At 45.3% G+C, this 136,520-nt stretch overlaps 2 protein-coding genes across 6 annotated transcripts in view; both read left to right on the top strand.

Annotated features, from left to right (window-relative positions):
- The first annotated feature begins 19,472 nt into the window (after positions 1 to 19,472).
- On the top strand, positions 19,473 to 74,814 carry SLC45A3 (solute carrier family 45 member 3). 4 transcript variants are annotated; one of them, XM_064733157.1, is made up of 8 exons: positions 19,473 to 19,535; positions 19,947 to 20,034; positions 48,514 to 48,781; positions 53,677 to 53,864; positions 62,168 to 62,552; positions 64,697 to 65,530; positions 70,967 to 71,232; positions 74,320 to 74,814. In XM_064733157.1, the coding sequence occupies exons 5-8, from the start codon at positions 62,405 to 62,407 to the stop codon at positions 74,797 to 74,799; spliced, it is 1,728 nt and encodes a 575-aa protein (XP_064589227.1). In that variant the 5' UTR covers positions 19,473 to 19,535; positions 19,947 to 20,034; positions 48,514 to 48,781; positions 53,677 to 53,864; positions 62,168 to 62,404; the 3' UTR covers positions 74,800 to 74,814. The 4 variants fall into 4 exon arrangements, with proteins under 4 accessions (XP_064589227.1, XP_064589225.1, XP_064589226.1 ...); XM_064733155.1 differs by lacking the exon at positions 53,677 to 53,864; XM_064733156.1 differs by lacking the exon at positions 53,677 to 53,864 and having other exon boundaries at positions 19,525 to 19,571.
- A 22,563-nt stretch (positions 74,815 to 97,377) lies between these two features.
- ELK4 (ETS transcription factor ELK4) overlaps positions 97,378 to 136,520 on the top strand; it is a 45,545-nt gene continuing 6,402 nt past the window's right edge. Inside the window, exons 1-5 of one of the 2 annotated variants that reach the window (XM_064733081.1) lie at positions 97,378 to 97,514; positions 113,444 to 113,659; positions 116,791 to 117,726; positions 119,730 to 119,846; positions 123,099 to 123,571. In XM_064733081.1, coding sequence (XP_064589151.1) covers positions 113,453 to 113,659; positions 116,791 to 117,726; positions 119,730 to 119,846; positions 123,099 to 123,197 — 1,359 coding nt within the window. In that variant the 5' untranslated portion in view covers positions 97,378 to 97,514; positions 113,444 to 113,452 and the 3' untranslated portion in view covers positions 123,198 to 123,571. Of the gene's footprint in view, positions 97,515 to 113,443; positions 113,660 to 116,790; positions 117,727 to 119,729; positions 119,847 to 123,098; positions 123,572 to 136,520 lie in introns of those variants that run through there. The other variant, XM_064733082.1, reaches the window with a different exon arrangement.

Raw genomic sequence — 136,520 nt, 5'->3', positions numbered from 1 at the left:
ATTGGATTTCTAATATTGGATTTCTTTCAATATTGGATTTCTAATATTGGATTTCTATTCAATATTGGATTTCTAATATTGGATTTCTATTCAATATTGGATTTCTAATATTGGATTTCTATTCAATATTGGATTTCTAATATTGGATTTCTATTCAATATTGGATTTCTAATATTGGATTTCTATTCAATATTGGATTTCTAATATTGGATTTCTAATATTGGATTTCTAATATTGGATTTCTATTCAATATTGGATTTCTAATATTGGATTTCTATTCAATATTGGATTTCTAATATTGGATTTCTATTCAATATTGGATTTCTATTCAATATTGGATTTCTAATATTGGATTTCTATTCAATATTGGATTCTATTCAATACTGGATTTTTTTCAATATTGGATTTTTTTTTCAATATTCGATTTCTATTCAATATATGATTTTTTCCAATATTTTATTTTATTTTTTTCCCAAGGGATACTGCAGTTGTGAAGCAATAAGGTTTGAGACTGATCTGTGGAAAAAAAAAAAACCATATTTACAAATCCTCAAGTAGAATTAGATTTTTTTTCCCCAGTGCTGGTAAGAGCTGTTTAAAATTATTATTCTGTATTTGAAATATATGGAGAGAAAAAAAAATAATCAAGTTTTGTTTGAACAGATTTAAGATGAGTTTAATCTCAGCAAAAATAATTCCAGAGGATGGAGCACAGGGAGGAATCCTGTGGATTTTGGATTTAGACACGTTTTTCATGGAAAACAATCAAGAAATTCTGAGATGCTCCAATGTCTTGGATTTTATAAAAAATCCTTCAGATGTTTTGTCTCTGCTGGATAGAAAACTCTTTAATTGCAGCCCATTCCAGAGAAATTCAGATTTTCAGCCTTCCCATGTCCACTCACCCTTTGATTCCTTCTGGAGAGGGGCAGAACAGGGAGGAGAAATTGTAAAGAAATTGTAAAGAAATTGTAAAATTGCTCTCGTTGGGTGTGGTGGGAAATGGTTTTATTGTGGATTTTTGCAAGGAAAAAAAAACCCCAAAATAAGAGATAATGAGATTTACAGCTTTGGGGTGAGCAGAGGGTGGCTCTGGCTGTTCCCTCCCTGCTGTGCCCTCACAGAGCCCAGGGATCCCTGGCACAGCGGGCACGGGGCGCTCCCTGTGCCCACCCTGCTCCTGTGGGCTCTGTGGGCTCTGTGGGGTCGGCTGCCCTCATACCTGTGGGGTCTGTGGGGTCTGTGGGGTCGGCTGCCCTCATACCTGTGGGGTTTGTGGGGTCTGTGGGGTCAGCTGCCCTCATATCTGTGGGCTCTGTGGGGTCAGCTCCTCTTTTTCCTGTAGGATCTGTGGGATCTGCTCTCCTTCTGCCTGTAGGATCAGCTCCTCCTCCTGTAGGGTCTGTGGGGTCAGCTCCCCTTATACCTGTAGGTTCAGCTCTTCATCCCTCCTGTGGGGTCTGTGGGGTCAGCTGCCCTCATATCTGTGGGGTCAGCTCCTCTTTTTCCTGTAGGATCTGTGGGATCTGCTCTCCTTCTGCCTGTAGGATCAGCTCCTCACCCATCCTGTAGGGTCTGTGGGGTCAGGTCCCCTTATACCTGTAGGTTCAGCTCTTCATCCCTCCTGTGGGATCTGTGGGATCTGCTCTCCTTCTGCCTGTAGGATCAGCTCCTCCTCCTATGGGATCTGTGGCATCAGCTCCTCACCCTTCCTGTAGGGTCTGTGGGGTCAGCTGCCCTCATACCTGTGGGGTCTGTGGGGTCAGCTCCCCCTTATTACCTTGTGGGCTTTGTGGGGTCAGCTCCTCTTTTTCCTGTAGAATCTGTGGGATCTGCTCTCCTTTGGCCTGTAGGATCAGCTTCTCACCCTGTCTGTGGGATCTGTAGGATCAGCTCCTCCTCTGTGGGCTCTGTGGGGTCAGGTCCTCACCCTTCTTGTAGGGTCTGTGGGGTCAGCTCCTCTTTTTCCTGTAGGTTCAGCTCTTCATCCCTCCTGTGGGATCTGTGGGGTTAGCTGCCCTCATATCTGTGGGGTCAGCTCCTCACCCTTCCTGTGGGATCTGCCCCTCTTCGGCCTGTAGGATCAGCTCCCCACCCTTCCTGTAGGGTCTGTGGGGTCAGCTGCCCTTATACCTGTGGGGTCTGTGGGGTCAGCTCCCCTGCTCCTGTAGGATCTGTGGGATCTGCTCCCCTTCTGCCTGTAGGATCAGCTCCTCCTCCTGTGGGATCTGTGGGATCAGCTCCTCACCCTTCCTGTGGGATCTGTGGGGTCAGGTCCCCTTATACCTGTAGGTTCAGCTCTTCATCCCTCCTGTGGGATCTGTAGGATCAGCTTCTCACTTCTCCTGTAGGATCTGCTCCCCTTCTGCAGTGTGTGCTGCTGGATCAGCTCCTCACCTTTCCTGTGGGGTCTGAGGGATCTGTTCCCCTCCTACTTGTGGGGTTTCTCCTCGGCCCTGTCTGTGGGATCTGTGGGATCAGCTCCCCCATGTTCCTGTGGGATCTGTGGGATCAGCTCCCTCATGTTCCTGTGGGATCAGTTTCCCACATTGCTGTGGGATCTGTGGGATCAGCTCCTCACCCTTCCTGTGGGATCTGCTCCCCTTCTGCCTGTAGGGTCAGCTGCTCATCCTTCTTGTGGGCTCTGAGGGATCTCTTCCCCTCTTGCATATGGGATTTTTTCCTCACCCCTGTCTGTGGGATCTGCTCCCACCTTGCTTCTGGGATCTGTGGGATCAGCTCCCCCATGTTCCTGTGGGATTTGTGGGATCAGCTCCCCCATGTTCCTGTGGGATCAGCTCCCTCATGTTCCTGTGGGATCTGTGGGATCAGCTCCCCCATGTTCCTGTGGGATCAGTTCCCGCCATTTCTGTGGGATTTGCAGGGTCAGCTCCTCACCCTTCCTGAGGGATCAGCTCCCCATTCCTGTGGGATTTGTGGGGTCTGAGGGATTTGTGGGGTCTGTGGGCTCAGTTTCCCCCATTTCTGTGGGATTTGTCTGTAGGATCAGTTCCCGCCATTTCTGTGGGATTTGTGGGGTCTGAGGGATCAGCTCCCCATTCCTGTGGGATTTGTGGGGTCTGAGGGATTTGTGGGTTCTGGGCTCAGTTCCCCCCATTCCTGTGGGATTGTGGGGTCTGAGGGCTCAGTTCCCCCCATTTCTGTGGGATTTGTGGGGTCTGAGGGATTTGTGGGGTCTGAGGGCTCAGTTCCCCCCATTTCTGTGGGATTTGTGGGGTCTGAGGGCTCAGTTCCCCCATTCCTGTGGGATTTGTGGGGTCTGAGGGATCAGTTCCCCTATTTCTGTGGGATTTATGGGGTCTGTAGGATATTTTTTGCAGGGATATTTCACAGCGGGCTGTCCCTGGCACATTCATCGTGTGCTGCCATTTTCATTTACCTTTCCCCAAGCAGCCAAACCCTTTCCTTTATTTTTATTTTTAATTTTTTTATTTTCTGCACTTGATGAACCTCCCCAAACCTCAATTTCCACACCCTCACACGCTTTCCTGCCACATTTGTTGGTGGAAACATTGAAAACTGGACCTGCCATTTTTATTTTGATTATTTTCCTTAAACCCTCTGTGCTTTTTGTCTGTTGCTTCATTTCCCTTTTATTATTTTTATTTTTATTTTTATTTTTTATTCTTTTGTCCCAGAACTCCCCATTATTAACCAGGTGATATAAGGCAGCTAATTCATGAATTTGGGATTTCTGGTGGCAGCAGATCCTGAATCCTTTTGGGATTTTTGGACATTTCCTAAAGTTGTACACTAAAAATAATCAGGAAAAAAATAATGGAATAATCCTACAGAACTCAGTGATTGCCCTGGCTTTTATTGAGGCTGGTAAATTCCTTTTTCTTATATAAAAATTCAATTTCTTTAACATTCTTAACTCTCATGGAACTCCTGTTGCAGTTACAATAAACATGATGTTGTTTCATTGTAAATCTATTTTTAGTTTTTATTATTTTTATTTTCCAGAACAGCATCAGGCTGCAGGGAAATCTTCAAAAAAGAAATTAAAATTCCTTCTCTTTTCCCACAGCTCTTCTGGATTTCTAGGAGAGCAGAAATTCCTTCAACTTTTTGAGGGATTTTTTGGGTAATTCTGGATACATTTAAAAAAAAAAAAAATTTAGGAGTAGCAAACATTTGTGCTACTTCAATTTTTTGGGTAATTCTGGATATATTTAAAAAATAAATCCATTTGGTGGGAGCAAATATTGGTGAAAATCTCTGATTCCCAGAGCTTTTCCCCAAAATAATTCAAAAATAAAATCAATTTCCAGCTGCTTTCCTGCATTGGATTTTTTAGGATTTTCTTTAAATTCAGTGTACAGGGAGAATTTAAGGAGATCTTGTTCTTCACCTGATCTTTTCTGAAGTTTATTTTGAATTTCTCAAATTTATTTTGTGATTTTCACCTCAAATTTATTTTTGCTTGCTTCATTTATATTTTCCTAACACGGTTAAGGCTGTGAAAATTCCATTTTCTGTTCTTTCAGTTCAATTTTTGGGTTATTTTATCCTTTGGCCCTTTCATTTGAGGCTCTCTGATCCTTTTTTCTCTCTCACCACCCAAACCCCATAAAAATCCCAAATTTTCAGGATTTTGTCCCTTTTCCAATCTCCCATTTTTACAGCCAGGAGCAAATTATCAAGGTGACTCTTTCCATTATTTTGAATATTTTCATTTTAAAATACGTCAATTTTTTATTTTAACATACTTCATTTTTTTATTTTAAAATACTTATTTTTAAATTTTAAAATACATCATTTTCCAGCAGATTTCACCTTTTTAATTCCCAATTTAATTTGAATTAATTTATATTAAATATTCTGGAAGAAAAATTGGGAAAAATTCCTTTCTTTAGGAGCACCAAGAGATTTTTACAGAGCAGAAATTTCCATTTACAGCAGGAGGAGCCTTTGAAAATTTGTATTTCTGGAGCTTTTACAGAGAGGTAAAATGGATTTATTCCAAAATTAATTCATTTTCCAGTTTCCAAAACCTCTCCTGATCTTGCTTTGAAAATCCCAGAAAATTTCAGAATTTCCATCCTGAATCCACAGTAGGTTCCTGCCTTGAATTTCTCAAAAATCAGGCAAAATCTGAATTTTTTTTGAAATTTTTGATAAAATTTCAGCTGAAATTTTGTGCTAAAAACGATTTGGTTCAGTTCCAGTGGGAGCAGCTCAGCAGGAGGAAAAAATTGAATTAAAAGGGCTTAAAAATGAGGAACTGAGGAGCTTTTAATTAAAATTTTAAATTTTTCAAGGCAGAATGAAAAAATCTGCAATTCCTGGGAGGTTTTTTTTCCTTTTTTTTTCCTTTTTTCCCTTTTTTTCCTCATTTTTTCCCTTTTTTTCCCCTTTTTTCCCCTTTTTTTAAAAAATTTTCCCTCACAAAAGTCCAAAAATCCCTGAGGTGAGGGAGGGAAGGAATCGGAACCACGCTGGAAACTTCTGGAACTGTAGAAAAAAAATAACAAAAAAACCCCACAAAAATGGTGCTTTGCTTTTCTCTCCTTTTTGGGAAGTTTTTCTTTTTCTAACAGATCCTAAAAATGCTAAAAATGCCCCAAAAATTTTGAGTTTTGAAGGAAAATTCATCTCTTGGAAAGGGGAGGAGGAACTGGAGCGGTTTTGGCGGGAAAAAATCGCTGGGTGGGATTTTGATGTGGGATTTTGGGGAGGGTTTTTCTGTCACTTTTATCACCTAAAAATGATAAAATTCTGTATTTATTTGGCCAAAATCAATCTGTGAGCTGCAGATTTTGAGGTAAATCCCAGAAATTTTCTATGAGGAATTTTTGGGATTTTTTTGAGCCAAATTTAGTTCTGAATTCAATCCCACTTTCCCCCCTCAAGTATTGAATGGTTTTTATTGAACTCTTGAGTTTGGGGAAAGGTTTTCTGTCACTTTTATCACCTAAAAATGAGAAAATTCTGTATTTATTTGACCAAAATCAATCTGTGAGCTGCAGTTTTTGAGGTAAATCCCAAAAATTGTCTGTGAGGAATTTTTGGGCCTTTCAGAGACCTCCCCAAGCCCAGCTCAGCTCTGAATTCAATCTCATTTTTATCACCTAAAAATGAGAAAATTTTTGTGTTTATTTGACCAAAATCAATCTGTGAGCTGCAGTTTTTGAGGTAAATCCCAGAAATTGTCCTGAAGGAAATTTTGGGATTTTTTGAGCCTTTCTGAGCCCAATTTAGCTCTGAATTAAATCCCTTCCAACTCGAGCAGCTGAGTGAGTTTGGGGAGGTTTTTCTGTCACTTTTATCACCTAAAAATGAGAAAATTCTGTATTTATTTGGCCAAAATCAATCTGTGAGCTGCAGTTTTTGAGGTAAATCCCAGAAATTTTCTGTGAGGAATTTTTGGGCTTTTTTGAGCCTTTTTTGAGTCTCTTGAGCCCAATTTAGCTCTGAATTCAATCCCTTCCAACTCGAGCAGCTGAGTGAGTTTGGGGAGGGTTTTCTGTCACTTTTATCACCTAAAAATGATCAAATTCTGTATTTATCTGACCAAAATCAATCTGTGAGCTGCAGTTTTTGAGGTAAATCCCAGAAATTTTCTATGAGGAATTTTTGGGCTTTTTTTGAGCCAAATTTAGCTCTGAATTCAATCCCATCTTCCCCCCTCGAGTATTGAATGGTTTTTATGGAACTCTTGAGTTTTAGGGAAAGGTTTTTCTGTCACTTTTATCACCTAAAAATGAGAAAATTCTGTATTTATCTGACCAAAATCAATCTGTGAGCTGCAGTTTTTGAGGTAAATCCCAGAAATTTTCTGTGAGGAATTTTTGGGCTTTTTTGAGCCTTTCAGAGACCTCCCCATGCCCAGCTCAGCTCTGAATTCAATCTCACTTTTATCACCTAAAAATGATAAAATTCTGTATTTATTTTACCAAAATCAATCTGTGAGCTGCAGATTTTGAGGTAAATCCCAGAATTTGTCTATGAGGAATTTTTGGGCCTTTTTGAGCCCAATTTAGCTCTGAATTCAATCCCATCTTCCCCCCTCAAGTATTGAATGGTTTTTCTGGAATTCTTGAGTTTTAGGGAAAGGTTTTTCTGTCACTTTTATCACCTAAAAATGAGAAATTTTTGTGTTTATTTGACCAAAATCAATCTGTGAGCTGCAGATTTTAAGGTAAATCCCAGAAATTTTCTATGAGGAATTTTTGGGCTTTTTTGAGCCCATTTTAGCTCTGAATTCAATCCCATCTTCCCCCCTCAAGTATTGAATGGTTTTTCTGGAACTCTTGAGTTTGGGGAAAGGTTTTTCTGTCACTTTTATCACCTAAAAATGATAAAATTCTGTATTTATTTGACCAAAATCAATCTGTGAGCTGCAGATTTTGAGGTAAATCCCAGAAATTTTCTGTGAGGAATTTTTGGGATTTTTTTGGGCCTTTCTGAGCTCAGCTCTGAATTCAATCCCATCTTCCCCCCTCAAGTATTGAATGGTTTTTATTGAACTCTTGAGTTTTAGGGAAAGGTTTTTCTGTCACTTTTATCACCTAAAAATGATAAAATTCTGTATTTATTTGACCAAAATCAATATATGAGCTGCAGTTTTTGAGGTAAATCCCAAAAATTTTCTGTGAGGAATTTTTGGGATTTTTTGAGCTTTTCAGAGACCTCCCCATGCCCAGCTCAGCTCTGAATTCAATCTCATTTAATGAGAAATTTTTGTGTTTTTCTGACCAAAATCAATCTGTGAGCTGCAGATTTTGAGGTAAATCCCAGAATTTGTCTATGAGGAATTTTGAGCCTTTCTGAGCCCAATTTAGCTCTGAATTCAATCCCACCCTTCCATTGAATATTGAATGGTTTTTATGGAATTCTTGAGTTTTAGGGAAAGGTTTTTCTGTCACTTTTATCACCTAAAAATGAGAAATTTTTGTGTTTATCTGACCAAAATACAAAATAATTCTGTGAGCTGCAGTTTTTGAGGTAAATCCCAGAAATTTTCTGTGAGGAATTTTTGGGCTTTTTTGAGCCTTTCAGAGACCTCCCCATGCCCAGCTCAGCTCTGAATTCAATCTCACTTTTATCACCTAAAAATGATCAAATTTGGTGTTTATTTGACCAAAATCAATCTGTGAGCTGCAGATTTTAAGGTAAATCCCAGAAATTTTCTATGAGGAATTTTTGGGCTTTTTTGAGCTTTTCAGAGACCTCCCCATGCCCAGCTCAGCTCTGAATTCAATCTCACTTTTATCACCTAAAAACGAGAAAATTTTGTATTTATTTGACCAAAATCAATCTGTGAGCTGCAGTTTTTGAGGTAAATCCCAGAAATTGTCTATGAGAAATTTTTGGGCTTTTTTGGGCCTTTTTGAGCCCATTTTAGCTCTGAATTCAATCCCACTTTCCCCCTCAAGTATTGAATGGTTTTTATGGAATTCTTGAGTTTTAGGGAAAGGTTTTTCTGTCACTTTTATCACCTAAAAATGAGAAAATTCTGTATTTATTTGACTAAAATCAATATATGAGCTGCAGTTTTTGAGGTAAATCCCAGAAATTTTCTGTGAGGAATTTTTGGGCCTTTCAGAGACCTCCCCAAGCCCAGCTCAGCTCTGAATTCAATCTCATTTTTATCACCTAAAAATGAGAAATTTGGTGTTTATCTGACCAAAATCAATCTGTGAGCTGCAAGTTTAGAGCTAAATCCCAGAATTTTTCTATGAGGAATTTTTGGGCTTTTTTGAGCTTTTCTGGGCCCAATTTAGCTCTGAATTCAATCCCTTCCAACTCGAGCAGCTGAGTGAGTTTAGGGAGGGTTTTCTGTCACTTTTATCACCTAAAAATGAGAAAATTCTGTATTTATTTGACCAAAATCAATCTGTGAGCTGCAGTTTTTGAGGTAAATCCCAGAAATTGTCCTGAAGGAATTTTTGGGCTTTTTCTATTTTGGGTTGAGGGGAGGGAGCAGATCCTCAAATCAGCTTAAACCAGATTTCAATGTGTGTAAAAAACAAAAAAAAACCCCAAAATTTTCAATTTTTGTGACTGGGAGCATCTGCCATCCCATCCCTTTGTGTTCTCAGCATTTGTGAGGTTTTATTTTCTTTTTTCTTTTTTGATTTTTTTCCTCCCTCTCTCCCCTTTCCTGCAGAATTGTTACAAAAAAAAAATGGAAATTGTAAATAAGAGCTACGTAAATTTTTTTTTTGTCGTTGTGTCACAGCAAAGCCTGAGTGGAGGTGGAGGAGAGGAGACTTTGGCAGCATTTTCTGGTATGCAAAGGAATATTTTTTGTCTTTGAGTATCTGCAATCCTTGTGGAGCTTTTAGAAAAACAAAATATTAAAAAAAAAATTAAAAAAAAAAAAAAAAATCCGGCTCTTTGCAGTTCCCCTCCTCGTCCTTGTTTTGTTTTAATTTTTATTTTTAATTTTTTTGTTTCATTTTAAAAAAGGGCAGCTGCGAACGCACCTGGTGAGCTTTTAGAGAAAAAAGAAAAAAAATATAAAACAAAAAAAAAAATCATCAGGCTCTTTGCAGTTCTTCTCCTTTTTGTTTTTTTTAATTATTATTAATTTTTAGTTTAATTTTAATAAAAAGCAGGAATAAAAGGGGGCAGCTGCAAACAAATCTGGGTTTTGACAACACTGAGATCAAGCACGGTACTGGGAGTTCAATCTGAATGTAACATTAATGATTATTTCAAATTAAAAACCAACAAAACCACCTTTTTATTTGTTTATTTTTTAAATAAAAAGGGGTTGAAGTGGAACATGAGCATCCACCATGTGAATTTCTAAATACAAAAAAAACCCCATCGGTATAGAAATTGTGTGCTGGTCTTTTTTGTGCTGATTAATTTGAATTTATTCCCAGTTCTCTGTATGTACCTGCAAAGAAAGATAAAAAAAAACACAAAAAAAAATAATAATAATAATAAAAATAACAAAAAATCCTGCTTTGCTTTGATTGAAAAAAGGGTTCCTGGGACTGCATTCCTGTTTTCAGTCTGTGTATCCTTCGCTTGTATTTTGTATTAAAAAAAAGAACCACGAGGAAAAAACAAAAATTCCCTTTCTTGTTCAGCATGTTGGAATTGTGTCCCCCCTTTCTTTTATTTTGTTTTTTTCTCCTTTTTTGGAATATATTAAGCAAACTCATTCTTCTGTATCTTTTCATTTTTCTTTTGTAAACTTTTTTTTTGGTTTTGTTTAAAAATGGCTTTATAAAAGGGCTTTTATAACCCACGAGTGAGGCCGGTGTCGTTTTTGTGCTGCTCCAATGGGGGTGGGGAAAATTCTGCATTTTCCACAATTTCTGGGATTTTTGGGGTGAAATCCTGGGAATTCCATGAGGAGCTGAAGCTGCTTTGGTCCAGGTGTGACCTAAAATGGGAGAATGAAATAATCCAGAATTAAATAATTAAATAACTAATTAAATAAAAGGGGACAATTAAATAATCCCTGCTTTCCCCAGGCTCTTCCTGGAATTATAAATCAATATTTATAATATTGATAATAATATTATGTATATATAATATAATATATAATACTATATTATATATTAACAAAAAATAAGAATTAAATAATCCCAAATTAAATAATTAAATAACGAGTAAAATGATAAATAATCCCTGCTTTCCCCAGGCTCTTCCTGGAATTATAAATCAATATTTATAATAATATTATATAATAATATTTTATATATATATAATATAATATATAATATTATATATTAATAAGAAATAAGAATTAAGTAATCCCAAATTAAATAATCAAATAACTAATTAAATAAAAGGGGACAATTAAATAATCCCTGCTTTCCCCAGGCTCATCTTGGAGTTATAAATTGAGATTTTAAGGTTCAAAATCAATTTAAGGGACAAAAATTTTGGAATGTGATTTTCCAGAATTTCTGAGATTTTTGGGGTGAAATCCTGGGAATTCCCTGAGGAGCTGAAGCTGCTTTGGGCCAGGTGGGATTTTGGAGAAATAATCCAGAAAATTCTGCTTTTTCTGGCTCTTTTTGAATTATAAATTGAGATTTTAAGGTCCAAAACTGAGATGAGGGGAAAAGCCTTTGGAATGTGATTTTCCAGGATTTCTGGGATTTTTGGGGTGAAATCCTGGGAATTCCCTGAGGAGCTGAAGCTGCTTTGCCATCACTGAGAACTGAAGGGGGAGAATTAAATAATCCCAAATTAAATAATTAAATCACTAATTAAATCATAAATAATCCCTGCTTTCCCCCGGCTCTTCCTGAAATTATAAATCAATATTTATAATATTGATAATAATGCTATATAATAATATTTTTATATTTTATATATATTATAATATATAATATTATATATTAATAATAAATAAGAATTAAATAATCCCAAATTAAATAATTAAATAACGAATCAAATCATAAATAATCCCTGCTTTCCCCAGGCTCTTCCTGGAATTATAAATCAATATTTATAATATTGATAATAATATTATATAATAATATTTTATATATATATATATATATATATATATATATATATATATATATATATATATATATATATAATATTATATATAATATTATATATTAATAATAAATAAGAATTAAAGACTTAAATAATTAATTAAATAAAAGGGGACCATTAAATAATCCCTGCTTTCCCCAGGCTCATCTTGGAGTTATAAATTGAGATTTCAAGGTTCAAAATCAATTTAAGGGACAAAAATTTTGGAATGTGATTTTCCAGAATTTCTGAGATTTTTGGGATAAAATCCTTGGAATTCTCTGAGGAAGGGGAAACTGCTTTGGGCTGCTTTGCCATCACTGAGAACTGAAGGGGGAGAATTAAATAATCCCAAATTAAATAATTAAATCACTAATTAAATCATAAATAATCCCTGCTTTCCCCAGGCTCTTCCTGGAATTATAAATCAATATTTATAATAATATTATATAATAATATTTTATATATATATAATATAATATATAATATTATATATTAATAATAAATAAGAATTAAATAATCCCAAATTAAATAATTAAATAACCAATCAAACCATAAATAATCCCTGCTTTCCCCAGGCTCTTCCTGGAATTATAAATCAATATTTATAATATTGATAATATTATATTATATTATATTATATTATATTATATTATATTATATTATATTAATTATATTATATTATATATTAATAATGAATAAGAATTAAATAATCCCAAATTAAATAATTAAATAACTAATTAAATAAAAGGGGACAATTAAATAATCCCTGCTTTCCCCAGGCTCATCTTGGAGTTATAAATTGAGATTTTAAGGTTCAAAACTGAGATGAGAGGAGGGGAAAAGCCATTGGAATGTGATTTTCCAGAATTTCTGGGATTTTTGGGATGAAATCCTTGGAATTCTCTGGGGAGGTGAAGTTTTGGGCCAGGTTTGGATTTTGGATTTTTTTGGATTTTTTTGGATTTTGCCGATTTCTCCCATTTCCATGCGCGGCCGTGCCCGGGCTGTGCCAGCAGGGGGCGCTGGAAGGGCGAGGTGGGACCTCGGGAATCGGATAAAATAACACTGGGATAATGGAAAAATCCCTGGGATGGGATAAAAAACCCCATTGGAATGGGATAAAATAACACTGGGATAATGGAAAAATCCCTGGGATGGGATGGAAAATCTCTGGAATGGGATAAAAACCCCATTGGAATGGGATAAAAAACCATCTGGAATGGGAGAAAAACCTTTGGAATGGGATAAAAAAAATCTGGAATAATAGAAAAATCTCTGGGATGGGATAAACACCTTTGGAATGGAATAAAACCACCTGGAATGGGGTAAAAAACCTCACTGGAATGGGATGAAAATCTCTGGAATGGGATAAAAACCCCATTGGAATGGGATAAAAAACCATCTGGAATAATATAAAAATCTCTGGAATGGGATAAAAAAAAATCTCTAGAATGGGATATAAAACCTCTGGAATGGGATAAAAACCATCTGGAATAATATAAACACCTCTGGAATGGGATAAACACCTCTGGAATGGGATAAACACCTCTGGAATGGGAGAAAAACCTTTGGAATGGGATAAAAAACCATCTGGAATAATAGAAAAATCTCTGAGATGGGATTAAAAATCTGAGGACTGGGATATAAAACCTCTGGAATGGGATAAAAAACCTTTGGAATGGGGTAAAAACCTCACTGGAATGGGATAAAGCCTCGGGATGTGATAAAAAAAATCTCTGGAATGGGATTAAAATCTCTGGAATGGGATGAAAACCTTTGGAATGGGATAAAAAAAATCTGGAATGGGGGAAAATCCTCACTGGAATGGGATACAAAAATCTCTGGAATGGGATGAATTTTTAGCCCATTAGCCCATTTTAGCTCATTTTTAGCCCATTTTTAGCCCATTTTTAGCCCATTTTAGCCCATTTTTAGCCCAGTTTTAGCCCATTTTTAGCTCATTTTAGCCCATTTTTAGCCCATTTTTAGCCCATTTTTAGCCCATTTTAGTCCATTTTTAGCTCATTTTAGGCCCATTTAAAGCCCATTTTTAGTTCATTTTTAGCCCATTTTTAGCTCATTTTTAGCCCATTTTTAGCCCATTTTTAGCCCATTTTTAGCCCATTTTTAGCCCATTTTTAGCTCACCAAAGCAGCGCCGGGCTCTGACTCTCCCGAGCCTCCCGGGCCGGGCCCTCGCGCTTCCCGCGCTCTGTGCTGGGCGGGGCGGGGCCGGCCCTGCCTGAGGGCTGCACACAGCGCTGGGGACACCTGGGGACACCCGGGGACACCTGCGGGGCCCTGGGACAGACACAGCGCTGGGGACACCTCTCACAGGTTTGGGGACACCTCTCCAAACCCTGGGGACACCTCTCAGAGCTTTGGGGACACCTTTCAGAGCTTTGGGGACACCTCTCAGAGCTCTGGGACAGACACAGCTCTGGGGACGCCCCTCAGAACTCTGGGGACAACTCTCCAAACCCTGGGGACACCTTTCAGAGCTCTGGGGACACCTTGTGAGGCTGTGCTGGGACAAGTGACAGCCACAGCTTTGGGGACAATTCTCAGAGCTCTGGGGACACCTTTCCAAACCCTGGGGACACCTCTCAGAGCTCTGGGTCAGCCACAGCTTTGGGGACACCTTTCCAAATCCTGGGGACACCTGCCAGGACTCTGGGACAGCCACAGCTTTGGGGACACCTCAAAACTCGGGGTGCCCCTGATGGGGAGCAGAGCAGGTGACAGGCAAAGCTTTGGGGACAATTCTCAGAGCTTTGGGGACATCTCTCCAAACCCTGGGGACACTTTTCAGGGCTCTGTGTCAGTCACAGCTTTGGGGACACCTCTCAGAACTCTGGGGACACCTTGTGAGGCTGTGCTGGGACAAGTGACAGCCACAGCTTTGGGGACACCTGCCAGAGCTCTGGGGACAACTTTCCAAACCCTGGGACAGTCACAGCCCTGGGGACACCTCTCAGAACTCTGGGGACACCTCTCAGAGCTCTGGGTTCCCTTTGGAGGCTGTGCTGGGTCAAAGGACAGCCACAGCTTTGGGGACAATTCTCAGAGCTCTGGGGACAACTTTCCAAACGCTGGGTTGGTCAGTCACAGCTCTGGGGACACCTCAAAACTCGGGGTGCCCCTGATGGGGAGCAGAGCAGGTGAGGCTGTGCTGGGACCGGTGACAGGCAAAGCTTTGGGGACAATTCTCAGAGTTTTGGGGATATCTCTCCAAATCCTGGGTCAGTCACAGCTTTGGGGACACCTCTCAGAACTCTGGGGACACCTCTCCAAACCCTGGGGACACTTTTCAGGGCTCTGGGTCAGTCACAGCTTTGGGGACACCTCTCAGAACTCTGGGTTCCCTTCGGAGGCTGTGCTGGGTCAAAGGACAGCCACAGCTTTGGGGACAATTCTCAGAGCTCTGGGGACACCTCCCAGGACTCTGGGACAGCCACAGCTTTGGGGACACTTCTCAGAGCTCTGGGGACAACTTTCCAAACGCTGGATCAGTCACAGCTTTGGGGACACCCCTCAGAGCTTTGGGGACATCTCTCCAAACCCTGGGGACACCTTTCAGAGCTCTGGGGACACCTTGTGAGGCTGTGCTGGGACAAGTGACAGCCACAGCTTTGGGGACACCTGCCAGAACCCTGGGTCAGTCACAGCTTTGGGGACACTTGTCAGAGCTCTGGGGACACCTCTCAGAACTTTGGGGACACCTCTCAGAACCCTGGGACAGCCACAGCCTCGGGGACAGCCATCAGTTCCATCAGAGCAGGATCTCTGATCTGAGCTGGGATCTCATCAGGCCCCAGCAGCTGAGGCAGCCCCTGACTCTGCATTTCCCCTGCCTGATAAACAATTCCACTCTGCAGATCCCCACCATGGCTCAATTATGACTTATTCTCACACTGTTTCATAAAAAAATCATCATTTTTAAGCTTTTTAAGCCCAGGACTGGGTCTGGTTGAACCATCAGTGTAAATTGGGCCAGGCTGCTGTTTGGGTGCCCAGGTTTAGGCTCCCTGCACTCTGAGCTCCTCCTGGAGCAGAAGAAGATGAGCAAATAAAATCTGAGAGTGAAGCCCAGCGTGGGTGGATCCATCAGATCTCTGATCTGAGCTGGGATCTCATCAGGCCCCAGCAGCCCCTGACTCTGCATTTCCCCTGCATGATAAATAATTTTCACAGCTAAGTAATTCTGATTTTCCCACCGAAATAATTCCCATTTTCCCACCTAAATAATTCTAATTTTCCCACCTAAATAATTCTAATGTTCTCACTAAAGTAATTCCAATTTTCCCACCTAAATAATTCTGATTTTCCCACCTAAATAATTCCAATTTTCCCACCTAAATAATTCTGATTTCTCCACCTAAATAATTCTAATTTTCACACCTAAAGAATTCTGATTTTCACACCTAAATAATTCAAATTTTCCCACCTAAATCATTCTGATTTCTCCACCTAAAAAATTCTAATGTTCACACATAAGTAATTCTAATTTTCCCACCTAAATAATTCTGATTTTCCCACCTAAATAATTCTAATTTTCACACCTAAATAATTCTGATTTTCTCACCTAAATAATTCTAATTTTCACACCTAAATAATTCTAATTTTCCCACCTAAATAATTCCAATTTTCCCACCTAAATAATTCTGATTTTCACACCTAAATCATTCTAATTTTCCCACCTAAATAATTCCGATTTTCCCACCTAAATCATTCTGATTTCTCCACCTAAATAATTCTAATTTTCACACCTAAGTAATTCTGATTTTCTCACCTAAATAATTCTAACTTTCCCACCTAAAGAATTCTAATTTTCCCACCTAAATCATTCTAATTTTCCCACCTCAATAATTCCTGACCCACAGCAAACCCTGTGTAAGAAATTTCAGCCTTCTCTCTCTACTGGCACGAACTAATAAATATTAATTAATAATTTTTGAGGGGAATTGTTGAGCTTTGACATCTGCTGCAGATGTCCCTGGCGCTGTCACTGCCTCTCGGGGACACCCAGCAGAGCCCAGGCTGTCATTCTGTAATTCTGTAATTAATTCTGTAATTAATTCTGTAATTAATTCTGTAATTTCTGCTTCCAAACTTCCAACAATCACCCAGTGACTCAGAGCCCGCAATAGAAGGGTGGAAATTGAAAATTCACTCTGACCACCGAGCTCTGTGTGGGCACAACGTTTGGGAGACTCATTTGCTCCAGTGCTAAAGAGAAAATATAGAAAAAAAATAGAAAAAAAACTCAAAAAAACTAAAAAACCCAGCATTAATAGCTATTTAATTGCTTGTGAACTCTGACTGGAAAACAGGGGCAGAATCCCACCCAAATTTGGATTCTGAAGCTGAAGTCACAGCCCAGCTCTCCAGCGTTTTTTTGTTGGGTTTGGGGTTTTTATGATCCAGTTCCTATCAGCATCTGGACTGCCAAAAATGCCTTTTTTCCCCCCAGGAAACAGCAGTGTGGTTTCTCCTCATCATGAGAGAGTTCTCATCAGCTCAAGTGACAACAAATGCAGGTGCTCCTCTGCTTTTCTCTGTCCTTCCAGCAAGCCTGGGGAGGGAACAGCTGTTTCCAGTGAAAAAATAATAAAATAAAACCCAAAACAAAATAAAACCACCATCCTGCTGACCCAAGCTGAAATGTGACGTGGAAATGGGATTTTTGACCTTGAGAGCTGCAAAGTTGCTCCCTGTGAAGATTAAAAATAACGAATCTTTGTAATGCTGAGTGGAGCTGAGCGAATTCATCCCCAAGCAAAGGGCCAAGGCTTTAAATAGCACCGGGGTTTTGATGACTTTTTGAAGTCCTCAGCCGAAGAACTCGCCCCAGCATTTGCAAACATTCATTTGAGGAGCAGCTGGTTTCCTCAACTGCATTCTTGTCTCATTTTTCCTCTCGTTTTCCTCACAAAATAAGATTTTTGTTGCTGCAGATGTTCAGGGGAGGCTGCTCTGTTCTCATCTCTCACAAGGCTGTGTGGATGAATAGAACGTTGATTTTTCCTCACTTTAGGGTTCTGTTTAGCCCCTGGTTTTTGAGTTAGGTGCTGATACAATGCTCAGCTCTCTCTCTGTATAAATGTATATATTTCGTGTCCCTCTCCCTCGCACGCCATGTGGGTTTAGGCACTCATCCACCATGAATAATGTCCAGGGCCAGGTCACAAACTTCCCATAGCAGGGGCCCTGTTTGCATCCTCTCCAGGCCATTGCAGGCAACTCAGAAAACCCAAACAAACCCAGAAACTGCTCCTGCTGCAGGAAGATGGGAAGGGGGAAAGACAAAAGGGGGGTTTTTTAAAGAAAGGTTGGGTATTTGGGGTGGGTGGTGCTGTGGGATGGGGATGGTGGCAGCAGGGAGGGCTCGGGAATGGGGCTGAGGGAAAATGGGGCTGAGGGAAAATGGGGCTGAGGGAAAATGGGGCTGAGGGAAAATGGGGCTGAGGGAATGGGGCTGAGGGAAAATGGGGCTGAGGGAAAATGGGGCTGAGGGAATGGGGCTGAAGGAATGGGGCTGAGGGAAAATGGGGCTGAGGGAAAATGGGGCTGAGGGAAAATGGGGCAGAGGGAATGGGGCTGAGGGAAAATGGGGCAGAGGGAACGGGGCTGAGGGAAAATGGGGCTGAGGGAAAATGGGGCTGAGGGAAAATGGGGCTGAGGGAAAATGGGGCTGAGGGAACGGGGCTGAGGGAACGGGGCTGAGGGAAAATGGGGCTGAGGGAATGGGGCTGAGGGAATGGGGCTGAGGGAATGGGGCTGAGGGAAAATGGGGCTGAGGGAAAATGGGGCTGAGGGAAAATGGGGCTGAGGGAACGGGGCTGAGGGAAAATGGGGCTGAGGGAATGGGGCTGAGGGAATGGGGCTGAGGGAAAATGGGGCTGAGGGAACGGGGCGGAGGGAAAATGGGGCTGAGGGAACAGGGCTGAGGGGAAATGGGGCTGAGGGAATAGGCCTGTTCTTCCAGAGGGGGCTGTGGGAGTTTGGGGCTGCAGGGATGGATCTGTCGGGGATGAGGATGCGGGAAAGGGGCTGCTCTACCGGAGGGGTCTGTAGGAGTTTGGGATGGATCTACGGGGATGGGGATATGGGAACCGGACTGCTCTGCCGGAGGAGCCTGTGGGGAATGGGGCTGAGGGAATGGGGCTGAGGGATGGGGATGCGGGAATGGGGCTGCTCTACCGGAAGGGTTTGGCCTCAGGGATGCGGGATCGGGACTGCAGGAACGGGGCTGTTATCCCGGTGAAGGGTGCGGGAACAGGACTATGGAGATTGGGATCTTGTCCCTGCGGGGATATGGGATCGGGACTGCGGGATCGAGGCTGTTATCTCAGTGGAGGGTGCGAGACTGGGACTGTGGGGATTGAGGTCTTGTCCTTGTGGGGATGCGGGATCGGGGCTGCTGTCCATGCGAAAGGTGCAGGATCAGGACTGCGGGATCGGGTCTATTCTCTCAGCGAGGGCTGCGGGATCGGGACTGCGGGAATGGGTGTGTTGTCCCCTCGGAGCTGCGGGATCGGGGCTGTTCTTCCAGCGGGGACTGCGGGACAGGGGCTGTTGTCCCTGAGGGGGCTGCGGGATCGGGGCTGCGGGGATCGAGGCCGTTGTCCCTGAGGGGGCTGCGGGATCGGGGCTGCGGGGATGGGGCTGCGGGGATGGGGCTGCGGGATCGGAACTGCGGGGATCGAGGCCGTTGTCCCTGAGGGGGGTGCGGGATCGGGGCTGAGGGGATGGGGCTGTTCTCCCACCGGGGCTGACTGCGAGATCGGAACTGCGGGCACCGGGACTGCGGGGATGGGGCCGTTGTCCCCTCGGGGCCGTTCTCCCCCCGGTGCTGCGGGGATGGCGCTGTTCTCCCCCGGTGCCGCGGGGGGAGCCTCGTCCGGCGGAGCTCGGCGGCGGCCCCGGGGCGGCGGTTGCGGCTGCGGGGGGGGGCTCCGCCCGCGGCAGCGCATGCTCCGTGCCCGCCCAACCTGCGCTTTAAACGGCGGCGGAGGCGCGGGCAGCGCGCTGAGCTCCGGCTGCGCCCAGGTACGGCCGGGCACGGCGCTGGGCTGGGCTCTGGAGGTGGGCATGGCACGGAGCCGTGCTGGGCGCGGGGGTGGGCCGAACCGAACCGAACCGAGCCGGGCCGGGGGGATGCGCGGGCGGGGATGCGGCTGTGGCTGCCCCGCGATGCCGGTACCGGGATGCGGCTCCCGCTGCCTCCCCCGGGGGCTCCGCGCACATCCCGAGGCTCCCGGCGCTCCCTCCGCTCCCGCAGCACCGAGCGCTGCCCGCCGGCTCCGGCCGGGACGGCGGCGCTGCCCGCGGGAGGAAGAGGAGGAGGAGGCGCTGCGGGGCTGATGCTCCTGAGGGAAAACAACAAAAAAGCGGAGCAGGAGGGACTGGGGAGCGTGTCCTGCCCTCCCCGAGCTCTTCCCGAACTCCTCGTTCCTGCAGGGACACCGCAAGGTGTGAAGGATCCTGAGCGGGCAGAGTTCGGGCAGCGGGACGGACTCACGGGAATCCTGCAGAGTTGCGGGGACAGGTCAGTGAATCCTTAGAATCCGAGCAAAGGGAGTTTTCTTTACCCCCTGTAAAGAAAAACTCATATTCATTACCCCCCCGTAATGAAAACTCAATTTCCATTACACCCCATAATGAAAAATTAATTTTCATCGCCCCCCCTGTGATGAAAAACTCATTTTCATCACCCCCCCGTAATGAAAAACTCATTGTTACTGCACCCCCTGTGATGAAAAACTCATTTTCATTGCACCCCCTGTGATGAAAAACTCATTTTTATTGCCCCCCCCGTAATGAAAAACTCATTTTCATTGCCCCCTCTGTATTGAAAAACTCATTTTCATTATCCCCTGTAATGAAAAACTCATTTTTATTGCCCCCCCCTCCGTAATGAAAAACTCATTTTCATTGCCCCCGGTTCTGTTTGGGTTTGGTGCCTCCGCTCCAGCTCTGCTGTCCCCAAATGCCACAACGGGGATAATTCCAGGCATTCCTGGCTTTGGCAGGGCTCGAGGGTTTGGTGGTAAAATCCTGGAGTTGTTTATGATAAACATAAACTCCTCGTCTCATTTGTCTTGCCACGGGTGACAGCTTTAGGAGGAAGGGAGAAACACTAAAATCAATTTATTAATTTCATGCTGGTGATGGCCCGACCTGGCAAGATGCTCCATTTCCATTTTTATGTTACAAATAAATATAAAATTGGGAGTGAAAGAGATTTCCTGGTGTTCACCTGAACCTGTTAAACTCATGAGCAGCACAGAGAAAGTGGCCAGGCTAAAAATCCCATTTTTGCCCTGTTCTGGTTCTAGGTGTGATTCAGGAGAGCAGCCTGTGTGTGTAACATGAGAATATCTCCAAATTTATAGAAATAGAACATGAGTAAGAACTTCAAAAGTACCCAAATGACCTGGGCACTGAAGTCATGCAGACACTCCTGAAAAACATGTACCAGCCTTGAAACCTTTCCTATTATTCGCCCCACCTGCAATTTTCTTTCTTTCTTTTTTTTTCTTTTTTTTTTTTTTTAAATATTTGATGCTGTCTGAAACTTTCTGGCATCATCCAGAGCTGCTTCCCCTGGTGGGGAGTGGCACTGGAGCCAGATTTACCAACCCTGGCATTCCAGGCTGTGCCTGAAACTCTGGATTTGCCAGAAAATTAAAACTCTGGATTTTGTTACCACAGAAAAGTAAAAATCTGGATTTTATTGCCACAGAAAAGTAAAAATTTGGATTTTATTGCCACAGAAAATTAAGTAAAACTTTGGATTTTATTGCCACAGAAAAGTAAAAACTCTGGATTTTATTGCCACAGAAAAGTAAAAATTTGGATTTTATTGCCACAGAAAAGTAAAAATTTGGATTTTGTTGCCACAGAAAACTAAGTAAAAATCTGGATTTTATTGCCACAGAAAAGTAAAAATCTGGATTTTGTTGCCACAGAAAAGTAAAAATTTGGATTTTATTGCCACAGAAAACTAAGTAAAACTCTGGATTTTATTGCCACAGAAAAGTAAAAATTTGGATTTTATTGCCACAAAACTAAGTAAAACTTTGGATTTTATTGCCACAGAAAAGTAAAAATCTGGATTTTGTTGCTACAGAAAAGTTCAGCTCTGGATTTTTATTGCCACAGAAAACTAAGTAAAACTCTGGATTTTATTGCCACAGAAAAGTAAAAATTTGGATTTTGTTGCCACAGAAAACTAAGTAAAACTTTGGATTTTATTGACACAGAAAAGTAAAAATTTGGATTTTATTGCCACAGAAAACTAAGTAAAAATCTGGATTTTATTGCCACAGAGCACTTGGCTGATAGGATTTGGGAAAAAAAAAAAAAATTAGAAATTTGGTATGGACAACAAGGATCTCCAGAATTAACAGCAAATTAAATGAGAGTTTGCAGGGGATATAAATCCCTGGATTTGGGGATTTAGGGAGGGAATTCTCTTTGCTGTGGGATTATTCCCCTACAAATTGTGGTGATTTCTGTGGGTGCTTTGTCCTCTTCTCCAGATCCCAGTGAGCACCAGGAAGGTGCAGAGCACTTAAACCCCACCAGCGCCAAAAATAACCAAAAAATCCCATTTTTATATCATAATTTTGGTTATATCTGTGCAGGGAGAGGCTGGAATCCCTGAGTTTAAAAAAACCACAGCCCTGGCTCTGCTTTGCCTTCGCCAGAGTCCCTCGGAAATGATGTTTAGCATAAACTCTTGGTAACCTTTTCCCCAAACTGTTTATTTCGCTGGAGCACTCGAGTGGCAGCGCCGGGGAGGGGAGGAGGGGAGATTTTGGCTTTTCCTCCTTGAATTTCATCTCTTTTCCCATCAGCCAAAACCCCAGAACGGAGCTCAGGGGGATGGTTGGGCCCTTGGGCCTCTCTTGATGGCGTTGGGAGTTCAAAACTCCAAAAAAATAATTTAAAAAATCGCTTTAATGCAGCGCTCAGGGCCTGTTTGCCTCCTGTGATTTACTCCAAAGAGCTAAAAACACAGCCTAAACAGTTAAAAACCCATCCCAAGCAGCTAAAACTCACCCCAAACTGCTGAAACTCATCCCAAACTGCTAAAAACCCACCCCAAGCAGGTAAAACTCATCCCAAATGGCTAAAAACTCAGCCCAAACTGCTAAAACCCATCCCAAACTGCTTAAAAATCACCCCAAACTGCTCAAACTCATCCCGAAAGAGCTAAAAACTCATCCCAAACTGCTAAAAACTCATCCCAAGCAGCTAAAAACCCATCCTAAACTGCTAAAATCCCAGCCCAAACTGCTAAAAACTCATCCCAAACTGCAAAAACCCAATCCCACACTGCTAAAACTCATTCCAAATGCCTAAAAGCTCTTCCCAAGCAGCTGAAACCCCATCCCTAATTGCTAAAAACTCATCCTAAACTGCAAAAAACCTAGCCCAAGCAGCTAAAAACCCATCCCAAACTGCTAAAAACCCATCCCAGTGAGTGATTTTTTTCCCTGATGGTGATTTTGTGCTTTTGCATCTCGATTCCATCTTAATTTAGGATTAATGAGCAGAGCTGGCTCTTGGGTGGGATTTGAAGTGGGTCTGACCAAACCCCTCCATTTTACCTGGACTTAGTGAGTGATTTTGTGCCTTTGCCTCCCAATTTCCTGCTCTTAATTTGGGATTAATGAGCAGAACTGGCATTTGGGTGGGATTTGAAGTGTATCTGACCAAACCCACTTCAAATCCCAAACTTTATCTGGACCTTGTGAGTGATTTTATCCCTGATGGTGATTTTGTGCCTTTGCATCCCAATTCCATGTTCTTAATTCTCAAAGGAGCAGAGCTGGTTCTTGGGTGGAATTTGAAGTGTGTGTGACCAAACCCCTCCACTTTAACTGAACCTTGTGAGGGATTTTGTGCCTTTGCCTCCCAATTTCCTGCTCTTAATTTGGGATTAAAGAGCAGAACTGGTTCTTGGGTGGGATTTGAAGTGTATCTGACCAAACCCTTTCACTTTAGCTGTACCTGGTGAGTGATTTTATCCCTGATGGTGATTTTGTGCCTTTGCATCCCAATTCCCTGCTCTTAATTCAGGATTAATGAGCAGAGCTGGCTCTTGGGTAGGATTTGAAGTGGGTCTGACCAAACCCACTTCAAATCCCAAACTTTATCTGGACCTTGTGAGTGATTTTGTGCTTTTGCATCCCAATTCCACGTTCTTAATTTGGGATTGAAGAGCAGAGCTGGCTCTTGGGTGGGATTTGAAGTGGGTCTGACCAAACCCCTCCATTTTACCTGGACTTAGTGAGTGATTTTGTGCCTTTGCCTCCCAATTTCCTGCTCTTAATTTGGGATTAATGAGCAGAGCTGGCTTTTGGGTGGGATTTGAAGTGCATGTGACCAAACCCCTCCACTTTATCTGGACCTTGTGAATGATTTTATCCCTGATGGTGATTTTGTGCCTTTGCATCCCAATTCCCTGCTCTTAAATTGGGATTGAAGAGCAGAGCTGGCTCTTGGGTGGGATTTGAGGTAGATGTGAGGAAACCCCTCCACTTTAACTGGACCTTGTGAGTGATTTTGTGCCTTTGCCTCCCAATTTCCTGCCCCTAATTTGGGATTAATGAGCAGAGCTGGCTTTTGGGTGGGATTTGAAGTGGGTCTGACCAAACCCCTCCACTTTATCTGGACCTTGTGAGTGATTTTTTTCCCTGATGGTGATTTTGTGCCTTTGCATCCCAATTTCCTCTTCTTAATTCTCAAATGAGCAGAACTGGCTCTCGGATGGGATTTGAGGTAGATGTGACCAAACCCCTCCACTTTACCTGGACCTAGTGAGTGATTTTGTGCTTTTGCATCCCAGTTCCATGTTGATGATTTAGGATTAATAAACAGAGCTTTTGGGTGGGATTTGAAGTGGGTGTGAACAAACCCCTCCACTTTATCTGGACCTAGTGAGTGATTTTGTGCCTTTGCATCCCAATTTCCTGCTCTTAATTTGGGATTAATGAGCAGAACCAAACCCACTTCAAATCCCAAACTTTATCTGGACCTTGTGAATGATTTTATCCCTGATGGTGATTTTGTGCCTTTGCATCCCAATTCCACGTTCTTAATTTGGGATTAAAGAGCAGAGCTGGCTCTTGGGTGGGATTTGAAGTGGGTCTGACCAAACCCCTCCACTTTAGCTGTACCTGGTGAGTGATTTTATCCCTGATGGTGATTTTGTGCCCTTGCATCCCGATTCCATGTTCTTAATTTAGGATTAATTAATAAGCAGAGCTCTTGGGTGGGATTTGAAGTGGGTCTGACCAAACCCCTCCACTTTACCTGGACCTTGTGAGGGATTTTGTGCTTTTGCATCCCAGTTCCATGTTGTTGATTTAGGATTAATAAGCAGAGCTCTTGAGTGGGATTTGAAGTGCCTGTGCCCAGTCCCCTCCACTTTATCTGGACCTTGTGAGTGATTTTTTTCCCTGATGGTGATTTTGTGCCTTTGCATCCCAATTCCATCTTAATTTAGGATTAATTAGCGGACCAGGCTTTTGGGTGGGATTTGAAGTGCCTGTGACCAGTCCCCTCCACTTTATCTGGACCTTGTGAGTGATTTTTTTCCCTGATGATGATTTTGTGCTTTTGCATCCCAATTTCCTCTTCTTAATTCTCAAATGAGCAGAACTGGCTCTTGGGTGGGATTTGAAGTGTGTGTGACCAAAACCCTCCATTTTATCTGGACCTTGTGAGTGATTTTGTGCCTTTGCATCCCAGTTCCATGTTGTTGATTTAGGATTAATAAGCAGAGCTCTTGGGTGGGATTTGAAGTGCCTGTGACCAAACCCCTCCATTTTACCTGGACTTAGTGAGTGATTTTGTGCCTTTGCCTCCCAATTTCCTGCTCTTAATTTGGGATTAAAGAGCAGAGCTGGCATTTGGGTGGGATTTGAGGTGCATGTGAGGAAACCCCTCCACTTTAACTGGACCTTGTGAGGGATTTTGTGCCTTTGCCTCCCAATTCCCTGCTCTTAATTAGGATTAATGAGCAGAGGTGGCTTTTGGGTGGGATTTGAAGTGCCTGTGACCAGTCCCCTCCACTTTATCTGTACCTTGTGAGTGATTTTTTTCCCTGATGATGATTTTGTGCTTTTGCATCCCAATTTCCTGCTCTTAATTTGGGATTAATGAGCAGAACTGGTTCTTGGGTGGGATTTGAAGTGTATCTGACCAAACCCACTTCAAATCCCAAACTTTATCTGGACCTTGTGAATGATTTTATCCCTGATGGTGATTTTGTGCCTTTGCATCCCAATTCCACATTCTTAATTTGGGATTAAAGAGCAGAACTGGCATTTGGGTGGGATTTGAAGTGGGTCTGACCAAACCCCTCCACTTTAGCTGTACCTGGTGAGTGATTTTATCCCTGATGATGATTTTGTGCCTTTGCATCCCGATTCCATGTTCTTAATTTAGGATTAATTAATAAGCAGAGCTCTCGGGTGGGATTTGAAGTGGGTCTGACCAAACCCCTCCACTTTACCTGGACCTTGTGAGGGATTTTGTGCTTTTGCATCCCAGTTCCATGTTGTTGATTTAGGATTAATAAGCAGAGCTTTTGGGTGGGATTTGAAGTGCCTGTGACCAGTCCCCTCCACTTTATCTGGACCTTGTGAGTGATTTTTTTCCCTGATGATGATTTTGTGCCTTTGCATCCCAATTTCCTCTTCTTAATTCTTAAAGGAGCAGAGCTGGCTCTTGGGAGGGATTTGAAGTGTGTGTGACCAAAACCCTCCATTTTATCTGGACCTAGTGAGTGATTTTGTGCCTTTGCATCCCAGTTCCATGTTGTTGATTTAGGATTAATAAGCAGAGCTCTTGGGTGGGATTTGAAGTGCCTGTGACCAAACCCCTCCACTTTATCTGGACCTTGTGAGTGATTTTGTGCCTTTGCATCCCAATTTCTTGCTCTTAATTTGGGATTAAAGAGCAGAGCTGGCTCTTGGGTGGGATTTGAGGTAGATGTGAGGAAACCCCTCCACTTTATCTGGACCTTGTGAGTGATTTTGTGCCTTTGCCTCCCAATTCCCTGCTCTTAATTTGGGATTAATGAGCAGAGCTGGCTCTCGGGTGGGATTTGAAGTGTGTGTGACCAAACCCCTCCACTTTATCTGGACCTTGTGAATGATTTTATCCCTGATGGTGATTTTGTGCCTTTGCATCCCAATTCCCTGCTCTTAATTTGGGATTAATGAGCAGAGCTGGCTTTTGGGTGGGATTTGAAGTGGGTCTGACCAAACCCTTTCACTTTATCTGGACCTTGTGAGTGATTTTTTTCCCTGATGATGATTTTGTGCCTTTGCATCCCAATTTCCTCTTCTTAATTCTCAAATGAGCAGAGCTGGCTCTTGGGAGGGATTTGAAGTGTGTGTGACCAAACCCCTCCATTTTATCCGGACCCTGTGAGTGATTTTGTGCTTTTGCATCCCAATTTCCTGCTCTTAATTTGGGATTAATGAGCAGAACTGGTTCTTGGGTGGGATTTGAAGTGTATCTGACCAAACCCCTCCACTTTAGCTGTACCTGGTGAGTGATTTTATCCCTGATGATGATTTTGTGCCTTTGCATCCCAGTTCCCTGCTCTTAATTTAGGATTAATGAGTAGAGCTGTCTCTCGGGTGGGATTTAGAGTGGGTGTGACCAAACCCTTTCACTTTAGCTGTACCTGGTGAGTGATTTTATCCCTGATGATGATTTTGTGCCTTTGCATCCCAATTTCCTCTTCTTAATTCTTAAAGGAGCAGAGCTGTCTCTCGGGTGGGATTTGAAGTGGGTCTGACCAAAACCCTCCATTTTATCTGGACCTAGTGAGTGATTTTGTGCCTTTGCATCCCAATTTCCTGCTCTTAATTTGGGATTAAAGAGCAGAACTGGCATTTGGGTGGGATTTGAAGTGGGTGTGAGGAAACCCCTCCACTTTATCTGGACCTTGTGAATGATTTTATCCCTGATGGTGATTTTGTGCCTTTGCATCCCAATTTCCTCTTCTTAATTCTCAAAGGAGCAGAGCTGGCTCTTGGGTGGGATTTGAAGTGTGTGTGACCAAAACCCTCCATTTTATCTGGACCTTGTGAGTGATTTTGTGCTTTCGCATCCCAGTTCCATGTTGTTGATTTAGGATTAATAAGCAGAGCTCTTGGGTGGGATTTGAAGTGCCTGTGACCAAACCCCTCCACTTTATCTGGACCTTGTGAGTGATTTTGTGCCTTTGCATCCCAATTCCCTGCTCTTAATTTGGGATTAATGAGCAGACCTGGCTCTTGGGTGGGATTTGAGGTAGATGTGAGCAAACCCCTCCTCTTTAACTGGACCTAGTGAGTGATTTTGTGCCTTTGCATCCCAATTTCTTGCTCTTAATTTGGGATTAAAGAGCAGAGCTGGCTCTTGGGTGGGATTTGAAGTGCCTGTGACCAGTCCCCTCCACTTTATCTGTACCTTGTGAGTGATTTTTTTCCCTGATGGTGATTTTGTGCTTTTGCATCCCAATTTCCTGCTCTTAATTTGGGATTAATGAGCAGAACTGGTTCTTGGGTGGGATTTGAAGTGTATCTGACCAAACCCACTTCAAATCCCAAACTTTATCTGGACCTTGTGAATGATTTTATCCCTGATGGTGATTTTGTGCCTTTGCATCCCAATTTCCTCTTCTTAATTCTCAAATGAGCAGAACTGGCTCTCGGATGGGATTGGAGGTGCATGTGAGGAAACCCCTCCACTTTATCTGGACCTTGTGAGGGATTTTATGCCTTTGCCTCCCAATTCCATCTTAATTTAGGATTAATGAGCAGAGCTGGCTCTCGGGTGGGATTTGAGGTAGATGTGACCAAACCCCTCCACTTTACCTGGACCTAGTGAGTGATTTTGTCCCTGATGGTGATTTTGTGCCTTTTCTGGGCCGTGTTGGGCTGGCTCTGCCCCTGCTCCAGGCTGTTTTCCTGTTCCTTCCCCTCTCCCAGAGCTGTGGGGTCACCCCAGCGTGGGAGTTGATGCCCAGCGTGGTTTTGGGGCTGGGCTGGCACAGGGTGTGCTGCTGGCTGTCCCTGTGATCTCTGCCCACCTCGCTCTGGATTCTGGCACAATTCCCGAGCTCTGCCTCGGAGCTGTGCTCGGACAATGCAGGATTGTTGTGGTCACGGGGTGAGCGCTTCCCTGGGCTCAGCAGGGCCCATGGACCCCGGGCTGGAGCACAAAGGGACAGGGAGGGGACAGGGACAGCGGGATGGGTGCCAGGTGCCGGCTCAGGGCAGGACAGGGAGGGCTTTGTGCTGCTCCAGAGGTGCCTTTGGGAATGTGGGTGACAGCTCCTGATGGGAGCGTTGGTGACAAACGATTCCTGTTGGGAATGTGGGTGACAAACCATTCCTGTTGGGAATGTTGGTGACAAACAATTCCTGTTGGGAATGTGGGTGACAAACGATTCCTGATGGGATAATGGGTGACAAACCATTCCTGGGAGTTTGGGAATGTTGGTGACAAACCATTCCTGTTGGGAATGTGGGTGACAAACAATTCCTGTTGGGAATGTTGGTGACAAACCATTCCTGTTGGGAATGTGGGTGACAAACAATTCCTGTTGGGAATATTGGTGACAAACCATTCCTGTTGGGAATGTTGGTGACAAACGATTCCTGTTGGGAATGTGGGTGACAAACGATTCCTGTTGGGAATGTTGGTGACAAACGATTCCTGGTGGGAATGTTGGTGACAAACGATTCCTGATGGGATAATGGGTGACAAACCATTCCTGGGAGTTTGGGAATGTTGGTGACAAACCATTCCTGTTAGGAATGTTGGTGACAAACCATTCCTGTTGGGAATGTTGGTGACAAACCATTCCTGGTGGGAACGTGGGTGACAATTGCTGTACGTTTGGGAATGTTGGTGACAAACCATTCCTGTTGGGAATGTTGGTGACAAACCATTCCTGTTGGGAATGTGGGTGACAAACAATTCCTGTTGGGAATATTGGTGACAAACCATTCCTGTGTATTTGGGAGTGTTGGTGACGAACTGTTGGGAATGTGGGTGACAAACGATTCCTGATGGGATAATGGGTGACAAACCATTCCTGTTGGGATAATGGGTGACAAACCATTCCTGGGAGTTTGGGAATGTTGGTGACAAACCATTCCTGGTGGGAACGTGGGTGACAAACCATTCCTGTTGGGAGTGTTGGTGACAAACGATTCCTGTGTATTTGGGAGTGTTGGTGACAAATGATTCCTATTGGGAATTTTGGTGATAAACAATTCCTGTGCGTTTGGGAATGTTGATGGCAAACTGTTCCTGTTGGGAATGTTGGTGACCAACAATCCTCTGAGTTTGGGAATGTTGGTGACAAACAATTTCTGTTAGGAATGTAAGTGACGAATGATTCCTGTGTGTTTGGGAGTGTTGGTGACAAATGATTCCTGTGCATATGTTGGTGACAAGCAATTCCTAAGTGTTTGGGAACATTGGTGACAAACGACTCCTGTTGGGAGCGTTAGCGAATGACAAACAATTCCTGTACATTTGGGAATGTGGGTGACAAACAATTCTTGTGTATTTTGGAGTGTTGGACACAAACAATTCCTGATGGGAACATCGGTGACAAACGATTTGTGCGCCGGGGCAGTGAGAGCAGCTGGAACAAAAGGTTGCCGTGCCCTGGCCAAGGCCCAGTGAGCAGCTAATGGGCCTGGAAGGGTGGCTTTGATGAGCTGGGCCTGCAGGGTGGCTTTTCATGAAAAGTGACTGAGCTGGGCCTGGCTTTGGATGGGACTGACTGAGCTGGGCCTGCAGGGTGGTTTTGGATGGGACTGACTGAGCTGGGCCTGGCTTTGGATGGGACTGACTGAGCTGGGCCTGGAAGGGTGACTATTCATGGATGGGACTGACTGGCTTGGGGGTGGCTTTGGATGGGACTGACTGAGCTGGGCCTGCGTGGTTGGATGGGACTGACTGAGCTGGGCCTGCAGGGGTGGCTTTGGATGGGGACTGACTGAGCTGGGCCTGGCTTTGGATGGGGACTGACTGAGCTGGGCCTGCATGGATGGACTTGTGAGCTGGGACTGGCTTGGAGGGACTGGACTGCAGTGGGTGGCTTTGGATGGGACTGACTGAGCTGGGCCTGGCTTTGGATGGGACTGACTGAGCTGGGCCTGGCTTTGGATGGGACTGACTGAGCTGGGCCTGGCTTTGGATGGGACTGACTGAGCTGGGCCTGGCTTTGGATGGGGACTGACTGAGCTGGGCCTGGCTTTGGATGGGACTGACTGAGCTGGGCCTGCAGGGTGGCTTTGGATGGGACTGACTGAGCTGGGCCTGCAGGGCTGGCTTTTCATGAAAAGTGACTGAGCTGGGCCTGGCTTTGGATGGGGACTGACTGAGCCAGGCCCAGGACAGAGCCGGGGATGCTCTGAGTGTGCAAATCCAAAGCAGAGCTCAGGAATGACACAGGGATGGCTGCAGGGAGGGAAGGAAGGACGGACAGACACTTCCCAGCTATTCAATCTCCCTAGCCCATGGAGATTGTTTCAGGTGAAATTCCTGCAGCCTCAGTGCTGAGATGCCTCCCCACAGGCTGAGGATGAGCTGTTGGGATGATGATCCCACAGGGATCATCGTTTATCTGTGATTCTCCAAACAGGCTGGGCTGTGCTGCCCCCAGAGCCTCCCATCCATCCCAGGCTGAGAGCAGAGGATGAGTGTTGGGTTAAACCCTTTCCTGACCCAGAGCTGGGATAACTGAGAGGTGTTTTAAAAACTTTTATTCCATTTTCAGTCTCGAGAGAAGGATGAAACAATACAGAAATAGAATAGAATAAATTTAATATAATAGAATTAATATAACTAATGTAATATAGTTAATATAAGTAATATAATAAAATAGAGAATATTTAATAAAATAGAAAATATAATATCATATAATACAATACAATATAATTAATTTAATATAATTAATATAATGAAATAGAAGATAAAATATCATATTATATAGAAAATATAATAGATAAAATATACTATAAAATAGAAAATATAATATAATATCATATAATGCAATACAATACAATATAATTAACTTATTATAATATAGTTAATATAATAGAATTAATATAATGAAATAGAAGATAAAATATAATATTATATAGAAAATATAATAAATAATAAATATATTATAATATAAAATAGAAAATATAATGTAATATGAATCTAATTATATAATATCTAATTATATTATATATATAATATGGTACAATTCACGCCACCACAACCAGAAATTAACTATTTCCTAACCACAAAACCCCATAAGCATTTCTTGTCCTGCCAGCTTTAGCCACACCTCTCTGTAGATGCCATTCCCTGACATTTGCACACAGATCCACCCTGTGTGTGCCTTGTGTGACACCCATGAACTGTCCCCAACCCCATTTCCCACACAGAGCTGTCCCCAACCCCATTTCCCAACAGACCCCAACATGTCCCCAACCCCATTTCCCACACAGGAGTGTCCCCGAACCCATTTCCCACAGAGACTGTCCCCAGCCCCATTTCCCACAGAGATGTCCCCAACCCCATTTCCCACAGAGAGTGTCCCCAACCCCATTTCCCACAGAGGAGTGTCCCCAAACCCCATTTCCCACAGAATGTCCCCAACCCCATTTCCCACAGGAGTGTCCCCAAACCCATTTCCACAGGAACTGTCCCCAACCCCATTTCCCACAGGGATGTCCCCAACCCCATTTCCCACAGAGAATTGTCCCCAACCCCATTTCCCACAGAGAATTGTCCCCAAACCCATTTCCCACAGGGAACTGTCCCCAAACCCATTTCCCACAGAGTGTCCCCAAACCCATTTCCCACAGAGAACTGTCCCCAACCCCATTTCCCACACAGGAGTGTCCCCAACCCCATTTCCCACAGGGAACTGTCCCCAAACCCATTTCCCACAGAGGAGTGTCCCCAAACCCATTTCCCACAGAGTGTCCCCAAACCCATTTCCCACAGAGGAGTGTCCCCAGACCCATTTCCCACAGAGTGTCCCCAAACCCATTTCCCACAGAGAACTGTCCCCAGCCCCATTTCCCACAGAGTGTCCCCAAACCCATTTCCCACAGAGGAGTGTCCCCAAACCCATTTCCCACAGAGTGTCCCCAAACCCCATTTCCCACAGAGAACTGTCCCCAGCCCGATTTCCCACAGAGTGTCCCAAGACCCATTTCCCACAGAGGAGTGTCCCAAACCCCATTTCCCACAGAAGAATGTCCCAAACCCATTCCCACAGAGAACTGTCCCCAAACCCATTTCCCACAGAGGAGTGTCCCCAACCCCATTTCCCACAGAGTGTCCCCAACCCCATTTCCCACAGAGTGTCCCCAACCCCATTTCCCACAGAGTGTCCCCAAACCCATTTCCCACAGAGTGTCCCCAAACCCATTTCCCACAGAGGAGTGTCCCCAGACCCATTTCCCACACAGGAGTGTCCCCAAACCCATTTCCCACACAGGAGTGTCCCCAAACCCATTTCCCACAAAGTGTCCCCAACCCCATTTCCCACAGAGTGTCCCAGACCCATTTCCCACAGAGTGTCCCCAAACCCATTTCCCACACAGAGCTGTCCCCAAACCCATTTCCCACACAGAGCTGTCCCCAACCCCATTTCCCACAGAGGAGTGTCCCCAAACCCATTTCCCACAGAGGAGTGTCCCCAAACCCATTTCCCACAGAGTGTCCCCAGACCCATTTCCCACAGAGGACTGTCCCCAAACCCCATTTCCCACAGAGAACTGTCCCCAGACCCATTTCCCACAGAGTGTCCCCAACCCCATTTCCCACAGAGGAGTGTCCCCAACCCCATTTCCCACAGAGGAGTGTCCCCAAACCCATTTCCCACAGAAGAATGTCCCCAGCCCCATTTCCCATAGAGTGTCCCCAAACCCATTTCCCACAGAGGAGTGTCCCCAGACCCATTTCCCACACAGGAGTGTCCCCAAACCCATTTCCCACACAGAGCTGTCCCCAAACCCATTCCCACAGATAACTGTCCCCAAACCCATTTCCCACAGGGAACTGTCCCCAACCCCATTTCCCACAGAGAACTGTCCCCAACCCCATTTCCCACAGAGGAGTGTCCCCAACCCCATTTCCCACAGAGTGTCCCCAAACCCATTTCCCACAGAGTGTCCCCAGCCCCATTTCCCACAGAGGAGTGTCCCCAACCCCATTTCCCACAGAGGAGTGTCCCCAACCCCATTTCCCACAGAGAACTGTCCCCAACCCCATTTCCCACAGAGTGTCCCCAAACCCATTTCCCACAGAGGAGTGTCCCCAAACCCATTTCCCACAGAGTGTCCCCAAACCCATTTCCCACAGAGGAGCCCTTGGTGGCACAGCCCTGTCCCTGTGCTGGCACAGCCAGGCCGGTGCTGGTGCCAGCCCAGGTGCCCTGGCCGCGTGCCCAGGGCACTCTGCAGGAATATCAGAGATCTCTGGGCCTCATTTGGGCCTCCCTGAACTTTACCCCAGCAAACAATGGCGAGAGGCAGCCTGGCATGGAGGGAAAATCCTGGTCCTGGCATGGAGGGAAAATCCTGGTCCTGGCATGGGGGGAAAATCCTGGTCCTGGCATGGAGGGAAAATCCTGTTCCTGGCATGGAGGGAAAATCCTGTTCCTGGTATGGAGGGAAAATCCTGGTCCTGGCATGGGGGGAAAATCCTGGTCCTGGCATGGAGGGAAAATCCTGTTCCTGGCATGGAGGGAAAATCCTGGTCCTGGCATGGAGGGAAAATCCTGGTCCTGGCATGGAGGGAAAATCCTGGTCCTGGCATGGAGGGAAAATCCTGTTCCTGTTCAATGTTTGCTGTACAAACTGCCATACCTGATTTTGACAGCAAACAGGGAGAAATTTCAGCTCTCAGAGCTCCTGTGCCACAGAACCCCTCAGAGGGCTCTGCAACATCCAGGCAGCTTTGAATTTGAACCCCATGCCTAATTAGTAAAAAAAAAGCTAATAATTAATTTAGGGCTGATGTTCTTTCCAGGGCTCAAAATAGAAGTGAGGTTCCTGTTTGGGTGGGGAGTGAGGGGGTGGTAAAAATGCCTCACTCCATCCACCTCCTGGAGAAATGGCAGCTTTGAGCTTTGTTTTGTTTTGTTTTATTTAAATTGGAAAATTTCCCTTCCAGATATCCCTCGCTGCTCTGTTTGTTTTGGTCAATGTTAAACCCCTGCGTGCTGTGAGTCCACAGCACGTTAAACTGATGGTGAGAAGGGGGAAAAGCCAAAAAGCTTCTTAAGTTCTCCATCAAGACCTTCCAGTGAAACTTATCTGCCTCAGGAAATAAAAATCTGATCGCTCCTTGTCTTTGCAATTATCAGGCAAAAAAATAAAACTGTTTAATCTGCTGTTTTCAGGCCCAGGCCTGGTGGCTGCTCTGTCACGATAAGGAAAAGTCTCCCCGTGATCTGAGGCCCCTCATTAACCCCCAGGGGCTGATGATGTGCTGCAGGCAGAGCCAGACACGTGAAATTGGGGTTTTTTTTTTTTACAGTTTTGAGATGTGGATTTTGCCCTTAAAATTCCCATTATTCCCTGCACACCTTCCCCTGTGATGTGACAGAAAATCCCTTGGAACCCTGGCATAAAAACTCCTCTTCTTGGCCAGGAGGGTGAAAATGAGTGAGGGGGACAAGGAAATCTTAGAGCAACTCCCAATTTAAAATATTTAGAGAGTTTTGCTTCATTCCCTGTGCCCATTCCCATGCCAGGGGCATTCAGAGCCCTGGGCTGTGAGTGCTGGGGCTCAGCTCTCCCAGCTGACCTGAAACTGCTTTTATTTTTTTTACAGCTCTGAGATGTGGATTTTGCCCTTAAAACACCCCAGAAAATTCCCATTATTCCCTGCCCACCTTCCCCTCTGATTGACAGAAAATCCCTTGGAACATTGGTATAAAATCTCCATGGGTGAATGGGAGGGTGAAAACGAGTGAGGGGACAAGGAAATCTCACAGAAATTCCTAGTTTAAAATATTTTGAGAGTTTTGCTTCTTTCCTTTTGCCCATTGCCATGCCAGGGGCACCGGGGGGCTGTGAGTGCTGGGGCTCAGCTCTCCCAGCTGACCTGAAACTGCTTTTTTTTTTTTTTTTACAGCTCTGAGATGTGGATTTTGCCCTTAAAATTCCCATTATTCCCTGCCCACCTTCCCCTCTGATTGACAGAAAATCCCTTGGAACATTGGTATAAAATCTCCATGGGTGAATGGGAGGGTGAAAACGAGTGAGGGGACAAGGAAATCTCACAGAAATTCCTAGTTTTAAAATATTTTGAGAGTTTTGCTTCATTCCTTGTGCCCATTCCCATGCCAGGGGCACCGGGGGGCTGTGAGTGCTGGGGCTCAGCTCTCCCGGCTGTCCTGGGGCTGCTTTTATTTTTTTACAGCTCTGAGATGTGGATTTTGCCCTTAAAACACCCCAGAAAATTCCCATTATTCCCTGCCCACCTTCCCCTGTGATGTGACAGAAAATCCCTTGGAACATTGGAATAAAAACTCCATGGGCAGAGGGGTGAATGGGAGGGTGAAAATGAGTGAGGGGACAAGGAAATCTCACAGAAATTCCTAGTTTAAAATATTTTGAGAGTTTTGCTTCTTTCCTTTTGCCCATTCCCATGCCAGGGGCACCGGGGGGCTGTGAGTGCTGGGGCTCAGCTCTCCCAGCTGACCTGAAACTGAAACTGCTTTTATTTTTTTACAGCTCTGAGATGTGGATTTTGCCTTTAAAACACCCCAGAAAATTCCCATTATTCCCTGCCCACCTTTCCCTGTGATGTGACAGAAAATCCCTTGGAACATTGGTATAAAAACTCCATGGGCAGAGGGGTGAATGGGAGGGTGAAAACGAGTGAGGGGACAAGGAAATCTCACAGAAATTCCTAGTTTTAAAATATTTTGAGAGTTTTGCTTCTTTCCTTATGTCTATTTTCATGCCAGGGGGGCTGTGAGTGCTGGGGCTCAGCTCTCCCAGCTCTCCTGGGGCTGCTCCTCACCCTGCAAAGGCTCTTTTGTCTGCTTCAAAGCCGTGACCTCATTTCACAGCCAGAAAACAGAGGGGGAGAAACCCCCACAACCTGCCAGGGGATTTTATTTGTACAAATAAAAATAACTGGGATTGTGGGGCACAGAATTGCCATGGGGAGATGGCCTGAGCAGCCTGGGGCTGCTGAAGGGTTTGCTCAGTGCCTCCTTTGAGCAGGAGCACGAGCTCGGGCCGCCAAAATTTGCAGCCAGAGGGGTTCTGGAAGATGTGTGGAGTTTGGGTTGTTCCCTTTTTTTCCTGAGGAAAAGCTCCTGGCAAAAGCAGGATGAGATGACGTTCAGTGTCAGGGATGTCTGGAGTTCAATTTTGGGTGCCTGGAGCATGTGTAGAGTTTGGGTTATTCCCCTTTTTTCCTGAGGAAAAAGCTCCTGGCAAAAGCAGGGATGGCTGGAGTTCAGTTTTAGGTGCTGGTGGCTCCTGGAAATGTGTGGATTTTGGGTTGTTCCCCTTTTTTCCTGAGGAAAAAGCTCCTGGCAAAAGGAGGATGAGATGAAGTTCAGTGTCAGGGATGTCTGGAGTTCAGTTTTGAGTGCCTGGAGCATGTCTGGAGTTTGGGTTGTTCCCTTTTTTTCCTGAGGAAAAGCTCCTGGCAAAAGCAGGATGGGATGTTGGAGTTGAGTTTTTGGTGCTGGTGGCTCCTGGAAATGGTGCCTGGAGCATGTCTGGAGTTTGGGTTGTTCCCTTTTTCTCCTGAGGAAAAAGCTCCTGGCAAAAGGAGGATGAGATGAAGTTCAGTGTCAGGGATGTCTGGAGTTCAATTTTGAGTGCCTGGAGCATGTCTGGAGTTTGGGTTGTTCCCATTTTTTCCTGAGGAAAAAGCTCCTGGCAAAAGCAGGATGGGATGTTGGAGTTGAGTTTTTGGTGCTGGTGGCTCCTGGAAATGGTGCCTGGAGCATGTGTGGAGTTTGGGTTGTTCCCTTTTTCTCCTGAGGAAAAAGCTCCTGGCAAAAGCAGGATGGTCGGAGTTCAGTTTGGGGTGCTGGCAAAAGCAGGGATGGAGAGAGTTCAGGTGCAGGGATGGCTGGAATTCAGTTTTTGGTGCTGGTGGCTCCTGGAAGTGTGTGCCTGGAGCATGTGTGGAGTTTGGGTTGTTCCCTTTTTCTCCTGAGGAAAAGCTCCTGGCAAAAGCAGGGATGGGATGTTGGAGTTGAGTTTTTGGTGCTGGTGGCTCCTGGAAATGGTGCCTGGAGCATGTCTGGAGTTTGGGCTGTTCCCATTTTTTCCTGAGGGAAAAGCTCCTGGCAAAAGCAGGATGAGATGAAGTTCAGTGTCAGGGATGTCTGGAATTCAGTTTTGAGTGCCTGGAGCATGTCTGGAGTTTGGGCTGTTCCCTTTTTCTCCTGAGGGAAAAGCTCCTGGCAAAAGCAGGATGGGATGTTGGAGTTGAGTTTTTGGTGCTGGTGGCTCCTGGAAATGGTGCCTGGAGCATGTCTGGAGTTTGGGTTATTCCCCTTTTTTCCTGAGGAAAAAGCTCCTGGCAAAAGCAGGATGAGATGAAGTTCAGTGGCAGGGATGTCTGGAGTTCAATTTTGGGTGCCTGGAGCATGTCTGGAGTTTGGGTTGTTCCCTTTTTCTCCTGAGGAACAGGCTCCTGGCAAAAGCAGGGATGGTTGGAGTTCAATTTTGGGTGCTGGTGGCTCCTGTGTGCCTGGAGCATGTGTGGAGTTCGGATTATTCCCCTTTTTTCCTGAGGAAAAGGCTCCTGGCAAAAGGAGGATGAGATGAAGTTCAGTGGCAGGGATGTCTGGAGTTCAATTTTGGGTGCCTGGAGCATGTGTAGAGTTTGGGCTGTTCACTTTTTCTCCTGAGGAAAAAGCTCCTGGCAAAAGCAGGATGGGATGTTGGAGTTGAGTTTTTGGTGCTGGTGGCTCCTGGAAATGGTGCCTGGAGCATGTGTGGAGTTTGGATTGTTCGTTTTCCTGAGGAACAGGCTCCTGGCAAAAGCAGGGATGGTTGGAGTTCAATTTTGGGTGCTGGTGGCTCCTGTGTGCCTGGAGCATGTGTGGAGTTTGGGTTATTCCCCTTTTTTCCTGAGGAAAAAGCTCCTGGCCAAAGCAGGGATGGGATGTTGGGAGTTCAGTGTTGGGTGTAGTTGGGGTGAGATTTATCTGAGCCCTGTGTGGGCACAGTTTGGGGTCAGGGCCGCCCCTCATCCCTCCTGGAGCTCCCCCATTTGCTCCTGAGCTGCTCCACAGCCCCGGGCTGCATTTGCAGCCTCGTGTGCAGCCTTGGCTTTGCTCAGACACCAGAACCGTCCTTCCCACCCCAAAGCCACCCTGGCTGGCCCTGTGACTGTCATTTTCCAGATAAAGCCGGGGTGACGGGGCAGAGCTGCCTGCTGAGGAGTCAGCTGGCCCCTCGCTCAGCGTTTCTGCTCCAGCTGCAAACCAGCAGTTCCAGTTTCACTTCCCGTTTTCCCAGCCCCGTGAGCAGACAGGAGGGCTCACAAGGGCAGAGCTCTGAGGGCTGCAGGCTGCTCCCTGTGCAGATGGGGAAATGCTTCTGTCTCGCTCAGCACTGGTGGTTTCTGAGCTCAGGGGTTTTGTGTGGGGGTGCTCGGTGCTGAGCTGGCCCCTGGCGCCACGTGGGTGCTCTGGGTGCCACCAGCTCTGCTCTGCTCGTGGCCCAGCTCCTGCTTGGTGGGGTGAGCACATGGTGACCCCTGTTTGTGATTTGAGTTTGTGATTCCCAGCTCCAGCTTGGTGGGGTAAGGACTTGGTGACCCCTGTTTGTGATCTGAGTTTGTGATTTAAGTTTGTGATTCCAGCCCCAGCTTGTTGGGGTAAGCACTTGGTGACCCCTTTTTGTGATCCCAGCTCCAGTTTGGTGGGGTGACCCCTGTTTGTGATCCCTGTTTGGGATCTGAGTTTGTGATCCCTTTTAGTGATCCCAGCTCCATTTTGCTGAGGTAAGCACTCTGTGATCTCTGTTTGTGATCCCAGCCCCAGTTTGGTGGGGTGACCCCTGTTTGTGATCCCTGTTTGGGATCTGAGTTTGTGATCCCTGTCTGTGATCCCAGCTCCAGTTTGTTGGGGTGAGCACTTGGTGACCCCTGTTTGTGATTTGAGTTTGTGATTTCCAGCTCCAGTTTTTTGGGGTGATCCCAGTTTGTGACCCCAGCTCCAGCTTGTTGGGGTGATCCCTCTTTGTGATCCCAGCTCCAGTTTGTTGGGGTGAGCACTTGGTGACCCCTTTTTGTGATCCCAGCTCCATTTTGCTGAGGTAAGCACTCTGTGATCTCTGTCTGTGATCCCAGCCCCGGTTTGCTGGGGTGAGCACTCTGTGACCCCTGTTTGTGATCTGAGTTTGTGACCCCAGTTTGTGATCCCAGCTCCCAGTTTGTTGGGGAGACCCCTGTTTGTGATCCCTGTTCGGGATATGAATTTGTGATCCCTGTCTGTGATCCAGCTCAGTTTGTGGGTGAGCACTTGGTGACCCTGTTTGTGACCCCAGCTCCAGTTTGATGGAGTGAGCACTTGGTGACCCCTGTTTGTGATTGTGATTCCCAGCTCCAGCTTGTTGGGGTGAGCACTTGGTGACCCCTGTTTGTGATTTAAGTTTGTGATTCCCAGCTCCAGCTTGTTGGGGTAAGCACTTGGTGACCCCTGTTTGTGACCCCAGTTTGTGACCCCAGCCCCAGCTTGTTGGGGTGACCCCTGTTTGTGATCCCTGTTTGGGATCTGAGTTTGTGATCCCTGTCTGTGATCCCAGCTCCAGCTTGTTGTGTGAGCACTTGGTGACCCCTGTTTGTGATCTGAGTTTGTGATTTAAGTTTGTGATTCCCAGCCCCAGCTTGTTGGGGTGACCCCTGTTTGTGATCCCTGTTTGGGATCTGAGTTTGTGACCATGGACCCAGCTCCAGCTTGTTGGGATGAGACTTGGTGCCCGTTTGTGATTTGAGTTTGTGATTTCCGTTTGTGATCCCAGCTCCAGTTTGTTGGGGTGAGCACTTGGTGACCCCTTTTGTGATTTGAGTTTGTGATTTCCAGCTCCAGTTTGGTGGGGTGAGCACTTGGTGACCCTTTTTGTGACCCCAGTTTGTGATCCAGCCCCATTGTTGGGGTGACCCTGTTTGTGATCCTGTTTGGATCTGAGTTTGTGATCCTTGTCTGCGATCCCAGCTCCATTTTGCTGAGGTAAGCACTCTGGGATCTCTGTTTGTGATCCCAGCCCCAGTTTGTTGGGGTGACCCCTGTTTGTGATCTGAGTTTGTGATTTGAGTTTGTGATTTCCAGCTCCAGTTTTTTGGGGTGATCCCAGTTTGTGACCCCAGCTCCAGCTTGTTGGGGTGAGCACTTGGTGACCCCTTTTTGTGACCCCAGTTTGTGACCCCAGCCCCAGCTTGTTGGGGTGAGCACTCTGTGATCCCTGTTTGGGATCTGAGTTTGTGACCCCTGTTTGTGATCCCAGCTCCAGCTTGTTGGGGTGAGCACTTGGTGACCCCTTTTTGTGATTCCCAGCTCCAGTTTGTTGGGGTAAGCACTCTGTGATCCCTTTTTGTGATCCCAGCTCCAGTTTGTTGGGGTGAGCACTCTGTGACCGCTGTTTGTGATCTGAGTTTGTGATTTGAGTTTGTGATTTCCAGCTCCAGTTTTTTGGGGTGATCCCAGTTTGTGATCCCAGTTTGTGATCCCAGTTTGTGATCCCAGCTCCAGTTTGTTGGGGTGACCCCAGTTTGTGACCCCAGTTTGTGATCCCAGTTTGTGATCCCAGCTCCAGCTGGGGTGATTCCTGTTTGTCATCCCAGTTTGTGATCCCAGTTTGTGATCTCTGTGATCCCAGCCCCAGTTTGTTGGGGTTAGCACTCTGTGATCCCAGTTTATGATCCCAGTTTGTGATCCCAGCTCCAGTTGGGGTGATTCCTGTTTGTCATCCCTGTTTTTGATCCCAGTTTCTGATCCCTGTTTGTGATCCCAGCCCCAGTTTGCTGAGGGCTCACCTCTTCTGATGCTGCATCCCTGGGACCATCCGGGCTCACCAAACCCATCCCGGCACCCCAAATCCCCTCTCAGTGGTTACTGGGGTGCCCTGCCAGCCTTGCAGGGCTGGATCTGCTGCAGATGAGTGAGGGGACAAGGAAATCTCAGAGCACCTCCCAGTTTAAATATTTAGATGAAAACTTGAATATTTAGCTGCAGGCTCTGGGGAATGGAGGGTCTGGAGCCCCAAATTCCCTCTCAGTGGTTACTGGGGTGCCCTGCCAGCCTTGCAGGGTCTGGAGCCCCAAATTCCCTCTCAGTGGGTGCCCAGCCATTAATGCAGGGCTGGATCTGCTGCAGGTGGCTGGGGGGACAAGGAAATCTCAGAGCAGCTCCTAGTTTAAATATTTTTTTTCAATTTTTTTCAGCTAAATATTTTCATATTTAGATGAAAAATGTTCATATTTAGCTGTAGGCTCTGGGGAATGGGGGGTCTGGAGCCCCAAATTTCCTCTCAGTCGTTACTGGGGTGCCCAGGGTGCAGATGGGTGGGGTGGGGGGACAAGGATATCTAAGAGCAGCCCAGTTTAGAATATTTAGATGAAAACTTGAATATTTAGCTGCAGGCTCTGGGGAAGGGGGGTCTGGGGCACCTGTTGGGGTTGCAGCCCTGCGGAGGCCGCTGCCCTTTTTAAGTGTCCATCTCTTTCTCCTTGCTCCCCTTCACAACCAGCCCATTGTGCTGGGGGCTCCAGCAGCTGGGTGGAGTGTTTCAGGCTCAAGTGTAATTTCAGTGCTTTTAAAAGCTTTTTGGAGGGCTTTTTTCTTTTCTTTTTTTTTTTTTTTTTTTTCCCTGAAGAGGACAGCAACGCCAACAAGGGATAATTTGATGGATTACTCTGCAGGGCTGAGGGGCTCTCCTTAATCCCCTTTGTGGGGCTGCTGGAGGAGACGCAGAGCAGAAGCCCCCCAGCCCCAGGCAGAGAAAAGGCAGCTCAGCAGGGTGGGTTTTACACTCTGACACATAAATACAGGCCCTGGTCATGTGGTGCTGGATATAATCTGTGCCCGTCCCCGCTCTGAGGAGAAGGGGGCACCTGGAGGGGGCTGATTTTTTTCCCCCCTTTCCAGTTTAATTTGCATTTTGATTCTTCTTCTTGAAAAAAAAAAAAAAATAATAATAAGCAGAGAAGAAAGGCCCTGGGGGGAGAGGTTGATTTGGATCAAGTGCCAGGGGTGATGGGCACAGTCTTTGAGCAGCAGAAACGAGTGAAAAGCAGAAGCAGAGATCATCTCATTTCCCCTCCTGCTCCGGAACGGGGGGCTCCTCTCATGAATAAAAGCAAGAGCTCGGGTGGTGCAGCAGCAAAACAAAGCTGGGGCTCTGCTGTGCAGCCAGCCAGGCTTGTCTGAGGGCTGGAAACGCTGCAGCAGCCCCGACACAGCTCAGGGGAGCGTGACCACGAGGGCTGAGCCTCTCAGGGCTGAAATGCTGCTGATTTTGGGGGTGCTGAGGAGTTTGGGAGGTTTTTTTTTGGTGAAGTTTGGTGAGGAGATGCCAGTCCTGAGTGGTAATCTCCCAGAGAGCTGGAGACCCCTGTGCAGCTCAGCTGGGGCTTTTCACACCAGCACCCTGACCTGAACTCAGCTTTGGGCAGCTCCTGAGGAGGTGAGGCTGAGGATGAGGATGAGGATGAGGATGAGGTGAGGCCGAGGGTCATCCCAGCAGCACTGGCCCCTGCTGGCTGCAGGACTCGGGGTGCCCAGCTCCAGCAGTGCCAGCTCCAGTTGTGTGTGCCCTTCTCCAGCTGTTGCCAGCTCCAGCTAAGCTCAGTTCCAGCTGTTCTCCCAGCTCCAGTTGTGCCCATCTCCAGTTGTGTGTGCCCAACTCCAGCTGTGCCCAACTCCAGCTGTGTGTGCCCAACTCCAGTTGAGCCCAGCTCCAGCAGTGCCCAGTTCCAGCTGTTCCCAGTTCCAGCTGTGCCAACTCCAGCACTGCCCATATCCAGTTGTTCCCAGCTGTGCCCAGCTCCAGTGAAGCTCAGCCCCACTAGTTCCCAGTTCCAGCTGTGCCCAACTCTGCTGTGCCCATACCATTGTTCCCATCCAGCTCGTTCCAGCTCCATCTATTCCCATCTCCAGCTGTGCCCACTCCAGCTGTGCCCACCTCCATTGTTCCCATTCCAGCTGTTCCCATCTCCAGCTGTGCCCACCTCCATTGTTCCCGTTCCAGCTGTTCCCATCTCCAGCTGTTCCCACCTGCATTGTTCCCACTCCAGCTGTGTCCAGCCCCTGCCCCTGCCATGGATGCCCCGGGCAGCCCAAGGCTGAAGCCCAGCCAGGATCAAGGAGCTGCTGACCCTGGCACAGCCCTGGCACGGCCCTGGGCTCGTGTCTGTGCCCCAGAGAGCTCCAGCAGTGCCAGCCTGGCCTCTGCTGAGCCAGTGACCCCCTCAGGCACAGGGGGGCTCTGTTTGGAACAGGAGGAGGATGAGGAGGAGGAGGATGAGGAGGAGGAGGAAGGCTCCTGTGCCACAGGAGGGTGCAGGCCGTGGGACAGAGGCTCTGGGATGGGCTTAGAGCATCCCTGGAGTGTGAGGTGTGAGGGTGAAGGGCAGGACAGAGCTCCCTCCAGCCTGCCAGCATTGCCCGTGGGCTGTGCATGCCCAAATGGAGAGATGCCCTCAGCTGTGCCAGGGATCCCTCTGTGCCCTAAAGGATTCGGGATTTTAGCTCTGGAAGCAGCAGGATCCCCTTGCAGCGGGGTGGAATGCAGAGAGAACCATCCCCCAAATCCACCCCCCGAATCCAGGGCTGTCCCTGCGGAAGCTGGAGCTGCCACCAGGAGTGGCCCCAAAGGGTCACAAGTGACCCCCATGGCCTGAGGGATCCTGGCTGCTGGAAAATTTCTGACCGTGGTTTGCTGTCAGGAAATGCTGGTTCAGCAAAAGGAAAAGAGATGTCAACTCCAACAGTCAAAAAAAAAAAAAAAATCAGAAAGAAACAAAAAATATGATACCAATGAAGAAACTCTCCTGGGGGCTTTTTGAAGCAGTGAGGTTTATTTTTCAGTGCCCTGCTTTTATTGTTTATTGACATGTAGGATAAACACAGCCAGAGCAGAGGCTGCACCATCTTTTCCCCCGTGGTTTTGCTCAGTACATGGTAGGTAACAGCTTCTGCATACCCAACATATCCTACCCAGTGCCTACCTGCAATAACACAGGTGCTGACAGCCCTGGAGGATGAGGAGGGAATCCCAAACCCTGCTCTGGAGGGGATTTCCTGGCTGCTGCTGCTCTTTCCCCAAGAATGGAGCCCCGGGGTGTCCGGTTTATCTTGGCTGTTTGAGGGGCCTGGAAAGGCCCGGGGTGGCCTTGGGGCAGCCCGCGTATCGAAGGACGAGAAGAGGCTTCAGTTCTTCTTTCTGTTTTATGTTTATTAATTGTTTATCTAAAAGATGTTCTTTCAGCCGAACAGAGATCTGCTCAGCAGCCAGCCATGAGCACACTGTGCCGTCCTCCGGACCGCCACGTATCTTTATACCCATTGTGACGTGTACAATATTTATCATTTTTCCCCAATACCATCTATTCTTATAACTCGGTGCACTCTCAGTAATAACCAATCCAAAGGTGCCACCGTGGCCAAAGAAGATGGAGGAGAAGAGGAAAAAGAAGAAGGCAGGACACACCCCAATTCCTCCATCTTACTCCTCTAAACCCCCCTGTACATAAATCCTAAACCCTGTGTCTCACCCTCTAATTAGCTAATCCCTTCACCATTCACCCCGGTGAAGCCTCATCCATTGTCGTCTCCCGTGTAGGGTCAAAGTCCAGCCACCAGACACTTCTGGCAACATTCCAGGACTCCCGGGCCCCCCAAGGGTGGTCTCGGGGGCCCGGCATCCCAGGACTCAGATCCTGAGATCCCACACCGGGGCTCCAAGGAAACGCGGGGTTAATTCCCAGGGCCCGGATCCATCCCCTCCCCGAGCTGTGAATGGGGTCAAGGAGATTTGGGAGGGGAGGAGGGGTCAGGAGAGGTCAGGTGAGTGCTCCATTCCATGCCAGGAGCCTGCCAGAGCTATTCTCCATGGTGCATTTCCCATTCAGCAGCGCTGAATGGACACTGATAGCTGTGAAAGGCCCTGGCTGCTCCTGAGAGCTCTGTGCCACCCTTCCTTCCAAAAGGGCTGCAGGGAATTCACAAAGAGCCCCTCAGAAGGTTGGAAATGGAATGTTGGGGTTGTGAACGGGAGATGTTTGTCTGTCCCTGTCTGTGGGCGCCAAACCTGGGCAGGGAGGGTGAGGAGTGAATCACCTGGGCTGGAGCAGCCCCACCTCAGCCCAGGGATTCCCTTTCCTAAGGGAATAAACCGGGGCAGAAATAATGCCCCGGTTATAAAATAATATATATAATTATATAAAATATATATAATTATATAAAATATATATAAAATATATATAATATATATATAATTTATATATTTATATATATTTTTATACATTTATATTTATATATAATATAAATATTCAATATTTTTAAATATTTAATATAATATATAATTAAATATAATATTTAATTATATTATATATTTTATTATATTAAATTTTATAAATTTTATTATATTAAATATTTAATATAATATATAATTAAATATAATATTTATAAATATTTAATATTTATATATTTATATTTATATATTTTATATTTATATATTTATATATAATATATAAAATATATATAATATATATAAAATAATGAATAATTGTCTTGGTTTGGAAAGCCAGGAGTCTGCTGAGGAAGGCAGGAGCCTCCCCTGAAATGGAAAATGTAAACCCTCCCCACCTCTCTCTGAATTGCTGTAAATTTTAAATTAAGGGGCTTTCAGGCAAAAATATGGGAGCAGGAAATAACAGTTCCTTAATAGGAAATGGAAAAAAATAAAAGGATAAAATAAACAATGCAGTTGTCTTGGTTTGGAAAGCCAGGAGTCTGCTGAGGAAGGCAGGAGCCTCCCCTGAAATGGAAAATGTAAACCCCATCCCTCCCTCTGAATTGCTGTAAATTTTAAATTAAGGAGCTCTCAGGCAAAAATATGGGAGTAGGAAATAACAGTTAGGAATAGGAAAAGGAAAAATAAAAGGATAAAATAAACAATGCAGTGAACTAAACCAACACTGCCAGAGTCAGAGCCCAACCTGACACCCTGTGGGTCAGGCTGTTGGCAGCAGCCCCATTGGAATTGTGGCTCAGCCCTCCTGCAGTGTCAGGGCTGGTTCTGCTGGAGCAGGATCCTGGAGAAAGGTGCAGTCTCTGCCTCTGAAGATCCAGGGGAAGAAGAGGCAGCTGCTGTTCCTCTGGGCAATCCAGTGCAGAAGCTGTGCTGGTGTTCCAGAATCTCCAGATTATATCCGGGTAGGAATGTGTGAAATCTCAGCTTGTATCCAGTTAGGAATGTTTGAAATCTCCAGATTATATCTGGGTAGGAATGTTTGAAATCTCAGATTATATCCGTGTAGGAATGTTTGAAATCTCCAGATTATATCCAGGTAGGAATGTTTGAAATCTCCAGATTGTATCCAGGTAGGAATGTTTGAAATCTCCAGATTATATCCAGGTAGGAATGTTTGAAATCTCAGATTATATCCAGGTAGGAATGCTTGAAATCTCCAGATTATATCCGGGTAGGAATGTTTGAAATCTCCAGATTATATCCGGGTAGGAATGTTTGAAATTTCAGATTATATCCAGGTAGGAATGTTTGAAATCTTAGATTATATCCGTGTAGGAATGTTTGAAATCTCCAGATTATATCCAGGTAGGAATGTTTGAAATCTCAGATTATATCCAGGTAGGAATGTTTGAAATCTCCAGATTATATCCGTGTAGGAATGTTTGAAATTTTAGATTGTATCCAGTTAGGAATGTTTGAAATCTCAGATTATATCCAGGTAGGAATGTGTGAAATCTCAGCTTGTATCCAGTTAGGAATGTTTGAAATCTCCAGATTGTATCCAGTTAGGAATGCTTGAAATCTCAGATTATATCCGTGTAGGAATGTTTGAAATCTCAGATTATATCCGTGTAGGAATGTTTGAAATCTCCAGATTATATCCAGTTAGGAATGTTTGAAATTTCAGATTATATCCAGGTAGGAATGTTTGAAATCTCCAGATTATATCCGAGTAGGAATGTTTGAAATCTCCAGATTATATCCGGGTAGGAATGTTTGAAATCTCCAGATTATATCCGTGTAGGAATGTTTGAAATCTCCAGATTATATCCGGGTAGGAATGTTTGAAATTTCAGATTATATCCAGGTAGGAATGTTTGAAATTTCAGATTATATCCAGGTAGGAATGTTTGAAATTTCAGATTATATCCAGGTAGGAATGTTTGAAATCTCAGATTATATCCGGGTAGGAATGTTTGAAATCTCAGATTATATCCAGTTAGGAATGTTTGAAATCTCCAGATTATATCCGGGTAGGAATGTTTGAAATCTTAGATTGTATCCAGGTAGGAATGCTTGAAATCTCAGATTGTATCCAGTTAGGAATGTTTGAAATCTCAGATTATATCTGGGTAGGAATGTTTGAAATCTCAGCTTGTATCCAGTTAGGAATGTTTGAAATTTCAGATTATATCCAGGTAGGAATGTTTGAAATCTCCAGATTATATCTGGGTAGGAATGCTTGGCTCCTCCCTCTGGGCTCACATCTCCCAATGGGATGCTGTAGTTCTTATCAGCCATGCAGGGACATTCAATAGCTGTTATCAGCAATGTCCCCTCCCCAGGGAGGTGTGGGTGTGGTCACTCAGAGAGAGATAAGGCAAACTGCCCACTTGACAAAGGTAATCTGCCATACAGATGGTAATAGAAAACATCTTGCCTTGCAATCTTCAACAATAATAAAATGATCAAATGGTTTGGGGGTTGGGAGGGATCTTAAATCTCATTTTTTTTCCCACGTGCAGGGACACCTTCCACTATCCCTGGCTGGGCTTGGGCACTCCCAGGGATGGAGCAGCCACGTTTTCTCTGGGAAAGCTGTTCCAGTGCCTCAGCATCCTCACCCTGAACCAAACTCTTTGTCTGGTCCCTGCTGTGCTTTGAGCTGCACAACCACTGCGAATCAAAGCCTCCAAATTCACCATCATCCCCTGGTCCTTCTGCAGCAGTAGAGAGATTATGGAGCAGCAGGACATGGATCCTTCCAGGAATAAATGAGTTTTTCTCTGCCAGGTAAGTACACCCACATTTTATTAATTTTATTTTTAAAAATAACCAGCCCTCCCTCTTCATTGAGATGGGATTTCCTCTAAGACCCTGTGTTGGGAAGATTTAGGAGATTGTGAGGAGGAAAGGTTCCTTTGTGTGTAAAATCCACCTTTTCCAGGTGTTTGGGGTTGGTTTTTTTCCCTAAAATCTTCCCTTTATCCTGCCAAGCTTTGCTCCTGCCCTGGACCCACCCATTACCTGGCTGCCAGGTGAGGCAGCCTCTGGGAGCTGATCTGATCATCTTTGGGAAATTGGGAAAATTGGGTTTGGAAAATTGGGTTTGGAAGCTTTAAAAGCAACCAGAAAGCCATGGGTTTGGAGATTTTTGGGTTTTATTAAAAAAAGCCATGGATTTGAGATGGTTTGGGGTTTTTAGAAGAAAGCCATGGGTTTGGAGATTTTGGGTTTTTAAAAGAAAACTGTGGGTTTGGAGATGTTTGGTTTTTATTAAAAAAAAGCCATGGATTTGAGATGGTTTGGGGTTTTTAGAAGAAAGCCATGGGTTTGGAGATTGTTGGGTTTTTAAAAGAAAACTGTGGGTTTGGAGATGTTTGGTTTTTATTAAAAAAAGCCATGGATTTGAGATGGTTTGGGGTTTTTAGAAGAAAGCCATGGGTTTGGAGATTTTGGGTTTTTTAAAAGAAACCTGTGGGTCTGGAGATGGTTTGGGTTTTTTGAAGAAAGCCATGGGTTTGAAGATGGTTTGGGGTTTTTAGAAGAAAGCCATGGGTTTGGAGATGGTTTGGGTTTTTTGAAGAAAGCCATGGGTTTGGAGATGGTTTGGGGTTTTTAGAAGAAAGCCATGGGTTTGGAGATTTTTGGGTTTTTAAAAGAAAACTGTGGGTTTGGAGATGTTTGGATTTTATTAAAAAAAGCCATGGATTTGAGATGGTTTGGGGTTTTTAGAAGAAAGCCATGGGTTTGGAGATTGTTGGGTTTTTAAAAGAAACCTGTGGGTCTGGAGATGGTTTGGGTTTTTAGAAGAAAGCCATGGGTTTGGAGATGTTTGGGGTTTTTAGAAGAAAGCCATGGGTTTGGAGATTTTTGGGTTTTTAAAAGAAACCTGTGGGTCTGGAGATGGTTTGGGTTTTTTGAAGAAAGCCATGGGTTTGAGATGGTTTGGGTTTTTCAAAAGACAGCCATGGGTTTGAGATGGTTTGGTTTTTTTTTTTAAAGAAAGCCATGGGTTTGGAGATGTTTGGGTTTTTTAAAAGCAAACCAGAGAGCTGTAGCTTTGGAAATTTTTGGGTTTTTAAAAGAAGAGCCATGGGTTTGGGTTTTTTAAAAGAAAACCATGGCTTTAAGATGGTTTTGGTTCTTTAAAAGAAAACTGTGGGTTTGGAGATGGTTTGGGTTTTTTAAAAGAAAGCCATGGGTTTGGAGATGGTTTGGGTTCTTTAAAAGAAAACTGTGGGTTTGGAGATGTTTGGGTTTTTTAAAAGAAAACCAGACAGCCATGGCTTTGGAGATTATTTGGGTTTTTTAAAAGAAAGCCGTAGGTTTGAAAATGGTTTGGGTTTTTTAGAAGAAAGCCATGGGTTTGAGATGGTTTGGATTTTTTAGTAGAGAGCCATGGCTTTGGAGATGTTTGGGTTTTTTGAAAGAGACTTGTAGGCCTGGAGATGGTTTGGGTTTTTTAAAAGCAAACCAGAGAGCTGTAACTTTGGAAATTTTTGAGTTTTTAAAAGAAGAGCCACGGGTTTGGGTTTTTTTAAAAGAAAGCCGTGGTTTTGAGATGGTTTGGGTTCTTTAAAAGAAAACTGTGGGTTTGGAGATGTTTGGGTTTTTTAAAAGAAAACTGTGGGTTTGGAGATGGTTTGGGTTTTTTAAAAGAAAGCCGTAGGTTTGAAAATGGTTTGGATTTTTTAAAGAAATCCATGGGCTTGAGATGGTTTGGTTTTTTTAAAAGAAAGCCATGGGTTTGGAGATGTTTGGGTTTTTTAAAAGCAAACCAGAGAGCTGTAGCTTTGGAAATTTTTGCGTTTTTAAAAGAAGAGCCATGGGTTTGGGTTTTTTAAAAGAAAGCCATGGCTTTAAGATGGTTTTGGTTCTTTGAAACAAAACTGTGGGTTTGGAGATGGTTTGGGTTTTTAAAAAGAAAGCCATGGGTTTGGAGATTTTTGGGTTTTTTAAAAGCAAACCAGAGAGCCATGGCTTTGGAGATGGTTTGGGTTTTTTAAAAGAAAGCCGTAGGTTTGAAAATGGTTTGGATTTTTTAAAGAAATCCATGGGTTTGAGATGGTTTGGATTTTTTAATAGAGAGCCATGGCTTTGGAGGTGGTTTGGGTTCTTTAAAAGAAAACTGTGGGTTTGGAGATGTTTGGGTTTTTTAAAAGCAAACCAGAGAGCTGTAACTTCGGAAATTTTTGCGTTTTTAAAAGAAGAGCCATGGGTTTGGGTTTTTTAAAAGAAAACCATGGTTTTAAGATGGTTTGGGTTTTTTTAGAAGAAAACCATGGCTTTGGAGATATTTGGGGTTTTTTTTAGAAGAAAGCCATGGCTTTGGAGATATTTGGGGTTTTTTACAAGAAAACCATGGCTTTAAGATGATTTGGGGTTTTTTTAGAAGAAAGCCATGGCTTTGGAGATATTTGGGGTTTTTTAAGAAGAAAGCCATGGCTTTGGAGATATTTGGGGTTTTTTTAGGAAAAAACCATGGCTTTGGAGATATTTGGGGTTTTTTTAGAAGAAAGCCATGGCTTTGGAGATGTTTGGATTTTTTTTTTAGGAAAAAGCCATGGGTTTGGAAATGTTTGGGTTTTTTTTAGAAGAAAACCATGGCTTTGGAGATATTTGGGGTTTTTTAGAAGAAAGCCATAGTTTTGGAGATGTTTGGGGTTTTTTTAGAAGAAAACCATGGCTTTGGAGATGTTTGGTTTTTTTTTAGAAGAAAACCATGGCTTTGGAGATGTTTGGGGTTTTTTTAGAAGAAAGCCATGGCTTTGGAGATATTTGGGTTTTTTAGAAGAAAGCCATGGCTTTGGAGATGTTTGGGTTTTTTTTAGAAGAAAACCATGGCTTTGGAGATGTTTGGGGTTTTTTTAGAAGAAAACCATGGCTTTAAGATGGTTTGGGTTTTTTTTTAGAAGAAAGCCATGGCTTTGGAGATGTTTGGGTTTTTTTTTAGAAGAAAACCATGGCTTTAAGATGGTTTGGGTTTTTTTTAGAAGAAAGCCATGGCTTTGGAGATATTTGGGGTTTTTTTAGAAGAAAGCCATGGCTTTGGAGATGTTTGGGGTTGTTTTAGAAGAAAGCCATGGCTTTAAGATGGTTTGGGTTTTTTTTAGAAGAAAGCCATGGCTTTGGAGATGTTTGGGTTTTTTTAGAAGAAAGCCATGGCTTTGGAGATGGTTTGGGTTTTTTAAAAGAAAACTGTGGGTTTGAGATGTTTGGGTTTTTTAAAAGCAAACCAGAGAGCTGTAGCTTTGGAAATTTTTGGGTTTTTAAAAGAAGAGCCATGGGTTTGGGTTTTTTTAAAAGAAAACCATGGCTTTAAGATGGTTTGGGTTTTTTAAAAAGAAAACTGTGGGTTTGGAGATGTTTAGGTTTTTTAAAAGAAAAGCAGACAGCCATGGCTTTGGAGATTATTTGGGTTTTTTAAAAGAAAGCCGTAGGTTTGAAAATGGTTTGGATTTTTTAAAGAAATCCATGGGCTTGAGATGGTTTGGGTTTTTTAAAAGAGAGCCGTGGGTTTGGAGATGGTTTGGGTTTTTTAAAAGAAAACTGTGGGTTTGGAGATGTTTGGGTTTTTTAAAAGCAAACCAGAGAGCTGTAGCTTTGGAAATTTTTGGGTTTTTAAAAGAAGAGCCATGGGTTTGGGTTTTTTAAAAGAAAACCATGGCTTTAAGATGGTTTGGTTTTTTTTTTAGAAGAAAGCCATGGCTTTGGAGATGTTTGGGGTTTTTTTAGAAGAAAGCCATGGCTTTGGAGATGTTTTGGGTTTTTTTTAGAAGAAAACCATGGCTTTGGAGATATTTGGGGTTTTTTTTAGAAGAAAGCCATGGCTTTGGAGATGTTTGGGGTTTTTTTAGAAGAAAACCATGGCTTTAAGATGGTTTGGGTTTTTTTAGAAGAAAGCCATGGCTTTGGAGATGTTTGGGGTTTTTTTAGAAGAAAGCCATGGCTTTGGAGATGTTTGGGTTTTTTTTTAGAAGAAAGCCATGGCTTTGGAGATGTTTGGGGTTTTTTAAGAAGAAAGCCATGGCTTTGGAGATGTTTGGGTTTTTTTTTAGAAGAAAGCCATGGCTTTGGAGATGTTTGGGGTTTTTTTAGAAGAAAACCATGGCTTTAAGATGGTTTGGGGTTTTTTTTTAGAAGAAAGCCATGGCTTTGGAGATGTTTGGGGTTTTTTTAGGAAAAAGCCATGGCTTTGGAGATATTTGGGGTTTTTTTAGAAGAAAGCCATGGCTTTAAGATGGTTTGGGGTTTTTTTAGAAGAAAGCCATGGCTTTGGAGATGTTTGGGGTTTTTTTAGAAGAAAGCCATGGCTTTGGAGATGTTTGGGATTTTTTTTAGAAGAAAGCCATGGCTTTAAAATGGTTTGGTATTTTTTTTAGAAGAAAACCATGGCTTTAGAGATTTTTTGGTTTTTTTTTAGAAGAAAGCCATGGCTTTGGAGATGTTTGGGGGGGTGAGAAGCGCCAGTGTCACCACACCATGTGTCCCCATGGGGCTGGGGAAGGTCCCCAAACCCCTCTGGGATGGGCAGAACGTCCTCAATCTCTGCTGAAACACCAGCAGATCAGGAAAGGAGGGCGATAAATGTGAATTTTCCCAGGGTTTTAATTTTTAATGGCAAGATTCAGGTGCGAGCCCAGAGCTGGGGTTTGCTGAGGGCTGGCAGCGGTGTTTGCTCACAGGAGTGGCACGGTGACAATGACACCGCTGTTATCAGCACGGGGGGAGGGCCCTGCGGCCAAACCTGCGCTGGTTCCACCTCTGCCGCCCTGCAAGCGCTGCAGCAGCTTCTGCTGGGAGCACCTGCGGGTGGGTCCTGGTCCCAAATCTGCTTTTCCAACCCCTGGCCTCAGAAATCAGCCACCTGTGGGTGAGTCCTGGCTCCCAAATCTCCTTTTCACAACTCCTGGCCTCAGAAATCAGCCCTCTGCAGGTGAGTCCTGCCTCCCTGAGCCTCCCAAACCTTCATTTTCCAAACCCTGTCCTCCCAAATCGGTCCCCTGCAGGTGAATTCTGGCTCCCTGAGCCTCCCAAATCTCCCAAATCTCCTTTTTCCTATCCCCTGTCTTCCCAAATCTCTCTTTTCACAACTCCTGTCCTCCCAAATCAGCCATCTGCAGGTGAGTCCTGGCTCCCTGAGCTTCCCAAATCTCCTTTTTCCTAACTTCTTTCTTCCCAAATCAGCCACCTGCAGGTGAATTCTGCCTCCCTGAGCCTCCCAAATCTCCCAAATTTCCTTTTTCCAACTCCTGTCCTCCCAAATCAGCCACCTGCAGGTGAGTCCTGGCTCCCTGAGCCTCCCAAATCTCCTTTTCACAACTCCTGGCCTCAGAAATCAGCCCTCTGCAGGTGAATTCTGCCTCCCTGAACCTCCCAAATCTCCCTGAGCTTCCAAATTTCCTTTTTCCAGCCCCTGTCCTCACAAATCAGCCCCCTGCAGGTGAGTCCTGCCTCCCCGAGCCTCCCAAATCTCCCTGACCTCCCAAATCTCCTTTTTCCTATCCCCTGTCCTCCCAAATCTCCTTTTCCAACTCCTGTCCTCCCAAATCAGCCACCTGCAGGTGAATTCTGGCTCCCTGAGCCTCCCAAATCTTCCAAATCTCCTTTTCCTAACTTCTTTCCTCCCAAATCAGCCATCTGTAGGTGAGTCCTGCCTCCCTGAGCCTCCCAAATCTCCCAAATTTCCTTTTTCCAACCCCTGTCCTCCCAAATCAGCCACCTGCAGGTGAATTCTGGCTCCCTGAGCCTCCCAAATCTCCCAAATCTCCTTTTTCCAACTCCTGTCCTCCCAAATCAGCCACCTGCAGGTGAATTCTGGCTCCCTGAGCCTCCCAAATCTCCCAAATCTCCTTTTTCCTATCCCCTGTCTTCCCAAATCAGCCACCTGCAGGTGAATCCTGCCTCCCTGAGCCTCCCAAACCTCCCTGAGCTTCCCAAATTTCCTTTTTCCAACTCCTGTCCTCCCAAATCAGCCACCTATGGGTGAGTCCTGGCTCCCTGAGCCTCCCAAATCTCCCAAATCTCCTTTTTCCTATCCCCTGTCCTCCCAAATCTCCTTTTCACAACTCCTGGCCTCAGAAATCAGCCACCTGCAGGTGAGTCCTGGCTCCCTGAGCCTCCCAAATCTCCTTTTTCCTAACTTCTTTCCTCCCAAATCAGCCACCTGTGGGTGAGTCCTGCCTCCCTGAGCCTCCCAAACCTCCCTGAGCTTCCCAAATCTCCTTTTTCCAACTCCTGTCCTCCCAAATCAGCCATCTGCAGGTGAGTCCTGGCTCCCTGAGCCTCCCAAATCTTCATTTTCCAACTCCTGGCCTCAGAAATCAGCCACCTGCAGGTGAGTCCTGCCTCCCGAGCCTCCCAAATCTCCCAAATTTCCTTTTCCCAACCCCTGTCCTCAGAAATCAGCCCCCTGTGGGTGAGTCCTGCGTCCCTGAGCCTCCCAAACCTCCCTGAGCTTCCCAAATCTCCCAAATTTCCTTTTCCCAACCCCTGTCCTCCCAAATCAGCCCCCTGCAGGTGAATTCTGGCTCCCTGAGCCTCCCAAACCTCCTGAGCTTCCCAAATTCCTTTTCCAGCCCCTGTCCTCAGAAATCAGCCACCTGCAGGTGAATTCTGGCTCCCTGAGCCTCCCAAATCTCCCAAATCTCCTTTTCCCAACCCCTGTCCTCAGAAATCAGCCCCCTGTGGGTGAGTCCTGCCTCCCTGAGCCTCCCAAATCTCCCAGATTTCCTTTTCCAGCCCCTGTCCTCACAAATCAGCCACCTGCAGGTGAATTCTGGCTCCCTGAGCCTCCCAAACCTCCCTGAGCTTCCCAAATTTCCTTTTTCCAACTCCTGTCCTCCCAAATCACCCACCTGCAGGTGAATTCTGCCTCCCTGAGCCTCCCAAATCTCCTTTTTCCTAACTTCTTTCCTCCCAAATCAGCCACCTGCAGGTGAGTCCTGCCTCCCTGAGCCTCCCAAATCTCCCAAATTTCCTTTTCCCAACCCCTGTCCTCCCAAATCAGCCCCCTGCAGGTGACTCCTGCCTCCCAAATCTCCTTTTCCCACCCCTTGTCCTCCCAAATCTGCAGTTCAGGGTGATTTCCCCACCCAGCACGTTTCCCTGTCTGTGTTCTGTGGGCAATTTAAAAAATCCAAAGAGGAATGGGTGGTGTTGGGGTGAAGTTCATCGTGTGCTCTGCTGCGGTTGGGGTTTCTCATCCCTGGCTGTTCATGGTTTTTCCTTCAGGGATTTGTTTTCTCCCGGGAGGTGTGGATGGGGAGCAGAGCTCTGTTCCTGCCTGCAGATCAGAAATCCAGCTCTGCCTCCATTCCCGGGCAGGTGGGCAGATCCCTGCTGCCTCCCCAGAGCTCTGCACAGCAGCAAAAAGGGAGAAAAAACCAACTTTTAATCTGTGTGAGGCATCTCTCACTTGATCTTTGGGGTGTTTTTGGGGTAATTCCTCCTCTCTGAGCTCTCCAGGCAGTGCACATCACAGACATTTAGGTCTGAGTGCCTCAGTTAATTTTTATTTGTGACTCTGGGAGCTGAAATTCCTCATGCTGGGGCTGGGCACCCCCAACACATCCTGTGAGCAAGGTGGGCTGCAGGGAGGCTCAGGCTGCCTTTGAAGCTGCCTCTGGTGATTAAATCAAACCATTCCCCTTCTGTTTTCCCCCCTCTTTTTGCTGTTTGACCTCGGGCAAGGCGTTTAAATGTTGAAAGGAGGGATCTCTGTGACAGCTGAGGGGAGTGAACGTCCCCAAAGGGGAATAATTGGTGTTTATTGAGTGGCACTGAGCTCAGAATTGGCATTTCTCCGCAGAGAGAAAGTGATGGAGTGATGGCTTGTGGAAGTGAGGGAACGACCACCTTTGTTGTTTTAGCACCTGACTCCGATTTATTCATCAATCAGGCACTTTTTATAACAGTGTTAATTCACTGCATGCATATTGCAAAATCTGAGCTCCCCATAGGCTGTAGAGAAAACTTCAGCTCCTCCTTTTGTTTACAATACCTGAAGTTTGTTTATTGAAACCAAGATCAGTGTTCCCACCGTGATATGAAAGGTTCTCAAAACCTTCATATCTATTCCCAGACATCTATTCCCTGAGCTTCCCAAATCTCCTTTTTCCTATCCCCTGTCCTCCCAAATCAGCCCCCTGTAGGTGACTCCTGGCTCCCAAATCTCCTTTTCCCACCCCTTGTCCTCCCAAATCTGCAGTTCAGGGTGATTTCCCCACCCAGCACGTTTCCCTGTCTGTGTTCTGTGGAAAATTTAAAAAATTAAAAGAGGAATGGATCCAACCATCTATTCCCAAATATATATTCCCATATATATTCCCTATATAAAAGGTGGCTGAGAACCTTAATTATTTACAGGATCAAGCCTGGGAAAGGCTGCTTTTACAGCAGGCTTCTATATTTCCCTCAGCTGAATGCCTTCATGGCCTCTTTCTTTAAGCCATGCTTGGACCAGGCTCTCCACAATGGCTGAGCTTCACCTCACCCTGCCAGGCTCCCCCAGCAACAAGGAGGGAGAGAAAAGTGACAAAAACCCTGCCTGCACACACCTGTGCGGTTTTTGGGGGCACTGATCTCACCTCCTCGAGGTGTTTTAGTAAATTTTGCTGTGCTGGGGGAGCTTGGGGGATTTCTGTGATTTGGGGCTGAGAGGCTCAGCCCCTGTCCCCGTGCCGTGGCCTCTCCCCTCTGGGGAGAAGGGAGCAGTTACAGGGCAAATAAATGACTCAGTGGAATGAGTAAGGTAATTGCCGTTTGCTGGTAGATGAGGCTAAAGTGGGTCAGGTTTGTTTGTGAAACTCCACGGAGGCACTGCCTGTTCTCTGTGCCCCATCCTGGGGCTGCAGATGGGCTTGGGTGAAATCACCTCCCCCAGAGCCTGGAACCTGCACAGGGGTGTCCTGATCACCAGAAAGGGTTGGAATTGGGTGAAATCACCTCCCCCAGAGCCTGGGAGCAGCACAGGGGTGTCCTGATCATCATTCTGAGATGGGGTTTGGGTGAAATCACCTCCCCCAGAGCCTGGAACCTGCACAGGGGTGTCCTGGATGGGATTTGGGTGAAATCACCTCCCCCAGAGCCTGGGAGCAGCATGGAGGTGTCCTGATCACCAGAAAGGGTTGGAATTGGGTGAAATTTCTTTCCCTAAAGTCTGGAACCTGCACAGGGGTGTCCTGATCACCAGAAAGGGTTGGAATTGGGTGAAATTTCTTTCCCTAAAGTCTGGAACCTGCACAGGGGTGTCCTGGTCACCAGAAAGGAATGGGATTGGGTGAAATTTTTTTCCCTAAAGTCTGGAACTTGCACAGGGGTGTCCTGGTCACCAGGCAGGGATGGAATTGGGTGAAATTTCTTTCCCCAGAGCCTGGAACCTGCACAGGGATGTTCTGGTTACCCGGCTGGAGATGGGATTTGGGTGAAATCACCTCCCCCAGAGCCTGGGAGCAGCACAGGGGTGTCCTGATCACCAGAAAGGGATGGTATTGGGTGAAATTTCTGTCCCCAGAGCCTGGGAGCAGCACAGGGGTGTTCTGATCACCAGAAAGGGTTGGAATTGGGTGAAATTTCTTTCCCTAAAGCCTGGAGCAGCACAGGGGTGTCCTGATCACCAGAAAGGGTTGGAATTGGGTGAAATTTCTTTCCCCAAAGCCTGGAACCTGCACAGGGGTGTCCTGGATGGGATTTGGGTGAAATTTCTTTCCCCAGAACCCGGAACCTGCACAGGGGTGTCCTGATCACCAGGCAGGGATGGAATTGGGTGAAATTTCTGTCCCCAGAACCTGGAACCTGCACAGGGATGTTCTGGTGACCTGGCTGGAGATGGGATTTGGATCAAATCACCTCCCCTAGAGTCTGGGAGCAGCACAGGGGTGTCCTGGATGGGATTTGGGTGAAATCACCTCCCCCAGAGCCTGGGAGCAGCATGGAGGTGTCCTGATCACCAGAAAGGGTTGGAATTGGGTGAAATTTCTTTCCCTAAAGTCTGGAACCTGCACAGGGGTGTCCTGATCACCAGAAAGGGTTGGAATTGGGTGAAATTTCTTTCCCTAAAGTCTGGAACCTGCACAGGGGTGTCCTGGTCACCAGGCAGGGATGGTGAAAGCACCATCCCATGGGTGAAATCACCTCCCTCAGAGTGTGAAATTGCTTCCCCCAGCATAGAGATGTCCTGGTCACCAGGCAGGGATGGGATTTGGGGAAATCACTTCTACCAGAGCCTGGGAGCTGCACAGGGGTGTCCTGATCACCAGGCAGGGATGGAATTGGGTGAAATTTCTTTCCCCAGAACCTGGAACCTGCACAGGGGTGTCCTGGTGACCTGGCTGGAGATGGGATTTGGGTGAAATCACCTCCCCCAGAACCTGGGACCTGCACAGGGGTGTCCTGATCACCAGAAAGGGATGGAATTGGGTGAAATTTCTTTCCCCAGAGCCTGGAACCTGCACAGGGGTGTCCTGATCACCAGGCAGGGATGGAATTGGGTGAAATTTCTTTCCCTAAAGCCTGGAACCTGCACAGGGGTGTCCTGGTGACCCGGCTGGAGATGGGATGTGGGTGAAATCACCTCCCCCAGAGCCTGGGAGCAGCACAGGGGTGTCCTGGATGGGATTTGGGTGAAATCACCTTCCCCAGAGCCTGGAACCTGCACAGGGGTGTCCTGATCACCAGGCAGGGATGGAATTGGGTGAAATTTCTTTCCCCAGAGCCTGGAACCTGCACAGGGATGTTCTGGTTACCCGGCTGGAGATGGGATTTGGATGAAATCACCTCCCCCAGAACCTGGAACCTGCACAGGGGTGTCCTGGATGGAATTGGGTGAAATCACCTTCCCCAGAACCTGGGACCTGCACAGGGGTGTCCTGATCACCAGAAAGGGATGGAATTGGGTGAAATTTCTTTCCCCAGAACCTGGAACCTGCACAGGGGTGTCGTGGTCACCAGGCAGGGCTGTGGTGGCCTCTGGGGATGACTCCATGTGCCTGCAGGCACTCTCCTGGTCTCGGAGGGGCTCTTGAGTGATTTCCCCATGAGAGCAGACCCCAAATCCTTTGTTTCTCTGCCATCTGCAGAGAAAACAGACAGAACACAGAGGTCATCAATCCTCCAGGGCACGATTGGGTTTTCCCAAACCCTGGCTCACCTGTCACAAACCCTTGGGGACAAACCTGCCAGGGATGGAGCTTTCACCCTTCCACCTCTCATGGGCCCTCCCCAGCCTGCTGGGATGGGCACTGTCCCTTTCAGCAGTGACACATTGTGGTTTTACCCCACAAATCCTTGGAAATAAACCTGCCAGGGATGGAGTTTTCATCCTTCCACCTCATCGAACCTCTCCCAGTCTGTTGGGATGGGGACTGTCCCTTTCAGTGGTGACACATCCTGTGGCTTTGGTTTTACCCACAAACCTTTGGAGATAAGAATTTCCTCAGGGATGGAGTTTCATCTTCCACCTCTCCTATCCTCCCACCTGTGGATGGGCACTGTCCTTTCAGGTGACCATTGTGGTTTTACCCCTACAAACCTTGAATACCTTCAGGTGGAGTTTATCTCCTACCTTCCAACCCTTGCGGATGGGGACTGTCCCTTTCAGTGGTGACACATTGTGGTTTTACCCCACAAACCTTGGAATAAACCTGGGATGGAGCTTTTCATCCTTCCACCCTCAACCCTCCTCACGTGGTACTGTCCTTAGTGGTGACTTGGTTTTACCCCAAACTTGGAGATAAACCTGGGTGGTTTACCTACTTTTGACTATCCCCTGTGGCATTTTCGTGTGACACCCCACAAACCTTTGGAGATAAACTGGATGACCCATGCCAGGGATGGAGATTTCATCCTTCCACCTCTCCTGGATCCTCCCCAGCCTGCTGGGATGGGCACTGTCCTTTTCAGTGGTGACACATTGTGGTTTTACCCCACAAACCGTTGGAAATAAACCTGGTAGATGTTTCTTCCACCTCTTTGACCTTCCCCCTCTGCTGGGATGGGACTGTCCCTTTGGCGTGACACATTGTGGTTTTACCACAACGTTGACAAAATCCTTGAAATAAACCTGTCAGAGATGGAGTTTTCATCCTTCCAGCCCTTCCCTCAGCCTGTTGGGATGGGGACTGTCCCTTTCAGTGGTGACACATCCCCACAAACCCTTGGAGATAAACCAGGGATGGAGCTTTCATCCTCCCCCTTGCCCCTCTCCACCCTGTTGGGATGGGTCTGTCCCTTTCAGCAGTGACACATTGTGGTTTTACCCCACAAATCCTTGGAAATAAACCTGCCAGGGATGGAGTTTTCATCCTTCCACCTCTCCTGGATCCTCCCCAGCCTGCTGGGATGGGCACTGTCCCTTTGAGCAGTGACACATTGTGGTTTTACCCCACAAACCGTTGGAGATAAACCATGTCAGGGATGAAGTTTTCATCCTCCAGGGATGGAGTTTTCATCCTTCCACCTCTTTCAACCCCTCCCCAGCCTGCTGGGATGGGCACTGTCCCTTTCAGTGGTGACACATTGTGGTTTTACCCCCACAAACCCTTGGAGATAAACCAGGGATGGAGCTTTCATCCTCCCCCTTGCCCCTCTCCACCCTATTGGGATGGGTCTGTCCCTTTCAGCAGTGACACATTGTGGTTTTACCCCACAAACCCTTGGAAATAAACCTGTCAGGGATGGAGTTTTCATCCTTCCAGCCCTTCCAGCCCCTCCTCAGCCTGCTGGGATGGGCACTGTCCCTTTGAGCAGTGACACATTGTGGTTTTACCCCACAAACCATTGGAAATAAACCTGCCAAGTGGATGGTAATTTTCATCCTTCCACCTCTTTCAACCCCTCCCCAGCCTGCTGGGATGGGCACTGTCCTTTTCAGTGGTGACACATTGTGGTTTTAACCCACAAATCCTTAGAAATAAACCTGTCAGGGATGGAGTTTTCATCCTTCCACCTCCCCTGGATCCTCCCCAGCCTGCTGGGATGGGCTCTGTCCCTTTCAGTGGTGACACATTGTGGTTTTACCCCCACAAACCCTTGGAGATAAACCAGGGATGGAGCTTTCATCCTCCCCCTTGCCCCTCTCCACCCTGTTGGGATGGCTCTGTCCCTTTCAGCAGTGACACACCGCTGTGGCCCCTGATTTTAACCCATTCCCTGCTGTGTTTAACTCTCTCCCCGCAGCCCCCAGCCTGTGAGCAGGAGGAGCAGCCTGCAGTGGGATCCCTGCCCGGGCTCTCCACGCCCCACAAGAAGAGGAAGAGGCACAGACGGTTCCTTGGCCGTTGATAAAATGGGAAGCAGCGTCTCCCCAGCAGCCCGGCACGGGGAGCTCCAATCCTTGCCTGGGGGGCATCCCTGGGGGCTCTGCAGCTGGCAGGACACAGCCCTGTGCCACTGAGGGGTCGGGCTGGGGACAGCATGTCCTGGCAGAGCCGCAGGACCCAGCTGCTGCTGGTCAACTCGCTGACCTTCGGGCTGGAGGTGTGCCTGGCCGCCGGCATCACCTACGTGCCACCGCTGCTGCTGGAGGTGGGCGTGGAGGAGAAGTTCATGACCATGGTTTTGGGTAGGCAGCTCTTGTCACCTCTCTGATGGAGATTCTGTCATCTCTCTGAGGGTGGGATGGTTTGGGCATGGAGGAGAAGTTCATGGCCATGGTTTTGGGTAGGCAGCTTTTGTCACCTCTCTGAGGGACATCTTGTTGCTTCTCTGAGGGAGGGATGGTTTGGGCATGGAGGAGAAGTTCATGACCATGGTGTTGGGTAGGCAGCTTTTGTCACCTCTCTGAGGGAGATTCTGTCACCTCTCTGAGGGAGATTCTGTCACTTCTCTGAGGGAAGGATGGTTTGGGGATGGAGGAGAAGTTTGTGACCATGGTGTTGGGTAGGCAGCTCTTGTCACCTCTGTGAGGACATTTTTTTGCCTCTCTGAGGGAGGGATGGTGGGGCATGGAGGAGAAGTTTATGACCATGGTTTTGAGTAGGCAGCTTTTGTCACCTCTCTGAGGGAGATTCTGTCACTTCTGTGAGGGAGATTCTGTCGCTTCTCTGAGGGAAGGATGGTTTGGGCATGGAGGAGAAGTTCATGACCATGGTTTTGGGGAGACAGCTTTTGTCACCTCTCTGATGGAGATTTTGTCATCTCTCTGAGGGAGGGTTGGTTTGGGCGTGGAGGAGAAGTTCATGACCATGGTGTTGGGTAGGCAGCTCTTGTCACCTCTCTGATGGAGATTTTGTCATCTCTCTGAGGGTGGGATGGTTTGGGCATGGAGGAGAAGTTCATGACCATGGTGTTGGGTAGGCAGCTTTTGTCACCTCTCTGAGGGAGATTCTGTCACTTCTCTGAGGGAGATTCTTCGCTTCTCTGAGGGAAGGATGGTTTGGGCATGGAGGAGAAGTTCATGACCATGGTGTTGGGTGGGCAGCTTTTGTCACCTCTGTGAGGGACATCTTGTTGCCTCTCTGAGGGAGGGATGGTTTGGGCATGGAGGAGAAGTTCATGACCATGGTTTTGGGTAGGCAGCTCTTGTCACCTCTCTGAGGGAGATTCTGTCACTTCTCTGAGGGAAGGATGGTTTGGGCGTGGAGGAGAAGTTCATGACCATGGTTTTGGGTAGGCAGCTCTTGTCACCTCTCTGGTGGAGATTTTTTCATCTCTCTGAGGGTGGGATGGTTTGGGCATGGAGGAGAAGTTCATGACCATGGTGTTGGGTGGGCAGCTCTTGTCACCTCTCTGAGGGAGATTCTGCCACTTCTCTGAGGGAGATTTTGTCATCTCTCTGAGGGTGGGATGGTTTGGGCATGGAGGAGAAGTTCATGACCATGGTGTTGGGTGGGCAGCTCTTGTCACCTCTGTGAGGGAGATTTTTTTGCCTCTCTGAGGGAGGGATGGTTTGGGCATGGAGGAGAAGTTCATGACCATGGTTTTGAGGAGGTAGGCAGCTTTTGTCACCTCTCTGATGGAGATTTTGTCACTTCTCTGAGGGACATTATGTCACCTCTCTGAGGGAGGGATGGTTTGGGCATGGAGGAGAAGTTCATGACCATGGTTTTGAGGAGGTAGGCAGCTTTTGTCACCTCTCTGAGGGAGATTCTGTCGCTTCTCTGAGTGTGGGATGGTTTGGGGATTAAGGGCTGGTGGAGAGGAAAGGATGTTTTGAGGTTTGGGACAGAGGGAAGCGTAGCCATGATATTTTCTGAAAAATCTTTTCCTTGGGATTTTTCCTCCTGAGAAGCCTCAGGAACAAAATGCAAGCAATGATTATCTGCTGCTGTGGAATGCAACAGGTGCATCTGTGATTGGTCATTAATCAGAAACAACTGCATTGGCCATTAATTAGAAACAACCACATGAGACCAATCACAGATGCACCTGTTACATTCCACAGCAGCAGATAACCATTGCTTACATTTTGTTCCTGAGGCCTCTCAGCTTCTCAGGAGGAAAAGATTTTTCAGAAAACATCATGGCTACAGGGAAGGATGTTTCTGGGTTTTTTTTTTGTTGAACCTTGCAGTGTGGAGGATGGGAGTGAGTGAGGGCAGGGAGAGAGAGGGGCTGTGACCCACTGCAAGGGTGGGGAGGGTCAGGGTGAGTGAGGGCAGGGAGAGAGAGGGGCTGTGACCCAACCTCCCAAAGTGACCAAACACCCCTTTTAGGAGTGCCCACAGAGCAGCTGTGTCCCCGTAACACCCCGTGTCTCTTTCCCAGGGATAGGCCCCGTGCTCGGGCTGGTTTTTGTGCCTCTCATCGGCTCGGCCAGCGACCACTGGCACAGCAGCTATGGCCGCAGGAGACCTTTCATCTGGGCGCTGTGCCTGGGCGTGCTGCTCAGCCTTTTTGTCATCCCCCACGCCAGCAGCCTGGCCAGCCTGTGTGCCCTCAACCCGCGGCCCCTGGAGATCGCCTTCCTCATCGTGGGCATCGGCCTGCTGGATTTCTGCGGCCAGGTGTGCTTCACCCCTCTGGAGGCCCTGCTCTCGGACCTCTTCCAGGAGCCGGACAACTGCCGCCAGGCCTTCTCCATGTACGCCTTCATGGTCAGCCTGGGGGGCTGCATCGGCTACCTGCTGCCCGCCATCGACTGGGCCTTCCTGGCGCCCTACCTGGGCAGCCAGCAGAGCTGCCTCTTCGCCCTGCTGGCCCTCATCTTCCTCGCCTGTGTGCTGGCCACGCTGTTTGTGACAGAGGAGGCCGTGCAGGGGGATCTGCTGGATGGGCCAGCGCTCAAAGACGTGTCCCCAAAGGCACCAAAGGCGTCCGTGTGGTGCTGCCGCTGCTGGCGGGCGGCGCGGGGGCCGTGCCTGCTGCAGGGCAGGCGGGTGCTGCAGGCCGGCAGGAAGCTGGGCCTGCTGCTGCCGCGGCTGCACGGCCTCTACTGCCGCATCCCCAGGGTCATCCGGCGCCTCTTCGTGGCCGAGCTGTGCAGCTGGATGGCCCTGATGACCTTCATGCTGTTCTACACGGATTTTGTGGGCGAGGGGCTGTACCACGGCGTGCCCAGGGCCAAGCCGGGCACGGAGGCCAGGCGGCACTACGATGAAGGTGAGGAGTGTGGGGGTGTTATGGGTCTGAACGAGGGCAAACAAAGAGGTTCTTTACTAGGGAAGGAAATAAAAGGAGAAAATAACGCGGTAAACTAAACCAATGTCGCAGACGACTTTAATTAAAAATCCTTTCCTTAGGATTTTTCCTCCTGAGAAGCTGAGAGGCCTCAGGAACAAAATGTAAACAATGGTTATCTGCTGCTGTGGAATGCAACAGGGGGATCTGTGATTGGTCTCATGTGGTTGTTTCTAATTAATGGCCAATCACAGTCAGCTGGCCCGGACAGAGAGCTGAGCCACAAACCTTTGTTATCATTCCGTTCTATTCTATTCTTAGCCAGCCTTCTGATGAGAACCTTTCCTTCTATTCTTTTAGTATCGTTTTAATGTAATATTTGGGGTTCTCCCCAAAAAGCAAGTTTCCAAAAAGAAGAACCCCAACCTGTGGTGGCGTTCACAGGGGTCTTAGGATGAGAGAAGAGACGAGGATCTGACTCCATGTTTCAGAAAGCTTGATTTATTATTTTATGATATATATATGATATATATATATATATATAAATATATATAATTCTATTCTTATTAAGAAACCCATTGCTTTTATAGACACAGCAGGATATAATTGATCCTCCAATCCACAAACACCATCACCCCATTGGCTAATTCAGAAACCAACCTTTGGTAAACAAATCTCCATGGCACATTTTAGCTGTTCACAATAACAGGTGCAGCAAGAGAAGATAAGAATTGTTTCTCATTGGTTTCTCTGATCTCACAGCCCTCCCCAGGACAATGCTTGGGAAAGTTGTGCCTCTCTCTGTGGCCAGAGAGCTGCTGCCACATTGCCTGGGGTAAAAACATTTCCTGGGAGCTGGGGATGGGCTCAGCTCTGTTGGTAATTAAAAAAAAAAAACAACAAAAACAAATAAAAAGCTGCAGGTAGGTCAGGAAAGAACATTTTCCCATGGCTCCCAGAGCGTGGCACGAGGTTGGGAAACAGCTCCTGGTTCTTCCAGCACGGATCTGGCAGGGCAGCCCTGGCCTGGGGCTGGCAGGATGGGGCTGGCACTGTCTGCAAGCTCCTGGCACTGCCCTCTGTGCTGGCACTCACGGGGCGAGGGAAGAGAGGAGAACCGTGACTCCAGAAGGCTGATTTATTATTTTATTATATACACTATATTCAAAGAAAACGATCTATTAAAACTAAAGAATATGTCATATATATTTTTAGTATATATATTATATGTATACACTAAAATATATATATTTAAATTTTAAAAAATATATTTCTATATTTTAATATATATTAATATATATTTAAATTAATATAAAATATATATCTATGTATTTGTATGTATTTTTATTTATTTTTATATATTTATATATAAATATATAAATATATAAATATATAAATATACATAAATATATTTATATATAAACATATATTTATATATAAATATATATAAATATATAGGTATATCTGTGTATCTATAATATGTATCTCTCTTTATATATTTATATATATACATATAACTATATATGTTTATATATATGTTTAATATATATATTTAAAATATATTCTAAATATATATTTAAATTATTATTAAAAATACATATTTTTAATATATTTTTGTATATATATGTATAAATAAAGTATATATATATACACAAAAATATACAATATTTTTGTATATATTTATACAAAATAAATATATATATTATATACAATATATATATTATATATATATATATATTGTGTATATATATATATATATATATATACTAAAAGAATAGAAGAAAGGATTTCATCAGAAGGCTAGCAAGGAACAGAAAGGAATGATCATAAAATCTTGTGACACTCAGAGAGTCCAAGCCAGCTGACTGTGATTGGCCATTAATTAAAAACAACCCCATGAGACCAATCACAGATGCACCTGTTGCATTCCACAGCAGCAGATAATTATTGTTCAATTTTGTTCCTGAGGCCTCTCAGCTTCTCAGGAGGAAAAATCCTAAGGAAAGGATTATTCAGAAAATATCATGGCTACAGCTCTCCCCTCTTTTCCCACCATTGGCGGGCAGGGTATTTTAATTATTTAATGTCTTTAATAAATCCAGGGGTGCTCTGTAGCACTGGCATGGATTTGCTGCTCCTTCCCTCCTTTCTGCTGGGAGATTCCCATCTCCAGCTGCTTTTGGGACCCCTCCAGCAGCCCCCACCTGCTGTCCCACAGTTGTCACCTGCTGTCCCATTTCCCTTCCAAGCCTTCAATCCCTTCCTAACCACCCTTTTGGTCTCCCTAATCCAAACATTTCATTCTGGAGGCACCTTCCTGCCGTTCTGCAGCACAGTGCCCCTTTGTGCTGGGTGTCTGTTTAACTTCGAGCTTAATTATTATTTAACACTCGCACTGTTGAGGTGCCGGCAGGTCAGCCCTGCATTGTGCTGGCTGTCATAGGAACGTGTGTTGGGTAATGCTCCCTGCTCCAAAGGGTTAATGGCGTTAATTCCCTGAAATCTGAGCGATCTTTGTCGAGGGGTAAGGTCCGGGATTGCCGCCGGATGCAGCGGTTTGGGGCACGTTCTGTACTTTACCTTGGCACCATTCCTCCTCTGCTTTGTTCCGCTGCTGCCTCTGGCATCAGATAACAGCGGATCCTGGGTCAGGGGGAGGTGACAGCACCCGGGGGCAGAGCGGGCAAACAGGGGGTGCCAAGGGCAGGGGTGGCATTTGGGATCCCAGGTGTGAAAAACGCCAGTCGCTTGTTTTTAAAATTTTAAAATTTTAATAGTAATGAAGTGGTTATAAAAATAATAATGCAGTTAGAGTAATAATAATCTGGACAATTTGGTTTAGGACAATAGAGACAAAGAGATATGGACAGTCCAGATACCTTTTTCTGGGCAGCACGAGCCCCAAAAAGGACACAGTTAACAGAGGATTAACCCTTAAAGGCAACAGCCTGTTGCATATTCATACACCCCATCCATGATGCATAAATTCCATTCAAACACAGGATTCTGTCTGGGCAGTGTCAGCTTCTTCCTCTCAATCCTGACAGCGCCTTGAGGCGGGAAGAAGTTCATTTCTCTGATAATAAACAATAAATTCTCTTTCTCTGAAAGATTCAGGTGTGCTGTGGCTGCTATCTCAGTGCCAGTCCTTTCTTTAAAAAAAAATATCCTACATAGCACAGTTTCTATTTTAACATTTTTTTATAACCTGAAACTGTATTTAACACAGCACTTAAGAGAATTAACACAGCATCACTTTCTAACACAACACATATAATGTTCATTTGAATATTTGTGAAAAGCCAATCATAAAATACACGCATTTTTCACACCAGGGGTGCCCAGGAGGGAGGGAGGGGGCTCTGGGGGTGGCTGCTGCAATTCTGGAATTTTCTGGGTGATGCTGCTCTGCCCCCTGAGCCAGCCCAGCCTGCCTGGGCTCTCTGGGCCTTGGTGGGGCTGAGGTAGAGGGAAGGATGTTTTTGGGGTTTGGGACAGAGGGAAGGATGTTTTTGGGGTTTGGGACTGACAGGGAGGGAGGGATGTTTTCGGGGTAAGAACTGACAGAGGGATGTTTTGGGGTTTGGGACTGACAGGGAAGGATGTTTTTGATGTTTGGGACAGAGGGAAGGATGTTTTTGGGATTTGGGACAGAGGGAATGATGCTTCTTGGGGTTTGGGACAGAGGGGGAAGGATGTTTTTGGGGTTTGGGACTGACAGGGAAGGATGTTTTTGATGTTTGGGACAGAGGGAATGATGTTTCTGGAGTTTGGAACTGACAGGAAGGAATATTTTTGGGGTTAAGGGCTGATGGAGAGGAAAGGATGCTTTGGAGTTAAGGACTGACAGAGAAAGAAAAATATTTTGGGATTTGAGAGTGAAAAAAGGATGGTTTTGGGATTTGGGACAGAGGGAAGGATGTTTTTGGAGTTCGGGACTGATGGAAAGGGAGGGATGTTTCTGGAGTTTAAGACTGACAGGGAAGGATGTTTTTGGGGTTAAGGACTGATAGAGAAGAAAGAATATTTTGGGATTTAGGACCAAGAGAAGGATGTTTTTGGGGGTTGAGGCAGAGGGAATGATGCTTTTGGGGTTTGGGACTGACAGGGAAGGACATTTTGGGGTTTAGGACTGACAGGGAGGGAGGGATGTTTTTGGGGTTAAGGACTGATGGAGAAGAAAAAATGTTTTGAGGTTTGGGACTGAGGGAAGGATGTTTCTGGAGTGTGAGACTCACAGGGAAGGATGGTTTTGGGGTTTATGACTGATGGAGGGGAAAAGATGTTTTTGGAGTTTGGGACCAAGGGAAGGATGTTTTGGGGATTTGGGACTGATGGAGAAGGAAGGATGTTTTTGGGGTTAAGGACTGATAGAGAAGAAAGAATATTTTGGGATTTGGGACCAAGAGAAGGATGTTTTTGGGGGTTGAGACAGAGGGAAGGATGTTTTTGGGGTTTGGGACAGAGGGAAGGATGTTTTTGATGTTTGGGACTGAGAGAAGGATGTTTCTGGAGTTTGGAACTGACAGGAAGGAATATTTTTGGGGTTAAGGGCTGATGGAGAGGAAAGACTGACAGAGAAGTAAAAGTATTTTGGGATTTGAGAGTGAAAGAAGGATGTTTTTGGGATTTGGGACAGAGGGAAGGATGGTTTTGGGGTTGGGACACAGGGAAGGATGTTTTTGGGATTTAGGACCAAGAGAAGGATGTTTTTTGGGGTTTGGGGCCGAGAGAAGGATATTTTGGGGTTTGAGACTGAGGGCAGGAGGTTTTGGGGTTTGGGGGCAAGAGAAGGATATTTTGTGATTTAGGACCAAGAGAAGGATGGTTTTGGAGTTTGGGACGAAGAGAAGGATGGTTTTGGGGTTTGGGACGAAGAGAAGGATGGTTTTGGGGTTTGGGACGAAGAGAAAGATGTTTTTGGGGTTTGGGACCAAGGGCAGGATGTTTTTGGGGTTTGGCGCCAAGAGAAGGATATTTTGGGGTTTGAGACCAAGAGAAGGATATTTTGGTGTTTAGGACCAAGAGAAGGATGTTTCTTGGGGTTTGGGGCCAAGAAAAGGATGTTTTTGGGGTTTGAGGCTGAGAGAAGGATGTTTTGGGGTTTGGGACCAAGAGAAGGATGTTTTTGGGGTTTGGGGCTGAGAGAAGGATGTTTTTGGGGTTTGGGACCAAGAGAAGGATGTTTTTGGGATTTAGGACCAAGAGAAGGATGTTTTGGGGTTTGGGACCGAGGGCAGGATGTTTTTGGGGTTTGGGGCCAAGAGAAGGATGTTTTTGGGGTTTGGGACCAAGAGAAGGATGTTTTTGGGGTTTGGGGCCAAGAGAAGGATGTTTTGGGGTTTGGGGCCCAGGGCAGCATGCCTGGCTGTGTGAACCGGGGGCAGCCAGGGCAGTTTCCGTCCCCTCTCCCCCCAGGTGTGCGCATGGGCAGCCTGGGGCTCTTCCTGCAGTGCATCACCTCCATCTTCTTCTCGGCGATCATGGACCGGCTGGTGAAGCGCTTCGGCACGCGGGCGGTGTACCTGGCCAGCGTGGTGTTCTTCCCCGGCGCCGCCTGCGTCATGTGCCTGTCCCACAGCGTCACCGTGGTCACCATCTCCGCTGCCCTCACCGGCTTCACCTTCTCCGCCCTCCAGATCCTGCCCTACACGCTGGCGTCCCTCTACCACCACGACAAACAGGTGGGGGTTGCTCCAGGGCAGCCTGGCCCTGTGGATTTTCTGGTTTTTTCTTGTGTTTTAGGGGAATTGGTCTGGTTTAGTTATCCCCGTGTGAATTCTGTAGCTCTGCCAGCCTGAGGGGCTACAAAACCCAAGGATTTTCAGCCCTCAGCTTTCCAGTTTCCATCCATAACACCAGGATCAGGAAAATGAAAACCCAAGCTCTTCCTATTCCCTCAGCTCCAAGGAAAAGAAACCTTGTGAAACTTGTGACACACAGCCCTGTCCCACAGATGTTATCCTTGTGGAGAAGTCCTGGGAGGTTCCAGCCTGAGGGGCTACAAACCCCAAAGATTTTCAGCCCTCACAGCTTTCCAGTTTCCATCCATAACACCAGGATCAGGAAAATGGAAACCCAAGCTCTTCCCTCAGCTCCAAGGAAGATAAACTTTGTGAAACTTGTGACACACAGCCCTGTCCCTGTTATCCTTGTGGAGAAGTCCTAGGAGGTTCCAGCCTGAGGGGCTACAAACCCCAAAGATTTTCAGCCCTCACAGCTTTCCAGTTTCCATCCATAACACCAGGATCAGTAAGGGAAGAGCTTGGCTTTTCATTTAAGCTCCAAGGAAGAGAAACCTTGTGAAACTTGTGACACACAGCCCTGTCCCACAGATGTTATCCTTGTGGAGAAGTCCTGGGAGGTTCCAGCCTTAGGAGCTACAAAACCCAAAGATTTTCAGCCCTCAGCTTTCCAGTTTCCATCCATAACACCAGGATCAGGAAAATGGGAACCCAAGCTCTTCCCTCAGCTCCAAGGAAAAGAAACCTTGTGAAACTTGTGACACACAGCCCTGTCCCACAGATGTTATCCTTGTGGAGAAGTCCTAGGAGGTTCCTGAGCTGCTCACTGGATTAATGGGAGTTCCTCTTGTGCTGCAAATGCAGGATTAATTTGTGGTTTGAGAGCAGCTCTTTGATCCCAGGGGCAGGGGCTGGCTGTGCTGTGGAAGGAGGAGTGGGAGTTGTTACCACAGGCATCCAGATGTTCCCATTGAGCAAACCCACCCCAGCTGGCACCAGGATGGGAATGCTGAGCTTGGCAGGAGCTGAGGCCTGGCTGGGATGTTTTATCAATGGCATGAAACCCAAACTGCACGGGCTGGGAGGGGAAGGCTGCATTGCCCAAGGCGGGCAGGGCACAGCTGGCTCTGCTCCCTGCTGCCCTTGGTGTGAACAGATTCTCTGTGGGAACACTCAGAGACCTCACAGCTTGAGCACAGCCAGCAGAAAAAGGGTGAGAATGGAAAGATTTTGGTTCTCTCTCCTCCATTTATTTTTTTTTTCCTGGCTGGAGTGAGGAGGGTCTGGGCAGGCAGATGGAGCAGCTTGGTTGGGGTTTGGGGCAGAGCTGAGAAAAGAGCCCTTCCCTGAGTTCCCAGGGCTGCTGGGTCCCAGCTGGTGGCACTTTGAACCATCCCAGATGAGAATTGGCTGCTCGTGATGGGCTCTGGGTCTGGGTTCCCAGTCACCCACCCCACAAACCCCAAACATTCCTGTTTTATTCCTGCTTTATTCCTGTTTTATTCCTGTTTTATTCCTGTTTTATTCCTGTTCTATTCCTGTTTTATTCCTGTTCTATTCCTGTTTTATTCCTGTTTTATTCCTGTTTTATTCCTGTTTTATTCCTGCTTTATTCCTGTTTTATTCCTGTTCTATTCCTGTTCTATTCCTGTTTTATTCCTGTTTTATTCCTGTTTTATTCCTGTTTTTTTCCTGTTTTTTTTCCTGTTTTATTCCTGTTTTTTTCCTGTTTTTTTTCCCTGGGTTTTTTCCTGGTTTTTTTCCTGTTTTTTTTATTCCTGTTTTATTCCTGTTTTATTCCTGGTTTTTTCCTGTTTTTTTTCCTGTTTTATTCCTGTTTTTTTCCTGTTTTTTTTCCTGTTTTATTCCTGTCTGCACTGCCCTGGGTGTCTGATATCCCCCAGCAGGGCCTGGTGTGACCGTGCTCACAGGGGTCCCAGGATGAGGGAAGAGACGAGGATCTGACTCCGTGTTTCAGAAAGCTTGATTTATTATTTTATGATATATATTACATTAAAACTATACTAAAAGAATAGAAGAAAGGTTTCATCAGAAGGCCAGCTAAGAATAGAATAGGAAAGAATGATAACACAGGTTTGTGGCTTGGCTCTCAGTCCGAGCTAGCTGGGCTGTGATTGGCCATTAATTAGAAACAAACTTCATGGGCCAATCACAGATGCACCTGTTGCATTCCACAGCAGCAGATAACCATTGTTTGCATTTTGTTCCTGAGGCCTCTCAGCTTCTCAGGAGGAAAAATCCTAAAGAAAAGGTTTTTTTATAAAAGATGTCTGGAGTGCCAGATCCTTCCTCAGTCACCTCTGAGAGTCCAGCTCTTCCTCACTCACTTCTCAGACTCACAGCTCCTTCCTCACCTCTCAGAGTCCCAAATCCTTCCTCATTCATTTCTGAGAGTCCAAACTCCTTCCTCACTCACCCCCCAGAGTCCCAACTCCTTTTTCACTCATTGCCAGACTCCCAGCTCCTTCCTTGCTCACCTCTGAGTTCCACATCCTTCCTCGCTCATCTCTCACACTCCAGCTCCTTTCTCACTGATCTCTGAGTCCCAAATCCTTCCTCATCACTTTCCAGAGTCCCAGCTCCTTTCTCACTGATCTCTGAGTCCCAAATCCTTCCTCACTGACCTCTCAGAGTCCCAAGTCTCAACTCCCTTTTCACTCATCTTCCAGACTCCCAGCTCCTTCCTCACTCAGCTTTGAGTCCAAATTCCTTCTTCACTCAGCTTTGAGTCCCAGCTCTTCCTCACTCACCTCCCAGAGCCCAACTCCTTCCTCACTGACCTGAGTCCCAAATCCTTCATAATTCACCTCCCAGACTCCCATCTCCTTCCTCACTCACCTCCCAGACTCCCATCTCCTTCCTCACTGACCTCCCAGAGTCCAACTCCTTCCTCACTGACCTCTGAGTCCCAAATCCTTCATAATTCACCTCCCAGACTCCCAAATCCTTCCTCGCTCACCTCCCACACTCCCAGCTCCCTCCTCACTCGCTCCCTGTTCCCCACAGGTTTTTCTCCATAAATACAAGAGGAAAGAGGAGGAAGACTCCGCTCTGCTGGACAAGAAACCCTCCTTCTCCAAGGGGCTGCTCCCCAGCCAGAAGCTGTCCTACCAGAACGGCCACGCTGGGATCGTCTTCTCCTCTTCCTCCCCCTCCTCCTCCTCCTCCTCCTCGCCAGCCTCCCCTCAGGCCGGGCCCAGCTCTGCTCTGTGCGTCAGCTCCTCCTGCGACGTCTCCCTGCGGATCATGGTGGGCGAGCCGGAGCCGGGCGCTCCCGGCCGGGGGATCTGCCTGGACCTGGCCATCCTGGACAGCGCCTTCCTGCTGTCCCAGGTGGTGCCCTCGCTCTTCATGGGCTCCATCGTGCAGCTCACCCAGTCCGTCACGGCCTACATGGTGTCGGCCGCCGCCCTCGGCCTGGTCGCCATCTACTTCGCTACCAAAGTTGTCTTTGACAAGGGTGACATGGCCAGGCACCCCGTGTGACACAGACAGCTCTCTGTGTGTGTGTGTGTGTGTGTGTCACAGGGTGACGGGGCACTGGGTGTGCCCACTCGTGTGGCACTGGCTGTCCCCAGCTGGTGCTGCCAGCTCTGGGGTTGATCTCAGGTGTAAATAAGAGGCTCTGTTGTGCTCAGGGCCTGAAGGGCTTTCCAGAGGTGCCTTCAGCAGAGGGAGGCACGGCACAGCAGCACCAAAGGGTCCTGCAGGGGGAAAAGGGAATTGGGGTTTCCCTCTGGGGATAACGGGTTGTGTTCCTGAGCAGGAGCAGCACAGGGAGGGGATCAACCACTGGCTTTTCTCTTCTCTTCTTTTCTTCTCTTTCCCTTTTCCCTTTTCCCTTTTCCCTTTTCCCCTTCCCTTCCCTTCCCTTCCCTTCCCTTCCCTTCCCTTCCCTTCCCTTCCCTTCCCTTCCCTTCCCTTCCCTTCCCTTCCCTTCCCTTCCCCTCCTCCTTTTTTGTAGTTTTACCCCATTTTTTGAGCAGTGGGGCACTGGGGGAGATTTCCTGGGGGACAAAAGCAGTGTGGAGGCCGAGATTTGCACATTCCTGCCCTCCCCACCTCCATCCAGGAGAAAAGTCCCTGTGCCTTGTTCTGGGAAAAACAAGGATCATCCCATTAGGACCAGTTCCAAAAGGTGACTTAACCTTTACCTATGTGCTGGCTTGCATCAGACAGAGAGAACTTTTTATTTTTTTTATTTTTTTAATGATTGTTTTGACCTTTCCTCACACACTTCTCAGTCTCTCTCACCTCTGTGCCTGCAGTTGCTCTCTCCCCTCATGGATCCAGGCTCTTGTGCCCCTTCCACACGTGTGGCCCCTAAAAGGAGGGAAATCCAGGGAAATCAGCCCCAGAGGGTGCCCAGCGCTGTGCCCTGAGGCAGAGCCGGAGGGAGGAGCTCTCCTGAGGGTTAACCTCACCCCTGGAGCTGAGGCAGAGCCGGAGGGAGGAGCTCTCCTGAGGGTTAACCTCACCCCTGGAGCTGAGGCAGAGCCGGAGGGAGGAGCTCTCCTGAGGGTTAACCTCACCCCTGGAGCTGAGGCAGAGCCGGAGGGAGGAGCTCTCCTGAGGGTTAACCTCACCCCTGGAGCTGAGGCAGAGCCGGAGGGAGGAGCTCTCCTGAGGGTTAACCTCACCCCTGGAGCTGAGGCAGAGCCGGAGGGAGGAGCTCTCCTGAGGGTTAACCTCACCCCTGGGGCTGAGGCAGAGCCGGAGGGAGGAGCTCTCCTGAGGGTTAACCTCACCCCTGGAGCTGAGGCAGAGCCGGAGGGAGGAGCTCTCCTGAGGGTTAACCTCACCCCTGGGGCTGAGGCAGAGCCGGAGGGAGGAGCTCTCCTGAGGGTTAACCTCACCCCTGGAGCTGAGGCAGAGCAGGAGGGAGGAGCTCTCCTGAGGGTTAACCTCACCCCTGGAGCTGAGGCAGAGCCGGAGGGAGGAGCTCTCCTGAGGGTTAACCTCACCCCTGGGGCTGAGGCAGAGCCGGAGGGAGGAGCTCTCCTGAGGGTTAACCTCACCCCTGGGGCTGCTCTCTGCCCGTGCCTCCTTGGGCGTCAGGAAATGTCTTTTATTCCCAGTCACGAGTCCCAGCTCTCACAGGGGCAGAGCAAAGCTCGGTCAGAGTGGGGCAAAGCTCCTCTGCTGCCCTGACCAGGGCCCAAAGGTCCCTCCAGGGCTGTCCAGGCTCTTCTGGCTCCCATCCCTCCAGGGATGTCCAGGTTGTGTTCCTGACCCATCTCTCCAGGGATGCCCACGCTGTTCTCCTGTCACATCCCAGCAGGAATGCCCAGGTTCTCCTGACCCATCTCTCCAGGAATGCCCAGGTTCCCCTGCCCCATCTCTCCAGGAATGCCCAGCTTGTTATCCTGTCCCATCCCTCCAGGGATGCCCAGGTTCTTCTCCTGACCCATTCTCTCCAGAGATGTCCACGTTGTTTTCCTGACCCATTTCCAGGTTCTTTTCCTGTCCCATCTCTCCAGGGATGCCCACGCTGTTCTCCTCACCCATCCCAGCAGGAATGCCCAGGTTCTCCTGTCCCATCCCAGCAGGAATGCCCAGGTTCTTCTCCTGACCCATTCTCTCCAGAGATGTCCAGGTTGTGTTTCTGACCCATCCCTTCAGGGATGTTCAGCTTTCACCTCTGTCCCATCCCTCCAGGGATGTCCAGCTTGTTCTGGCTCTCATCCTTCCAGGAATGCCCAGGTTGTTCTCCTGAGGCTGTCCAGCTTGTTCTGGTTCCCATCTCTCCAGGGATGTCCAGGTTGTTCTCCTGACCCATCTCCAGGTTCTTTTCCTCACCCATCTCTCCAGGGATGCCCAGCTTGTTCTGGTTCCCATCTCTCCAGGGATGTCCAGGTTGTTCTCCTGACCTATCTCCAGGTTCTTTTCCTGACCCATTTCTCCAGGGACGTCTGGCTCCCATCCCTCTGGGGATGTCTGGGTTCTTCTCCTGACCCATCCCTCCAGAGATGCCCAGGTTGTGTTCCTGAGGTTCTTTTCCTGTCCCATCTCTCCAGGGCTGTCCAGCTTTTCCTCCTGACCCATCTCCAGGTTCTTTCCTGTCCCATCTCTCCAGAGATGCCCAAGTTCTTTTCCTGTCCCATCCCTCCAGGGATGTTCAGGTTGTTCTCTTGACCCATCTGCTGGTTTTTTCCTGACCCATCTCCCAGGGCTGCCCAGCTTGTTCTCCTGAGGCTGTTCTCCTATCCCATCCCTCCAGGGATTCCCAGGTTTTTCTCCTGAGGTTCTTTTCCTATCCCATCCCTCCAGGGCTGCCCAGGCTGTTTTCCTGACCTATCTCCAGGTTCTTCTCCTGTCCCATCTCTCCAGAGATGTCCAGGTTTTTCTCCTGAGGTTCTTCTCCTGTCCCAGCCCTCCAGAGTTCCCCAGCTTGTTCTCCTGAGGTTCTTCTCCTGTCCCACCTCTCCAGGGCTGTCCAGGCTGTTTTCCTGACCCATCTCCAGGTTCTTTACCTGTCCAAACCCTCCAGGGCTGCCCAGGTTATGTTCCTGAGGCTGTTTTCCTGTCCCATCTCTCCAGGGATGCCCAGGTTTTTCTCCTGAGGTTCTTCTCCTGTCCCATCTCCCTGAGGATGCCCAGCTTGTTCTCCTGAGGTTCTTCTCCTGTCCCATCTCCCTGAGGATGCCCAGGTCTTTCTCCTGAGGTTCTTCTCCTGTCCCAGCCCTCCAGAGTTCCCCAGCTTGTTCTCCTGAGGTTTTGCTCCTGTCCCATCCCTCCAGGGATGCCCAGGTTATGTTCCTGAGGCTGTTTTCCTGTCCCATCTCCCCAGGGCTCCCCAGGTTGTTCTCCTGAGGTTCTTCTCCTCTCCCATCTCCCCAGGCATGTCCAGGTTTTTCTCCTGAGGTTCTTTTCCTATCCCATCCCTCCAGGGCTGTCCAGGCTGTTTTCCTGACCTATCTCCAGGTTCTTCTCCTGTCCCATCTCTCCAGAGATGTCCAGGTTTTTCTCCTGAGGTTCTTCTCCTGTCCCATCTCTCCAGGGATGCCCAGCTTGTTCTCCTGAGGTTTTGCTCCTATCCCATCCCTCCAGGGATGCCCAGGTTTTTCTCCTGAGGTTCTTCTCCTATCCCATCCCTCCAGGGTTCCCCAGCTTGTTCTCCTGAGGTTCTTCTCCTGTCCCATCTCTCCAGGGCTGTCCAGGCTGTTTTCCTGACCCATCTCCAGGTTCTTTACCTGTCCAAACCCTCCAGGGATGCCCAGGTTATGTTCCTGAGGCTGTTTCGCTGTCCCATCTCCCCAGGGCTCCCCAGGTTGTTCTCCTGAGGTTCTTCTCCTGATCCATCTCTCCAGAGACGCCCAGGTTTTTCTCCTGAGGTTCTTCTCCTGTCCCATCTCCCTGAGGATGCCCAGGTCTTTCTCCTGAGGTTCTTTTCCTCTCCCGTCTCTCCAGGGCTGTCCAGGCTGTTTTCCTGACCCATCTCCAGGTTCTTTACCTCTCCCATCTCCCCAGGGCTCCCCAGGTTGTTCTCCTGAGGTTCTTCTCCTCTCCCATCTCCCCAGGGCTGCCCAGGCTGTTCTGGCTCCCATCCCCAAGTCCCTTCCCTCTGTCAGCAGACCCCGAGTCCCCCTGCCCAGAGCCATTCCCAGTGCCCAGATCTGCCCCACAGCTGGGACACATCTGGGCTGGCAGCTTCCAGGAGGAGCTGGCCCACGCCAAGGCAGGAGGAAAGGCTGGATTGCTGCTGGGAGCACACAAACCCCAGCCCTGCCTGCCCTGAACGAGCTGTTTGGGATTTTTGTTTATTTTGTGGAGGCGTGTGGGCAGCCAGAGGCACCGGAGGGTGCAGTGTTGTTATTTTGGCCGGGTTTTGTCCGCCTGTTCCTCGCCTGGGTCACTCCCTGCCGTCTGAGCCGGGCCCTCAAAGCTTTGGGATCGTCCCTTTCCCGTCAGGGGTCAGCGTTTTTGGTTTTATTTTTAATTTTTGTCTCAAATTAAAGGCTGCCAGCCTCCCTTTCCCACAGGGCTGGCTTGCAGCTGTCCTGGGGACAGATTTGGCACCGCCGGCGCCACTTCCAGAAACACTTCTGGGGTCTGGACTTCCCGCCCTGAGCTCTGAGGCTGCAGCAGGAAGGATTTGGGACAAAAATCCTATTTTGAGTCCTGGAATAAATTCCCCTCTGCCCCAAGGCTGAAAACCCCTTTATTTGGAATATTTTCCCTTTATTTGGAATATTTCTTATATTCCCTTTATTTGGAATATTTTCCTTTTATTTGGAATATTTTCCCTTTATTTGGAATATTTCTTATATTCCCTTTATTTGGAATATTTTCCCTTTATTTGGAATATTTCTTATATTCCCTTTATTTGGAATATTTTTTTAATATAAATGTGAGGAACTTTCCCTGCACGGAGGCTGCCCTGATGCTCAAATAATAGTTTTGATAATTTAAGTGCCTAAAGTGCTTCCACGCTGAGCTTTCAGGTGGTGAGAAAGGAGCTCAAATTCTTCATTTCAGGTGATTTGGTAGGAAAGGGCTCATATTCTTCATTTCAGGTGAAGGGGTTTGATAGGAAATGGCTCAAATTCCTCGTTTCAGGTGATGGAAAAGAGCTCAAATTCTTCATTTCAGGTGATTTGGTGAGAAAGGCCTTAAATTCTTCATTTCAGGTGAAGAGGTTTGGGGGAAAGGCTTCAAATTCTTCATTTCAGGTGATGGGAAAAGGGCTCAAATTCTTCATTTCAGGTGATGGAAAAGGGCTCAAATTCTTCTTTTCAGGTGAGGGGGTTTGGGGGAAAAGCCTCAAATTCCTCATTTCAGGTGGTTTGGTGGAAAGGGGCTCAAATTCTTCATTTCAGGTGAAAGAGTTTGGTGGCAAAGCGCTCAAATTCTTCATTTCAGGTGAAGGGGTTTGGGGGAAAGGGCTCAAATTCTTCATTTCAGGTGATGGGAAAAGGGCTCAAATTCCTCATTTCAGGTGGTTTGGTGGAAAGGGCTCAAATTCTTCATTTCAGGTGAAGGGGTTTGGGGGAAAGGACTCAAATTCTTTGTTTCAGGTGAAGGGGTTTGGGGGAAAGGACTCAAATTCTTCAGGTGATGGAAAAGGGCTCAAATTCCTCATTTCAGGTGGTTTGGTGGCAAAGAGCTCAAATTCTTCATTTCAGGTGAAGGGGTTTGGAGGAAAGGCTTCAAATTCTTCATTTCAGGTGATGGAAAAGGGCTCAAATTCCTCATTTCAGGTGGTTTGGTGGAAAGGGGCTCCAATTCTTCATTTCAGGTGATGGAAAAGGCCTCAAATTCTTCATTTCAGGTGGTTTGGTGGCAAAGGGCTCAAATTCTTCATTTCAAACCCCCAGGTGAAAAAGCAAAGTCAGGGAGGGGCAGAGCTGGGGCCTATAATGGGAGATCAGGGTGAGGGAGCAGGAGGACGAGGAAATCTCCACAAAATTAACTTTTTTGGCTTCTTCTGAGCAAATTTCTGTGTCAGGATCACAGATTACACCAGCAATGGATGTTCTGGTCAGGGTAAGAGCATCCCTTATTTCTGTTACTGATATTCCCTGTGTGAGCACAGAATTTCTCCAGGATTTGCCCCTGTTTGGCCACAGATCTGGGTAGGAACTGCTCAGAGCTGTGAGCAGGAGCTTTTCTGTTCCTCACAGGTGAATTTGGAAGGTGGAGGAGGGATAAATTGTGTAAATTCCCTAAGGTAGGGAAGGACTGGGGGGATGGATGGATGCTGGTTTTCCTTTTTGAGGTCACATCCTGCCCGTGAGACGCTGTGGTTTATTTATTTGGTAGAGTGAATATTTTGTATACGGCGCGAGAGGAAGGCTTTTATGGCTTTTATTATAAATTTTTATGGAAAAAGAGGGGAAAAAATAAAAAATGTGTGGAAAAAAGGGAAAAATGCGTGAGCTGGCCACAGGAGGGCGCCACCACCGCGCGGGGAAGGGAGTGGGCGTGGCCGAGGAATGACTGACAGCGCGCGGGCGTGACTGAGAAATGAATGACAGCGAGTGGGCGTGGCCGAGGAATAACTGACAGCGCGTGGGCGTGACAGAAATTACTGACAGCGAGTGGGCGTGGCCGATGAATGACTGACAGCGCGCGGGCGTGACTGAGAAATGACTGACAGCGAGTGGGCGTGGCCGAGGAATAACTGACAGCGCATGGGCGTGGCCACGGGAATTACGTGAATTGCATGGGAGTGGTCAACGAATGAGGAGCTGTGGTGGGCGTGGCCAATGAATGACTGGCGGTGCAGGGGCGTGGCCAGGGAATGACGGACAGGTTTGGGGCATGGCTAATTATTGAGGGGTGGTGTTAGGGGCGTGGTCAGTGGATGACTGACATGGCGGGGGTGTGGCCAATGAATGAAAGGAGGGATTGAGAGCCTGGCCGTGGTGAGGGGCGTGGCCTGGATGTCACATTTAGGATGGGGACAGGCGGGAGCAAGGTCAGTGGGCGGGGCTTTAAATGGGGAGGAGTCATGGGGCGGGATTAGGGCGTGGCCAGGGACAAAGGGGCGGTATGAGGGTGGGGTAGATGATGGGGTGGGGACATGGGCGTGACCACAAGGCAGGGGCGGGGTTAATGTTTTATGGATCCACCTTGATTTAAAATCCCCACTTTGGACTCTGGATCCACGTGGATCCAAAACCCCACACCTGGATCCACGTGGATCCAAAACCACGCACACACCTGGATCCCCCCGGATTCCAGCGGCACCCGCTCCCTGCAGGGTCTCTCCCGCTTTTCCCGGAGCTCCGGCGCTCCCTGGATCGCTCCCGGTGTCAGCGAGCAGCGCGGGGAGCCAGCGGCGGGGTGGCGGGGTCCCCTCCGGGAGCTGCTCCGGCGGGGACCGGCCCGGGCCCTCCCGGTGCCCCTCCAGAGCCATCCCGGTGCCCGTCCCGGTGCCCCTCCCGGTGCCCATCCCGGGCCGTCCCGGTGCCCATCCCGGTGCTCCCCTCGCTGCCCTCACTGTCTCTGCTCCCAGTTCCCCTCCAGAGCCATCCCGGTGCCCGTCCCGGTCCTTCCTGGTGTCCCTCCAGAGATAATTTAATTTGATAATTTAAGTGCCTAAAGGTGGTGAGAAAGGTCTCAAATTTTTCATTTAAGGTGAAGGGGTTTGGTAGAAAAGGGCTCAAATTCCTCATTTCCGGTGATTTGGTAGGAAAGGGCTCATATTCTTCATTTCAGGTGAAGGGGTTTGGGGGAAAGGGCTCAAATTCTTCATTTCAGGTGATGGAAAAGGGCTCAAATTCCTCATTTCAGGTGATATGGTGAGAAAGGCCTTAAATTCTTCATTTCAGGTGAAGAGGTTTGGGGGAAAGGCTTCAAATTCTTCATTTCAAGTGATGGGAAAAGGGCTCTCTCCAGAGCCATCCCGGTGCCCCTCCCGGTGCCCATCCCGGGCTCCACAGAAATCTCATGGAAAAAGTTCTTGAGCGATTTGGACAAAGGTTTGTTTCCATTTCTGCATTAAATACAAACAGACCCCTGTGCCCTGGTGGGTGGTTTGGTGCTCCAGAGCAGGACGGGGACAGGGTGTGGATGCTCTGGGGGTCCTTGGGCATCTCCCACCCAGCCCCTGAGCCCCAGCAGGGCCTGGGGGTCTGTGACAGCCACGAGACCCCCTGAGTGCACAGCTCCCACCCGAGCTCTGTGCCAGCTGTTTGAAAATGTGGGGTTTGTGTCCTCAGGGGAAGGGAAAGGGGAAAGGGGAAAGGGGAAAGGGGAAAGGGGAAAGGGGAAAGGAAAGGGAAGGAAAGGGAAGGGAAGGGAAGGGAAGGGAAGGGAAAGGAAAGGAAAGGAAAGGAAAGGAAAGGAAAGGAAAGGAAAGGAAAGGAAAGGAAAGGAAAGGAAAGGAAAGGAAAGGAAAGGAAAGGAAAGGAAAGGAAAGGAAAGGAAAGGAAAGGAAAGGAAAGGAAAGGAAAGGAAAGGAAAGGAAAAAGGGGAAAGGAAAGGAAAAAGGGGAAAGGAAAGGGAAGGGGAAAGGAAAGGGAAGGGGAAAGGAAAGGGAAGGGGAAAGGGGAAAGGGAAGGGGAAAGGGGAAAGGGAAGGGGAAAGGGGAAAGGAAAGGGGAAAGGGGAAAGGAAATAAGGAAAGGGGAAAGGAAAGGAGGAAAGGAGAAAGGAAAGGGGAAAGGAAATAAGGAAAGGGGAAAGGGGAAAGGAAAGGAGAAAGGAAAGGGGAAAGGAAATAAGGAAAGGGGAAAGGAAATAATTCAGTGCAGTAGATACACCAAGAGCACCATTAGCAGGAGTCCGGGCACACCTCCCGTGTGCCTTTAACAAGTAATTCTGACTCTGTGTGGAGCCAGAATCAAAGCATTCCCTTTGTTTGAGCCCTGCTTTGCTCCAGCCGGGCTGGGGCTCTCTCTGAGCCGTGCCCGGGGCTGGCAGAGCTGCCTGGGCACAGCCGGGGCGTGTCCTGGCACCGCGGTGCCCGCGGGCACCGTGAGCATCCCCGGCAGCTCCGTGTTACCTGTGCAGGTGGGCAGCTCCAAGCCAGCCAGGCTGTGTCGGGGCGCGCTCCTGCCCACGCCTGCAGCCTCTCAATTAACAGCTCCCAATTAACTCCTGGCCCGTCGGGAGCCGTGCCCAGCGCGGAGCTGCCCTGCGGCGTGGGTGGCACGGCGAGGATCGAAGGTTCCTCTGTGTGTTGGCACCTCCAGAAGCTCCCCGGAGGAGTTTGCTCCTGGGGGGCTCTGTGCTGCAGGAACTCGGTCAGGCCGTGCTTTTCCAGCAGCAAAACTCTGCAAAAACAAAGGCCCTGCCAGGTTCTGCTGTTTTCTTTTCGGCGCACAGCCCGGCTTTGTTAAAAGATCGAGGTTTGTTTTCTCCTTTGGAAATGTTGGGAAAATGGATCCGCAAACAGCAGAGGTTGAGGTCCAAAAATGAGCCAGAGGAGTCCTTTTGGCTTTATTAGAATAAAGGGAGAGGCCATGGGGCATTCCCGGGGATCTCCCGAAGTTTTGGAGGGTGCAGCCTCCTTTTTATCCCAATTTCCCACATCTCCCTTCTCCCTTTCCCCATTTCTGAGGTACTTGAGAGGTTCAGACTTCCCAAAACTCCTGATACCAAAGATTCCCTCTAATGCACAACCCTTCCTTTTAATTCTTACAGAATTTAGGGGTTATTCCCCATTTCTGAGGTACACACTTCCCAAAACATCTCATACCAGAGACTTCCCTCTAATGTGTAATATATAATAAATAAATAGAAATAAAATACATAACAATAAATAAATATATATTTATTATTAATATATACAAATTATATATAAATATAGAATATATAATAAATAAAAGAAAGCAATAAAAATAAATATAAATAAGTAAATGAGGAATTTAAAAAATTAAAAATATTAATACAGTACTAGAAGTTAATACAGCACAACTTTCCAACATAACACACACAGTATTTTGTGTTCCATTCTCACCTGTCACCTACTTTGTGTTCCATTGTCACCTTTCAAATGGTTTATGTTCCATTGTCACATGGCTTGTGTTCCATTGTCCCCTGTCACCTGATTTGTGTTCCATTGTCCCTTGTCACATGGCTTGTGTTCCATTGTCACCTGGTGTGTGTTCCATTGTCACCTGTCACCTGATTTGTGTTCCATTGTCACCTGGTTTGCGCTCCATTGTCACCTGGTTTGTGTTCCATTGTCACCTGGTGTGTGTTCCATTGTCACCTGGTTTGTGTTCCATTGTCACATGGCTTGTGTTCCATTGTCACCTGGTGTGTTTTCCATTGTCACCTGGTGTGTGTTCGATTGTCCCCTGTCACATGGTTTGCGCTCCATTGTCACCTGGTGTGTGTTCGATTGTCCCCTGTCACATGGTTTGCGCTCCATTGTCACCTGGTTTGTGTTCCATTGTCACCTGGTTTGTGCTCCATTGTCGCCTGGTGTGTGTTCCATTGCCACCTGGTGTGTGTTCCATTGTCACATGGTGTGTGTTCCATTGTCACCTGTCACCTGGTTTGTGCTCCATTGTCACCTGGTGTGTGTTCCATTGTCACATGGTGTGTGTTCCATTGTCCCCTGGTGTGTGCTCCATTGTCACCTGGTTTGTGCTCCATTGTCACCTGGTGTGTGTTCCATTGTCACCTGGTGTGTGTTCCATTGTCACATGGTGTGTGTTCCATTGTCACCTGGTTTGTGCTCCATTGTCACCTGGTTTGTGTTCCATTGTCACCTGGTGTGTGTTCCATTGTCACCTGGTGTGTGTTCCATTGTCACCTGGTTTGTGCTCCATTGTCACCTGGTGTGTGTTCCATTGTCCCCTGTCACCGCTGCGCAGGGATCTGCTGCTCACTGGGCAGGTTTCTTTATCTCTTCCACAATCAGTCCTCCCTCCAGGAGATCTCTGCTGTTAATGAGCCATTAATTATTAATTATGTTCTGTTAATGGCCAGTGAGTGTCCCTGCAGGGCTGATCCAATCCCAGCACCCCATGGGGAGATGCCCCGCCCAGGGGAGGAGCCAAGAATTCCTACCTGGGTACAATCTGTGCCAGCTCTGCCCCCTGCACTGCCCGAGGAGCAGCTTTGTGCCCCCTGCATGGCCAGAGGAGCAGCTTTGTGCCCCCTGCATTCCCAGAGGAGCAGCTTTGTGCCCCTGCATGGCAAGGAGCAGCTTTGTGCCCCCTGCATGGCCAGAGGAGCAGCTCTGTGCCCCTTGCATTCCCAGAGGAGCAGCTTTGTGCCCCTGCATTCCAGAGGAGCAGCTCTGTGCCCCTGCATTCCCAGAGGAGCAGCTTTGTGCCCCCTGCATTGCCAGAGGAGCAGCTTTGTGCCCCCTGCACTGCCAGAGGAGCAGCTTTGTGCCCCCTGCATGGCCAGAGGAGCAGCTTTGTGCCCCCTGCACTGCCAGAGGAGCAGCTTTGTGCCCCCTGCACTGCCCGAGGAGCAGCTTTGTGCCCCTGCACTGCCAGAGGAGCAGCTTTGTGCCCCCTGCACTGCCAGAGGAGCAGCTTTGTGCCCCCTGCATTCCCAGAGGAGCAGCTCTGTGCCCCCTGCATTATCAGAGGAGCAGCTCTGTGCCCCTGCATTATCAGAGGAGCAGCTCTGTGCCCCCTGCATGGCCAGAGGAGCAGCTTTGTGCTGCCCTGCACTGCCAGAGGAGCAGCTTTGTGCCCCCTGCACTGCCAGAGGAGCAGCTTTGGCCCCTGCATTCCCACAGGAGCAGCTTTGTGCCCCCTGCACTGCCAGAGGAGCAGCTTTGTGCCCCCTGCATTGCCAGAGGAGCAGCTTTGTGCCCCTGCATTGCCAGAGGAGCAGCTTTGTGCCCCTGCACTGCCAGAGGAGCAGCTTTGTGCCCCTGCATTGCAGGAGGAGCAGCTTTGTGCCCCCTGCACTGCCACAGGAGCAGCTTTGTGCTGCCCTGCATGGCCAGAGGAGCAGCTTTGTGCCCCCTGCATTGCCACAGGAGCAGCTCTGTGCTGCCCTGCATGGCCAGAGGAGCAGCTTTGTGCCCCTGCATGGCCAGAGGAGCAGTTTTCTGCTGCACTGCATTGCCAGAGGGAGCTCAGGCCCATCTGCAGCAGCCCTGGAGCTGCAGAGGAAAACTCCCCCCTTGTGCAGGATCCCTGCTGCAGCAGAGCCACAGCTGGCACTGCAGGAGGGCTGAGCCCCCATGGGATGGGGCTGGGACTGTGATCACTCTGGCAGGGTTTTGTTTTTGTTATATCATTCACTTTGAATATAATATATATCATAAAATAATAAATCAGCCATCTAAACATGGAGTCAAGGTTCTCATCTCTTCGCTGTGAGCACCACCACGGATGGAGGGCTGCAGCAGACATTGACACTTTCCAGCCTGGTTGTTTTGTCCCTAAATCTCCTTTTTTTTAGTGCTGGTGGTTCCCACCTGGCTGGCCCTGGCCACTGTGGGTGCCTGACGAGGTGAGAGGGACAGCAGATGGATTCTGTGGAGCCTCAAAGCCACCAGGAGAACCTCAAGCAGCACCTCTGCAGCCCAGAAGGACATTTCCAAGGGGACACACGGACGTGTGAGGAGCTGGGAGCTCCTGCCAGGGCAGCAGAGCAGCTCCGGGCTGCTGACGTCCCCTCCTGTTTGCCTTGGGGTCAGTTCAAGTCCAGCTCCGGCTGCGGCGCCGCCTCCCCGAGCTCCTGCAAACACCTGCGAGGGAAGGAGGCGCCTGCACAGACACGGCTCGGCATCAGGGCCCGGTGCCCTCTGCACGCGGCCGTGCCAGCCTGTTCAGGCTGCTTTCTTGTGCCTGCAGGGCCAGGCTGGTGCCCCGGTGCCCTGGCAGGGCACAGCGCCACGGGCTGCCCTCGAGCTGCCCCGGGGAGGGAGTTGGGTTGTGCCCAAAGCACGGCGGGGAAATCAGCTCAGCTCTTCTCGATGGCCTGGGGAGGGCAGGGTGGGACAGCAGAGGCTGGAGAGGTGTGCCAGCTGTGCCAGGTGTGCCAGCTGTGCCAGGTGTGCCAGGAGGAGCGCAGCCCAGCTGGGGGTGATGCTGCAGGACCAGCAGCCAGTTCTGCCTGAGCCTTTTTGGGCTGCTGTTGTTCCAGAGGCTTTGCCTGGCTTGGAGCTCACTCTGTGCCCAGCCCAGGTGCCAGCCTGGCTTGGAGCTCACTCTGTGCCCCCTTTGCTGTGGGGCTCTGTGCCCAGCCTGGCTCAGCTCTCCATGCCCCCTTTGCAATGGGGCTCTGTGCCCAGGCCCTGTGTGCCAGCCTGGCTTGGAGCTCACTCTGTGCCCAGCCCAGGTGCCAGCCTGGCTCAGTTCTCTCTGTGCCCCCTTTGCCGTGGGGCTCTGTGCCCAGCCTGGCACAGCTCTCCGTGCCCCCTTTGTTGCAGGGCTCTGTGCCCAGTCCCTGTGCCCCCTTTGCTGTGGGGCTCTGTGCCCAGCCTGGGTGCCAGCCTGGCTCAGAGCTCACTCCGTGCCCCCTTTGCCGCAGGGCTCTGTGCCCAGCCTGGCTCAGCTCTCTCTGTGCCCCCTTTGCAATGGGGCTCTGTGCCCAGGCCCCATGCCAGCCTGACTCAGCTCTCTCTGTGCCCCCTTTGCCGTGGGGCTCTGTGCCCAGCCTGGCACAGCTCTCCGTGCCCCCTTTGCCATGGGGCTCTGTGCCCAGCCCCCGTGCCAGCCTGACTCACGCCCATCTCGTGCTTTTGTCTGCCCCCTTTGCTGCCCTGCCTGGCTCCAGACGCTCTCCCTGCTCCTCCCGGGCCTGCCCTGTCCTGCCTCCCTCGCTGCCCCCGCGGGCACCGCAGGGCTGGCACAGCTCCCGGGCTCTGCGGTGAGGTTTGGGTTCATCCTCAATCCAGGGCCCTTCTCTGCTGTGCTTGCAGGGGTGCCCGTGGCAGGCAGGAGGGGAATGGGACGAGTGGGAATGGCAGGACTGGGATGGCAGGAGGGGGAATGGCAGGAGTGAGGATGGGAATGAGTGGGAATGGAAGGACCAGGAATGGGGAGGTGTTGGAATGGCAGGAGCGAGATGGCAGGAAGGGAACGGCAGAATCGGGAATGGGAAGAGTGGGAATGGCAGGGCCAGGAATGGCAGGAGGGGAATGGGAAGGAGTGGGGAATGGAATGGCAGGAGTGGGAGTGGGAGAACTGGGAATGGCAGGAGGGGAATGGGACGAGTGGGAATGGCAGGAGGGGAATGGCAGGAGTGAGGACGGGAATGAGTGGGGATGGAAGCACCAGGAATGGGGAGGTGTTGGAATGGCGGGAGGAGAATGGCAGGAGCGGGATGGCAGGAAGGGAACGGCAGAATCGGGAATGGGAAGAGTGGGAATGGCAGGGCCAGAAATGGCAGGAGGGGAATGGGAAGGAGTGGGGAATGGGATGGCAGGAGTGGGGTGGGAGAACTGGGAATGGCAGGAAGGGAATGGGAAGAGTGGGAATGGCAGGATTTGGGATGACAGGAGTGGGAATGGGACGAGTGGGAATGGCAGGACTGGGATGAGAAGAGTGGGAATGGGAGGAGGGGAATGGCAGGAGTGAGGACGGGAATGAGTGGGGATGGAAGGACCAGGAATGGGGAGGTGTTGGAATGGCAGGAGCAGGACTGGAATGGCAGGAGCAGGATGGCAGGAAGGGAACGGCAAGATTGGGAATGGGAAGAGTGGGAATGGCAGGGCCAGGAATGGCAGAAGGGGAATGGGAAGGAGTGGGGAATGGAATGGCAGGAGTGGGAGAACTGGGAATGGCAGGAGGGGAATGGGAAGGAGTGGGGAATGGCAGGATTTGGGATGACAGGAGTGGGAATGGGACGAGTGGGAATGGCAGGATTTGGGATGAGAAGAGTGGGAATGGGAGGAGGGGAATGGCAGGAGTGAGGATGGGAATGAGTGGGGATGGAAGCACCAGGAATGGGAAGGAGTTGGAATGGCAGGAGGAGAATGGCAGGAGCGGGATGGCAGGAAGGGAACGGCAGAATCGGGAATGGGAAGAGTGGGAATGGCAGGGCCAGGAATGGCAGGAGGGGAATGGGAGGAGCAGGAATGGGAAGGAGCGGGAATGGGATGGCAGGAGTGGGAGTGGGAGAACTGGGAGTGGCAGGAAGGGAATGGGAAGGAGTGGGAATGGCAGGATTTGGGATGACAGGAGTGGAATGGAAGGGAGGGAATGGCAGGAGTGGGATGGCAGGAAGGGAACGGCAAGATTGGGAATGGGAAGAGTGGGAATGGCAGGGCCAGGAATGGCAGGAGGGGAATGGGAAGGAGTGGGGAATGGCAGGATTTGGGATGACAGGAGTGGGAATGGGACGAGTGGGAATGGCAGGACTGGGATGGGAATGAGTGGGAATGGGAGGAGGGGAATGGCAGGAGTGAGGATGGGAATGAGTGGGGATGGAAGCACCAGGAATGGGGAGGTGTTGGAATGGCAGGAGCAGGACTGGAATGGCAGGAGCGGGATGGCAGGAAGGGAACGGCAGAATCGGGAATGGGAAGAGTGGGAATGGCAGGGCCAGGAATGGCAGGAGGGGAATGGGAAGGAGTGGGGAATGGAATGGCAGGAGTGGAAGTGGGAGAACTGGGAATGGCAGGAGGGGAATGGGAAGGAGTGGGGAATGGCAGGATTTGGGATGACAGGAGTGGGAATGGGACGAGTGGGAATGGCAGGACTGGGATGAGAAGAGTAGGAATGGGAGGAGGGGAATGGCAGGAGTGAGGATGGGAATGAGTGGGGATGGAAGCACCAGGAATGGGGAGGTGTTGGAATGGCAGGAGGAGAATGGCAGGAGCAGGACTGGAATGGCAGGAGTGGGATGGCAGGAAGGGAACGGCAAGATCGGGAATGGGAAGAGTGGGAATGGCAGGGCCAGGAATGGCAGGAGGGGAATGGGAAAGAGTGGGGAACGGCAGGAAGGGGATGGCAGGAGTTGGAATGGCAGGAAGTTTGGGATGGCAGGAGGGGATGAGAGGAGTTGGGATAGCAGGAATGGCAGGAAGGGATGGCAGGAGCAGGGATGGCAGGAGTTGGGGTGGCAGGAGTGGGAATGGCAGGAGCTGGGATGTCAGGAGGGGATGGCAGGGGAAGAATGGCAGGAGTTGGGGTGGCAGGAGCAGGAATGGCAGGAGGGATGGCAGAAAGGGAACAGCAGTAGCAGGAATGGCAGGAGTGGGATGGCCGGAGCAGGATGGCAGGAAGGGATGCCAGGATTTGGGGTGGCAGAAGCTGAGGTGGCAGGAGCAGGAATGGCAGGAGGGATGGCAGGAGGGGATGGCAGGAAGGGAACAGCAGGAGCAGGGATGGCAGGAGGGGATGGCAGGAGTTGGGGTGGCAGGAGGGGATGGCAGGACTGGGATGGCAGGAGGGGATGGCAGGAGTGGGATGGCAGGATTTGGTGTGGCAGAAGTTGAGGTGGCAGGAGCAGGAATGGCAGGAGGGGATGGCAGGAAGGGATGGCAGGATCTGGGCTGGCAGGAGGCGATGGCAGGATTTGGGGTGGCAGAAGCTGAGGTGGCAGGAGTGGGGATGGCAGGAGCAGGGATGGCAGGAGGCGATGGCAGGAAGGGATGGCAGGACGGATGGCAGGATTTGGGGTGGCAGGAGCAGGATGGCAGGAGCAGGATGGCAGGAAGAGATGGCAGGAGCAGGGATGGCAGGAGCAGGATGGCCAGAGCAGGATGGCAGGAAGAGATGGCAGGAGCAGGGATGGCAGGAGGGGATGGCAGGAAGGGATGGCAGGAAGGGATGGCAGGATTTGGGGTGGCAGAAGTTGAGGTGGCAGGAGCAGGGATGGCCGGATCAGGATGGCAGGATTTGGGATGGCAGGATTTGGGGTGGCAGAAGCTGAGGTGGCAGGAGCAGGATGGCAGGAAGAGATGGCAGGATTTGGGATGGCAGGATTTGTGGTGGCAGGAGCAGGGATGGCAGGAGCAGGGATGGCAGGAGCTGAGGTGGCAGGAGCTGAGGTGGCAGGAGCAGGGTCGGCAGGAGCGGCTGCCTGGGCTGCAGCCCGCGCTGCCGGGTTGCTAAGCAGAGCTTTTGAAGAACCGCACGCAGCAGCCGGAGCTGGAGCTGGAGCGGGGCAGGACGTGGGAGAGCACGCAGAGGAGCTCGGGCGCTGTTGCTAAATTTGCAGCTGGGGCTGAGGGGAAGGCAGGAGCAGCAGAGCCCTCCCTGCAGCGCGGTGACAGCGGTGACAGCAGTGACAGCAGTGACAGCAGTGACAGCAGTGACATCCCCGCGCTGCCCACGTGCAGCTCGTGCTGCCTGCTCATCCTGCAGCATGAGCCCGCTGCAAATCCTGCTTTAAACCCCTTGGAAATCCAGCCCTAAGGTGGATCACAGCATTAGGGAGTTCTTAATTTCTTTTTTTTTTTTTTTCTCCCTAATTAAGTCAGACCTGGATTTTTATTAATGATTAAACCTCCCTTGCGGGTTTCATTTTTATCGGGGGAAAATGCAGTTCTTGGAGGGGTTTCTGCTGCTCGCAGTGTGAATTTCACTTGAGGCAGGGAGAAAATCAGAGTTTTTGAAAATTTGAGTTTTCCTAGAGGAGCAGGGAAGGGCCTTTGTGGGAATAGGACCTGGAAAACAGACAGGGACAATTGAGAGGGTCAATCAGAGCGGGACAACTGAGAGCTCCTCAGTTTGTGTCCAGCTGGGTGACAAGAGGTGGAAATCTGCTGTTAATTGGCCATTAATTATTAATGATCTGATGTTAATGAGCCACTGAGTGTCCCTGCAGGGCTGATCCAATCCCAGCACCCCATGGGGAGATGCCCCGCCCAGGGGAGGAGCCAAGCATTCCTACCTGGGTACAATCTGTTTGTTTTGTACTACTGCATTTGTATTTTTAATTTTCCTAGCAAAGAACTGCTATTCCTATTCCTGTATCTTTGCCTGAGAGCCCCTTAATTCTAAAATGATAACAAATAGGAGGGAGGGGGTTTACATTTCCCATTTCAGGGGAGGTTCCTTCCATAGCAGAACCTGTCTGCCCAAACCAAGACATCCACAATTCACTTTCCAGCTCAGGATAATAAAGAACTGCTATTCCTATTCCTGTACCTTTGCCTTAGAGCCCCTTAATTTCAAAATTATAACAAATAGGAGGGAGGGGTTTTACATTTTCCATTTCAGGAGGCCTCCTGCCTTCCTGAGCAGAACCTGTCTGCCCAAACCAAGACGTCCACAAATCCCTTCCAGCTCAGAATAATAAAGAACTGTTACTCTTATTCCCATATCTTTGCCTTAGAGCCCCTAAATTTCAAAATTACAATAATTAGGAGGGAGGGGTTTTAATTTTACATTTTCCATTTTAGGGGAGGTTCCTTCCATAGCAGAACCTGTCTGCTCAAACCAAGACATCCACAAATCATCTTCCAGCTCAGGATAATAAAGAACTGCTATTCCTATTCCTATTCCTGTATCTTTGCCTTAGAGCCCCTAAATTTCAAAATGACAATAATTAGGAGGGAGGGGTTTTACATTTCCTATTTCAGGGGAGTCTCCTGCCTTCCTTAGCAAAATCCGTGTGCTCAAACCAAGACATCCACAAATCCCCTTCCAGCTCAGGATAATAAAGAACTGCTATTCCTATTCCTATATCTTTGCCTTAGAGCCCCTAAATTTCAAAATTACAATAATTAGGAGGGAGGGGTTTTACATTTTACATTTCCCATTTCAGGGGAGGTTCCTTCCATAGCAGAACCTGTCTGCCCAAATCAAGACATCCACAATTCACCTTCCAGCTCAGGATAATAAAGAACTGTTATTCCTATTCCTGTATCTTTGCCTTAGAGCCCCTAAATTTCAAAATGACAATAATTAGGAGGGAGGGGTTTTACATTTTCCATTTCAGGAGGCCTCCTGCCTTCCTGAGCAGAACCTGTCTGCCCAAACCAAGACATCCACAAATCACTTTCCAGCTCAGGAAAATAAAGATCTGTTATTCTTATTCCTGTATCTTTGCCTTAGAGCCCCTAAATTTCAAAATGACAATAATTAGGAGGAAAGGATTTTACATTTCCTATTTCAGGGGAGTCTCCTGCCTTCCTTAGCAAAATCTGTGTGCTCAAACCAAGACATCCACAAATCCCCTTCCAGCTCAGAATAATAAAGAACTGCTATTCCTGGTCCAGTATCTTTGCCTTAGAGCCCCTAAATTTCAAAATTACAATAATTAGGGGGAGGGGGTTTATATTTCCCATTTTGGGGAGGTTCCTGCCCTCCTGAGCAGAATCTGTCTGCCCAAACCAAGACATCCACAATTCACTTTCCAGCTCAGGATAATAAAGAACTGCTATTCCTATTCCTGTACCTTTGCCTTAGAGCCCCTTAATTTCAAAATTATAACAAATAGGAGGGAGGGGGTTTACATTTCCCATTTTGGGGAGGCTCCTGCCTTCCTGAGCAGAACCTGTCTGCCCAAACCAAGACATCCACAAATCCCCTTCCAGCTCAGGATAATAAAGAACTGCTATTCCTATTCCTGTATCTTTGCCTTAGAGCCCCTAAATTTCAAAATGACAATAATTAGGAGGAAGTGATTTTACATTTCCTATTTCAGGGGAGTCTCCTGACTTCCTTAGCAAAATCTGTCTGCTCAAACCAAAACATCCACGATTCACTTTCCAGCTCAGGATAATAAAGATCTGTTATTCCTATTCCCATATCTTTGCCTTAGAGCCCCTAAATTTCAAAATGACAATAATTAGGGGGAGGGGGTTTACATTTCCCATTTTGGGGAGGTTCCTGCCCTCCTGAGCAGAATCTGTCTGCCCAAACCAAGCCAGCTCCACGTGCTGGGGCAGGGCCCTGGCTGGGAGCAGCTGCTGCAGAACGTTCTGGCTTCTCCCTGCGCTTCCCATCCCCTCTCCAGCCAAGAGCCGTGCAGGGAGGGTTGGGATGAGTTTTGGAATTCTCTGCTTTCCCCTGCCCGGGCTGTCCTGTGTTTGCCCAGAACTGGGGGCTCTGTAATCCGTCACGACTCTGTCCCTGCCTCGGAAATTGCAAAATCCACCTGACATTAACATTCACCAGAAATCCCCAATTAAATATGTTTATTTTCCCTTTTTTTTTTTTTTTTCTGCTGCCTCTTCCCCGTTAAAATGGGAGCTGTTTACACAGGAGCCGCTTTCCTAAAATCTCTTTCCACATCAGCTTTTTGTCTTTTTTTTCTTTCCTGCCTCGTTCCCTGCTTGATTTTTATTCCATCCCTTTTGTCTGTCCTATATTTTCCCCTTGGCTGATGCTGTCTAAGATAGGAACAAGCCCACGTTGAATCGCAAACACCCGGCAGTGGGAGCAGAACAAAATGGGAGTTGCACGAAGTAGGAAATTTCTTATCCCCCTAAAATTAAAAAAAGCTTGATTGTCACTGCAGCCACCCCCGTGATGCAGCTTTAGGAGCAGCCTGGGGTTGATTTTTGGGTGCTGCCCCTCTCTCTGTGCTGCTTTTTTGGGGGGGGTTCAGCTCCTGCAATTTTTTTTTTTTTCCCAAATGCCAAAATTTTAGGAGGCGCTGGTGGGGAAATGGAAACGAACCCAGGGGAGGATGTGGAGTGGGGGAGATTTTTCCCAAAAGGAGATTTTTCCATCCCCACGGGAGCTCCTGGAGGAACCAAGCTGGATTTGGGAGCGAGCTGAGCACAGCCAGGTGCTGGAGCTGCCCCAAAAAAAAAAAAATTGGGATTGAGCTGGAGAATCTGGCAAAGCTCCCACCTGTGACTCGACAGGAAGGGCCTGGGAGGGTTTTTTGCTTCATTTCCCTCTTTGTTCTGGGGGAAAAGGGTAAAAAGGGTAAAAAGGGGTGGCAGAAATGAGGGGTGGGCACGGGGAAAAGCCAGGAATGTTCCTGGCTCGGGCATTCCCCAGGGAAAAGCAGCTCTGATAATGTGGAAATACTGCCCGGTGCTTTCCACAGGGAAAAAAGAAAAGGGAAAATGTCCAGGATTTCACTTCTGAGGGGTTTCATTATTTTGAAAGCTGAGGAAGGTGATTCCGAAGGAATTTTTGTTTCTTTTCCTCCTTTTTATCTCCTCCCTGCTTGGTCCCTTTCAGGTTTGTTTTTTAATATTTTTGGTTATTTTTGGGTTAATTTTGTGTTTGTGTTTTTGTTTTGTTTTGATTTGATTTTTTTTTTTAAAGTGGAGCTGGGAAAACCATAAAAAGCTTTTAAACTCTGCTGCATTTTAAAACAAAATGAACTTCTGTAAATGAATAACTCATGGTCAGCCTGGCTGAAAACTTCCTCTCTCCCTGTGACATTGTGCTCTGGGGGGGAACCCCTGTCCTTCGTCAAATCCTAAATTCTCTGGCTTTCCTTGTTTTTATCTCCTTTCTGCTTTTTTTTTGTGCAGAAAATTGTGATAAAGGAGAGGGCCTGGAGCGCCAGAATGGCTTCCCAGTGGCAGAGGATGGGATTTTGATCAAAAAGGGACCCAAGATGAACCCAAATAGTCACAAAATGAACCCAAGATGAACCCAAATGGTCACAAAATGAACCCAAGATGAACCCAAATGGTCACAAAATGAACCCAAATGGTCACAAAATGAACCCAAGATGGACCCAAATGGTCACAAAATGAACCCAAATGGTCACAAAATGGACCCAAGATGACCCAAATGGTCACAAAATGGACATGTGGTCATGGGGTCTCTCACTTTTATAAGTTCTGCTCCATTTGCATATTGGAGTGAATTGTGTAATTACATCTCCAGCCCATATAATCTCATCCTTGTTTTTATCTCTTTATTCCACGTTGTTTGTGCTCTTGGGCCTGAGATTTGGATCATTTGTCCTTGGTTCCCAGCTAGGGCAGGAATTGTTTAGTCTCTACGAACTCTACGAACAGAGCTCACACCATGTGTTTCCTACTAAAACACAGAGGTTTATTTTTAAATTTTGAACCATTTTGACGCGCTGTGCCCCATCCTCCCTCAACACCCCGTGTGAGGGGCGAGAAGGGCCCGTGGGCTCTGAGGGCAGGCGGGAACTGAGGGCGCGGCGGGGCCGCTTCGGGGGCGTTCGGGACCATTCGGGGTCACTCGGGAACGGTTCGGAACCATTCGGGAACGGTTCGGAACCATTCGGGAACTGTTTGGGGCCCGTTCGGAACCGGTTCGGGGCCACTCGGGGCCGCTTCGGAACCGGTTCGAGGCCACTCGGGGCCGGTTTAGGGCTAGTTCAGAGCCACTCGGCGTCGGTTCGGGACCATTCGGGATCGGTTCGGAGCCATTCAGGGCCCGTTCGGGACTTGTTCGGGGCCCATTCGGAGCCTTTCCGGGCCATTCGGGGCTGGTTCCGGACCCGGTTCGGGGCCCCTTCGGAGCCGTTCGACGCCCGCTCGGGGCCCGTTCGGACCCAGTTTGGGGCCATTCGAGGCCACTCAGGCCCGGTTCGACGCCGGTTCGGGGCCGGGCCCGGGCACATGGCCCAGCCCGGGCAACGGGACCGCGCGTCCCGCCCGCGCCTTAGGCCCCGCCCCTAACCCCGCCCCTCGCCCTCAATGCGCCCTCCTATTGGCCCGCGTCCTCTCGCTTGCGCGCTCCGATTGGCCGCCCCCAGCGAGCTCCGCGGGCCCGTGGGCGGAAGCGGCGCTACGGCGGCCGCGGAGGGTCCGTCCCGCGCGCGCGCCCCCGGCCGTGTGGAAGGCGGCCGCCCCGCGCTGCCCGCCCGGCTCCGCCCGCCCGCCCGGGATGCGGCCCCGGCGGCCGCGCCGGGCATGAGGGACGGCGGGGGGGCCGCGCCCAGCACCGGCACCCGACGGCACCCGGGCACCGGCGGGGCTCCTCCTCGGTGAGCGGGGGCGGAGGGCTCGGGGGGAGCAGCGGGCCGGGCTGCGGGGTGCGGGCGGTGCCGCCGGCGCTGCCCCTCGGGACCCGCACCGGGCACGGAACCGGGCTGGGGAGAGCGGGGGCTGGGCTGGGATCCGGGCTGGAGCGGCTTCGATCCGTCCTGGGGGGGCTTGGTGGGATCCGGGAGGGTTTTGGGTGCAGGAATCGATTGTTTGGGTGCAGGCGTTGTTTGGAGTCAGAGTTTGGTTGGTGCGATCCGGGAGATTTTGGGATCCAGGAGATTTTTGGGTGCTGGAATTGGTTTTTGGGGTCCAGATGTTGTTTGGAGTCGGAGTTTGGTTGGTAGGATCCGGGAGATTTTGAGATCCTGGAGATTTTTGGGTCCAGGGGTTCTTTGGAGTTGGATGTTGGTTGGTGGGATCCTGGAGATTTTGGGATCCAGAGGTTGGGTGGTGGGATGCAGGAGATTTTTGGGATCCAGGAGATTTTTAGGTGCTGGAATTGGTTTTTGGGCTCCAGATGTTGTTTGGAGTCAGAGATTGGTTGGTGGGATCCTGGAGATTCTGGGATCCAGGAGATTTTTGGCTGCAGCAATCGTTTTTTTGGGTCCAGGAGTTGTTTGGAGTCATGGTTTAGTTGCTGGGATCCAGAGGTTTTGGGATCCAGAGGTTGGTTTGTGGGATCCTGGAGATTTCTGACTGCAGGAATTGTTTTTTGGGGTCCAGATGTTGTTTGGAATCGGAGTTTGGTTGGTAGGATCCGGGAGATTTTGAGATCCTGGAGATTTTTGGGTCCAGGGTTCTTTGAGTTGATGTTGTTGGTGGATCCTGGAGATTTTGGGATCCGAGGTTGTGGTGGGATGCAGGAGATTTTTGGGTCCAGAATTGGTTTTTGGGTCGGACTGTTTGAAGTCATAGGTTGGTTGGTGGAATCCTGGAGATGTTCGGATCCATAGGTTGTGTGTGGAATGCAGGAATTTTTGGGTCCAGGAGATCTTGGTGCTGAATTGGTTTTGGGTCCAGATGTTGTTTGGAGTCAGAGTTTGGTTGGTGGGATCCTGGAGATTTTGGGATCCAGAGGTTGGTTGGTGGGATGCAGGAGATTTTTGGGTCCAGGAATTGGTTTTTTGGGTCGAGGACTTGTTTGAAGTCAGAGGTTGTTGGTGGGATCCTGGAGATTTTGGGATCCTGGAGATTTTGGGTGCAGGAATTGCTTGTTTGGGTCTAGGAGTTGTTTGGAGTCTGAGGATGGGTGATGGGATCCAGGAGATTTTGGGATCCAGGAGATTTTTGGGTCCAGGAATTGGTTTTTTGGGTGCAGGCATTGTTTGGAGTCATAGGTTGGCTGGTGGGATCCTGGAGATGTTCGGATCCATAGGTTGGTGTGTGGAATGCAGGAAATTTTTGGGTCCAGGAATCGTTTTTTTGGGTCCAGGGGTTGTTTGGAGCCAGATTTTGGTTGGTGGGATTCAGGAGATTTTGGGATCCAGGAGATTTTTGGGTGCAGGAATTGTTTGGGTCTAGGAATTGTTTGGATCCAGGGGTGGCTCAGTGAAATCCTTGGGTTTGTTTGGGCCCAGGGCTTGCTTGGTGACATCCAGGAGATTTTTGGGTGCAGATTTTTGGGTTCAGGAGATTTTTGGGTGCAGGAGATTTTTGGGTGCAGGAGATTTTTGGGTGCAGGAGATTTTTGGGTGCAGATTTGGGTGCAGACATTTTGGCTGCAGGACATTTTTGGTGAAATTTTGGGTGCAGGAGATTTTTGGGTGCAGGACAATTTTGGGTGCAGATTTTTGGGTGCAGATTTTTGGGTTCAGGACATTTTTGGGTGCAGATTTTTGGGTTCAGGACATTTTTGGGTGCAGGACAATTTTGGGTGCAGGACATTTTTGGGTGCAGGACATTTTTGGGTGCAGATTTTTGGGTTCAGGACATTTTTGGGTGCAGATTTTTGGGTGCAGGACAATTTTGGGTTCAGGACATTTTTGGGTGCAGGACATTTTTGGGTGCAGATTTTTGGGTGCAGATTTTTGGGTTCAGGACATTTTTGGGTGCAGATTTTTGGCTGCTGAACATTTTTGGGTGCAGCCTTTGCAAGCTGATCCCAGCCATTCTTTAGATCCAAGCTTTGCTTATTTGCCTCCAACAGCTGCTGGGTTTTTTATTTTAATTCCTCACCACTATTTTATTTTATTTTTTATTTTTTTTTTCACTCCCCTGCCTGAACTGGGTGGATTCCTGCCCACATCAATAGGGGAGGCAGAGGAGAAAATATGCAAATCCTGCAAATCCTGCTTTTGATTTGCTGTTCTCTCATCCCTCCAGCTCCCTCCTTTCCTCTCCATCCCCAAAAATTCCCCAGCAGGGCTGGAAAACCTCCAGAGCTCTGCTGAATTTATATTTTTAAATATTTTTTTTCAATTTATATTTTATCTGGATTTTTTAATATTTTTATATTTTGAATTTTATATATTTATATTTTATATTTATATATTTTGAATTAAATATATTAATATATTAATATATTAAATATATATTATATATAATTAAAATATAAATATTTTATATTTATATATTTTGAATTTGGATTTTTGAATAGCAGCTCCTGAGCAAGACAGGGTTGGCTTTGGAGGCTCCACTAGGAGGGAGTTTAAAATTCTGCGTCTCTGGTTTGAATTTATTGTTTAATTCTTTTATTTTACATATTTAAGAAGCTTTTACCTGGCATTTTACCTGTTTTGGACAGTAGGTTTGTGGATTTTTTGGGATTTTTTGGACAGTAGGTTTGAATTTTTTAAGATTTTTTTTGGGCGGTAGGTTTGTGGATTTTTTAGGATTTTTTTGGACAGTAGGTTTATGGATTTTTTGTGGATTTTTGGGCAGTAGGATTTATGGATTTTTTGGAGTTTTTTGGACAGTAGGTTTGTGGATTTTTTGGGATTTTTTTGGACAGTAGGCTTGAATTTTTTAAGATTGTTTTGGACAGTAGGTTTGTGGATTTTTGGCAGTAGGTTTTTGGATTTTTGGGCTTTTTTGGACAGTAGGTTTGTGGATTTTTTGGGATTTTTTTGGACAGTAGGTTTGTGGATTTTTGGCAGTAGGTTTTTGGATTTTTGGGCTTTTTTGGACAGTAGGCTTGTGGATTTTTTGGGATTTTTTGGACAGTAGGTTTGTGGATTTTTTGGGATTTTTTTGACAGTAGGTTTATGGATTTTTTGGGATTTTTTGGACAGTAGGTTTGTGGATATTTTAGGATTTTTTTGGACATTAGGTTTATGGATTATTTGGGATTTTTTTGGACAGTAGGCTTGTGGATTTTTGGCAGTAGGTTTTTGGATTTTTGGGGTTTTTTGAACAGTAGGTTTATGGATTTTTTTGGGTTTTTTTGGACACTAGGTTTGTGGATTTTTGGACAGTAGATTTGTGGATTTTTGGGGTTTTTTGGACAGCAGGTTTGTGGATTTTTTAGGATTTTTTTGGACATTAGGTTTATGGATTATTTGGGGTTTTTTGGACAGTAGGTTTGTGGATTTTTTAGGATTTTTTTGGACAATAGGTTTGTGGATTTTTGGACACTAGGTTTGAATTTTTTAAGATTTTTTTTGGACAGTAGGTTTATGGATTTTTTGGGGATTTTTTGCACAGCAGGTGTGTGGGTTTTTGGACAGTAGATTTGTGGATTTTTTGGTTTTTTTGGACAGTAGGTTTGTGGATTTTTGAACAGTAGGTTTGTGGATTTTTTTGGTTTTTTTGGACAGCAGGTTTATGGGTTTTTTGGGGTTTTTTGGACAGTAGATTTGTGGATTTTTTGGTTTTTTTGGACAGTAGCTTTATGGATTTTTTCTTTTTTTGACCGTAAAAATTACCTTTCTAAAATCCCCCAAAAAATCCCTTTCTAAAATGAACTCAAACTGCTAAAACCCAAGTACCACTCAGACTTGTGGCAGCCCTGGGAGCCGGCAGAGCTCTCAGAAAGCTTTATCAGGATTTGGGATTTATTTATTTTTAGGGGCTCTGGGCCTGCTTGCAGGGAGGAGCTGTTCCATCACCATGGCAACGGACTGTACCACTAACATTGTTCCGGGGGGGGATTTTCCAGCTTCCATCACTTTTCCTTTCCACCATCCAGCAGAAATTTAAAATTTGGGATTATTTTTGTGAGGAGGGGATGTTTTTCCATCCAGCAGAAGGCAATTTAATTTAATTTACTTTAATTTAATTTAATTTAATTTCATCTGCTGTTGGGCCCAGCTGAGGAGGAAGTGAGTGTAATCTCCTTAGGAGCTTCCAGGAAATCTGTTTTTTTTTAATAGGGAACAAACTCATCAAAGGATTTTTTGCTTTTGAAGTTTCCCATCCCCTCTCCATGTCCTAAACCTTCCCTGGTCTTATATCCTAAAAAATAAAAGAAAAAAAAAGGAATAATGCTGATTGAAGTGTGGAAAATCAGGGAAATTAATAATTTCATCATTAGTGGTGGGGTGTCAGTGAGGGATGGAGGAGCTGCAGGAATGACACAAAATTTGCTTTAAAATCTCATTTTCCTCCTGTTTTCCATTCATTTATTATGAAATTATCATTATAATTTGAAATAAAAGGGGGTCTTTTGGTGTCAGGATTAAAATACCCCAGAAATCTGCTGGGCATGGAAATCCTGATGTCAGTGTTGTCCTTCATTATTTGTTCCTGATTTATTTATTTATATTATTTAAAATCTCCTTTTCCCACTGTTTTCCATTAATTTATTATGAAATTATCATTATAATTTGAAATAAATTGAAATAAAAGGGGCCTTTTGTGTCAGGATTAAAATACCCTCAGAAATCTGCTGGGCATGGAAATCCTGATGTCAGTGTTGTCCTTCATTATTTGTTCCTGATTTATTTTATATTTACATATTTTATATTTTATATTATTTAAAATCCCATTTCCCCCTGTTTTCCATTAATTTATTATCAAATTATCATTATAATTTGAAATAAATTGAAATAAAATTTTTGTGTCAGGATTAAAATACCCCAGAAATCTCCTTGGTTTATCTGCCTGAGCCCATGGAAATCCTGATGTCGTTTTATTCCTGATCTTGGCTAATTCAAAAAAAGGCCAAAAAACACTGAAAAAACCCTAGAAAATACAAAAAAAAAAAAAATATTTCTTTCTCAGGACTTAAAAGCTGAAACAGTTGATTCCTAACCCCTCAAATTTTTGCTAAAACACCTCAATTTCGTCTCAAACACCTCAATTTCGTCTCAATTTCGTCTCAATTTCGTCTCAAATTTTCAGCCGGGGAGCCAAAATTTATTGCAACATTTGTTTTTGAGTTAAAGAAAATAAAAAATAAAAAATAAAAGCGAGGTTTGGAGTGGGATTAAGCAATAAAAACTCTTATCATGAGGACATCCTTCAGCATTTCCTTCCTGCCTTGGCTGCTCCCTCACAAAAAAATCTGAATTTTCCTGCCTGGATTCTGCAGGGAATTGCAGAAGCAAATTAAAAACAAGAATTTATTCAAGTTTGGGGTGGTTTTTTTCCTTTTTTTCCTTTTTTTCCTTTCCTTTTTTTCCTTTTTCATTGATTTTTTTGTTATTTATTTGAGATTTTTTTGGCTGGTTTCACCACATGGAAAGCTGCCAGGGGTTGGGATTTTTAAAGGGAGTGGAGAATTGTGCATTTTAGTTTAAATTTCTTGTTTAATTATTTTGTTTTACACATTTAAGTGGTTTTTACCTGGCATTTCAGCTGTGTGTGTTCTGAAAAAGGATTTAATTTCCTCCTGTGCTTTCCACCATATCAGAAAATGGAGTTTTGGACAGTAAATTTGTGGATTTTTGGGGTTTTTTTCATGAGGGAATGGAGTTTTGGACAGTAAATTTGTGGATTTTTGGGTTTTTTTTCATGAGGGAATGGAGTTTTGGGCAGTAAATTTGTGGATTTTGGGGTTTTTTTTATCAAAAAAATGGACTTTTGGACTGTAAATTTGTGGATTTTGGGTTTTTTTCATGAGGGAATGGAGTTTTGGGCAGTAGATTTGTGGATTTGGGGTTTTTTTTAATCAAAAAATGGACTTTTGGGCAGTAAATTTGTGGATTTTGGGGTTTTTTCATCAAAAAATGGAGTTTTGGGCAGTAAATTTGTGGATTTTGGTGTTTTTTTGACATTAAGCTCTTTCTAAAATGAATTTAAATTGATAAAACCCTCAAAGTACAATTCAGGTGAGTCGCAACCCCCAGAGGTGGAAATCTTTTAGGAAAAGTTTATTAGGAACGGAATATTATTGATAAAATATTTGAATATTTGAATTGAATGAAATATTTGAATATTTGAATATTTGAATTGAATGAAATATTTGAATATTTGAATTGAATGAAATATTTGTTGCTCGGTTTTATTTTGATACCCATTTTAATTGGACGCTTCATCCATGTCATGTGACAACCATTTATTTATTCATTGATTTAAATAATAATAATTCATTTATTGAACGAATAATTCATCATTTATTTAATGAAACAAAAAGAGGGGAAAATCCTTTTGATGTTTTGAGGTTTTTGGTGTGGATTTGGGTCTGTGACCTCCAAATTTCTCCTTTGCCAGCTCTGTTTGTTTTCCTGGGCAGGCACCAAGGCCTTGTGTGCACAGCAAATGTTGCACAACAGAACAGGAATTATTGTGGTTCTGGAAGGGTTTTGAGGTGTTTTCGTGCTCCCTAAAATCTTTAAAGTGTTTTCCTGCTCCCTAAATCCTGTATGGATTTTTTTCCTGCTCCCTAAATCCTGTATGGATTTTCCTGCTCCCTAAATCCTGTATCGATTTTTTTTTCCTGCTCCCTAAATCCTGTATCGATTTTTTTTCCTGCTCCCTAAATCCTGTATCGATTTTTTTTCCTGCTCCCTAAATCCTGTATCGATTTTTTTCCCTGCTCCCTAAATCCTGTATCGATTTTTTTTCCTGGTCCCCAAATCCTGTATGGATTTTTTAAGGGATTTTCCTGGTCCCTAAATCCTGGTTGTTTTTTTTTTTTTTTTGATGTGTTTTCCTGGCTCGTAAATCCTTTATGGAATTTTTAAGGTGTTTTCCTGGTTCCTAAATCCTGTATGGATTTTTTAGGGTGTTTTCCTAAATCCTGTATGGATTTTTTAAAGTGTTTTCCTGGGCCCTAAATCATTTAAGGTGTTTTCCTGTTCTCTAAATCCTGTATGGATTTTTTAAGGTGTTTGTTTCCCTAAATCCCGTATGGATTTTTTAAGGTGTTTTCCTTGTCCCTAAATCCTGTATGGATTTTTTAAGGTGTTTTCGGATTTTTTAAGGTGTTTTCCTGGTCCCTAAATCATTTAAGGTGTTCTCCTGGTCCCTAAATCCTCTATGGATTTTTCAAGGTGTTTTCCTGCTCCCTAAATCCTGTATGGATTTTTTAAGGTGTTTTCGGATTTTTTAAGGTGTTTTCCTAAATCCTGTATAGGTTTTTAAGGTGTTTTCCTAAATCCCGTATGGATTTTTTAGGGTGTTTTCGGATTTTTTAAGGTGTTTTCCTGCTCCCTAAATCCTGTATGGATTTTTTAAGGTGTTTTCCTAAATCCTTTATGGATTTTCTAAGGTGTTCTCATGGTCTCTAAATCCTGTATGGATTTTTTATGGTGTTTTCCTGTTCCCCAAATCCTGTATGGATTTTTTAAGGGATTTTCCTGGTCCCTAAATCCTGTATGGATTTTTTAAGGTGTTTTCCTGCTCCCTAAATCCTGTATGGATTTTTTAAGGTGTTTTCAGATTTTTTAAGGTGTTTTCCTGCTCCCGAAATCCCGTATGGATTTTTTAAGGTGTTTTCATAAATCCTGTATGGATTTTTTAAGGTGTTTTCCTGCTCCCTAAATCCCATATGGATTTTTTACGATGTTTTCCTGCCCCCTAAATCCTGTATGGATTTTTTAGGGTGTTTTCCTAAATCCTTTATGGAATTTTTAAGGTGTTTTCCTGGTTCCTAAATCCTGTATGGATTTTTTAGGGTGTTTTCGGATTTTTTAAGGTGTTTTCCTAAATCCTGTATGGATTTTTAAGGTGTTTTCCGGGTTCCCAAATCCCGTATGGGTTTTTAAGGTGTTTTCCTGTATGGATTTTTAAGGTGTTTTCCTAAATCCTGTATGGATTTTTAAGGTGTTTTCCCAGTCGATAAATCCTGTATGGATTTTTTCCTGCTCCCTAAATCCTGCATGGATTTTTTAAGGTGTTTTCCTAAATCCTGCATGGATTTTTTAAGGTGTTTTCCTGTATGGATTTTTAAGGTGTTTTCGGATTTTTTAAGGTGTTTTCCTAAATCCCGTATGGATTTTTAAGGTGTTTTCCTTGTCCCTAAATCCCGTATGGGTTTTTAAGGTGTTTTCCCGGTTCCCAAATCCCGTATGGATTTTTTAAGGTGTTTTCCTAAATCCCGTATGGGTTTTTAAGGTGTTTTCCTTGTCCCTAAATCCTGTATGGATTTTTTAAGGTGTTTTGGTGTTTTCCTGGTCCCTAAATCCTGTAGGGATTTTTTAAGGTGTTTTCCTGCTCCCTAAATCCTGTATGGATTTTTAAGGTGTTTTCCTGTATGAATTTTTAAGGTGTTTCCCTAAATCCTGTATGGATTTTTTAAGGTGTTTTCGGATTTTTTAAGATGTTTTCCTGCTCCCTAAATCCTCTATGGATTTTTTAAGGTGTTTTCCTAAATCCTGTATGGATTTTTAAGGTGTTTTCCTGCTCCCTAAATCCCGTATGGGTTTTTAAGGTGTTTTCCTAAATCCCGTATGGATTTTTAGGGTGTTTTCCCGGTTCCCCAATCCCGTACGGATCGCCTGGCACAGCCCAGCGAGCTGTGGGCAGAGTCTCCAGCACAGCCTCCAGTTTCTTCGAGTGCTCAGTAATTAATTAATTAGGGCAAGCAGGGAGCTGCGCAGTAATTAACGGGGAAAGCACCTCGGGGCTGTGGGTGGCCTTGCCTTGGAGATTGTTGCTTTTAATTGCAGCAATTTCCCTGCCTGCATCAATGTCCCAGCACCAGCCACGGGGCAGGGATTGTGCCCAGAAAGGTGCCCAGAAAGGTGCCAGGAATATCTTGGGATTAATGTTTATCTTGGATTTAATGTTTGAGTATCAAACTCACCCAAATGCATCCCCTGGACGCCCGTTCCTAAGGGAAAAAATATAATGTATATCCAATATTATGTGTATACACTGTTATTCACTATGGCAGAAAGTGTAAAAAAAATAGGGGAAAATGTAGTGTATGTTTAATATATTATATATATATTATGTATATACTGTGTATGTATATGTATATTGTGTATATATCTATATATACACTATATATATATAATATATATATAGTGTATCTCTAATGTATTATATGTATATTATGTATATATATATATATATATATATACACACAGTATATATGTATATTATGTATATCCAGTGTTATTTACTATCCAAGAAATGGTTAAAAAACAGGGAAAAATATAGTGTATATCTAATATATTATATGGATATTATGTATGTATATATATATATACACAGTATATACATATTATACATATAATATATTAGATGTACACTATATTTTTCCCTGTTTTTTTTACCATTTATTGGATAGTAAATAACACTGGATATATATAATATACATATATACAGTGTGTATATATATATATATATACACACACACATAATATACATATAATATATTAGAGATACACTCTATATATAATATATATATATAGTGTATATATAGATATATGCACAATATACATATATATTGTGTGTGTATATATATATATATACACACATGTGTATATATATGTATATTATGTATATCCAGTGTTATTCACTATGCCAGAAAGTGTAAAAAAATAGGGAAAAACGTAGTGTATGTCTAATATATTTTATGTATATTATGTATTAATATGTGTATATATATATATAGAGTATCTATATATACAATATATATGTGTATATTATGTATATCCAGTGTTATTCACTATCCCAGAAATGGTAAAAAATAGGGAAAAATATAGTGTATATCTAATATATTTTATGCATATTGTGTATATATATGTATATATATATATAGAGTGTATATATATATATACAATATATATATGTATATTATGTATATCCAGTGTTATTTACAATCCCAGAAATGGTTAAAAAATAGGGAAAAATATAGTGTATATCTAATATATTATATGTATATTATGTATATATGTGTGTGTATATATACACACAGTATATATACAGTATATATATACACATGTATATACATATATATGTATATACATGTATAATATATACAATATATTTATACAATGTGTATATGTATATTATGTATATCCAGTGTTATTCACTATGGCAGAAAGTGTAAAAAAAAAGGGAAAAATGTAGTGTATGTCTAATATATTTTATGTATATTATGCATATATATATATATAGAAAAAATATATATATACAATATATGTATGTATATTATGCATATCCAGTGTTATTCACTATGCCAGAAATGGTAAAGAAATAGGGAAAAATATAGTGTGTATCTAATATATTATATGTATATTATGTATATATATAGGTGTGTGTATATATATATATATACAGTATATACATAATATAATATATTAGACATACACTACATTTTTCCCTATTTTTTTTACACTTTCTGCCATAGTGAATAACACTGGATATACATAACATACATATATATATTGTGTATATATATATATATACTGTATATATAAAACATGTATATACATATATGTGTATATATATACTGTATATATACTGTGTATATATATATACACACATATATATACATAATATACATATAATATATTAGATATACACTATATTTTTCCCTATTTTTTAACCATTTCTGGGATTGTAAATAACACTGGATATACATAATATACATATATACTGTGTATATATATATACATAATATACATGTAATACATTAGAGATACACTATATATATATTATATATATAGTGTATATATAGATATATACACAATATACATATATATTGTGTGTATATATATATATACACACAATATATATATGTATGTTATGCATATTCAGTGTTATTCACTATCCCAGAAATGGTAAAAAATAGGGAAAAATATAGTGTATATCTAATATATTATATGTATATTGTGTATATATATGTGTATATATAGAGAGAGAGTATATATATATATACAATATATATGTGTAAATTATGTATATCCGGTGTTATTCACTATGCCAGAAATGATAAAAAAGCAGGGAAAAATATAGTGTATATCTAATATATTATATGTATATTATGTATATATGTGTGTTATATATATACACATATACACAGTATATGTGCAGTATATATATATACATATATATGTATATACATGTATAATATATACAATATATTTATACAATGTGTATATGTATATTATGTATATCCAGTGTTATTCACTATGGCAGAAAGTGTAAAAAAAAAGGGAAAAATGTAGTGTATGTCTAATATATTTTATGTATTTAGGTGTGTATATATATATATACACAGTATATATACAGTATATATATATATACATATATATGTATATACATGTATAATATATACAATGTATATTATGTATATACTGTGTATATATATATACACACATATATATACATAATATACATATAATGTATTAGATATGCACTATATTTTTCCCTGGATTTTTTACCATTTCTGGCATAGTGAGTAACACTGGATATGCATAATATACATATATACAGTGTGTGTATATATATATATATACATATATGTATATATATATGTATATATATATGTGTATATATATACACATAATATATATATAATATATTAGATATACACTATATATATAATATATATATATAGTGTATATATAGATATATGCACAATATACATATATATTGTGTGTATATATAAATCATTGATACCAGTCCTAGAAAATCCCAGCCTAAATTATTGATATCAGTGCTAGAAAATCCCAGCCTAAATCATTGATACCAGTCCTAGAAAATCCCAGCCTAAATCATTGATATCAGTCCTAAATCCCAGCCTAAATCATTGATACCAGTCCTAAATCCCAGCCTCAATCATTGATATCAGTCCAGAAAATCCCAGCCTAAATCATTGATATCAGTCCTAAATCCCAGCCTAAATCATTGATATCAGTGCTAAATCCCAGCCTAAATCATTGATATCAGTCCTAGAAAATCCCAACCTAAGTCATTGATGTGGGTAAGACATGGCAGGGATGGAGAGCTGAGCAAAGGCTGCGTTTGGAATAATTTTAATTTAATTTTGTGTTAATTCTCATTTAAAAAAAATCTGGAAAAGAAGGATTTGGAGGGAGATTGGGAGATTGAAAACTGATGGGAATTGAGTTGTTTTGGCTCTGGCACCTTCCTGGAGCTGTGCTGTGGGAGCAGGAGGGAAAATCAACAACTTTAGAGCAGGAATGAACTGGTATCCTAGAAAATCCCAGCCTAAATCATTGATATCAGTCCTAAATCCCAGCCTAAATCATTGATATCAGTCCTAGAAAATCCCAGCCTAAATCATTGATATCAGTCCAGAAAATCCCAGCCTAAATCATTGATATCAGTGCTGGAAAATCCCAGCCTAAATCATTGATATCAGTGCTGGAAAATCCCAGCCTAAATCATTGATATCAGTCCAGAAAATCCCAACCTAAATCATTGATATCAGTCCTAGAAAATCCCAGTCTAAGTCATTGATGTGGGTTAGACATGGCAGGGATGGAGAGCTGAGCCAAGGCCTGTTTGGAATAATTTTAATTTAATTTCATGTTAATTCTCATTTTAAAAAAAATCTGGAAAAAAAGGATTTGAAGGGAGATTGGGAGACTGAAAACTGATGGAATTGAGTTGTTTTGGCTCTGGCACGTTCCTGGAGTGTGCAGTGGGAGCAGGAGGGAAAATCAACAACTTTAGAGCAGGAATGAACTGTTATCCTAGGAAATCCCAGCCTAAATCATTGATATCAGTCCTAAATCCCAGCCTCAATCATTGATATCAGTCCTAAATCCCAGCCTAAATCATTGATATCAGTCCTGGAAAATCCCAACCTAAATCATTGATATCAGTGCTAAATCCCAACCTAAATCATTGATATCAGTCCTAAATCCCAGCCCAAATCATTGATATCAGTCCTAAATCCCAGCCTAAATCATTGATATCAGTGCTAGAAAATCCCAGCCTAAATCATTGATATCAGTGCTAGAAAATCCAGCCTAAATCATTGATATCAGTCCAGAAAATCCCAGCCTAAATCATTGATATCAGTGCTAGAAAACCCCAGCCTAAATCATTGATATCAGTCCTAAATCCCAGCCTAAATCATTGATATCAGTCCTAAATCCCAGCCTAAATAATTGATATCAGTCCTAAATCCCAGCCTAAATCATTGATACCAGTCCTAAATCCCAGCCTAAATCATTGATATCAGTCCTAGAAAATCCCAGCCTAAATCATTGATATCAGTCCTAAATCCCAGCCTAAATCATTGATATCAGTCTTAAATCCCAACCTAAATCATTGATATCAGTCCTAAATCCCAGCCTAAATCATTGATATCAGTCCAGAAAATCCCAGCCTAAATCATTGATATCAGTCTTAAATCCCAACCTAAATCATTGATATCAGTCCTAAACCCCAGCCTAAATTATTGATACCAGTCCAGAAAATCCCAGCCTAAATCATTGATATCAGTCCTAAATCCCAGCCTAAATCATTGATATCAGTCCTAAATCCCAGCCTAAATCATTGATATCAGTCCTAGAAAATCCCAGCCTAAATCATTGATATCAGTCCAGAAAATCCCAGCCTAAATCATTGATATCAGTCCAGAAAATCCCAGCCTAAATCATTGATATCAGTCCTGGAAAATCCCAGCCTAAATCATTGATATCAGTCCTAAATCCCAGCCTAAATCATTGATATCAGTCCTGGAAAATCCCAACCTAAATTATTGATATCAGTCCTGGAAAATCCCAGCCTAAATCATTGATATCAGTCCTAAATCCCAGCCTAAATCATTGATATCAGTCCTAGAAAATCCCAGCCTAAATCATTGATATCAGTCCTGGAAAATCCCAGCCTAAATCATTGACATCAGTCCTAAATCCCAGCCTAAATCATTGATATCAGTGCTAGAAAATCCCAGCCTAAATCATTGATATCAGTCCTAAATCCCAGCCTAAATCATTGATATCAGTCCTAAATCCCAGCCTAAATCATTGATATCAGTCTAGAAAATCCCAGCCTCAATTATTGATATCAGTCCTAAATCCCAGCCTCAATCATTGATATCAGTGCTAGAAAATCCCAGCCTAAATTATTGATATCAGTCCAGAAAATCCCAGCCTAAATCATTGATATCAGTCCTAAATCCCAGCCTAAATTATTGATATCAGTCTAGAAAATCCCAGCCTAAATCATTGATATCAGTCCTAAATCCCAGCCTAAATTATTGATATCAGTCTAGAAAATCCCAGCCTAAATTATTGATATCAGTCCAGAAAATCCCAGCCTAAATCATTGATATCAGTCCTAGAAAATCCCAGCCTAAATCATTGATATCAGTCCTGGAAAATCCCAACCTAAATCATTGATGTGGGTAAGACATGGCAGGGATGGAGAGCTGAGCAAAGGCTGCGTTTGGAATAATTTTAATTTAATTTCGTGTTAATTCTCATTTTAAAAAAATCTGGAAAAGAAGGATTTGGAGGGAGATTGGGAGACTGAAAACTGATGGGAATTGAGTTGTTTTGGCTCTGGCACCTTCCTGGAGCTGTGCAGTGGGAGCAGGAGGGAAAATCAACAACTTTAGAGCAGGAATGAACTGGTATCCTAGAAAATCCCAGCCTAAATCATTGATATCAGTCCTGGAAAATCCCAGCCTAAATCATTGATATCAGTCCTAAATCCCAGCCTAAATCATTGATATCAGTCCTAGAAAATCCCAGCCTAAATCATTGATATCAGTCCTAGAAAATCCCAGCCTAAATCATTGATATCAGTCCTAAATCCCAGCCTAAATCATTGATATCAGTCCTGGAAAATCCCAGCCTAAATCATTGATATCAGTCCTAAATCCCAGCCTAAATCATTGATATCAGTCCTAAATCCCAACCTAAATCATTGATATCAGTCCTAAATCCCAGCCTAAATCATTGATATCAGTCCTAAATCCCAGCCTAAATCATTGATATCAGTCCTAAAAAACCTCAGCCTAAATCATTGATGTGGGTAAGACATGGCAGGAATGAAGAGTCGAGCAAAGGCTGTGTTTGGAATAATTTTAATTTAATTTTGTGTTAATTCTCATTTTAAAAAAATCTGGAAAAGAAGGATTTGGAGGGAGATTGGGAGACTGAAAACTGATGGGAATTGAGTTGTTTTGGCTCTGGCACCTTCCTGGAGCTGAGCAGTGGGAGGAGGTGAGGGGGTGCCTTCATCCCTACCTGGCTGTACCTGAGCTCTTTCTCACAAAGCCCCACAAGCCAGAGTTGGGTGAACATGGAACAACTTGGAAACATTTATTTTATTTATTTTTTTATTTTTTTTTTGGAGGGGTAATGACTCACTGCAACTTACCCAAAGTGACCTGATTTAGTTAAATGAGGCTAAATATAACCCATGTGCAAAGTACTGCCATGTGGGAGGAGACGCCAGCGTTGGCACTCACTCAGCCCCTCACTTCTGCAGGGAACATCTTTCACCACTGGTGACTAATAATTTTTTTACTCTTGCTGCCTTTGGAAATAACAATCCCTGAATCCCTGCTCCATATTTTTTTTGGTTTTTTTTTTTAATTTTTGTTTTCTTCACCCCCTTGTAGGGAGAGAAAGGAGGGAAATGCTTAACGTTGCTTTGTGAATTGCAGCTCTCTGCTATGGACAGTGCCATCACCCTGTGGCAGTTCCTCCTCCAGCTGCTGCAAGAGCCCCAGAACAAGAACATCATCTGCTGGACCTCCAACGACGGGGAATTCAAGCTGCTGCAGGCAGAGGAGGTGGCCAGGCTCTGGGGGATCCGCAAGAACAAGCCCAGCATGAACTATGACAAACTCAGCCGCGCGCTGCGCTACTACTACGTGAAGGTAGGCTGGAAACGCTGCTCAATCCTCATCCCTCTGAGCTGAGGAGCTTTGTTCCCTCCTCCTCTATTCCTCCTCCTCCTCCTGGCTGTGCCAGCCTGAAGGAAGTTGAGCTGCTTTGTTTAAAGGGGTTGGGTTGGGTTTGAATTTCGTTTATCGCTGCGCTGTTTCCTCCTCGCTGCTTGTGTTGGAGGTTCTGGGGTTGCTCATCTTTCTAGGAATCCTCACCCCTTCCACAAATCCACAGCCCTGCAGGGTTAAATGCAGTGAAGCACAGGGAGAGTTTGAAGGTTAAAATCCCAGTAAACACAGGAGAGTTTTAAGGTTAAATCCAGATAAAGCACAGGAGAGTTTTAGGGTTAATTCCAGTAAGCACAGGGAGATTTACACACCAGCAAGGTTAAAATCAGTAAAGGGAGGTTTTGCTGCTTTGTTTTGGGAGGTTCTGGTGGTTTTGCTCATCCAATTTGCTTTGGATCCTCATCCCCCTTCCACAAATCCACAGCCCTGCAAGGGTTAAAGTCCAGGGAGAGTTTAAGGTTAAATCCAGTAAATCACAGGGAGAGTTTTAAGGGTTAAAATGCAGATAAAACACAGGAGAGTTTTAAGGGTTAAAATCCCAAGTAAAGCACAGGGAGAGTTTTAAGGGTTAAAATCCAACTAAAGCACAGGGAGAGTTTTGGGTTATTTCCCATAAAGCCTTTGGAGTATCTTAATAGGGTTAAAATCCAGATAAAGCACAGGGAGAGTTTTAAGGGTTAAAATCCAGGTAAAGCACAGGGAGAGTTTTAAGGGTTAAAATCCAGGTAAAGCACAGGGAGATTTACACACACCCAGCAAGGGTTAAAATCCCAGTAAAGCACAGGGAGAGTTTTGAGGGTTAAAATGCCAGTAAAGCACAGGGAGAGTTTTAAGGGTTAAATCCCAGTAAAGCACAGGGAGAGTTTTGCTGCTTTGTGTTGGGAGGTTCTGGTGGTTTTGCTCATCCAAGTTTGTCTTAGGAATCCTCATCCCCCTTCCACAAATCCACAGCCCTGCAAGGGTTAAAATCCAGGTGAAGCACAGGGAGAGTTTTAAGGGTTAATTTCCAGGTAAAGCACAGGAGAGTTTACACAGAGAAGGTTAAAATGCAGGTAAAGCACAGGAGAGTTTTGCTGCTTTGTTTGGGAGTCTGGGGTTTTGCTCATCCAAATTTGCCTTTGGATCTCATCCCCCTTATCTACACCGAAGGAATCGGGAGAGTTTAAGGATTAAAATCCAGGTAAAGCACAGGGAGAGTTTTCAGGGTTAAAATCCCACTAAAGCACAGGGAGAATTTTAAGGGTTAAAATCCAGATAGAGCACAGGGAGAGTTTTAAGGGTTAAAATCCCAGTAAAGCACAGGGAGAGTTTTGCTGCTTTGTTTTGGGAGGTTCTGGTGGTTTTGCTCATCCAAATTTGCCTTTGGATCCTCATCCCCCTTCCAAAAATCCAAGGGTTAAAATGCAGGTAAAGCACAGGGAGAGTTTTAAGGGTTAAAATCCAGGTAAAGCACAGGGAGAGTTTTAAGGGTTAAAATCCAGGTAAAGCACAGGGAGAGTTTTAAGGGTTAATTTCCAGCTAAAGCACAGGGAGATTTACACACACCCAGCAAGGGTTAAAATCCCAGTAAAGCACAGGGAGAGTTTTAAGGTTTAAAATCCAGGTAAAACACAGGGAGAGTTTTAAGGGTTAAAATCCAGATAAAGCACAGGGAGAGTTTTAAGGGTTAAAATCCCAATAAAGCACAGGGAGAGTTTTAAGGGTTAAAATCCAGGTAAAGCACAGGGAGAGTTTTAAGGGTTAAAATCCCAATAAAGCACAGGGAGAGTTTTAAGGGTTAAAATCCCAGTAAAGCACAGGGAGAGTTTTAAGGGTTAAAATCCAAATAAAGCACAGGGAGAGTTTTAAGGTTTAAATTCCCAATAAAGCACAGGGAGAGTTTTTATTTCACAGGAAGAAGTTTAAGCTGCGTTCATTAAACAGAGAATCTATAGGAGATGCTGAATTAATATTTTGCCTGGTTTAATTCCCGCTGTATCTTACCCAGAAGGATGAATGTTCTGCTGGAAAATATTCGTGGAAATTCTGTTTGGTGTAGTCAGAAATGATAAAAAAAAAGGGAAAAATATAGTTTCTATAAAATAGTTTATACAGGGAGAGGATGATGATGGAGAGCCTGAACATTGCACCACTTTTTACAGTTTATACAGGGAGAGGATGATGATGGAGAGCCTGAGTATTACACCACTTTTTGCAGCTTTCTCTTTCCATTTATCCCTTTCAAAATAAACATTTTCCATCCCTGAGCATTTTTATTTTCTCTGTGTATTTCACCTTCACTTTGCCCATTATTTTCAGCCCAGCAGAGTAAGGAGCTTTTTGTTTATCCAACACCTTGGAGTTTCTCACCTCTGTTTCCCTTTATCCCCACGATAAAAATAAACCCTCAGTTTCTGAGGAGCCTGGAGCAGGTGGGAGGAGGGAGCTGGTGCTCATCACAAATCTGCTTTTGGCACCCAGAGATCTCAGCAGCAATCAGGGAGTGATAAATAAGGATAATTCCCAGCGCAAAGTGTGCGTGGCATTTCGCCGAGGAGCAAAACAAGTTTGACAGATGCTGTTCTGTGGTATTGAAATAACTGATTAGCCTGCGTTCTGCTGACGAGTTCAGCTGCTTTATTTTCCTTTATTAGCATCTTATTAAGAATAAAGGTGGTTTGGTTTGAAGTGCAAGCTCTCAGTTCTGCAGTCCTGGAGAAAACCTTTAAATTATCCATAGTGTTCCCAGCTAAGTGATCCTTGCTGGGAGTAAAGAGCAATTTTTTTTATATTAATCAGGATTTCTTGGCATTTTTTAAGCTGTTTTTAGTGTGTTTAATGTCAGGTTAAGCTCACCTGTTGCAGTGTTTTGTCTGCCAGCTCCAAGAACAGAACTGGAACACTCAGGGTGTTTTTAAAACAGGAAAAGACGAAACGTTCTTTTTTTTTATTTTTTTTTTTTTTGGCCGAAAGATTACAGACTTTAATTCCTCTGCCTATTTTAGGCAGTGTTTGCAGGAAGAAAATCAATCTGGAGAAAGATCTAAATATACTTTTGTCTTCTCCTCCACCAGAATATCATCAAGAAGGTGAACGGGAAGAAATTTGTGTACAAATTCGTTTCCTACCCCGAGATCCTGAACATGGACCCCCTTGTGGTGGGCAGGATGGAGGGGGACCCCGAAATTCCTGGATTTGGGGAGGTCACCAGCACCCCCAAGGAGGCGGAGAGCTGCGGCAAGGAGAAATCCCAATCCTGTGCGAAATCCTCGAGCCGCAACGATTACATCCACTCAGGCCTGTACTCCTCCTTCACCCTCAACTCCCTCAACTCCTCCAGCGTGAAGCTCTTCAGGTCCATCAAAATCGAGAACCCGGCCGAGAAGCTGGCGGAGAAGAAACCTCAGGACGCCACCACCCCTTCCGTCATCAAATTTGTCACCGTGCCCTCCAAAAAGCCGCCCTGTGCCCCGCTGGTGTCCAGCAGCCCCTCAGCCGCGGCCGTCACCTCCGCGGCCTCCGCCGGCCCCGCCGCGGCCTCCTCGCTGCCGCTGAGCTCCGAGGAGCCGCTGCACACCCTGGAGAGCCTCGTGCTGCCCAAGCTCAGCGTTCCCGAAGCTCCTCCGCCCCCTCTGCCCAACCTGAGCTCCGGCTACGCCCCCACCCCGCCCCTCGCCTCAGTGTCCCCCGCGCTCCAGGCGCCCTCGGCGCCGCCCTCGCCGCCGCTGAGCTCCAACCCCGAGCTGGACATTGACACGGACATGGAGTCGGGGAGCTCGCAGCAGCTGGAGGCGGCGCCCAGCCTGCAGCCGCCCTCCCCGGAGGCCGGGGAGCAGCAGGATCCCGCCGGGATGGAGAAGGAGATCGCCAATCACCTCTCCAGAGCGAAGAAACCCAAAGGGCTGGAGCTGGCGCCCACCCTGGTCATCACGGGCAGCGACCCCAGCCCGCTGGGCATCCTGAGCCCTTCCCTGCCCACGGCCTCTCTGACTCCTGCACTTTTCTCTCAGGTGACCAAATCTCCCTCAGTTCCCTTCCTGCTTTCTTCTTTTTTCAGGTGATCAAATCTCCCTCAGTTCCCTTCCTGCTTTCTCCTTTTCTCTCAGGTGATCAAATCTCCCTCAATCCCCTTCCTGCTTCCTTTTTTTCAGGTGATCAAATCTCCCTCAGTTCCTTTCCTGCTTCCTTCTTTGTTCTCAGGTGATCAAACCTCCCTCAGTTCCTTTCCTGCTTCCTTCTTTTCCCTCAGGTGATCAAACCTCCCTCCATTCCCTTCCTGCTTCCTTCTTTGTTCTCAGGTGATCAAACCTCCCTCAGTTCCCTTCCTGCTCCTTTTTCTCTCAGGTGATCAAATCTCCCTCAGTTCCCTTCCTGCTTTCTCCTTTTCTCTGAGGTGACCAAATCTCCCTCAGTTCCCTTCCTGCTTCCTTTTCTCTCAGGTGATCAAATCTCCCTCCACCCCCTTCCTGCTTTCTTCTTTTTTCAGGTGATCAAATCTCCCTCCATTCCCTTCCTGCTTTCTCCTTTTCCCTCAGGTGATCAAACCTCCCTCAGTTCCTTTCCTGCTTTCTCCTTTTCTCTCAAGTGATCAAACCTCCCTCAGTTTCACTTTATGCTTTCTTCTTTTCTCTCAGGTGATCAAATCTCCCTCCACCCCCTTCCTGATTTCTTTTTTTCTCTCAGGTGATCAAATCTCCCTCAATTCCCTTCCTGCTCTCTTCTTTTTTCAGGTGACCAAATCTCCCTCAATCCCTTTCCTTCCTGCTTTCTCCTTTTCTCTCAGGTGATCAAATCTCCCTCAGTTCCCTTCCTGCTTTCTCCTTTTCTCTCAGGTGATCAAATCTCCCTCAATCCCCTTCCTTCCTGCTTTCTTCTTTTCTCTCAGGTGATCAAATCTCCCTCAATTCCCTTCCTGATTTCTTTTTTTCTCTCAGGTGATCAAATCTCCTTCAGTTCTCTTCCTGACTTCTCATTTTTTCAGGTGATCAAATCTCCCTCCATTCCCTTCCTGCTTCCTTCTTTTCCCTCAGGTGATCAAATCTCCCTCAGTTCCCTTCCTGCTTTCTTCTTTTTTTTCTTCTTCTTTTTTTCTTTTTTTTTTGTTTTTTTGGGTTTTTTTTGGGTTTTTTTTGTGTTTTTTGTTTAAACTAACAATAGTGATGATGTTAAAACAGCCAGCATAAGGAAATGAATCGTTCATTGTATGCAGGGATTCAAAACTCAGGATGTCACTCCCTGCTTGGGTTTTTGGGTTTTTTTATGTTTAATCAAACAGAAATTTGGTGTTAATTCACCAAAGGCTGGAATTCCATAGGGAAAGGCTGGAATTCCATAGGGAAAGGCTGGAATTCTACAGGAAGGGCTGGAAAAGCTGGAATTCTATGGGGAAGGGGTTGGAATTCTACAGGAAAGGCTGGAATTCTGTGGGGAAAGGCTGGAATTTCCTTGCTGGAATTCCGTGGGGAAGGCTGTAATTCCATGGAAAAGGGTGGAATTTCCATGGTGTAATTCCGTGGGGAAAGGCTGGAATTTCATGGGGAAAAGCTGTAATTCCATGGAAAGGCTGTAATTCCATGGGAAGCCGTAATTCCATGGAAAAGCCGTAATTCCGTGGGCAGGCTGTAATTCCATGGAAAAGCCAGAATTCCATGGGGAAGGCTGGAATTTCCATGCTGTAATTCCGTGGGAAAGGCTGGAATTCCATGGAAAGCTGTAATTCCGCGGGGCAGGCTGTAATTCCATGGAAAAGCTGGAATTCCATGGAAAGGCTGGAATTCCACAGGAAGGACTGGATTTCCGCTGCTGGAATTCCATGGGGAAAAGCTGGAATTCCGTGGGGAAAGGCTGGAATTTCCATGGTGTAATTCCGTGGGGAAAGGCTGGAATTTCCATGGTGGAATTCCATGGGGAAAGGCTGGAATTCTGTGGGGAAAGGCTGGAATTCCACAAGAAAAGCTGTAATTCCATGGAAAGCCAGGATTCCGCGGGTCGCTCTGACGCTGTCTCGTTGCAGACGCCCATCCTGCTGACGCCCAGCCCGCTGCTCTCCAGCATCCACTTCTGGAGCACCCTGAGCCCGGTGGCGCCGCTCAGCCCCGCCCGCCTGCAGGGAGCCAGCTCCCTCTTCCAGGTACGGCCGCCATTCCCAGGGATTCCCAGGGGTTCACATTCCCAGGCATTCCCGCCATTCCCAGGGGTTCACATTCCCAGGCATTCCCGCCATTCCCAGGCGTTCACATTCCCAGGCATTCCCGCCATTCCCAGGGGTTCACATTCCCAGGCATTCCCGCCATTCCCAGGGGTTCACATTCCCAGGCATTCCCGCCATTCCCAGGGGTTCACATTCCCCAGGCATTCCCGCCATTCCCAGGGGTTCCCATTCCCCAGGGATTCCCAGCCATTCCCAGGGACTCCCATTCCCAGGGATTCCCAGCCATTCCCAGGGGTTCCCATTCCCCAGGCATTCCCGCCATTCCCAGGGGTTCCCATTCCCCAGGCATTCCCGCCATTCCCAGGGGTTCACATTCCCGCCATTCCCGCCATTCCCAGGGATTCCCATTCCCCAGGCATTCCCAGGCATTCACATTCCCGCCATTCCCAGGGGTTCACATTCCCAGCCATTCCCGCCATTCCCAGGGGTTCACATTCCCAGGGGTTCACATTCCCGCCATTCCCAGGGGTTCACATTCCTCAGGGATTCCCAGCCATTCCCAGGGATTCCCATTCCCCAGGCATTCCCGCCATTCCCAGGGGTTCCCATTCCCCAGCCATTCCCGCCATTCCCAGGCGTTCACATTCCCCAGGCATTCCCAGCCATTCACATTCCCGCCATTCCCAGGGGTTCCCATTCCCAGGGATTCCCAGCCATTCCCAGGGGTTCCCATTCCCCAGGCATTCCCGCCATTCCCAGGGGTTCCCATTCCCCAGGCATTCCCGCCATTCCCAGGGGTTCCCATTCCCCAGCCATTCCCGCCATTCCCGCCATTCCCGCCATTCCCAGGGGTTCCCATTCCCAGGGATTCCCGCCATTCCCAGGGGTTCACATTCCCCAGGCATTCCCAGGCATTCACATTCCCGCCATTCCCAGGGGTTCACATTCCCCAGGGATTCCCAGGCATTCACATTCCCAGGCATTCCCAGGGATTCCCATTCCCAGGGATTCCCATTCCCAGGCATTCCCAGGGATTTCCATTCCCCAGGGAATGCCATTGTCCAGGGGTTTCCCTTTTCCAGGGATTTCTCTTTTCCCAGGGATTCCAATTTCCAGGGATTCCAATTTCCAGGGATTCCCCTCTTCCAGGCATTCCCAGGGATTTTCATTCCCCAGGCAATGCCATTGTCCAGGGGTGTTCCCCTTTTCCCAAGGATTCCCATTTCCCAGGCATTCCCATTCCCCAGGGATTCCTTCACATTCTCCAGGGATTCCCCTTTTCCAGGGATTCCCATTCCCAGGGTTTCCCTTCTGCAGGGATTCCCATTCCCAGGCATTCCCATTCCCCAGGGATTCCCATTCCCAGAGATTCCCATTCCCCAGGGATTCCCCTCTTCCAGGGGTTCCCATTCCCAGGGATTCCCAGGGATTTCCATTCCCCAGGGAGTGCCATTGTCCAGGGGTTCCCATTTCCCAGAGATTCCCAGGGATTCCCATCCCCCGTCAATGCCATTGTCCAGGGGTTCCCATTTCCCAGGGATTCCCATTTTCCAGGGGTTCCCATTTTCCCAGGGATTCCCATTTCCCAGAGGTTTCCCTTTTCCAGAGGTTTCCCTTTTCCCAGGCGTTCCCATTCCCCAGGGATTGCCCTTTTCCAGGGATTCCCCTTTTCCCAGGGATTCCCATTCCCCAGGGATTCCCAGGGATTCCCATTCCCCAGGGATTCCCAGCCATTCCCAGGGATTCCCATTCCCCAGGGAGTGCCATTGTCCAGGGGTTCCCATTTCCCAGGGATTCACAGAGACTCCCATTTCCCAGGCATTCCCATTCTCCCAGGGATTCCCCTTTTCCCAGGGATTCCCATTTCCCAGGCGTTCCCAGCCATTCCCAGGCATTCCCATTCCCAGGGATTCCCAGGCATTCACATTCCCAGGGATTTCCATTCCCCAGGGAGTGCCATTGTCCAGGGGTTCCCATTTTCCAAGGATTCCCCTTTTCCCAGGCATTCCATTTTTCCCAGGGATTCCCATTTGTCCAAGCATTCCCCAATGATTCCCATTCCCAGCCATTCCCAGGGATTCCCATTCCCCAGGGAGTGCCATTGTCCAGGGGTTCCCCAGGGATTCCCCTTTTCCCAGGGATTCCCAATTTCCCAGGGATTCCCATTCCCCAGGGAGTGCCAATGTCCAGGGATTCCCCTTTTCCCAAGGATTCCCATTCTCCAGGGATTCCCATTTTCCAAGGATTCCTATGTCCCAGGGATTCCCATGTCCCAGGGATTCCCATTTTTCCCAGGGATTCCATTTTTTCCCAGGGATTCCCATTCCCAGGGTTTCCCTTCTGCAGGGATTCCCATTTTTCCCAGGGATTGCCATGTCCCAGGGATTCCCATTATCCAAGGATTCAATTTTTTTCCCAGAAATCCCATTTTTTCCCAGGGATTCCCATTCCCCAGGAATTCCATTTTTCCCAGGAATTCCATTTTCCCCATAAATTCCATTTTTCCCAGGGATTCCCATTTCCCAGGAATTCCCATTTTTTCCAGGGCTTCCCATTTTCCAAGGATTCCCCTTTTCCAGGGATTCCCATTTCCCAGAGATTCCATTTTTCCCAGAGATTCCATTTTTTCCCATAAATTCCATTTTCCCCAGGGATTCCCATTTCCCAGATTCCCATTGTCCAAGGATTCCATTTTTTCCCATAAATCCCATTTTTCCCAGGGATTCCCATTTCCCAGGGATTCCCATTTCCCAGAGATTCCCATTTCCCAGAGGTTTCCCTTTTCCAGGGATTCCCATTCTCCATGGATTCCCATTTTCTGGGGATTCCATTTTTCCCAGGATTCCCATTCCCAGGAATTCCCATTTCCCAGGGATTCCATTTTTTCCCATAAATTCTATTTTTCCCAGGGATTTCCATTTTTCCCAGAAATCCCATTTTTCCCAGGGATTCCATTTTTCCCAGGGATTCCCATTTCCCAGGAATTCCCATTCCCCAGGAATCCCATTTTCCCATAAATCCCATTTCCCCAGGCATTCCCATCCCCAGCCATTAAAAATTCAATTAAAATCCACAACAGCACCGAGCTGCTTTCCCTTCATTCCCTTACCACATTCATTTTTTTCCCTTTTTTACACCCAAATATTCCAAAAAACCATCGAATTAAATGAAATTTTTTTCGCTGATTATTTAATTTAATTTAATTTAATTTTATTTTGATTTATTTTTCAGTTTCCATCCGTGCTCAACAGCCACGGCCCCTTCACCCTGTCAGGACTGGACGGACCCTCCACCCCCGGCCCCTTTTCCCCAGACCTGCAGAAGACATAGCACAAAAAAATAAATTTATTTTTTACCAAAAAAAACAAAAAAATTCATAATTCCACTGATCTCAACACTTGGAGTTGTTACCATTCCCAAATCCAAAAAAAAAACCAAAAAAAAATCATTTTTTTGGTGCAAAAATCTGAATTTTTTTGGAAGAATCCAGGTTGGGAATGTTTATGCAAACGCCTTAATAGGAGCTGCAGCTCCGAATTTTTTCTCCTCCTCAACTTTGGAATTTTTTTTTTTCCCAAATCCAAAAAGAAAATTTTTGGAATTTTTTTTGGGAGATTTTGCAGCACCGACAGCACTAAAGGAGGATTTTTCTTTGTGACTTTTTTTGGGAAAAAAAATCAAACAAAAAATAAAAAACTTTCTCTGTTCCTGTGCTCAGCAAGGAGAAACCCTGAAATCCTGATGGAAGCTGGAATTCCAGGAAAAAAAATAAAAAATTTGGGAATATCGAGGTGGGAATATCGCCCAAATCACAATTTCTGCAGCAACAAAAAAACCAGAATTTTCCTTGCTTGATTTTATTTTCATTTTATTTTATCACAGGGAGAATTTATTATTATTTTGTTTTCTTCAAGGATTTATTTTTTCTAATTTTGTGGAATTTTTGGGGTTGGAAATTTGGAAATTTCCCGTTGGATTCTCGCGGGTTTGCAGGGTGGAGTCTGAACAGTTCTGGTGCCACAGCCTGGGAGGGTTTTCTTGGAATTTTGGGGTTTTCTTGGAATTTTGGGGTTTTCTTGGAATTTTGGGATTTTCCTGGAATTTTGGGAGGATTTTCCTGCAAATTTGGGATTTTCCTGCAGTTTTGGGGTTGTAGTTTTGGGAGGTTTTCCTGCAAATTTGGGATTTTCTTGGAATTTTGGGGAGGATTTTCCTGCAGTTCTGGGAGGTTTTCTTTTGGGATTTTCCTGTAATTTTGGGAGGATTTCCTTTGGGATTTTCCTGTAATTTTGGGATTTTCCTGCAATTTTGGGATTTTCCTGTAATTTTGGGGTTTTCTTGCAATTCTGGGGAATTTTCCTGCAGTTTTGGGAGGATTTTCTTGTAGTTTTGGGAGGTTTTCCTGTAATTTTGGGATTTTCCTGCAATTTTGGGATTTTCCTGAAATTTTGGGGTTTTCTTGGAATTTTGGGGAGGTTTTCCTGCAATTCTGGGAGGGTTTTTCCTGCAATTTTGGGGAATTTTCCTGCAATTTTGGGAGGTTTTTCTTGTAATTTTGGGGTTTTCTTGGAATTTTGGGATTTTCCTGAAATTTTGGGGTTTTCTTGTAGTTTTGGAAGGTTTTTGTTGTAATTTTGGGAGGTTTTTCCTGCAATTCTTGGGAGGATTTTCCTGCAAATTTGGGATTTTCCTGCAGTTTTGGGGTTGTAGTTTTGGGAGGTTTTCCTGCAATTTTGGGAGGTTTTCTTGGAGTTTTGGGAGGTTTTCCTTTGGGGTTTTCCTGCAGTTTTGGTGTTTTCTTGTAATTTTGGGAGGATTTTCTTGCAGTTCTTGGAGGTTTTTCCTGCAATTTTGGGGTTTTCCTGAAATTTTGGGATTTTCTTGTAGTTTTGGGAGGATTTTCCTGAGTTTTAGGGGATTTTCCTGCAAGTTCTGGGAGTTTTCCTGCAAATTTGGGAGATTTTCCTGCAATTTTGGGAGGATTTCCTGCAGTTTCAGGAGGTTTTTCCTGCAGTTCTTGGGAGGTTTTCTTGCGGTTTTGGGATTTTCTTGGAGTTTTGGGAGGATTTCATTGGGATTTTCCTGTAGTTTTGGGGTTTTCTTGGAATTTTGGGAGGTTTTCCCTGAGTTTTAGGGGATTTTCCTGCAAGTTCTGGGAGATTTTCCTGCAATTCTTGGGAGGTTTTTCCTGCAAATTTGGGAGGATTTCCTGCAGTTTTGGGATTTTCTTGTAGTTATTGGGAGGATTTCCTGCAATTCTGGAGGTTTTCCTGTAATTTTGGGGTTTTCTTGTAGTTCTGGGAGGATTTTCTTGCAAATTTGGGGAGTTCTCTTGTAGTTTTGGGATTTTCCTGCAGTTTTGGGGTTTTCTTGTAATTTTGGGAGGTTTTCCCTGAGTTTTAGGGGCTTTCCTTGCAATTTTAGGAGGTTTTCCTGCAAGTTTTGGGAGGATTTTCCTGCAATTTTGAGGGATTTCTCTTGGGTTTTGTGGAATTTCCCCTGGATTTTGGTGGAATTTTTTGTGGAATTTTCCTTGGATTTGGGGGAATTTTTTGTGGAATTTTAGTGGAATTTTCCCTGGATTTTAGGGAATTTTCCCTGGATTTTAGTGGCATTTTCCCTGAATTTTAGTGGAATTTTTTGTGGAATTTTAGTGGAATTTTCCCTGGATTTTGTGGAATTTTCCCTGGAATTTTGGTGGAATTTTTTGTGGAATTTTTGTGGAATTTTCCCTGGATTTTAAGGAATTTTATCTGGATTTTGGTGGAATTTTCCATAGATTTTAGTGGAATTTCCCCTGGATTTTAGGGGAATTTTCCTTGGATTTTAGTGGAATTTTTTGTGGAATTTTAGTGGAATTTCCCCTGGATGTTAGGGAATTTTCCCTGGATTTTGGTGGAATTTTTCCTGGTTTTTGTGGCATTTTCCCTGGATTTTTGTGTAATTTCTCCTGGATTTTAGGGAATTTTCCGTGGATTTTAGTGGACTTTTTTGTGGAATTTCCCGTGGAATTTCCCTGGATTTTAGTGGAATTTCCCCTGGATTTTGGTGGAATTTTCGCTGGATTTTAGGGAATTTTTTGTGGAATTTTAGTGGAATTTTCCCTGGATTTTGTGGAATTTTCCCTGGATTTTAGGGAATTTTATCTGGATTTTAGTGGAATTTGCCCTGGATTTTAGGGAATTTTCCCTGGATTTTGGTGGAATTTTCCCTGGATTTTGGTGCATTTTCCCTGGATTTTTGTGGAATTTTTTGTGGAATTTTAGGGAATTTTATCTGGATTTTGGGGGAATTTTCCTTGGATTTTAGTGGAATTTTCTCTCGATTTTAGTGGAATTTTTTGTGGAATTTTTGTGGAATTTCCCCTGGATTTTTGTGGAATTTTCCCTGGATTTTAGGGTATTTTCCATAGATTTTAGTGGAATTTTCCCTGGATTTTGGTGGAATTTCCCCTGGATTTTAGAGAATTTTCCCTGGATTTTAATGGAATTTCCCCTGGATTTTAGGGGAGGTTTTCCCTGACTGCAATTCCAGAAAAACTCAAAATTTTCCCAGTTTTTACCCCAAATTTTGCAGTGGAACTGTTGATTTTGGGGTCATTTTTTAGAGGATTTTCCCCATAAAAAATCCCAGAAAAATTCTCTTTTTTCCCTCACAACTCTTTAAAATTTTCCTGCTTTTCCCCACATGGAAAATTCCATTTTTTTCCCAGTTTTTACCCCAAATTTTACAATGAAAATGTTGATTTTGGGGTCATTTTTTAGAGGATTTTCCCCATAAAAAATTCCCAAAAAATCCCTTTTCCTTCCTCATCCTCAGAGCCCGAGGAGCTGCCGTTGTTTATTGTCAATATTGCACTCATCCCATGGAAAATTCAAAATTTTTCCCAAAATTTTCCTCAAAATTTTCTTTTTTTTCTACCATTTTTTTCAGGCTTGAAATTCCCTTTAAAAGCCACAAAACCCAGGATTTTTCTTTGATTTTTTCCATTTTTTATATCCTGATATTGAAAAATTAAAAAACCCCCATTTTTGTGTATTTCTTAAGTGACAGGTGGGTGGAATAATTTTATTTTTTGGGCGTTGTTTTCTTGCTCAAAAAGGGGAAAAATGGGAAAAAAAACCAAAAAAAAAAGAGAAAAAATTCAATTTTCAGTTGAATTTTTTCTCTTTTTACATTGGCTCCTGTCAGAGGCAAAAAAAATGAAAATAATTCAAAATTGCCCTTAAAATGTGCAATATTCCCATTTTTATTTTCATTTTATTTTAATTTTTTGAAATGCAAAAACGAATCAGGAATATCTGGAATTATTTTTAATTTTATTTTTAATATTTGGAGAAATTTCTGAGAAATTTCTGTTTATAAATAATCAGCACTTTTTGGGTCAGGTTGGCCAAAGAATATTTTGAATTTTTTTGATATTTTCAGGGTGGGATTTTGAATTAAAAATTCATTAATAAGCACTAAAAAATTGCAATTTAATTGCTTCCCTTTATTCCCTTTATTGCCTTTATTCCCTTTATTCCCTTTGTGGAGAAAAGCCAATTTTAGCTGTTGTAAAATTTGTAAAATTTTTGCACTTCAATGGTTTTTTATTTTTTATATAGAGGGTTAAAGCTTAAAAAATAAATAAATATTTGTGGGTTCCTGATCCTCGCCGAGAAAATTCCACAGAAATCCAGATTTTCCTGTGGAAATGGGAAAAATCAAACAGGAAAAATAAAAAAATGAGGCGGGAAAAATAAAAAAAATTAAGCAGGAAAAATAAAAATGATGCAGGAAAATTAAAAATATGAGGCAGGGAAAATAAATAAAAAAACGAGGCAGGAAAAAGAAATATAAGGGAGGAAAAATAAAAATAAGGCAGGAAAAATAAAAATTATGCAGGAAAAATAAAAATTATACAGGAAAATAAAAAAAATGATGCAGGGAAAATAAAAATGAGGCAGGAAAAATAAAAATATGGCGGGAAAAATAAAAAATAAAGCAGGAAAAATAAAAAAATAAGGGAGGAAAAATAAAAATAAGGCGGGAAAAATAGAAATAAAAATATGAGGCAGGAAAATTAAAAAAATGCAAAATCCATATAAATCCATATAAATATCCCAAAAATCAATATAAATATAAATATAAGAAATCTCCCCATCCTGCAGGAGATTTTATTGAGATTTTCATCTCAATCAGGAAAATTTGGAATTCAGGGATGTTTGAGGATTTTATTTTCTTTTATTTTATTTTTATTTTCTTGGATTTTTTTTATTTTCCCTGCCTTATTTTTATTTTTATTTTTTTTTCATGAGGGAATGGAGTTTTGGACAGTGAATTTGTGAATTTTTAGGATTTTTTTTATCAAAAAAATGGACTTTTGGATTGTAAATTTGTGAATTTTGGGGTTTTTTTTCCCTTTTCCAAAAATGATGCTAAAATGTTCTTTTTTCCAAAAATGATCTTAAAGTTCCCTTTTTTTGAAAAATAATCCTAAAATTTCCTTTTCCAAAGATGACCCTAACATTTTCCAAAAATGCTCCTAAAATTCCCTTTTTTCCAAAAATTGTCCTGAAAAAATTCCTTTTTTTCTAAAAATGACCCTAAAATTCCCTTTTCCAAAAATGCTCCTAAAATTCCCTTTTTTTCCAAAAAATAACCCTAAAATTTTCTAAAAATGGTCCTAAAATTCCAAAAATTATCCTAAAATTCACTTTTCTAAAAATGATCCTAAAATTCCCATTTCCAAAAATGACCCTAAAATTTTCTAAAAATGATCCTAAAATTCCCTTTTTTTCCAAAAAATAACTCTAAAATTTTCTAAAAATGATCCTAAAATTCCAAAAATTATCCTAAAATTCACTTTTCTAAAAATGATCCTAAAATTCCCTTTTTTCCAAAAATGACCCTAAAATTCCCTTTTTACCAAAAATGACCCTAAAATTCCCTTTTTCCAAAAATGATCCTGAAATTTTCCAAAACTGATCCTAAAATTTCCTTTTTTCCAAAAATGCTCCTAAAAAAATTCTCTTTTTTCCAAAAATGATCCTGAAATTTTCCAAAAATGGCCCTAAAATTTTCTAAAAATGCTCCTAAAATTCCAAAAATGCTCCCAAAATTCCCTTTTTTCCAAAAATCCTCCTAAAAAAATTCCCTTTTTTCCCAAATCCCTTTTCCCCATGTTTGCAGTGTTACCCTTTGGCCTCCCGTCCCTCCCAGGCTCAGCACCAATGGAATCATTTTTGCTTTTTTCCCCCTCTGCTTTCCCAGCTGAGAACTCGATTTTGGAATAAAAAAAAAATCAAAAATCAAAATAAAAAAGGGAAAAAAAATAAAAATAAAATAATTCCAGGGAAAATGCCGGTGGTGATAACGGAGATCAGGAATTCACAGGAATGGGGGAGGAAAAATCCTGGGGAGCAGCACAGAGCCGGCAGCGGGGCAGGGCTTGGGGTTTAGGAGGATTTAAATAAATTTAAATAAATTTAAATATATTTAAATGGATTTAAATCAATTTTTAGCCACTCCAGCTGTGTGCGCTGTCCTGTGCATTCCTGGAATGCACATCTGGATTGGGAAGGTGATTTTGGAGCTGGTTGGGCTGGGCAGTTCTTTGTGTCTAAGAGCGATTTAAATCAATTTAAATAAATTTAAATCCATTTAAATCCATTTAAATCCATTTAAATCCAATTTTAGGCACTCCAGCACCCCCATCCAGCTGTGTGCGCTGTCCTGGCCATTCCTGGAGTGCACATCTGGATTGGGGAGGTGATTTTGGAGCTGCTCCAACTTCCTTGGGCTGGGTAGATTTTTATGTTTTGAAGGGATTTAAATCAATTTAAATCCATTTAAATCCATTTAAATTGATTTTAATCAAATTTTAGCCAGTCCAGCTGTGTTGTTGTCCTGTGAATTCCTGGAGTGCACATCTGGATTGGGAAGGTGATTTTGGAGCTGGTTGGGTTGGGCAGTTCTTTGTGTCTAAGTGGGATTTAAATCAATTTAAATTAATTTAAATCCATTTTAATCCATTTAAATCCATTTAAATCCATTTAAATCCAGCTGTGTGTGCTGTCCTGCCCCATTCCTGGAGTGCACATCTGGATTTAGGAGCTGATTTTGGGCTGGAATTCTCAGGCTTTTTGGGTTTTTGGCAGATTTTTGGCAGCCAATCCCTCCCTCTGGATTTTGGATTTTTCCCCTGCTGGGATTTCCAGAAAATTCCACAAAAAAACCCAAAAAAAAAAAAAAAAGGGAACATTTCCAGTGGCTCTTTCCAGAACAGAGTTACATTTTTTTTTCTTTTTTTTTTTCTATATAAATATATATAAATATAAATATATATATATATATATATTACAAATTTCAAGAGGCAAAATTGTGTTGTAGTGAGTGTTTGAAACTTCCTACACTGGAGAATTTTTCTGCAAAAAGTCACCCCTTGTTCCAGCTGGGTGACCCTAGAATTGCTTCTCAGCCTTTTATTTTATTTTATATTTTTAATTTTGAAATATTTTATTCGAGCATCTTAACGCCATTGTGTTTAAAAAATAAAAAATAAAAAATAAAAAATAAAAAATAAAGAAATGCTGGTATGTAATGCAAGTGCATCAATAGCCAAAGTTTTTCAGTAATTGTTCAGTGTTAATTGAAATTTTTTTGCTTTTTAGGAGATAACATTTAGGAAGACCTTCAGTGTGTAAAAAAATCATGAAAAATTCAAATTATTGAATTTTAACTGGATTTAGGGCAGGGATGGAGGTGTTGGAGCACATTTCAGGTTTGAGGAAAAACTTTTAAAAAATTTAAATTAAAATTTTTAAATTGAAATTGAAATTTCCTTTTGGAGCACATTTCAGGTTTGAATGGAATCAGGAGGAAAAGCTTTTAAAAATTTAAATTTTTAAATTTCAATTGAAATTTCCTTTTGGAGCACATTTCAGGTTTGAATGGAATCAGGAGGAAAAGCTTTTAAAAATGGAAATTTAAAATTTAAATTTAAATTGAAATTTCCTTTTGGAGCACATTTCAGGTTTGAATGGAATCAGGAGGAAAAGCTTTCAAAAATTTAAATTTCAATTGAAATTTCCTTTTATAGCACATTTCAGGTTTGAATCGAATCAGGAGGAAAAGCTTTTAAAAAATTTAAATATTTAAATTTAAATTTCCTTTTGGAGCACATTTCAGGTTTGAATGGAATCAGGAGGAAAAGCTTTTAAAAATTTAAATTTTTAAATTTCAATTGAAATTTCCTGTTGGAGCACATTTCAGGTTTGAATGGAATCAGGAGGAAAAGATTTTAAAAATTTAAATTTAAATTTTTAAATTTCAATTGAAATTTCCTTTTGGAGCACATTTCAGGTTTGAATGGAATCAGGAGGAAAAGCTTTTAAATGGAAATTTAAATTTTTAAATTTAAATTTAAATTTCCTTTTGGAGCACATTTCAGGTTTGAATCGAATCAGGAGGAAAAGCTTTTAAAAAATTTAAATTTAAATTTTTAAATTTCAATTGAAATTTCCTTTTGGAGCACATTTCAGGTTTGAGGAAAAGCTTTTAAATGGAAATTGAAATTTTTAAATTTCAATTGAAATTTCCTTTTGGAGCACATTTCAGGTTTGAATCGAATCAGGAGGAAAAGCTTTTAAAAAATTTAAATTTAAATTTAAATTTAAATTTCCTTTGCACTGTCCTGACACTTCAAAGTGACAAACGCCGCTTTGGCAGTTTTTGGGAATTTATTTCAAAATTCACGAAGGTCTTTCCTGAGAAATCAGGTGACTTTTTTCTATTTTTGCTTCGATTTTTGTGCAAAAAACCATAAAAAAATAATAAAAAAAAAATCAATGTATGGCAATCTTTTTTTAAAAAATAAAAATATGGGGTGGGAATAGTTAAAACTATTTTCTGTAAGAACTGACAGAGGGATTTTTGCTTTGTATAATGCAAGCTGGCTTTAAAAAATAAAGCATTGTAGCAAAATATTCAAGTCAATCCTATGTTCATAGTTATGTGCAACCAGACATGCAAAACAATTGTATTTTTTTAAATAAATATTTTTAACAAAGTTTCTGCTCATTGGACTGGTTTGTTGTTTACTTTCAGTAAAAATAGAAATTTTTATAAATATAAATTTATAAATTTAAAATATATATATATATATTTATATAAAATATATATATAAATATATATATTATATATATAAAATAGATATAAAATATGTTTATATTTATATAAATATAAATATATAATATATATATTTATATATAATATATATATATAAAAACATAAATTTTCAGTGTGCTGAGGAGGGAGTTCAGACTTTGAGGTAAATTGTATTTTAGTGTTGTTAAATCAGGTGCTATTCTGGTGAAAATTTCCTTAAATTCGGATTTTTTTCCCCTATTTCTCCAAAATGGAGATTGGAATTGCCAAAACCAAGAACTGTGATGGTGGATTTTTAATTGAGAAGAAATTGAGCTTTGTTTTACCGACAGAACTCGATTTTAATTTTAATTTTAATTTTACCGAACAGAACTCAATTTTAATTTTAATTTTACCAAACTGAACTTAATTCTAAACTCAATTTAAATTTCATTTTTAAACTCAGGAACTGTGATGGTGGATTTTAATTGAAAAGAAATCGAGCTCTCTTTAACAAAAAAGAATTCTTAATTTTAATTTTAATTTTAATTTTACCAAACAGAACTTAATTTTAATTCTTGGAATTCCCAAGCCCAAGAATTGTGATGGTGAATTTTTAATTAAGAAGAATTTTAATTATTGGAATTTCCAAGCCCAAGAAGTGTGATAGTGAATTTTAATTGAGAAGAAATTGAATTCTGTTTTACCAAACTAATTTTTATTTTAATTTTACCAAACAGAACTTAATTACCGAGCCCGAGAAGTGTGATGGTGAATTTGAATTAAGAATTTTAATTCTTGGAATTATCAAGCCCAAGAAGTGTGATGGCGAATTTTAATTAAGAAGAAAATTGAATTCTGTTTTACCAAACTCAATTTTAATTTTACCAAACAGAACTTAATTTTAATTCTTGGAATTACCAAACCCAAGAAGTGTGATGGTGAATTTTAATTAAGAAGAAATTGAATTCTGTTTTACCAAACTAATTTTTATTTTACCAAACAGAACTTAATTTTAATTACCCAAGAAGTGTGATGGTGAATTTTAATTAAGAAGAATTTTAATTCTTGGAATTATCAAGCACAAGAAGTGTGATGGTGAATTTTAATTGAAAAGAAATTGAGCTCTGTTTTACCAAACTCATTTGAATTTTAATTTTACCAAACAGAACTTAATTTTAATTCTTGGAATTCCCAAGCCCAAGAATTGTGATGGTGAATTTTTAATTAAGAAGAAATTGAACTCTGTTTTACCAAAGAAAACTCATTTTAATTTCACCAAACAGAACTTAATTTTAATTCTTGGAATTAATCAAACTCAGGAACTGTGATGGTGAATTTTAATTAAGAAGAATTTTAATTCTTGGAATTATCAAGCCCAAGAAGTGTGATGGTGAATTTTAATTGAGAAGAAAATTGAATTCTGTTTTACCAAACTCAATTTTAATTTTACCAAACAGAACTTAATTTTAATTACCAAGCCCGAGAAGTGTGATGGTGAATTTGAATTAAGAATTTTAATTCTTGGAATTATCAAGCCCAAGAAGTGTGATGGCGAATTTTAATTAAGAAGAAATTGAATTCTGTTTTACCAAACTCATTTTAATTTTACCTAACAGAACTTAATTTTAATTACCCAAGAACTGTGATGGTGGATTTTAATTAAGAAGAAATTGAATTCTGTTTTACCAAACGTGCCAGGCCAGAACGAGAGATGCTCTCAGAGCCGCCGGCCCTGCTGTGCCACAAATGAGGAATTTTTCCCAAATTTTGGAGCTCATTTCCTCCCAGCAGGGCCCAGAGATGCTCTCATGCAGGGAGGGGCTCGAGGAAGGACAGATTTTGGTTTTTATTTTGCTGTAAATGTATTTTTGCGGTTGTTTTTTTTGTCTGTGGTTTATTCCATTCCGAGTGGTTTATTTCATTCGGGGTGGTTTATTCCATTCCGGGTGGTTTATTTGATTCCGAGTGGTTTATTCCATTCCGGGTGGTTTATTTCATTCCGGGTGGTTTATTCCATTCCGAGTGGTTTATTCCATTCCGGGTGGTTTATTTCATTCCGGGTGGTTTATTTCATTCCGGGTGGTTTATTTCATTCCGAGTGGTTTATTTCATTCCGGGTGGTTTATTTCATTCGGGGTGGTTTATTTCATTCGGGTGGTTTATTCCATTCCGGGTGGTTTATTCCATTCCGGGTGGTTTATTTCATTCGGGGTGGTTTATTCCATTCCGGGTGGTTTATTCCATTCCGGGTGGTTTATTTCATTCGGGTGGTTTATTCCATTCCGGGTGGTTTATTCCATTCCGGGTGGTTTATTTCATTCCGGGTGGTTTATTCCATTCCGGGTGGTTTATTTCATTCCGGGTGGTTTATTTCATTCCGGGTGGTTTATTTCATTCGGGGTGGTTTATTTCATTCGGGGTGGTTTATTCCATTCCGGGTGGTTTATTCCATTCGGGGTGGTTTATTCCATTCCGGGTGGTTTATTTCATTCCGAGTGGTTTATTTGATTCCGGGTGGTTTATTCCATTCCGGTGGTTTATTTCATTCGGGGTGGTTTATTTCATTCCGGTGGTTTATTCCATTCCGGGTGGTTTATTTCATTCGGGTGGTTTATTTCATTCCGAGTGGTTTATTCCATTCCGGTGGTTTATTTCATTCCGGGTGGTTTATTTCATTCCGGGTGGTTTATTCCATTCCGGGTGGTTTATTCCATTCCGGGTGGTTTATTTCATTCCGGGTGGTTTATTTCATTCCGGGTGGTTTATTTCATTCCGAGTGGTTTATTTCATTCCGGGTGGTTTATTTCATTCCGGGTGGTTTATTTCATTCGGGGTGGTTTATTTCATTCCGAGTGGTTTATTTCATTCGGGGTGGTTTATTTCATTCGGGGTGGTTTATTTCATTCGGGTGGTTTATTCCATTCCGGGTGGTTTATTTCATTCCGGGTGGTTTATTTCATTCCGGGTGGTTTATTCCATTCGGGGTGGTTTATTCCATTCCGGGTGGTTTATTTCATTCCGGGTGGTTTATTTCATTCGGGGTGGTTTATTCCATTCCGGGTGGTTTATTTGATTCCGGGTGGTTTATTCCATTCCGAGTGGTTTATTTGATTCCGGGTGGTTTATTCCATTCCGGGTGGTTTATTTCATTCCGGGTGGTTTATTTCATTCCGGGTGGTTTATTTCATTCGGGGTGGTTTATTTCATTCCGGGTGGTTTATTCCATTCCGGGTGGTTTATTCCATTCCGGGTGGTTTATTTCATTCCGGGTGGTTTATTTCATTCGGGTGGTTTATTCCATTCCGGGTGGTTTATTTCATTCCGGGTGGTTTATTTCATTCCGGGTGGTTTATTTGATTCCGGGTGGTTTATTCCATTCGGGGTGGTTTATTTCATTCCGAGTGGTTTATTTCATTCGGGGTGGTTTATTTCATTCGGGGTGGTTTATTCCATTCCGAGTGGTTTATTCCATTCCGGGTGGTTTATTCCATTCCGAGTGGTTTATTTCATTCCGGGTGGTTTATTCCATTCCGGGTGGTTTATTCCATTCCGGGTGGTTTATTGCATTCCGAGTGGTTTATTTGATTCCGAGTGGTTTATTCCATTCCGAGTGGTTTATTTCATTCCGGGTGGTTTATTTCATTCCGAGTGGTTTATTTCATTCGGGGTGGTTTATTTCATTCCGAGTGGTTTATTTCATTCGGGGTGGTTTATTCCATTCCGAGTGGTTTATTTCATTCCGGGTGGTTTATTCCATTCCGGGTGGTTTATTTCATTCGGGGTGGTTTATCCTGAGAGGAGGAACAGCGGCACCGTGTGGAGCTGGAGAGGAATTACAGCCTGGAATCAAATCCAGAAGGGTTTGGGATGGCAAAATCCCAAAAATCTCCAAATTCCACCCCGGGGTGCTCCGGCCTGGCCTGGAATTGGGTTTGGTTTCATTGCAGGATCTCAGAATAAATGGGATTTGAGGCAGGAGGTGTCCCTGGATGAGCTAAAGCCAGAATTCCGAGGAAAATGGGAATTTAACAACTCCAGGAGAGTTTGAGGAGGCTGGTGCTTGAAAAATGTGAATTTCCCAAAGAATTTGTGGCTTCCCCATCCCTGAGAGTGCCCAAGGCCAGGCTGGAAAAACCTGGGATAGTGGAGATGTCCTTGGCCTTGGAATGAGAAGGTTTTTAGGATCCCAAACCCTTCTGGGATTTGATTCCAACCCTAACAGGAATTCCAATTTTATTCCAACTCCAGAGCAGATCCCATTCGGGCTCTATGGGATTTAAGGAATTATAAGATTTAAGGAATTATAAGATTTAAGAAATTATAAGATTTAAGGAATTATAGGATTTAATATCCCTCCCACCCCAAACCATCCCACAACTCTTCAAACGCCAAAACCAATTTAATTTTTTTTGTTTTTAACCCTGTTAAATTTGAAATTTATGACTTTAAAACCTGAGAACTGGAGGTGTTGGGAAGTGAGTCCAGCCAGCGAGCAATTAGCAATCAATCAATCAATCAATC

This window comes from Zonotrichia leucophrys, chromosome 26 (genome assembly GCF_028769735.1).
Source record: "Zonotrichia leucophrys gambelii isolate GWCS_2022_RI chromosome 26, RI_Zleu_2.0, whole genome shotgun sequence".
In the NCBI taxonomy this organism is placed as follows: domain Eukaryota; kingdom Metazoa; phylum Chordata; class Aves; order Passeriformes; family Passerellidae; genus Zonotrichia; species Zonotrichia leucophrys.
Note: the sequence above shows the minus strand (reverse complement) of the source record. Positions and strands in the feature narration are given on the sequence as shown.

Coding starts and splice junctions, on each gene's coding strand:
- SLC45A3 (XM_064733155.1), top strand. CDS start 62,405: ATGTCCTGGCAGAGCCGCAGGACCCAGCTGCTGCTGGTCAACTCGCTG. Junction 65,531..70,966: donor CAGGCGGCACTACGATGAAG/GTGAGGAGTGTG, acceptor CTCTCCCCCCAG/GTGTGCGCATGGGCAGCCTG. Junction 71,233..74,319: donor TCTACCACCACGACAAACAG/GTGGGGGTTGCT, acceptor TGTTCCCCACAG/GTTTTTCTCCATAAATACAA.